This window comes from Enhydra lutris, unplaced genomic scaffold (genome assembly GCF_002288905.1).
Source record: "Enhydra lutris kenyoni isolate GAN:26980312 unplaced genomic scaffold, ASM228890v2 scaffoldscaffold5, whole genome shotgun sequence".
NCBI classification, from domain to species: Eukaryota; Metazoa; Chordata; class Mammalia; order Carnivora; family Mustelidae; genus Enhydra; species Enhydra lutris.
In genome coordinates, this window is record NW_019154089.1 from 56,475,524 (window position 1) to 56,619,702 (window position 144,179).

Here is a 144,179-nt window from a genome sequence, read left to right on the forward strand (position 1 = left end):
GCTGAGTTTGTTGAACTATGTAAAGTAGCAATAATTTCTTCCTGTGGAACACAGGGTTTAAAGTTCAAGTAGTTTAAAAATAGATTTATTTCTATAAATATATGTTTTCCGCTAAAATATATGCTTCCTACTAAAATAAACAGTTTTATGAAAATTATCATAATGAGCATTTCATTATTTAGGAATAGGATTTAAAAATCTCAAAAATACTAATTACTAAAGTTAGTATAATGTAGTGAGAGAATCTTCTAATTGTAGCTGCTGGAGATGCTATTGTTCTCATAGCTGATCACAACTACCATCATTTTGCTGTTCACAAAGAAGTCTACCCACATCATTGTCTGACCGGGGACCCCAGATTTCTTTGCCTTGTCTTGTTCTTGATTCATATCTGAGTTAATTTTCCCCCAATTCTTCAATAAGTTCTGGAAGCTGAATTTCATCCTCATATGCACAAAGGTAAATTGCAGTAATATGCGACATGTCAGTTTCTTCAAATGAATTCTAATAGGTTCCTGATGAAAGTTCATAAAAATCTCTTTTGATATTACACTGATATTCTTTTCATTATGCATTGTCACTAAATGATGATAAGATAATTTTTGGTCTCAACTAAAGACCTGACTTTTCCTAAAAAAAGAACCCATGAAAATAATTGCCAATCAAAAATTAGGTTATTAAGACTATACTCAGAAATAAAGGACTGTATAAGGAATAGGAGTCATAACTTTTTAATGCAGTATGTACTTATTTTTATGTCTGCTTAATATTATTCTTTAAAACAGGCAAGAACAGATAACATATTAGAAATGATTACTAGAATTATATATGTAAAATACAGCTAACTGAAAATATAATATAAAATCACATATATTTTTACATAATTTGATAGGAATATATTTCTAAGAAATCTAAAACATACACACATTCATACTACTTATATCTTTTCCTGTATTTATGATTTAAATGTTGCTGAAGTATATGTCTATACATATATATTAAATAACATATTAATTACATATATATAAATTATATTACCCTAAAGATATTCTAATGTGATTTTCATTCTTTTCTTTTTTTCTAAGAATGTCATTTATTATTTTAAAAATATGCCATTTTAGAAGTCACTAAAAATATATATATTTGACTCAGGACTAGTATATGTACATAGAAAATCACATGTGAGATATCTAAAGCAGACTGTATTTGGGAAAGACTGTCTTTCCTCTTTTTATTTAATTCCTAGAAAACAGATAACCTTTACTTAACTATTCAATTGCTTGCTTAATTGAAGTGTTTTGACATAGAATATTATATTAATTTCAAGTGAACCATATAGCAATTAAACATTTGTATGTATTATGCAGTAAAAACCAGGATAAATCTAGATTTTTAAAAAAAGATTTTAGGGGCGCCTGAGTGGCTCAGTGGGTTAAGCCTCTGCCTTCAGCTCAGGTCATGATCTCAGGGTCCTGGGATTGAGCCCCACATCAGGCTCTCTGCTTGGCAGGGAGCCTGCTTCCCCCTCTCTCTCTGCTTGCCTCTCTGCCTACTTGTGATCTCTGTCTGTCAAATAAATAAATAAAATCTTAAAAAAAGATTTTATTTATTTATTTGACAGAGAGAGACAGTGAGAGAGGGTAGACAAGCAGGGGGAATGGGAGAGGGAGGAGCAGGCTTCCTGCTGAGCCTGATGTGGGGCTCCATCCCAGGACTCTGAGATCATGACCTGAGCTGAAGACAGATGCTTAATGACTGAGCCACCCAGGAGCCCCTAAATCTAGATTTAAATAACCTCTCATAACTGCAACTCATAACTATATATATGAAAGTATTTGTGAGAAGTCTTGGAGATGGTAAGTTCTCTGGAAGAGAGAAATAAAAAATCACCAATCTGAATAATGTATTGAAAATGTCCAGCTGGCCCGTTGAGTGAATATTCTAGCACCTAGAGAAAAATTATCCCATTTGTCCACATTGCACTGGCTGATGAAAGTACAAGATACTCTAGTTTCATTATTGCCCTTAATTTTTGTCCAATGATGTTTTGTAGAGTGATGATTGTCTCTATTCAAGCAATCTGATGGAGATTCAGAACTAAGGCTCTTTACCATCCTTAGCAGAGAGGTCTCTGACTGACAGATCATGATTAGCATTGAGTTCTCTGGAAACGAAAACCACACAGGATCGTAGCTTACCAATTCTCCAATACAGATGTATAAGAAGTCCCAACTGTATGGCTGATGAGACATTCTATGCTTTCTGATTTGGGTGAGTCAAGAAAGATTAGAACTACTTCAGGCAAACTCTGAAGAAGAAAAACCCGTGGAGAGAAGTCCTCTTGAGCTTGTAAAAAATCAAGTAATAAGAGCTCTTGGGCAGATAAAAAAAAAAAAAAAATGTTTGGAATTAACAGATAAAAATAGAAAGGAACTGTAAAAATAATTTTTACATTAAGATTCAAAGAAAAGAAAATAAGAATGGGCACCTTGAAAATACAACTAAAGATGTTAAAATTTTGTTGCAGGAATTATGACAGCATAAAATAATACACATTGAAATCATGATAGAAAAGAAATGGGTATATAATACAATGGATTCAGGATAACTATAGGAAAATGTTGTGCAGCAGATCTCTGGAACTTATCCATCTTGAGTAGTCGACACTCTATACCTGTTGAACAGCGACTCCTGTTTCCCTGACCCCCAACACCTGACAATAGACATTCTACTCTGTTTTTATGAGTTTGACGATATTAGATTCCTCAGACAAGGGGAATCATGCAGTATTTTTCTTTCTGCAACTGGTTTATTTCACTTAGCATGATATCCTCCAGGTTCAACCATGTTATTGTCTGAAAATAAACTGGATAATTTTTTAGAATAAATCACTATATCGTACACCTGAAACCAATATAACACTGTTAACTAAACTGCATTTAAAGCAAAAAAAAAAAAAATACTAGAATAATTTGCAGAAATCCAAGTCTACTAAAACTGAAGTGAAGAACAAAATAAAATTTTTCAAAAAACCGGTGTTAGTTTTATTGGTCTGGATCAGAAAACAACAATAACAATAATAGCACTGAATAAGGTGGTGTAACAATGAAAAAAGACTAAATAACTACAGGATGGTGTAATACAATATATCTTATATGTAGGTAAAGAATGTGCAATTCTATATCTAAATATTGTACAATGAAATGAAATGACATGAAACATTGTTTCAGGCATTCTGTTGGGGGCAAAATGTATTCATTCTACATGTACAGGTACATCTGTTCAGAGGCACAGAGAGGGAAAGAGATAGTATATACAAGGAACTACACATAATGGAATCATTACGGTACCACTTGGTATGGATATTGTCTCAGGTTTAGCTGCATTGACCTGGTGTTTGGCCAGAAGACCAGTGCTTTTCAGATTCCCAAACTGGTTACATGCTTTATGCCTGCTGAATTCAGATAAACTGCTTAAATCATTTAGAAAATACCTTGAACTTAAATTGTGGTGGGGATAACTGAATAATAGCTTTTAAATATGTTTAATTTTATGCTGTATTTATAATGAGGAATATTTTTTCTCATTCAAAATAGTGATGATTAGGAAAATATATGATATTTCATTGTTTCATAAACAAAAATATAAATTATTTATAGTATTTTATTTAGTTTAAACAAAACCATTTAAATTTTTTTAAAGATTTTATTTGTTTCTCTAGGGAAGGTAGAGAGGAACAGAGGGAGAGGAACAAGCAGACTCCACACTGAGAGTAAAGCCTGACTAGGGGCTCAATCCCAGGACCCTGAGATAATGACCTGAGCCAAAACCAAGAGTCAGATGCTTTTTTTTTTTTAATTTTTTTTATTTTAAAGATTTTATTTTATTATTTATTTGACAGACAGAGATTACAAGTAGGCAGAGAGGCAGGCAGAGAGAGAGGAGGAAGCAGGCTCCCCGCTGAGCAGAGAGCCCGATGTGGGGCTCAATCCCAGGACCCTGAGATCATGACCTGAGCTGAAGGCAGAGGCTTTAACCCACTGAGCCACCCAGGCGCTCAAGAGTCAGATGCTTTAACTGACTGTGCCACCCAGGCATCCCAAAACCATTTAAACTTTTGATTTAATCTAATATACTTTTCTCCTACTTGAATGTCAGTTGCATGAAGGCAAGGGCCTTCAGGCATTGTCCACAGCATACAGAATGTGTCCAGGTACACATTAGGCCCTCAGTGTATACATATAGTTAATGAATATGTGAGAGTAAATGATAGAATCAAATACTTATAGCACATAGAAGTGACTGCATATTTTTGGAAAGAAAGGGAGTGGTAGAGGGGAGCAAAAGAAGAGAATCAAGGAGGGGAAAGAAAGAGGGAGGATGAGAGGGAAGGAAGGATGGAAGGAGGGAAAGAAAGAAGGAAGAATGCAAATAGCATTACAGGAAGCATTTTGTCTTATTTGGTAAGGTGTTATATTACACAGAATTCATAAGCACCAAGCTGAATTTCTTTTCCCAGTTGGAACAAAAAGGATTCTTATGTCAATTTCAAATTGAAAATCTCTTTCAATTCTTCAAACAGTTGGTAACCTGAATGTTTGTAATTTGAATAAAAAGTAGGATGATTTCCAAGGAGGAACTGAGATTTTAAAATTCAGGTCTCTCAAATGGGAATAGGAGAGCAGTTCTCTGTTTGTGAGAAGCATTGCCTGCTGTTTTCATTAAACAGTAACTGTGCTGTTTTTGAACCTTTGCCCCATAAAAATAGAAAGAAAAAAAAAGATCAGAGGGATTCAAGTCAAACAGTTGGAGTTTTTGGTATAGCTGTCATATTTTACCAAAATGTCAAGTACTTAAATGCAGATGGTTTATGTTCACTGCTATTTTAAGAGCGACATTCCTTGGATTGAAGCTGGTATTGATGAAAGTGATACACACTACCACCTCCTCAGGAGCTGGAAGAACTCACCCACAGGAGAAGTACAAAAGCAATGAGAGCACCTGCTCTGAGCCGGAGAGGATGCTGCCTGGCAATGTACAAGCTGTTTGGTTCCTTAGCTGTGCATCCGAACTGCTTAAAAAAGAGCATATAAGAGGGACGCCTGGGTGGCTCAGTTGGTTGGACGACTGCCTTCGGCTCAGGTCATGATCCTGGAGTCCCGGGATCGAGTCCTGCATCGGGCTCCCAGCTCCATGGGGAGTCTGCTTCTCCCTCTGGCCTTCTCCTCGCTCATGCTCTCTCTCACTGTCTCTCTCTCAAATAAATAAATAAAATCTTTAAAAAAAAATAAAGAGCATATAAGAAAACAGATCATGTTAGATCTCAATGAACAGTGAAACCAAGCAACTCGACAAGCATTTACATTTAAGGTGTGTTTATTAATATGTTTGCAATGAAATTTATAAACATTCTACCTAATCACAAATATATTACTTATTTTTTCAGTTAATTTAAATGTTCTTTTTAACTTCTATAAATTATGCAATGATAATAAGGTAACTAGCAAGAGCTGATCACAAAATATTAAGTGAGATCTTAATCTGCAAACACATTTTGTATTTATTAACAAATTACTAACAAAATCCAATGTTGCATTTTATGGCACTTAAATTATGGCAACAAATTCTAATCTAGAGATCTGAATAAAATACATGGAATCAAACCCTTTGCTTTTTCGTATTTTTTATAAAGATTTATTTATTTATTTGAGAAAGAGAGAGAGAGAGAGAGCGCTCATGCACACAGAGGGAGAGGGAGGAGGGAAAGCAGACTCCCTACTGAGCAGGAAGGCAGATGCAGGGCTTGATCCCAGACCTGGGATCCCAGATCCCAGACCTGAGCTGAAGGCAGATGCTTAGTTGACTGAGCCACCCAGGCACCCCAAACAGTTTGTTAAAAGCAAAGAATTTTTTTTTTTTTCTGGTTGATGTTGAAAGGCAGAGTATGTAAGAGGAGAGATGTGAAGTCCAAGCATCTAGTTTCCACCCCAGGGTTCTTATTTGTTAAAGGACATACATGCTTATAACAATAACTCACAGATGGTAATCTGTGTTATTCACTGATTTTCTCCCAAATGTGCATGGAAATCCCACATCAGTACTTACAGTGCTTTCCTGATCACTGGCAGATATGTGCAGAGTGGTGAAAAAATTTGAATCACCTGACATGCACATTTTCATCTCAGGTCCAAAAAGGTGACACTCCGCCTTCTGGTATCAGCTCTCACACTATAAATAAGTATCCTCTTTGTAGTCTATTTAGAGTCACATTCTTTAATGTCTTTGTACTTTTTGTGGGTCATTTCACTGTTTAAAATGACCCCAAGTATAGTATTGAAGTGCTGTCTAATGTTCCTAAACACAAGAAGCAGGTGATGTGCCTTACAGAGAAAAACACATACTCTTCAACTTGTTGGATGCGTTTTGATAAGGCATTTGTTCTAGTTCTGTGGGCCATGAGTTCAATATTGATGGATCAACAGTATGTATTAAATAAGGTATCTTTAAGAGAACCACATATAAAACAAGGTTATGTATTAAATGTTTGCCTAAAATGTTCTGACTAGAGGTCAGAAACTTAACTTTTTATTTTCCCTAGGAGTAACGACAATATTTAGCAATTCATTGTTTGCATTGACATTCTACTGTAAATACCAAGAACTCACTATATATATGTGTGTGTGTATATATATGTATATAAAACATCTAATATACTATGAATATATAGTAATGCTATCAAATACATTATAAACTATATAGATGTGTCTGTTACTTGTAATGGTTCATTTTATTTTATGTGGAATTAGCAAGATTTGGATTGAAGCTGGTATTGATGACAGTGATACACATTACCACCTCTTCAGGAGCTGGAAGAACTCACCCGCAGGAAAAGTACAAAAGCAATGAGAACACCTGCTCTGAGCCAGAGAGTTTGCTGTCTGGCAGTAAAATTTCATTTTATTTTATTTTACTTGACTGAGCCATGAGGAGGCAGGATGTTTGACCAAACATTATCTGTGGTGTGTCTGTGAAGAAGTTTCTGGATGAGATTAACATTTGAATTGGAAGACTGAATAAACCAGATTCCCCTATCTCTTGTGAATGGGTCTCATCCAATCAACTGAGGACCTAGTAGGACAACAAGCCTGAGTGAGAGGAACTCCTCCTATGAGACTGCTGTGAGCTGGTACACTGGTCTTTTTTGGCCTTCGGATTCCAACTGAAATATTGACTCTTCTCGGGTCTTAAGTCTACCTTAAACTTTCAGACTGAAACATAGCATCAGCTCTCCAGCCTCTCACCTTTGGATTCAGACTGAAGCTGCAGATTGGCTCTTCTGGGTCTCTAGTTTGCAGACTGCAGATCTTGGGACTCATATGAGTCAATTCCTTATAATAAAATTGTGTGAGTCAATTCCTTATAATGAAACTCCACATCTATCTTATCCCTGTATCTATCCATCTATCTGTCCTTCCATTCTATGGACTGTATTCTGGAAATCCTGACTAATACACTATTGTGTGTGTGTGTGTGTGTGTGTGTGTGTGTGTGTGTGTAAATACATTTGCTGTACATGGAATGTGTGTGAGTGTGTTTTACTATTGTTATTATGTGTCCTCCCTCCCATAAAACCACAGTGAAATGACAGCAAAGTAGGATAGATTGCAATAAAATCATAATGATAATGATGGAATGGAAGTAAACCAGAGATTGTGAATAATTTATGGATGACTTTATACAAATTGAATTTTATTGACAGATAAATTAAAGGCCAGAAGTTCTAGTCCACTGCACTGACAAGGCAATGATGTAGCTTTTCCTCTCAGGAGAGACCCATAAACATCCTCAGCTTTACGCCAAGTAGCTATAAAAAAAAGTTAAAAAACTGTTTTTTTTTCCCTAAATGAGGGGGATGGTTGATGGACAGAGAGGGGCTTTCAGACCCCACATCTGAAAAGCAATAGTCTGGGAATCAGGGCACACCTCAAAGCTCTTAATCAAAAGGGAGAACAACAGAAAAGCAGAGAGAAATATACCACTGTCCTCAGTGAATCAACTTAACAGTTAATTCACACATATGAGTGGACAGCAAGGAAAGCTAAACATACAATGAAAACAAACAACACCAAAGAGAAAGATCATGATGGACAAACTGATCAGTGGACTCTAGATGAAATAGCAAAAAATCAGGAAACAGGGGCACCTGGGTGGCTCAGTGGGTTAAGCCTCTGCCTTTTGCTCCAGTGGTGATCTTAGGGTCCTGGGATCGAGCCCCGCATCGGGCTCTCTGCTCGGCAGGGAGCCTGCTTATCCCTCTCTCTCTGCCTCTCTGCCTACTTGTGATCTCTGTCAAATATATAAATAAAATCTTTAAAAAAATCAGGAAACAACAAAAATGTTTAAAAGTGATTTGAGACGGTAGTGATGATGTTGATGATAAAGACAATGATGATGACATTAAGCCAACTAATAAAAGAAATCTGAAAAGATAAGGTATCATTTAAAAGGAAAAAATAATGCTAGGCAATAGGAACCATCAGAGAGAAAGAATGGGTTCCTAAAAATGAAAACTGAAAATGGTTGCTAAAATTTTTCAAAAATGTGTACAGGAGCTGAATAGCAAAATCCGTGAAAATAGTCCCCCCACCAAATGTAGAAATAAATGAGAAGATATGCAATGTGAGAAAGAAAAGTTAACATGCATGAAGGCTCAGACAATTAGATATAAAATTCCTATAATTCATATTCCAGGAAGAAAAAACAGGGAAATAATAATCAAACAGATAACACAAACTGCAGGTTCATTAATGTCAGAAAACTATAATGAACAGGTATTTACAAATAAGTGAGATTCATAATGGCATCATTTTTGTTTTGTTTTGTTTTGTTTTGACAGCATTAGATTTCAAATTGGATTTTTAGTGGCTAATTCACATACAAATGAAAATGGAAAAACTGTCAATACCTGATTTCTGTCCCCTATTCTTTCACTTGGAATCATATATTTAGGTACCTTTTGATCCCCATGGGGGGAAAAATGTCTAACATTCACAACTATCAATAACAAGAAGAGAAAACTTTTTTAAAGAATAAAATGTTTTTAAAGAGCAAAATGTTCCCATCAGAATGGATTCTTAAACACTTCTGTACCCATGTCCTGTGCTAACCTAATTGTTATATGTTTGGCATGGAAGGCACACAGGTTGGTTTCTGCCAAAAGGTCCACCCAATAGGAGTCACTTGTCTCCTGGAAAGCACCAAGAGCTGCATCTGGGGTGCAGATCTGTTTTGAATTCCTGGGTGGTTTCTTGCACTAGACACTAGAAAGGAAGTTTGCAAATCAGAAGTTCAGTGGACTTCTGATAAAGCCTAATTTCACAAACTGCCACAAACCAGCCTGTCAGGATGAAGTTTCTTTGCCCCTCCCATAGAGGGTGCACTCTTTCAAGTGGCTCTGTGGCCAGTTGTTTCCTCAGTGCTTTATCCACAGTGGACTTGTGGGCAGGCAACTTTGTAGGAGCCTTGGTGTAGAGACCTCTTGACTTATCCCCCTTCTCCTTCAGCTGGAGCTCAGGGAGCTAGAGGCAGCCCTGGCATTAACGAGCTATCCAGGCATAGCTGGGGCTGGGGCTGGGAACTTCCTCTCTTCTAATTACCTACCATACTACGACCGCCTTGCTAAGGTGTTTGATGTGAATCCATTTGTTTTATGTGTTTTTTTTTAATAAACATGAGAATTGATTTATATAAATAAATTTTTAAAATTTAAACATTTTAAATGTTCATATGTACTATGTTATATATTTTACCTTCTCCCCCCTCCCCAGAACACCCCAGAACTGGCTGACTTTAATTTAGAAACAGCTTTTGGCTATAGACATTCATGTTTAAGGAAAACTCCAAATTACACAAATTACCCTGTCTCCTGGTTTTTCATGGAAGAAGGAATAGATGGCTTTCTGACCTCTTTGTTTTTCTTTTCTTTCCTAAAAAGGAGTGAATATGACAATAACAAAGCTCATAACATAGTCTCACCAAATTCAAAGATTACCCTTAAAGGTCTTCCCTTTTCTTACTCCTTCAGGACATGGTTCTCCCACATGCAACCTCTCTCACCCAAAATATGCATGCAGCAAAGAGATTTGTATGCATCTGTGTAGCAATGATATACGTACAAACACATATCTCCAATTAAAACAACAAAATACATGACTAAAATAAGACCAAGTGTCTCAGCCACAAGCAAAGGGGAATGATTGCATGAGTCAGTAAACAAAAGATCTACGATAGCAGCAAGAGGCTGTGAGGCTGTGAGGCAGTGAGGTGTGGGGAGGAAAAGGCATCCTAAGAGAGTTCATCCTTCAGGACCAGTACCCACAGAGAATCAGGAGGGGCAAGAAGCGGAGAGAGACCTGGCTCTGTGAATGGTCTGCACTACAACACCTCAGGGACTATTTTGTGGATTTGTTAGAATCAGATGGACTTGTCTGGTTTTTGCCAGCAGGTGATCAGAAGTGAATCACTACTCATTGCTTAGTCATTGCCACCACAGATCTTCAGAAGAATCTTCCAGTAATCCCCTGGTCAAACCTTGTTCCTGCTCCCCTCATGGCCTTGTTGAACCTTTTGGCAAAAAAAAAAAAAAAAAAAAAAAGGCTGGGGTATTATTGAAACATTTTACCACCACTAGCATTGTCTGCTCCAGGTTCCCAGACCTCTCGGCAAATATTCTCAATGTCTCCACCCATCTTCTCTGATACTCATTGAAAACTGCCACCTGGTGGGCCTGGCTATGCGAGCACAGAACCATATTGAACTTGGACTCCCATGTTCCCAGGCAGTCCTCCCCAGCCAGAGTCAGCTCCTCCACATGTCTCTGGATGAATGGCAAGTCCGCTTTTGTGCTCTCACCTGTATTTCCTGGTGGTGAAACGCTTCTGGAGGTATTCTCACTTGTCGTCTTGAATAGCCTTCTCCAGGGTCTTTTAGAATTCTGTTATGTGGGCTCTGCTAGATTCTTGGATGTGTTCATTGCTGTGGGACGTGAGAATTTCAATCAAGCAGGCTTCATTGGTGGAGGCCTTCTTGAAAGCACCCCTCCTCTCAGAAACCTCAGAAAGGATGGTCTTCATCAGAGCCAAGATGTGTTCTCAAAGTTTTTTGACCATTCAGACTTCAGATCTTTGATCAAATCCTGGAACTGTCTTGAAGGTCTGGAGTATCTTCTGATACCACTTGTTGGAGTAACTCTCCAGGCAGCTGATGAAGACTTGCTTCTCTATCCTGAAGACTTCCCAGGTCTTCCACCGGAACTTGCCATCTCTCAGGGGGTCAAAAACAGGGACATATGTTATGGTGCCTGTTTTCAGACTCTGTTGGAGGCACAGCCAGAGTGACAGCCCCAGATCCCAGATATCCTGTGAAGCTTGGTACCAGATATTGCCACCACCTAGAAATGGCATTGACAGCTACTGGGGTAGGACCCTGGGGGTTGCTGCTCAAGGGATAACATAGGCTGCCTTGACACTAGGGACCCTGAGTATGGGTTTCTGCCTCTAAGGTACAGGTACATTCTATATGGAGGAATGGGTTGTTGGATGAAAGGAGGCTGGCCAAAACCCCTCAGTGGGATGAGAGGATCTCAGGGTATAGGTTTATCACACTGGCTCTTTGAATACTCCAGACATGGTGGTGTTGGTTGACCTGCCCTGTGTAGTTGGCCATATTATCCAACCCAATACGGGGCATGTCTATGTGGGAGTGTGTTATCACCTCCTCAGGCTCAACCACCTGATGCAGCTGAAGGGTAGCCACCTGCCAGCAGATCATACCCTGGATAATTTACTGTTAGTCTAGCCTCAGGTCATGGGAGCATGAGGTTGTGAGAGATTAATTGGACTCAAGCAGGAGTGGCTCCTCTGCAGATGTCCCAGGCATACCACCTTAGGTCTGCCTGTCACTCAAATCAAGATAGGGCATTTTACCTTTCCCCCCTTGGTCCCATGAGAAACAAAATATTTACTTGGAAATAATTACTTAAATTTAGTTAGCTATTTTGCTTTCCAAATGTTTAGTAGGTGAAAGATCTCTGCTAAAGGAGAAGTGTATACTTCAGTGACTAGTCCCATTTTTCATTCTTTGACTGATCTATTAATTAGATTGTAAAGATTCAGGAAACTTACTCTTAGTAAAATTTATGCTTGATTTTTCTGGAAAGTAAGATGTACAGTAGAATGAGAGGTGGAATACTGAGAATAGATTCTGTTGGTAGTGTATATTATATTTAATGTAGTATGTATGCTAGGATTTCCATATGTCTATTCTTGGGGAAAAGTTATAATGAAGACAATGGGCTTGTGGGCTATGAATAATGTCACTTGTGTTATATAAGTTAATGAACAATTGACCCGAGTAGGTTAGAGTTAAGTGTGCTAGATAAAGAACAGCTATGAATCATGAATAAGATGAAACTATTCATTAGTTGAAATGGTTCATTGTATTACTCTATATCACTCTTACTGCACATATGTGAAGTTAACATTAAAAAAAAAAACAAAAAAAAACCCTGTATTTATGAAGTTCACCAACTTGTTTTCCTCTGTAGCTTCAGATGTTATCTGATGTAAAACATGTTTTAGAGTTAAGAAAAACAAGAAAGAAAAAGTTTTTATTTTCTTCCCACCAGATGAATAAACCCCTTAGTCTGCCTAATTCATGTTTCAGCATGACTTTTTCTTTAAATATTTTATTTATTTCTTTGAGAGAAACAGAGATAGTGAGAGAGAGCACGAGCAGGAAGGAGGAGAAGAAGTGGGCTCCCTGTTCACAGAGAGCCCAACTTGGGGCTCGATTCCAGGACCCTGAAATCATGACCTGAGCTGAAGGCAGACACTTAACTGACTGAGCCACCCAGGCACCCCCAGCATGACTTTTATTAACATATGACAGTTTAGCTCAGTTTTGTCCTAGATTAATCACACAGTAGTATTGGTGACTCTAAATGCGACAAAACTAAAGAAACAAAAACTTTAAAAATCCAATAATATTTTAAAATCCAGTGATAGGAAATATACAATGATTTGATAGAGACTTATAAAATTTTCTTTTATTTCTAAATGCCTTAGAGAATTTATATGAAGGAAAAGTTATCAAAAGTTATAAAAAATTATTTTTAACCTCAGAAGTTATTGATCACATAATCTTATTTTCTATATCACGATAGGGATAATGAAGGCAAATTTAAAGCACACCTTCCTAAGAGTTCTCTCTAAAAGATAATAGAATTTTTATCTAAGAGATAATAGAATCTCTAAAAGATAATAGAATTAAAACAACATATTTTATTTTTCCTGCTATGGGATTTTTTTTTAAATGAAATTAAAAGAATTCATTAGAAGATATTCAATATTCTTATTCCTATGTTTAAATTGTGCTTTTAAATTTATATCACACATTATTTTTATTTTTAATATTAACATATTTGAAATTGGGATTTTCTCTGGGAATCTAATGCACAACATAGTGATTATAGTTAATAGCACTGTATTATATACTTGAAAGTTTCTAAGAAAGTAGACCTTAAATGTTCTCACCACAAAAAATAAATGGTAATAATGCTATGTGATGCAGGTGTTAGTTAATGATATGGTGGCAATCATTTTGCAACATATAAATATATCAAATCATCATATAATATACCAAAAACTTGCACAATGTTATGTATCAATTACATCTCAATAAACTGGAAAAAAATGAAGTTAACATTTCCATAAAAATAACTGAAAAGTCTAAGGCAAAGACAAGTGATCAACTTTACCACTTAAAAAGAAATACTCATATAGGACTTCTTCCAATTTCTGCATGTATGCAAAAAAAAAAAAAAATGGCATAATGCAAAGGCACTAGAAGTTTCTAAATAACATAACTAGAATATATTTTGTTATTTAGGACCATCTGTGTCATGGCCAATTCTTCTAAGGACCCAATCCTACAATGTGGTATTTTTGGTAAGTAACTATTGATACCCAACCAAATGCCTACACCCTCATTTTTGAAACTTATGAATATATTCCTTTATATTGCTAAAAGGACCTTGCAGATTTGATTAAACCAAGACTTTGCAATGAGGAGATTGTTCTGAATTATTGAAGTAGACCCAGTATAATCCCAAGGGGAAGTCAAGAGGGTAAAGAGTGAGAGAAAGGGAAAAAGCAGAGTTCAGAATGATGTGGAGCCATGAGGCTAGATGTGGGCAGCTTCTAGAAACTGGATTAAGCAAGGCAACTGATTTTTTTCCTGAGCACCTAGAAGGAACATCAAGTTTGCCAATACCTTGACCTTAAAAGTTCTAAACTTGAGAATTATAACACATTCATGATATTTTTAAACCACTAATGTTGTGATAATTTATTAAAACAGTAATGCAAAACAAATAGGATATTCAAGAACAAGAAGGTAGTATGAATATTAAAGCCATATCTAAAGGACTGGAAACAATTAGCATTTTTTAAGACTTCATTTATTTACTTGAGAGAGAGAGTGAATGAGAGAGTGAGAGAGAGAGAGAAGCAGCAGGGAGAGGGGCAGAGGGAGAGGGAGAAGCAGACTCCCTGCTGAGCAGGGACCCCAATGTGGGGCTTATCCTGGGACTCTGGGATTATGACCTACCTAAGCTGAAGACAGACGCTTAACTGACTGAGCCACCCAGGGGCCCCACAATTAGGATTCTTAATTCTAAAAGATCTTCATTTAGGAAATTCTATTAGCTATGGTGGGAATCAGAATTTTCCCCATTTATATTCTGTTTCAAGGAATGTCTATTTTTGCTCCTAGTTAGGGTTTTTGGAAAGTGTTTGCAATGTGACTTTCCAGTTTTTCCAGTCAATAGATGGTGCTTGCTTCCTCATTCATTGAACATTTCATTGGTAATAGGAATGTGGTAGAATCTGGTTTTGCAATGGAAATATGCTCAGGTCAACCTAATTGAGGCATGGAGCAAAGGAGAAGAATTGTAGCTGAGATAACCTAAACCAGTTACCCTCTCCTCAACCTACCCAATAGACTATAGATGACTGAAGACTTTGAGCTGAGATTGGCAGACCAGAAGAATAGATTCAACTAATCCCAGGTTAAATTGCCAAGCAAGAGAATCTGGGGCAAAATAATTGTTGTTTTAACCCACTAATAATTAGTGTAGTTTGTTACAAAGCAGTAACTAACCAATAGACATGTTTTTCCATGAAAACTATGAAATGTAAATAATCAAGACTCCAAGATGACTGAGAAAAGTACAGTTTCTAAGGATGGCATATTTTCAATGCCTACCATATGTATGGCCTCTAAATGTCTCGATGTACAACAGACGTTTTATGAGGAAGTCAACTTCACTTTGCTAAGCCTCTGATATGTGAAGTATATTTGTTATAGCACAGCCTATTCACCTTCACTTTTTTTTTTTAAAGATTTTATTTATTTATTTGACAGACAGAGATCACAAGTAGGCAGAGAGGCAGGCAGAGAGAGAGGAGGAAGCAGGCTCCCTGCTGAGCAGAGAGCCCGATGCGGGGCTCGATCCCAGGACCCTGGGATCATGACCTGAGCCAAAGGCAGAGGCTTTAACCCACTGAGCCACCCAGGCGCTCCTACCTTCACTTTTAAAGATGTAGCTGTAGTTACAGATTGAATTTGTCATAAACATACTCCAGTAAGGATGGCCAACATTTATTGAAATCTTATTGTCAGGCACTATTTTGAAAGCTTCCTTCACAAGTTTAAATGTTATTAGTGCCCTCAAAATCCATATGAATTATATGTCATGAGTATTTTCACTTTGAAGACACAAACACTGAAGTATAGGAGAGTTAATAAACTGTCTAAGATTACACGGCTTACAATTGTTAGGGCCAATAATTGATGAGTAAAATATAAAAGTATTTCTAATCAATCTACCACATTTGTCTCAAAAACAAAATGAACAAACAAAACCTAGTTGGGTTCTAATCTGTTCTCTTCCTGTCAGTTCCACACACAATAACCACATTCAGAATTCTGTATGAGATATCATTATGAGCTTAATTTACTCATCTTTTCAACCCATATTTCTTTTTCGTGGCAATTGCTTAGAGACTATTAGTCTTCAATGTGAAGACATCACCTGTTGTGGATTGAATCTTATTCCTCAAAATACATGTTCAGTTCATAATTATCAGTGTGTGATTTCATTTGGAAATAAGGTCACTAAAGATATAATTACAATGTAAGTCAGAAAGAGTTCTGAAGAGTCAAGACTGACCCTAAGTCCAATCACTGGTGGCCTTACAAGAAGAGACAAAAATATACAGAGACACACAGGAATAATGGCATGTGAAAAAAGAGACAAAAATTGGAGGTAGACATCTACTTGATAAGGATTTTCATTAAACCAGGCATGGGAGAAAGGTATGGAACATATTACCTCTCAGAGTTTCCAGAAGGAACCAATCTTGTTGATACTTTGTTGATTTTGGACTTCTAGCCTGTAGAACTCTAGGAGAATAAATTTTTGTTTTAAGGCACATTGTGGTATTTTGTCATGGCAGCTTTAGGAAACGAATACAATACCCTTGACCTAAACTTTGCCATGAGTATTTTTATTCATCAAGCAATTTCACTTGGCACCAATCCTTGAACTAATAATCCTTGCAATCCAGACATATACTAGACTGAAATATTTTTCATTCAAACCTCACTTAAAACCCTTATGTTCTGGGAACTAAAAGTAGTCAGCTATTCTATCCTTGTAAGCCTCTAAATGTGTAACTTGTCTTTATTTTCTTTTGCTTCTGCTGAAAATTGGGCTTTTTTTTTTTTCTCCCCTAAGCTTATATCTTCCTTGCAATACTTTGTTAGATGCAGCCAATAGTCACCAGCATTTTTCCCACCTAAATTTCTGTGTTCCAACATTTATCTTTAAAACTTTAGTTTAAGTAGGGCTATAGGATTCTTGAAAAATTTATCAGACAACAAAATTAGTAAATATTTTGTCACAGCACTACATTAAAACACTTTTCTGGCCTCAGTGATCACTTTCCTTGCCCTTACCTCTCAAAGAATGCATAGGGAGAATTCCCTGGAGGCTCTCTTATTAGGACACTAATCCTACTCATCAGAGCTCCACCCTAAACCTCATTACTTCCCAAAGGCCCCACTACCTATCACTATCACATTCAAGGTTAAGACTTCAACATACACATTTTGGAGGGACACAAACTTTTTATCCCTAACAGTTCTGCTAACTAAAACAATGTTGGGAGCTAAGACATCGATGTGTCATCCCAAGTTGAAAGGGAACATGATATTAGTAAACACTAGTAATGTCTATCAAAGTTTATCTATGTAAGGAGACTTTTAATTAATATTTCTGATTGACAGCTGAAGCCTTATAAAATTTAAAGGAAAAAAAAAACAAAAAAAAATATTTCAAGCATCTAAAAAAGAGCAACAAAAATTCTGGTCATTCTGTGAATTAACAAGGTTTGATAAATAGTTTTTCAATATTCTAAACATGATAAACAGTTTTTCAATATTTTAAACATTTGCTAATATGGCTCATATCTTAGAATTCCACCATAAATATTTTGCTTTATTTATGAACACTGTCTTAACAGGAAATGATATAAAACAGAAAAGTAGTATCATATCTAAACTATACATATGTATGCAATAATTTCACATACAAAGTGTATCCCATATGTTAAAAATATATATGTACGTAGAAGCCTGTTTATTATATGTAATATGATATAATATAATATGTAATATTATATATATAATATGATATAATATGTAATATTATATGTATGTATATATATATAATATTACAATGTAAGATATTCCTTATTCCAGTTCTGTGTGTTTGTGTGTGTGTGTGTGTTTGCTATTCTGAATTTCTTGGAATACATGACAGTTTTAAGGTGAAATCTAGAAGAAAAATTAGTCAAATACAATGACATATACTTCCATATGTCTTGTCCCAGGGGCTGTTCAATCTGACTGCCACACATAAGGAACACAGCTAGGGACTCAATGCATCATTTATGCTGGATTATATTTACAAAGACCAGAGTGAACTTCTGAATGATCATATTGAATAGAATTTCACTACTTTCTCAACATCTGCTCAAGGAAATTTGCATAGATACCACACGTGCAAGCTAGCAGAGAAAGCTTCAGACACTTCAAATGTTTTAAACTACATTTTGTACTGTGTTTCTGATCTGAACAAGTAGCCCCACTTTGATACTCTTTCGGTCCTGAGGGAAATCTTACCTCTTCTATTATTTAGAGAAATCTTGTAATTGAAAAATTTAGTAAAGTTACTTGAGAGGGAAAAATAAGTCTGATAACAGAAACGCAACAGTGTAAAAAGTGTAAATAAAAACAAAAAGAAACAAACAAAAACTTTACATATGAGATGTTTTAGTGAGGATGAGCGAAAGTCTTTGTTTTTCGGAATTTTAGTGACTTAGGTGTTCTAGGCAGTCATTAAATTAAACATACCCATTTAAAAGGACTAGAATCATACTGTTTAAAAAATTTAAAAAGGCAACTTTGATTGCCATAGCTTGAATTTGATATTGCTGTTTGCCTATCAGTGATATGACATGTCTCATATTGTGACCACATGACCCAAAACTTTTCATTTTTATGTCCTCATCATTTTACATTGTGGAATTTGGCAGGGCAGATGGAGGTGGGGGGAGTCCTTGTTTCTGATTAAAATAATCAGTTGGTTTCTTTAGATATTTTCCTACCACTATGAAATGTTTATGCAAAAGAAACATTCTTAATTTTCAAGGATTAAAATGTATCTCTGCAGAGCATTTTGTAAAACAGTCACATGCCCTGCATTCATTAACCCCCAAATGTGAATCATCTGTTTTCACAGAAGATAAAATAGAGGGCTCTTTATTATGATTCATTCAAATTATTTCCTAAATTTGCAAAAATTCAATGTTTTATTTATTTATACACATATATTTTTATAAAGTGTAAAATAGAAGATCAGCAACAATGGAAGCAGTTCATATTTCAACATAAAAAGTTGTGTGTGATGGACAACTGGGTGGCTCAGTCAGTTAAGCTTCTGCCTTCCCCTAAGTTCATCATCCCAGGGTCCTAAGATTGAGACCCACGTCAGGGTCCTAAGATTGAGACCCACGTCAGGATCCCTGCTCAGTGGGGAGCGTACTTCTCTCTCTCCTTCTGCTCATTTGCATGCTTGGTCTCTCTCTTGATCTCTGTCTTGCAAATAAATAAATAAAATCTGTAAAATAAAAGGAAATTTTGCTATAAATCTTTGTTAGTAACCATTTTTTTTCTATTCTAAATAGAGTAGCTCAATGGTATGTAACAATAAAAAAAATAGAATTTTTTTCTTAATGCTTTGATTTTTTAAAATATTAAAATTTAAAATTTTGGGGGATGCCTGGGTGGCTCAGTTGGTTAAGCCGCTGCCTTCGGCTCAGGTCATGATCCCAGGGTCCTGGGATCGAGTCCCGCATTGGGCTCCTTGCTAGGCAGGGAGCCTGCTTCTCTTGCTGCCTTTGCCTGCCTCTCTGCCTGCTTGTGTGTATTCTCTCTCTCTATCTCTGGCGAATAAATAAAATCTTAAAAAAAATAAAAATAAAAAAATAAAATTTAAAATTTTTTAAAATTTTAAAATAAATTAAAAATATTAAGTATAGTAATACCTATACAAAAATAGCAAATACCTATATAAAATTGTTAATACCTATATAAAATTTAGTAATGTATTTTCTTATAAAATGGACAATTATAAGAACATTTAAAAATTGATTTTCTATATGTAAAATTCAATTTTATACATGGTGGCAATTCTACATAAAATTATAAAGAAAAAGGAATTTACAATCTGTAAATACTTTGTGTCTTTCAAATGAAAATGTGTGCCTATGAATACCTGTATTCAAAAACCATACTGTATTTAAAAAAAAAATTAATGTAATTTAATTATTTTTTGTTTGGTTTACTTTTTCTAAAGGGATCACCCTTCTAGCCTACTGTCTTTATATAAGGAGGACAATTCAACGTGCCCCAAGTAGTTTCTATCCCTTTGGAAATTTAAACCTTAAAATCATCAGTCATGGTTTTATACCTATTCAATACTATAGTTTTCCCATATAATTCTTTCTCTCTCTCTTCCTTTCTTTCTTTCTTTCTCTCTTTCTTTCTTCTCTTTCCTTTCCTTTTATTTTATTTTATTTTCCTTCCTTCCTCTTTCTTTCTTTCTTTCTTTCTTTCTTTCTTCCCTTCTTTCTTCTCTTTCCCTGTCTCTCTCTTTCAAATATTGGTAAAACAAACAAATCATAAAACTTGCCATCTTAATCATTTTTAATTGTTCAGCTCAGTAGTGTTATATATTCACATTGTTGTGAAACTAATATATAGAAATTTTCCATCCTGTAAACTGATACTCTATACTTATTGAACAACGCCCCACCCTGACCCCACCACCCCTCCTCCAGAGGAAAGGTCTCAATGAGTTTGAATACTCTTAAGTATCTCATGTAAGTGGAATCATAGAATATTTGTTCTTTTTTTGCCTGACATATTTCACTAAACATAATTTCCTCAAGATTCACTCATGTTGTAGCATGTGTTAGAACAGGTTTCCTTTTGAAGGCTGAATACTATTCCCCTGAATGTATATACCACTTTTTATTTATTCACTGATCCACTGAAGAACATCTGTGTTCACTTCATGCTTTGGGTATTATAAATACTGTTGCTACGAGCAGGGGTGTATAAATACCTCTTTGAGAGTCTGCTTTTGGTTCTTTTGAATATAAACCCTGAAGTGGAATTGATAGATTATATGATACTTGTATTTTTAATTTTTTGAAGCACCGTCATAATGACTGCATAGTGACTATACCATTTTATATTCCCACCAAGAGTGCATAAGGCTTCCCATTTTTCCACATCTTTAACAGCACATTATTTCCCGTTCTTATTCTTTATAGTATCCATCCTAATGGTTATATGATGATATATCATTTGATTTTTATTTGCATTTCCCTAATAATTTGTGATGTTGAACATCTGTCATTTGCTTGTTGACCTCCATACATTCCCTATATTTGGAAATGTCTCACTCCTGCTTTTGGTCCCAGAGATGCATTAAAGATGTATTTTCCTATTTAAGTGTGTTATGTAGGCCCCAGCCTATTGACATTGACATTCTTGCCTAAGAATACCCGAGAGCATTCATGTAGGCCCTTTTTAATCACAGAGCGCCCCACAGACTTCTTCTGCCACCACAAGGCCAGTGTAGTAGTAACCAAGCAGTCCTTGTGGTTCTTGTTATGATTGCATGACACACCTCAGTAGAATCATCAGGCAATTTTGAAGAACAAGATTTAGTGCTCACAAGTCCTAGAGGGTACACAGCACACTGTAGGGCTACACCCTGAGATGCGAGGGTAGAGAGAGAGAGAGGGAACAAAAACTGGAGCTCTGCCTTTACTAGGGTCAGAGGCTGGTGTGCCAACGGTTTCATAGATTCACTCTTTCTTGATAAATTTAAAGCATAAGAGCCAGAATTGAAGTTAAGGAAAAGGAAGAGGAAATCAAAGTCATTTAAGGGGTCAATTATGTAGGTTATACAGGGTTTTTGAAAAGTGAACTTCATGGGCAATGGTGGCCTGGTTCCTTACATAGTTTTTTGCAAGTGGCTATGTCATATAGCTGGCAATAGGTTGTATTCAAGCTAGATGTCTTGAAATGGATGCTTCTGCCATCAAAAGCTTAATGTCAGACACATTATAATCAAAACATTAAATATCAGATACTATAATATGGAATAAATTTATTTTACTATTTTAAAAATACTACAAAATGGGGCACCTGGGTGGCTTAGTGGGTTAAATCCTCTGCCTTCGGCTCAGGTCAAGATCCCGGGATCCTGGGATCTTGCCCTGCATCGGGCTTTCTGCTTGTTGGGGAGCCTGCTTCCCTTCCTCTCTCTCTCTGCCTGCCTCTCTGCTTACTTGTGATCACTGTCTGTCAAAAAAATAAATAAAATCTTAAAAAATAAAAAAAATAAAAATACTACAAAATGGAATTAGAGAACAGTTTTCAATGTCCAATGTATTTATTTTATTTTATATTTCTATAGATGATTTTGAGTTTTCTTCATATGCAAAATGTCTCATCTGCATGCAACATTTTATTTTCTGTAGTTATATGTCCATTTTATACAACTTTTAAAATCTTGAAGGGTAAGTATCATCTTTCACCTCAATAGAATTATATAGCCATGGCACTGAACTTGGAGTTTATTTAATAAATTAAATGTGATAATTATTTATATCTTTACTAAATTTAAGGAAGGTAATTCCTTCACACATTATGGAAAGTTATGCTTTTTCGTTACCTAAAATGTGCACCAAATATAATCTGACATAATTTTAAGTCTATCTGGAATAAGGTTGGGCCTTTTACCAAGCTTCTCCTTTATCGTTAATATCTAACTACCTCTTCTCAGAAGAGAGAGATGCAAATGTCCTTTTTATGGCTTGACTCCCTCTTTCCTGGAGATGACCATCAGAAAAGGAATCATTTCTTCTCATTTTTTATTCCTTTTCTCTTTCTTGATGATATCAAAAATAACTTTCAATTAATGGTCTTGGAGAAAAAAAGTTGTAATATTACTGGTTACTATAGAAGCACTAAATCCCCAAATTCCTGAATATACTTTCTTTCATTTCCTCAATGTAGGTTTTCAAAATCTTACTTTTTGTGCACCATGTACATCATTCTTCAACTTAATATAGGGGGGATGCGTTATTACTGTTTCATATAAAATTGTACTTGTGTAGTATAAGACAATTATTTTTGGTCTTTTATCATCAATAGAAAGCTTTCATATACTTTTCTTATTTTGTCATCATAAAAACCTCAATATTGTTGGGACAGACATTGTTATTCTATTCTGTAATTCAGAAAAGTGAGTTTCATAGAGCTAAATGTTTCCTTAAAGATCCCCCAGTTGTGTGTGTGTGTGTGTGTGTGTGTGTGTGAACTTGTTGGTCAGTAAAATACTTTTTTATGAACTCATGAGAAAACAAGTTCACATCAATTATATATAATTTTATGTCTGTGTCTTTGTGTGTATGTATTGAGGTTTTGCCCAAATTAGACTTACATCATCATGCTGATGCTAAAATATACTTATTTATATGTCTATAACATAAAGAAAAAATAAACTTAGGTAAAATTTATAAAACTGTACATCTCAGTTTGAAAATATTAGTCATTTTTGTTGTATATGTGTGTTTGTATATTTATACATATTTCTGTGTATTTGTATAAAAATATTTATTGAAATAATCACAAATATGATCTTCACAATGGTAGGCATTAGGACCAGAATATAGGACATGTTATTTCTCTTATTAAATTATACCTGCTGAATATGATTAAGGGAGCAAATAAAGTAGAAAGAAGTACCCTACTGGGGATCAGAAGTCGTTAAAGTTAGAATCACTAATATATTCCCGTGAGTACAATTAAATGTGAAACAAGCCAGTTGTGTGTGTGTGTGTGTGTGTGTGTGTGTGTGTGTGTGTGTATACCCTGAGAGTGGTTGATAGGTGAAACCTTGTTTAGTAAAATAATGAGAAAGCTGGTCCTTTTAGAAATGCTATAGAAACTAACTTGCCTGATTCCCCATCTATCTCAAACAGTTTTAGTCGATAGAGTAAGTAAAAATATATCTGGAAACACCCTTCCGTATTTCTAGCTGGAAATTAATAGAAAAACACAAATCTATAACTATCACAAAATAAGTTTTATAAACAAATAATCTTAGTACTATGGTGAATGGAAATAGTGTATACAATTCATATTCAATATAACTTTAGAATTTGAGTAAGTTTAAGGTTTATTACATTAAAAATGTTGACATAGTAATGGCACAGATTATCAAATGATCTTCACTTTTAATTTATATCAATAGTTCTCTATGCAAAAGATGATTATAAAAAATACCAAACCATTGTGATAAGGTAATTATCTATACTGTGAAGTATCATCAGGCTTAGGAATTAAGCAATAGTTCCATTAAATATATTAGGATATGATATCTGTAAGTCTCATTCTTGGTCTATTTATCTGTCAACCTATATTGTTGGTATTTTCTCAGTTCTTTCAAGTAACACTTTTGTTATAAAACAAAATTCAACGAAATAATCAGATTCCATGCAATTTTTCCCTAACATTATAACACATTAAAATTAATTTACTTATAGTTCAATATTAAATGCATGTTATGTATCAATAGTATGTTACAAGCTAAAGTTCAAAAAAATCAAACATGTATTTTAAAAAAAGGATGGAAAGTAAGTGTTTTGATAGTTCCAACTCCATACTATTCCATTGACAAATCTGACCACTGTTCACCGTATCTGCCACAACCACTCTGGTCAAAGCCATCACCATCTCTTTCATAGAATACTGGAGTCTAGTTTTCACACATTACTAGAGGGTTCATTTTTAAATATGTCTTATTTGGTCCCTTTTCAGTTCAGAATCATCCAAAGACTTCTCTTACATTTAGAATAAAGTTAAAAATCATTATCACTCCTTCAAAGTCATGTGCAACCTTAACCTTTCCCTCCCTGCCATCAGCCCTCACAACTCCCATTATTTCTCAATATGCATCATCTACGCTTGCATTCCTCTGGTTTCCAGTCTCAAATAACTTTTTCCTTACTACTCTTTGCAATGAGTACCAAGGGTAAATGGGCAAATGCACAATATTGATGTGGGGAACTATTTTAAATGAATGCTAAACTGTGTGACAGGTTAAGGATGATAAGGACAGAGATGTCCTCACCCCTAGAATATTTTAATCTTTCTAATTTAATACAAAAAAATGAAAAGTGAAACAAACAGAAGTTAAATTTTCACAGAAAGACTTCTTAAATGCTAATATCCTTTTATATACTCATAATCACACACATCCATGCATCAAGACACACATACACACACTTGCATACACATGCACTATTAAGAAAGTGCTCATCAGGGGTGCCTGGGTGGCTCTGCCTTCAGCTCAGGTCATGATCCCAGAGTCCTGAGACGGAGCCCCCTCATCGGGCTCTCTGCTCAGCAGGGAGCCTGCTTCCCTTCCTCTCTCTCTGCCTGCCTCTCTGCCTACTTGTGATCTCTGTCTGTCAAATAAATAAATAAAATCTTTAAAAAAAAAGAAGAAAGTGCTCATCATTTCCCATTTTTCCAAGTCTTTGTATATACATATATTCATAGATGTTTAATTTTACCAAATAAGGTTTTACAGAACTGCTAGGTATCTTTCGTGATCCCTTCTAGATCTTTCTGCTATGTCCCTGCACAAGGCTACGTTGTATGAACTATGACAAAGAACAACCTTGGTCACAGGGTGGCAAGGAGATACAGATATATTCCTCCACCAGGAAAGAGAGAACTCCCTCCTCACGGCTCTCTCTGGTTCGGTTGTTCAGGCAATTGCTCCCCCTTTTTTACTCCTTGGGATAAATATTAGATATGGTTTACAGGGGTTAATATCTTCAAGCTATTATATAAGCTGTTGTGTTCTCTTGTGGGATTTCTACAACCAACTCATATCTTTGTAAATAACCCCTATAAATTGTTCTCAACGTACCCCAAGTGTTTCATTTGTTTTTGTTCAGAACCTTGACTTAAATGCAGCTGTTAAAACGGGTAAATACATGAACCCATTATGTGTATTTATTCATATTTTACTTGTGAATTTTGCACGTTTTCATCAAGAACATTATCAGCATCTGCTTTAGAGCTACAGAGCAAGCATTCAATTTACTGCTTTCAAGAGCTTCTCATTTGGGCAATCCAGAAAGCTGGACCATTTATCAGCTCAGAGCTTCTTTTTTAATTTGAGTTTGTGGATATATAATTTTGACCAGACAGAGGATGGTTAAATGAGAAGTAGAGGTAAAGTCTCTGTATTTGTATTTCCCTCAGCTTATTACTAACATGATTAAGAACCAGTCTAAAGGTAACATAAAAGCCACATGCCAACCAATTAGCATGGTAGTCAACAGCTGTTACATATACCTGCCACAACATCCCCTCATCATGGTTCTCTTACTTGGGATTCAAAAGGAAAACACTAAGCATCTGTGCCGTTGATTCCACTTCATATTTTCTTAAATAATTATGCATCTCCAGTCACTCAAGTTATGGTAGTTCTGGGCTGAGGAATGCATATGGTTAAGTAAAAATCTTGTGTTCTCTTAAATTTCTAAATTTTAATTACTGAATCATATAGATACATTTTTATTTAGATGATCATAGAAATCATGAGATTTGTCCTTCATTCAATAATGTGGTAAATGATATTAATATATTTTCTAATAATGAACCAACCTATGCCTACAATATATTCAATGTGATTGTTTTATTTTTCGAAAATTTTTCTTTTGATTGTGTTTGATAATATATCGTTTAGGATTTTGGCAAATATATTTAAAAAGTGAGATTAGGTTATAATTTCGGTTCCTCTATCATCCTTCAGTAATTTGGGCATTAATGTTATAACAATCTTATAAATAACTTTCAAAGCAAGACTGTTTTTTTATATTCTTTGAGAAAGCTTAATGAGATTTGAATTATCTTTTTCTCAAATATTTTATAGAACATACATTTAAAATCATCAGACTTGCTTTGTGTATGTATTTTGCTTATTTTTTTCCTTTATTTTGGGTGGGAGGAAGCTTTCAACTGATTCAATGTCAATAATTAAGTGTAAAGAAATAGACTATTTCTCCTTGAGTCAGTTTAAATATTGTGTATTTTTAGGTATTTGTGCATTTCCAAATTCATTGATATGTACATGTATTTATGTTTTCATTTTAGTATTTATCACATTTATAATTATATATCCCTTTTTATTTCTTAAAAAATTTGTTCATTTCCATAATGTGTAATCAATAGCTAATGACAAGTTCTGAAATATGACCATATGAGTGCTGGTCTGGAAAAGGTGAAGTAAAATATCAGAGGTTTCTGGGGGATCAGATTAATGAGATAGTAGGATAATTAAACCAGGTGCAATGGTGAGCCACAAGCTGCTAAATGTTTTGGTAAGTATGGGGAACTGTAAAAATGAGGTCACGTAAGAATGAAAGTAGGAAACATGGTAGGTAGTTCAATTTGATTTCAGGCATTTTGAATAAAAATGATATTGTTTCAAAATATCAGGAAAGAGTGATGTAGACTTATTCCCTACTTTTGAACTCTAAGGCCAAAATGACTAACACTAGCACTTACACATGTATAAATAAACATAAATTGATATATTAATGAAGTTTTTATGTATTTTACACACACACACACACACACACACACACACACACATATCTTTTAACCACCGGAAAGCATCAAGTTGTCAGGAAATTGATTATACAGTATTATCTTTTGAAAATTTAAGCGCTAAGTATATTTTTGCAGGGGTCATTACTTAGCCTGCTACTATTAAACATTTTTAAATTAATGATTGGGGTGATGAACCAGAGTGTCTTTATTAAATTTGCTGATGACACCAATTTGGTAGGACAATTAGCACATTTAAAAACTGGATTAAAATTCAAAATGACCTTGATGAGTTGGAGAGGAGCCTGGATATAAACAAGATGAAGTTGATTAAGCTCATGTGCAGTAATTCATTTACCCTTTTTCGCATTTACAATGGCCAAGCCATTACGCAACTCTGAATGGAACTTTTAATAAAAATAGTTTGAACCATCTATTTGCATTGCAGTGTAGTCATAACAAATGTGAAGTCAAGATTTTGGTGCATCCAACTGGCATAAAAATGAACTTCTTAGTCTAAGGGAAGTGATGTTGCTTTCAGGATTCTTCAAGGCATGAATACCAAGTTTGAGATGGAAATACGTCTACCAGAAATCACTTAGAACAGGTCAATGTTTCTAAACTGAGAAAAAATAAAACACAACAAAGATCATTGAAGAATTCAAAAATGCCTTGTAAGCTGACAGTGGTGTTAAAAAAAAAAGTGGTAAATGCATGACTTATGAATTTTGGATGAAGTTTTTGCTTTTTTGTTTTTTGGTTTTTGTTTTGTTTTGTTTTGTTTTCTGTATTAGTTACTTAATGTTTTGGAGGGAATTTCAATAATTATGGTACCAAGACTGTGAAAAAATGAATTATTTATGAATAAAGTGTTTTACATATGAATAAACTAGCTTAAGAAATAAATATAAAGATTTAAGAAAATAATTACAGGCTTCAGAATTAACCTTAACATTAACATTTTTGTCTTTAATGCGGGTTTTAAAATATGGGGTCAATGTCTATAATGAGAATTTCATGCAAACTTTAAATTACAAGGATATGAAGTTTTCAAATAGATCCAGGAATGTTGTCAATGTCCTAAAATTCACTCATGATACACATCTGCTGGTCAGAAGATCCAAGTTTAGGAAACTTAAGAATTGTCTTCTCAACATATATGGTCTCAGGACATTTACCCTTTTTCCTTTGAATCAATAGACTTGATTACTTGGAGCAGTTTTAGGTTCATAGAAATATTGACAACAACTACAGAGAATTCCCAGATACTCCTCCTCCTATCCACAGTTTCCCCTACAATTAAGATTTTGAATTAGTGTAATGTATTTGTTATAGTTGATGAGCCAGTATTGATACAGTACTATTAACTAAAGTTTCTGTAGTTTACATTAAGGTTTGCTTTTTGTGCTTGATAGATTTATGGGTTTCACCAAATGTGTAATGTCATGTATCCTCTATTAAGGTATCAAGAGAAGAATTTGACTGCCCTTAAATTCTTCTGTGCTTGAGTTACTCATTTTTTTACTACCCACAGTCCCTGGAATTAACTAATCCTCTCACTGTCTTTACAGTTTTGTCTTTTCCAGAATATCATGTTGGAACCATGCAGTATATAGTCTTTTCAGACTACCTTCTGTCACTTAGCAGTATGCATTTAAGTTTCCTCTATGTCTTCTCATGTCTTGATAGCTCATTTCTCTGTATTAATAAGTAGTATTTCACTGTGTGAATGATCCACAGTTCATTCATCCATTCACCTAACATCTTAGTTTCTTCTAGCTTTCAGCAATTATGAATAAAGTTGCTCTAAAATCTGTATACCTATTTTTGTTTGCATAAAGTTTTCAACACCTTTTTTTTTTTTCTAAATACTGCAAACATTAGTGATGGGAAACCTCACTAAAATGGACTTGGCAGGTTTTGGCTGGGGGAGCTCTCACACCCTACCATCCTTGTCAGTTGCAGAGTTGGACTTCACCTTGCACGTAGACGACACTCTACTACTTCAGCCAGAGGAAGAGACGTTCTCCTCATTCTTACCTGCAACAGCTCTGCCAGTGAAAAGCCACCACACTTTGAACTCCCAGTTCATTCCAATGGGTTTTTAGTTCATGACAACCTTCCAATGTTACCCCTTTTCTCCTTAAAAAAAGTGTGCCTGTCCCTAAGCTACCCTCATTTGCATATGGTTTTCACATAGCTTGTTTGTCCCAGATTGCATCCCTCCTTTATTCTTGAATAAATCCATCATTGCTAGTAAAATAACTAGCGGTTTACTTTTAAGGTTAACAACACCTAGACAATACCTACGGGAGCTATTGCAGGGACAAATGGGTAAGACTATGTTCAGCTTTGTAAGAAACTTCCAAACTATCTTTGAAAGTGGCTGTACCATTTTTTTCATTTCTATTAACAATGAATGAGAGTTCTTTTTCCTCCACACCTTCTCCAGCATTTGGCGTTGTCATGTTTTTTGGAATTTAGCCATACTGATAGGTGTATAGACGTATCTTGTTTTAACCTACAATGACTTAATAACATTTGATGTTGAGCATATTTTCAATATACTTATTTGCTATCTGCTTATCTTCATTGATGAAGTTTTTGTTTTTGTTTTTGTTTTTCCCCCAGATCTTCTGTCTACTTTTTAACTGGGTTGTTTGTTTACTTATTGTGGAATTTTAAGAGGTATTTGCATTTTTCAGACACAAATCCTTTATCAGATATGTTTTTTGCAAATATTTGCTCCAAGTTTGTAGCTTGTGTTTTCATTCTCTTAATAGAGTCTTTAATAGAATGGTTTTTTTTTTTAATTTTAATGTAGTCTAACATCAGTTTTTTGTTTTTTGTTTTTTTCTTTTTTCCTTTCATGCATTATGCTTTTGAGGTTGTATCTAAAAACTCATTGCCAAACCCAAGGTCACCTAGGTTTTCTCCTGTACTATCATCTGTATGTTCTATAATTTGATGTTTTACATTTGTTTCTAGTTTCAGGTCTGACATGTAAAAAGCTTGGAGCTTTTCACTCCCATGCTCACAGTAAGATGAAAACTGAAGAAACCAGAAATCAGTAATATTTCCTAGATTCATCAGAGCATTGAGGTAACAGAACAAACTGCTGTCCTAAAAGCTGGAGAGACAAATAGGCAGATACAGAGAGTGACAGCTTATGGGGAACAAAGCGGAGCCCAGGACAGAAGCCTACATGTATGTACAGCTACTACTATCTATAGATATTTTAAATTGTAATTGATGGATTGCTGGATGCTATGTGTGGACTAGCTTGAGATTAAAACTACAAGTGGGCAAAAAGAGAAGGTAAACGACACAAAACAAAACAAAACAAAAACTAAATCCCTAACCTACAAAGAAACAGGGATGAGAATTCTATTCCTCTGTTCTTTAGAAACTATGCAATCAAAAAGAGAGTATAATGAAATATTTAAAGTGCTAAAAGAAATACTATCACCAAACTAGAATTTTGTAGCCAGGAAAATTATCCTTCAAAAGTGAAGGAGCAATAAAGAATCTCTAACACAAGTAAAAACTGAAGGACTTTTTACCAGTAGGACTGCCTTGTAGGGAATGTCAAAATAAGTTCTTCAGAGAGAAGGAAAATGATAGAAGTCAGAACTGATCTACATACTGGAAGAAAGGTCAGAGAAAGAATAAAATAGAGGTAAAATAATATATTGTATTTTCCTTATTCATGCACTGAGGTTTGCAAATTTTGAACATTTATTTTTATTTATCAATTGGACTTATTTTATAAAAAGATACTTTTGCTAATATACTATTTGATTATCCACTGCTATGGCACATACAGTGATAAAGGATAAATGCTGAATCCCTTTCCAGTGACCAGTTTTTAGTATCATTAAAATCTCGTTAATTTTTTAAAAGATTTTATTTACTTGTCAGAGAGAGAGAGAGTGCACAAGCAAGGGGAACCACAGGCAGAGGGAAAAGCAGGCTTCCTGCCAAGCAAGGAGCCAGATGGGGGACTGGATCCCAGGACCCTGGGATCATGACCTGGGCCCAAGGCAGACTCTGACCCAACCAGACATCCCAAAATCTCACAAATTAGGCAGACTTCTACAGCAATTTATGGTATAAATCCTTACAAACTAGGAATAGAAAAAAACTTTCTCATCCTGATAAAATCATACTATAAAATACTACAGCTAATGTTATACTTAATGGTGAAAGACTGGAATGAACTATTTGAACAACATGTATTTTATAAAGAATTTGCACCCAGAATATGTAAAAACCTCTTACAAGTTTTTAATAAAGAAAAAAATGTTTCAATAAAACTTGCTAAAATGTTTGAAGTTACACTTCACCAAACAAGGTATTTGAATGATAATTAAGCACATAACAAGGTATTAAATGTTATTAGCCATTTTAGAAAATACATCCTCTACATCACTACTAGATACCTCTACACCCCTACTAGAATTTTAAAAGACTATTATCAAATATGGGTGAAGAACTCTCATGTATTGTAATGCAAAATGGGCTCACCACTTTGAAAAATAATTTTACAATTTCCTATAAATTCTTGATTATCATAGACTCAGCAATTTCATTCATAATTATCAAAGTAAATTAAAGCACATGTACTCGAAAGACAAGAACTGATTTATAGCAGCTTTCTTCATACTATCTGAAAATCTGATAGTGTGTTTATATCCTTACAATGGAATCCAAATCAATACCAAACATGAAAGGACTCTGATATATACAGTAGCACAGTGTTATATTGTGATTTATACTAGAAAATATATATCTGTTTTTTTTCCCCACTTATGGCATAGAGCTCCTAAAAGCTTTGGAATTTCCAAAGTAAAGAAAACCACCAAAGTATCTCCTGTTATGTTAATAAGATGACTTTTGGACACCACCTAAGGATGGTGGGCTGCTTGCTAGGAGAACAACCATGTGACCAATGATTTAATCAGTCTCGTTTGTGTAACAAGCCTCCATAAAAACCCAAAGGACAGCGTTCCGATAGCTTCCAGATTGGTGAACATGTGGAGATTTGGGGTGAGTGGCTCACCTGGAGAGGGCATGGAAGCTCTACAACCTTTCCTCATACCCTGTCCTATGCATCACTTCCATCTGGTGGTTTCTGAATTATATCTTTTTATAATAAACCAGTGATCTAGGAAGTAAAATCTTTCTCTGAGTTCTGTAAACCACCCTTGCCATTAACTAAACTCTGGAAGGCTATCATGAGAAACTTATTTATAGCTAGTTGGTTAGAAATAGCAGTAACTACCTGGACTTGTGACTGGCATTGTAATGGGTAGGCAAGGGAGGCAGTCTTGCAGAACTGAGCTGTCAGCTTCTGCAATCTGACCCAATCTCTGTGTAGGTAGTCTGAACTGAGTTAAATGGTAGGACACCCAGCTGGTGCCTGAGAATTTCTTGTTCATGCGGGAAAGTCCACCCACCCCCTGCCCCTGACATACACACACTGGAACTGGGTACAGGAATCCAAAGATATGGATAATTCTCAAAGAAAGGCATATGAAAGAAGGTGACCCCAAACACTGAATATTATATGACTTTGTGTAATATAGTGATAGAGAGCAGTTTTTTGACTGCTTATAGCTAGAAGATATTAGGAAGAGATTGATTGCAAAGGGATAGGGAATATTTCAGGTGACAGAAATGATCTTTATCATAATATAGTTAATTAAATGATTGCAAACACTTAAGAAAATTATCAAATTGTATATTGAAAACTGATTAATATGACTATTTAAAAATCATATTTCAATAAAACCCAACTAAAATAAATGAATAAAAGGACAAATAATCTAAGGTCATTTAATTTTAAGGGTAAAATGTTTTGCATTATTCTACGTTTCCTTCCTTGGCAAATACTACAATATATAATCATAATCATCATCATGTGTTTAAAAAGGGTCTAATTCTTTAAGGTACTTATTGGACATGCAATCTCTGTCAGAAGCAGAACTAGCACTCTGTTCTTTCAGGCAACAGTCTCTTTGAGAGGTCCGTCCTAGTTTGGTGCCACACATAGATTGTTTTATTTCAGTGTATTCTATGTAAGATTCCAGACTCCAATTTTAATTTTACTTTGAGACATATTTTACAGTCATGTTTTGCCACATCTATAGGCTCCAAACAATTCTTCATCCTGTTTTAAAGTCCTCTGATACATTGCCTACCACACAGGCATACGTATACATAGGCATACTTCTTCCACAGGATGCACACCTACAAAATCTTATCTTACTCTCCAGTGTGTTGAATGAAGGAAAATGGGAATTTATAATACGATCAAAAGGTAATCAGCATTTAATAAATTGTGTGTGTGTGTGTGTGTGTGTTAGATATTCTACATTTTGGAAATGACAAATTATATCCTATTTAAAATTGAACAGAAAATACACATTATTTCATTTATGAATTCTACAACATGAGAAATTAAAGTGTACAAAATGTTAATTTTTTATATGGGGAAAATATATTTAAAATAAGTCTTTTGCCATCATCTTAAGTAATGGTGAAAAACTTCTCTCTCCGTGTCTCTCTCTCTTTTCTTTCTCTCACTCATGAAAAATACCCACATAAAAATAATTAATGCATTAATTGAAAAAAATGGACTATTTAATATGGAACAATATTGCCAAATGGAATTTAAAGTTCTAGAGAGAAAGAAACAGTGTACTGAATATCATGAAAATAATTCATGTTTTCTTACCTCCTAATAACTGGTTGTCTTGACTTCCTGAAAGTGGTAAAATTCTTTCTGCTTTTTGAGATGATAACTCAGTAAAACTGTCAAAAAGATCAAATTTCCTTCAAAGTATTAGATTTTGTCACAAAATTTGGAAGTACCAGTTCTCTTGGGGCAAATGTAAATATGCACCGTCAGTTTGTGTGTGTGTGTGTTTTTTCCAACTCTGTGTGATTGCAATATCTCTTGGGAAATAGATTTGCCTCACTTACTTCTCAAAGATTTACTTTGGACTAATAAATATTACTTTAGAAAATTCAAGGTAAAATGATTCTTAATAAACAACTGATGATGAATTTTTTATGCTTCAAAATTCTTTAAATTTCAGATATCAATTAAGATTATTTAACTAATTAACTTGATAAGTATAATATTATAAATCATTGTCATTAGTCAAAATTTTACTCAGTTTAAAATCATGGTAGGCATTAAATAGTTAACCACTTAAAATAGATATAAACTATTTTATCCTCAACTAAATTGTGATGGTAAAAAGAAATAAACTCAGTTTTCTTATGAGTATAAAATGGAGGTAAATTCTTTAACATTTATACTTTAAATAAGCTAAAACATTCATCAAAAGGAAGAATAACAAAATTTAGACAATAAGTTATGAAAATACAGTCACTAGTATCTAAACTTCAAGAATTAAACAAACTTCAGAATAATACCTAAATTTTCAGAAAAATTAAGCAATTAGATATCTTAATTAAGAAATTTAAATTGAAAATGCAGTAAAAATATAGATATATTTTATTATATATATGCATATATGTACATTCATACACTACCACATCTTTATTTGTAAAGTTCAACTTTTATTAAATGCCAAAGATCTGTCATGGGGAGACTTTCTAAGTACTTGCCATTTACTTTCATCCTAACAATATTGCAGTGTATGCACTCTTATTTTTTGTTTTTTTTTTTCAAGAATTTTAATTGGTTCATAATTGACATACAGTATTTTATTAGTTTCAGTGCTTTCAACATTTGTGTACATTGTGAAATAATCACCACAGGAAGTCTAGCTACCATCTGTCACCATACAAAGTCAATACAATGTTATTGACTATATATATTTTCCGTGTTGTACATTACATCCCATGACTTATCTTATAACTGTAAGTTTGTATTGGATTCTCTTCATCCATTTTGTCCCCCATGCTCCCTTGTCTCTGGAAACCACCAGTCTGTTCTCTGTATCTGTGCGTCTGAGTTTGGTTTGGTTTGTCGTGTATGCACTCTTTTACCGATTTAACAAATGAGGACGCCGAGATTCATTGGCTAAATAGCTCGCACAATTTTCTAAGTGGCAAAGGTTGTGTATTTTACTCCAGATCTGCCTTTCTCTAAACCTCATGATATACTTATCCTGCTGCAGATGTTTGTGGTTTGATGGATGACAACACAGATGCATAAATAAACAACTGTGAAATGAAAATACACTACGAGGAGCTAATGTGCTTAGCAAAGTCTTTCATTTTTTGTATCTGCCTGATAAAGAGACACAAAAATATTTATCTCAAAAGAGAAATGTTTGCTGACTTTTCTTTCCCTGTGTACGATCTTCTGTATAATTTATAATGAATTTTTAGAACCGGCAGTGTTCATACAATCTAAGCATAACTGCCATAACCACTAAGATTTCACAGTTTTCCAGTTGTCCTTTCTGGGACTCATCTAAATATTTTCCAGTAAATTACTTCATGACTGATCTGATTTTAATAAACATGCAAATCAAACTGATATTGGTATGTAAACAGGTAGAAAAATAATCAAAACTCTAACAGAAAGGATGAATACTCCATAGGGAAATTGATAAAATGATTTAATTTAAAAAATCAATACAACAAATTCAATTGAATTCTTTAACATATTTAGAGAGATACAATTTAAATGTTATGAAATATACCCATTTTAAATGTATAATTCAGTGTGTCTTTTTTAAAATATATACACAAAGTTGTGAAGTCATCAACACAATTTAAATTTAAAACATTTTTATCACTCTAAGAAGAAACCCCATGTCCATGAGCAGTCACTGCTGTTTAGGCCACATTCCTCCAGACCCAGAGGATCTTTCCGTCTCTATAGATTTGCCCATTCTGGACATTTCATATGAATGGAGTCATACAATAGGTAGTCTTATAATAGGTAGACTAGACTAGGTAGTCTTCAGTATTTATCAATATTTCATTCACACTGTATGGATAAATATTCCATGGATGTAAAAACCACATTATATTTATCCATTTATCTGTTGATAGACATTCAAGACTTTCCCCCCATATTTCAGCTAAAATGAATAATGCTGCTATGAACATCTGTGTGCAACTTTTTTCATGGATATATGTTTTTATTTCTCTTAGGTATATAACTAGAAATGGAAAAATTTCATCATATGTTCATACAATGCTTAAATTTTGAGGAAATATCAAGTAGTTTTCCAAAGCACACCATTTTACATTCCCACAGGAAAAGTTTGACACTTCAAATTCTTTCCAGCCTTATCAACACTCATTGTGTCTTTGGAAATAGAGCCATCTTATTAGATATAAAGTGACATCTCATATCTTCATTTGTATTTCCTTAATGATTCAATGTTGAACATCTTTGCATATGTTTATTGATCATTTGTATATCTTCAGTGGAGACATATCTCTATAATTCTTTGTCCGTTTTTTAAATGAGGTGATTTTTTAAAATTATTGAGTTTTATAAGTACATATTCTGATAAATGTAAATATAAAACTCCAGAATATAAATTCCAGAAGTCATTGCATATATTTTCTTCTCTACTGAGGATGTCTTTTCCCTTTTGAGATGATACTGTGTGAAACACCAAAGTTTTGAATTTTCATGGAGGCTGCTTTTCATTAATTTTGTCAGTTGTAATTTTTGGGGGTTACATATAAGAAAATATCTAAACAGATAAAGAGTTTTTTTTTTTCCTATGAGTTTTTACGGTTTCAGTACTTACATTTACTTCTGTAATCCCTCTGAGGTTTTTTGAGTATGAATTGTGGAAAGGGTCTGACTTCATTATTTTGCATCTGGATATCCAGTCTTTCTGGTAATATTTGTAGAAAAAGCTTTTCTTTTCTCATTGAATGATCTTGTACCTTTGCTTGCAATCAATTGATTAAATATGTAAGGTTTTGTTTTTGGACTCGCAATTCTACTTCAGTGGTTTATGTGTCCACCATATGTCAGTACCACACTGGCTTAATTACTGTAGCTTTGTAGTGAATCCTGAAGTCTGAAGGTGTGGGTCCTCCAAATTTTTTGCTCTATTTTAAGACTGTTTGGACCATTCTGGATTCCTTGCATTTACATGTGAAATTTAGGATCACTTTCAACAGTTTTTTTAAAGAAATCCAGCAGGGATTTTGATGAGGATTAGTCTTAAATCTGTACATCAGTTAGGGAAGTGGAGGCATCTAAATAATAAAGCCTTTGACCCATGAACATGTTTTCCCATTTATTTAGATCTCCTTTAATTCCTTTCACAATGTTTACAGTTTTCACTATACAAGTCTTGCATTACTTTTGTTGAAAACATTCCTAAGTATTTTATTCTTTCTGATTCTATTTTAAAGGATTTTTTTTACTTAATTTTATGGTTAAATTTTTTATTGGGAGTATATAAAAACACAAATGATTATTTTATATTAATCTTGTTTAACTTGTTTATTGGTTTTAATAGTTTTGGTTTCTTTTAAATAAATGAATCTTTTAGGATTTTTTTATTTATAATAACATGTCATTTGAAAATAGGGATCATTTTACTTCTTTATTTTAATCTGGATGTCTTTATTTTTAATGTCTATTTGTCCTGCCTATAAAATACCAGTAAATTTTTGGGTTTAGTTTGCGCTAATGATCTTTTTAATTTTTTAAGGTCAGAAGGTTAGGTTATTCATTTGAGAACTTTATTTTTTTTTAAATGGCATATTGCAGTTGTAAATTTTCCTCTGTGTACTGCTTTAGCTGAATCCTAGCATTCGACTTTAATATTTAATGTCACTTTCAGTTATATTAAAACTATTTATAATTTATCTTGTAATTCTTTTCTTTGATCTATCAGTTAGCAATATAATCTAAATTTTCACATATTTATGAATTTTTAAATTTTTCTTCTGCTTTCTGACTCTAATTTTGATACATTATACTGAGATAATATTATTTGTATGACTCAATTTTTTTTAAGATTTTATTTATTTATTTGACAGACAGAGATCACAAGTAGGCAGAGAGGCAGGCAGAGAGAGAGGAGGAAGCAGGCTCCCTGCTTGAGCAGAGAGCCCAATGCGGGGCTCCATCCCAGGACCCTGGGATCATGACCTGAGCTGAAGGCAGAGGTTTTAACCCACTGAGCCACCCAGGTGCCCCAATGTATGACTCGATTTTTTAAAAAAATTCATAATATGGTATGTAAGATAGACATCATTTCACGAGGGACAATTTAAAAGCTTAAAAGAAGTCTTGCAAAATACTATGTAATTTCATTTATAAGTGGGATCTAAAAAACAAATGAATAAACAAACAAACAAAAAGCAAAACCAGAGTTATAAATATAGAGAACAAAATGATATTGCCCAAGGGGAGGCGAGTGGGAGGATGGGAAAAATCGATGAAGGGGAGTTAGAGATACAGGCTTCCAGTCATGGAGTAAATAAGTTATTGGAATACAAGGCAAAGCACAGGGAATACAGTCAATGATATTGTAATAGTATTCAATGGTGACAGATAGTAGTTACACTACTGGGGAGCATAACATAGCATATAGAGAAGTTGAATCACCATATTATGTACTGGAAACTAATGTAATACTGTGTGTCAACTATACGCAAATTTAAAAAAAAATTAAAAAAGGTTTTGGGTCTCAACACATCTGATACTCAGTAGGGCAAATTTCATAGATTCTAAAACCTGAGAATAATTCTATATGGCCCTCTACTCTACCATCTGCATCCACCAGACTAGTGGTCCTGTTTTCTTGGCTTGGGGAGGTCCCACTGGAGAGCCCAGACACTGGACCAATAGCATTGCCTTCTCTGATCTCTGTTTCCTTGACTCTATCCTCAGAGTCATTTTCTTTTATCTCATTTCTCTCCTTGTCAGTACTGGCTGACAGTGTTTGTGCTGGTGTAAAATTTTCATAGCCTTTGTTGGTCTTTTATACATTTTATAGTGATACATGCCCCTAGACACAGAGTTTCCTACAGATACTTTCTGAATTACCTAATCTCTATTTATGGCTTCTGCTGAGATACTGATTGGATCTATAAATCACATGCCTAATCTCTTTTGTAAACTTAGCAAATGGTTTTTCAGTGACAAATTTAATGTTCTCTCTACAAAGCATGCTTTCTCATCTTTTGTGATGATATAGATAGGGTTGAGAATTTTCCAAATCATCAAGTGTTGGTTCCATTTTGTTTACCAATTCCTTCCTCATTGGATCTCTTTCCTTTCATATTTACTATAAGCATCAAGGGAAAACTAGGACACACCTTCTATACTCTCTTTGGAAAACTTCTCAACTCCATATACAAATTCATAGTTTTACTTTCCACCCAACGTAAAACATAATTCAGTCAAGTTGTCTGTCATTTAAAAACAAAGGCACTTTTCCAGGGGTCACCCTTCCCATAACATGCTCCTCATTTCTGTCTGAGGCTACACCGGAGGCACCTTTAACATATTTTGCCAACATTTTGTTCATGATTACATATGTAAAAAATAGAAGCTTTCTCTACCATATTACTCATTTCCTTCTGCACACTCACCATAATTGCCTTGAAAAGTTATATATATTTTTTTTCAAGATTTTTTATTTATTTATTTGAGAGGCAGAGATCACAAGCAGGCAGAGAGGCAGGCAGGGAGAGAGGAAGGGAAACAGGCTCCCCGCTGAGCAGAGAGCCTGATGCAGGGCTTGATCCCAGGAAACTGAGATCATGACCTGAGCCAAAGGCAGAGGCATTAACCCACTGAGCCACCTAGGCACCCCGAAAAGTCATATTTCTAACCAACTTTCTCTTCGGGGATATCTAGGGTTTTTTCTATCAAGTGCTTCAAATTTCTCTGGTCTCTATCCATCACACAATTCCAAAACAACTTTGATAATTTAAGTATTTGTGACAGCAGCACCCCACTTTCTCAAAGCAAAATCTGTATTCATTTCCTAGGACTGTCATAACGGTTTATAACGAACTGGGTAACGAAAGCAACTAGAATTAATTATCTCACAGTTATGGAGGCTGGAAGTCTGAAATCAAGGTGTCAGTAGGGTTCCTACTTGAAGATCTGAAGGATAATCCCTTCCACGTTTCTCTCATAGTTTTTGATAGTTGCCAGTATTCCTTGATATTATTTGGCTTATAGAAATATTTCTATAATATTTCTCCAACTTCTACCTGTTCTCATCACATTTTCCTCTACAACTGTTTCTGCACATTGCTTTCTTCTCTTTCCATCCCTGTGTGCCCAAATTGCCTTATTGTATAAGGATACCAGACATTGGATCAGGGGCCACTCAACCACTCTGACTTCATCATATTTTCCTCATAACTAATTTCCAAATAAGGTCATAGTTACAGATACTGAGAGTTAGGACTCTCTCTCTCTCAATCAATAATAAATGTATAAATGAATAAATTTAAAAAAAATAAATAAAATCTTTTAAAAAACAAGTACAGAGAATTCCCATGTGCCCTCTCACCAGTTCCTTGTACCCCAATTTCTCCAAAAATTAACATTTTTGCATTAACATGGTATCTTCATTACAATTAATGAGCCAATATTGGTTCATTATTTTTAACAAAGGTCCATATTTGGTTTCATTCCTTGCAATGGTATTGACAAGTGTATAATGACATAAGCTCACAATTACTGAATTACAAAGAATAATTTCACTGATTTCAATTTTTTTCCTTATTTTAATTCATATTTTTAGTGATGGTATTATTTTCTGATAGTCCTTTTCCCCAGTTAGGGACCACTGAGTCTACATTTCATGAATTATTGAATATTTAACTTTTCTGTCTAAATAGACTTTATACTTGAAGTGAATCTGAGTAAGTATAACATTTTTTTGTTCTGTTTCTATGATTCAGAATTTTGAAGGCATTGGTCCTTTATGTATCTTCAAGACTTTCTCTTTAATTACGGGAAAGCATTTCTTGATTCCTTTCTCTTTGTTTACTTAAAATAATTTAAATTCTGTGAAAATTGTGTTTGGAATATTGTAAGCTCCACTTATTCTCCTATCTTTAAGTCTACATCATTGGAGAAGACTTGCATGATAGTTATACATACCGTAGCAGAATAAATTGTATTTGATCATATCATAGTACATATTCTGATATACATCAGAATTTGACCCCATTCCTATATGAGCACATGATCTCTTTTACATTGATCTTCATCCTACCACTGTAACTCATTTTTCTGCTCACTAACGAAAAGAAAGCATATTCTGGCAAAACAGTCCTTGCATTCATCTCTACCACTTCCAGTGTGGTTAAATCAATTGGTTTTATGAGTGTTGCTCATACTCACACTTTTTATGAGTATGTTGCTTTCCAGAATACTTTGTGGGGAGAAGATATTTATTTAACAGCAAAGTACTTTGCGATGCGTGGGTTCTTGGTTTTGAACCTGGAGTTTCTGCCTATGTTCTCTTATGGAGTTATATTTTTGAGTCTTTAGTTCTGTATATATATTTATTTTGATAACAGGATGATAGTAGGAGAATTGAAAAGACCATCAAAAACATTTTTTTCCAAGATTATATATTTATTTGAGAGAGAGAGAGAGAGTGAGAAAGCAGAGTGAGTGAGAACACAATAAGGGGAAAGAACAGAGGGAGAGGGAGAAGGAGGCTCCCCTCTTAGCAGGGAGCCCAATGTGGGGCTCAATCCTAGGACCCTGTGATCATAACCTGACCCAAAGGCAGACGCTTAACCAACTGAGCCACCAGGCACCCTATTATTTTCAACTTGTAGTTATATTTGTTTAATGTCATGGAAACCTACATAAAACTTTAAAATAATAATTTAGATTATTTTCCATAACTTGATGGATAAAAATGTGCAAACTACATAAGTATTGCATAGCAAAAGTTATAAAATAAATATGAGAGTAATGTATATTGTGACACTGAAAATGAATATGATTGTGTTAAAGACTGCCGTTTATTTATTTATTTACTTACTTACTTACTTATTCATTCATGCATGATGCTAGGAACATAGCTAACCTTACACCTGGAAAAGTTAGCTTGAAATAATCTAACTTTCCACTCTGGAAAACTAGAAAAAGAAGAGCAAATTAAATCCCAAGTAAGAGGAAAAGAAATAATAAGAATTAAAGCACAAAATCAATGACATAAAAATTAGGAAATCAAAAGAGAAAATCAATAAAATCTAGAGTTGATCCTTAGATTATTAAACTGTTAAGCTTCTGACAGGCTTATTAAAAAGAGAGAGAGAGAGAAAGAAAAGACACAAATTACTAATATCAGAAATGGAAGAGGGGATATCACTACTGAACCCATAGACATTGAAAGGGTAATAAACAAACACAATGAATAAACATGATGAAAAATTCTATGCCACAAATCTGATAATCTAGATGAAATTGGCCAATTCTTTGAAAGACACCATTTGTTGAAACTCACATAAGAGGAAATGTACAATCTGAAAAGCTTCAATCTATTAAAGAAACTTAATAACTAATAGCCTTCCAAAACAAAATACAGCAGACTCAGATGGGTTCACTGGTGAATTCTACCAAATGTTAAAAGGAGGAGTTGTACCAATCCTCCACACACTCTTTAAGAGAATAGAAGTAAAATAAACTCTTTCTAATTCATTCTGTGATGACAGCATTACTCTAATGCTAACACCCAAACAATGATATTATAAGAAAAAACAAACTGCAGACCAACATCCCTCATAAATATGCAAAATTCTCAACAAATATTGACAAATTGAATACAACAATGCATAGAAAGAATAATACACCACGTCTAAGTGGGACTTAGTCCAGTTGTGTCAGGTTGGTACAAGATTTATAAATCAATTAGTGTAATCCTTCACATCAACAGACTTTAAAAAAATCACATGATCATCTCAACAGTTGCAGAAAAAAAACATTTTACAAAATCCAACACTCATTCATGATAAAAACAAACAAACACACAACAATAACAACAATAAAACATCTGGACAGAACTTTCTTAACTGCGGTAAATACTATGTACAAAAAAATTCACAGCTGGCATCATCCTTACTATTTAGAAACTCAAAGCTTTCCTAATAAAATCAGGTATAATACAAGGATGTCCCCTCTTACTCCTTTCAACATCATACTGAACTTCTAACTAAAACTAATGTAATTATAGGGAATGGAAATAAAAGTTATAAGGATTGTGAAAAAAGATATAAAACTGTCTTTCTTGCAGATGTCATCCTTTTCTAACTAGAAATTGAAAAAAAAATAAAAAGACCAAAAAAATGTCCTGGAACTAATAAGCAATTATAGCAAGTTTTTAATACAAAAGTCAATCCCTTTCCTATACACTACCAATGTACACATGGATTTTTAACTAAAAACACAATACCGCTTACATTAGCATCCCAAAATGGAATACTTAAGGATAAATTTAACAAAAGCTGTACAAGATACTACATAACTCTGTGGAATGGAATCAAAGAACTAAAAAAATGGAGATTCTATGTTCATGGATAGAAATATCAAAATATTTTTAAGATGTCACTTCTTTCCAACTTGGTCTATTTATTCAATGCAATCCCAGTGAAAGAGAGACCAAAATCATTTTACAGATATTGAGAAACTGATCGAAAGTTTATATAAATAAGCAAAAGACCCGGAAAAGCCAACATAATATTGAGGAAGAACAAGTTGGAGGTCTGACACTACCCTACTTCAAAACTGACTATAAAACTGGGATGCCTGGGTGGCTCGATCATTTGAGTGTCTGCCTTCAGCTCAGGTCATGATCCCTGGGATCAAGTCCTACATCAGGCTCCTTGCTTGGTGGGGAGCCTCCTTCTCTCCTTGCCTGCCACTCCCTCTGCTTGTGCTCTCTCTCTCTGACAAATAAATAAATAAAATCTTTATAAAAAAAAAAAAAGACTTGCTATAAAGGTATCATAATCAAGACGGTGTGGCATTGATGGAAGATGAAAGGAGTAGACACCTTAAATATAGATCCCCATGAAAAGTAAAACTTCTTTTAAAAAGATTTTAGAAAGCATGACATATTTTATAATACCTTTGGTTTCAATTTAAGAAGCATATAATTAACTATTAAGACAACAACAACAACAACAATTTAACAAAAGGGGTTTCTCCCTCAAAAGACAAATTCCTAAGTTGTTTATCTCCTTATTTTCAAAAACAAGTCCCTGGAATGGTTTTAATTAGCCTATTTTAAGACAGTGTATTATACCAGGATTACTGTACACACTAAACTAATGTGATTGGCTTTGTGGAAGAGCTATACCTAAAACACACAGTGCAGCACAGAGAAAAAGGGATGTATGATGAACAAAGTAATTATTTTCTGCAGTGATGAACTACTTCAAGTTTTGGACATAGAACGTGCTCTCTGAACCAGGGTGTGTTCAGATCTTCACCTTATGCTTTCCAGCATCACATTTTTGTTCTTTTATTTAAAATACACCAAGTTCTTCACTGGGAGTTATTTCTGCCTACTTCAGGTGTGGATATTTCAGATCAGACATCCCTTAGCTCTGGACAGGGATAATCCAAGTTGAACTACTCAGAGCATGTCTTCCTTCTTCCAAAAACAACTGATTAAAAATAGGTCCATGTCCCAAGCTGACCTATTAGACAGTCTTGATCTTTTATTTTATTTTTTAAAGATTTATTTACTCATTTGAGAGAGAAGCCCAACATAGGGCTGCATCCCATGACCCTGAGATCATGACCTAAGCCAAAATCAAGAGGCAGATGCTTCACTGACTGAGTCACTCAGGGAGCAGAAGCAGGTGGGGGAGCAGAGGGAGAAGGAGAAGCAGACTCCCTGCTGAGAAGGGGGCCTGAAACAGGGCTGGATGCCAGGACCCCAAGATCATGACCTGAGCTGAAGGCAGGCACTTATCAGACTGAGTCACCCAGGTGCACAGTCATGAAATTTTAAATAAATATATTAAGAAAGAGGAATATTCATTGTACTAGCAACAATGACTAAGTATCAGAACCTCATGGTGGTCACCTATCCTCCACTTAGAAAGCGACTGACTAAAAAGTAAGCAAACTCAAAGCAAAGTATGACATTAAGAGTTGCAAAAAGAGATCCCTGATAATCATTTTCAAGCATCTGGCCAAGTCCTACTTAAGTCTGGTTTTAACTCTGGTCCTTTTTTTTTTTTTTTCCTTTTGAACAAATAAAATTCTATGTTTTCACCTAAGGTACTTTGAATTTAATGTTTTGTCACTTGAAATTGAGTATTGAATAACATGGGAAAATGAGGGAGGTTGTGGTTAAATTTTCAAATAAATTAAGAAACTAATTCACTGACTGATTTTCATTTCAATAAGTAAATGAAATAGGGAAACCCAGTGCAGGTAAGTCCATATAAACTCACTGCCTCACTGCCATGAAACATATCACCAATTTCATGCAAGAGAATAGTGAAACTGGATATGATAATGGAATTGTTTTGGGACCCAGAGTCAGGGAGGATATTTGGTGTGGATGAATGGAAACAACCAGAGGTTGATGCAAACCTGTTCCTTCTTTGGATATGATACTCCTATCATTAAACCAGATTTTAAGAGCCTAGAAGGACCTCCACTTGGTATACATTTGTAGCTATTCCTTCCTTATTTTAATTCCTCTGGCTTAATTCTCCCTCCAGTGTTATCCAAATAACAGTATATGTGACACTAGGTTTCTGTGACAAATTTTTAAGCATATATTTTATCATACCTCCTACACACTTTTATTTTAAGATTCAAAGTGTACTAATTAATATATGCCATGTCCCACTATGTAAAATGTTTGTTTACTACCATTTCTTATAGATCTGTTAACCCTTCAGGTAATTGATCTTTCTGTAACTTATATTTCACAATGATACATGTGAAATATTGTTTAATTTTACTATTGAGTGTGGAGGACTTTACCAATCCCTGATACAGTCATGATGTAAAATCAGAACAAATGATTTTGGATTTGCTCTCCTGTTCTCTGAACTGCCCAAACTATGGATCTCACTGCTTCTCATATTGGAACATATTGGTCTCAAAAGAATCCTTAATTCAAAGAAAAAAATCAACTATGAGATGTCTGAAGAGAGTAGGAATATTAAAATATTCAGCTAGTTGCTAATTCAATGGAGATTAATACAATCTCTAGAGATGTTCAGTATGATCTAATACTGCAGCCTTCTGCCCAAAGTGCATCATTGCAGTAACAGCCCTGCCAAATATTTCCTGTTTTCACTTATACCTAATAATACTGATCAAAATGTCCTTTACAGCATTACTCAGAATGTACATATGTGCGTATTGGAAAGTTTGACTTTAAAGCAAATGACATTTTCAATGGCAACTCATTTGGAAAACTGAGAATTCTGAAAAATATCAATAAATACATTGATTAAATTATGTATTTGAATATACATTCACTTAGTTTGATGTCACATACTTTAAAATAGACAGGCTTATTCACATATACTTACTCTGTTCAATTCATTGCCTCCAAAATAAGGTTAGAAACTGACTAACATTATGCCAATAAATCATGCAATCTTTTGATTGCTCACATCTGGGTTCTTATCAGAAAAAAAAAAATCATTCTCTAGCTAGAGGGGATTCCTCTGCTTAGATTCCTATGCAAAATCTAGTTTCTGGGGGCACCTGGGTGGCTCAGTGGGTTAAAGCCTCTGCCTTCGGCTCGGGTCATGATCCCAGGGTCCTGGGATCGAGCCCCGTATCCGGGCTCTCTGCTTGGCAGGGAGCCTGCTTCCCCCTCTCTCTCTGCCTGCCTCTCTGCACTTGTGATTTCTCTCTGTCAAATAAATAAATAAAATCTAAAAAAAAAAAAAAAAAAAATCTAGTTTCTGGTCTAAAAGAATATTATTCATTAGGCAATCAACTAGAATACATTAATAAAATGATTTTTTAAATAATTACAATTAAAGTCGAATTTTTATGACTTTATGCATGCAACCCCTAATGTAGTCATCTAAACTATTCACCGAATCATGAGCTAGCTCATATTTCCAACAATGTTGCCTGTTTCTTTAATCTGAGTACTATTATGCAATTAAGTAGGGTACAGTGCATTTGGAATTATATTAGATATTTTATTGCAACAAAAGACAACTGGGTGTGCTTCTTTACAGTTGATGCTAGGATTGCTTCATTAAAGCATTACTTACTCATACCAAACTTCCACTTGCAAAACCATCAAGCTTGTTGTTATTTAATTTGTCAGATTGCCTAAGACATGGAACTTGAGGAACAATTCCCAAGTCTTCATTCTAGCTTTCAGTTCTTCCATCAGAGAAACTTCTCAGGACATGGAGTTCCCAGGGAGCCTCGGTGGCTCAGTGGGTTAAGCCGCTGCCTTTGGCTCAGGTCATGATCTCAGGGTTCTGGGATCGAGTCCCACATCGGACTCTGCACTCCACAGAGAGCCTGCTTCTCCCTCTCTTTCTGCCTGCTGCTCTGCCTTCTTGTGCTCTCTATCTCTCTGTCAAATAAATAAACAAAATCTTAAAAAAAAAAAAAAGTGTAGGACTATTGGTTTCAGATAAGGTCGTGACTCAGTGTCCTGAGATAGAGCCCTGCTTGAAGCCTGCCTTGGTCCTAGCATTGGGCTCTAGCATTGGGCTCCCAGCTTTGCAGTGGGCATGGAGCCTGCTTAGGATTTTCTCTCTCCCTTTGTCCTCTGCCTTGTGCGCACACTCTCTCTCAAATAATAATAATAATGAGCAAAGAGGAACATGGAGTTTAGAGGCCAGGCATATTTTTCTCAACCTTTCCAAAATGTCCCATTATTCTTACTTTTAGGCTTGACAAAAGCCTTTCTGTAAGCCTGGAAATAGAAGACCCCCTTACATCACACATGGTTTGATAAACCAATATTTTTCACTATAATAATCTGAGTGTGTCTTTTGTTCAGTAACATTTTCTTTTGTTTCTGATATCAAATTAAATTTGCAAATGAGTAAGGCATATACCTAAAATAATAGAAGTTTGTTCTTTTTATCACAGGTATGTTCTTTTTTTAAGAGATTCTTATTTGAACTTTCAAAGACGCAAATTGCCTAGGATGTTAAACGGTACTGATTGAATTCTAGCCATTTAAATAAGACATATCTTCTTCTTTGTTTTCAGCCCTAATGTTTATTGAGCATCCACTGAATAAGGGCACCATAGCAAGAACTTAGGTATTAACTAAAGAAATATCCATTGTATTCTTTTGTGTGACAAAGAAAATGGAGCTTTAACCCTCTCTATTTATAAACCCGTGTTAGATGATACTGAGAAAAATGACAATGTAATGTCTTCTGTAGGTAAGAGGAAAATGAAAATTTAATTAGACCAAAAATGATAAAAATGTGTGACAAAATTCAGAGAACTGAGCTAGAAAGTTACCCATAAATTCAAACCCTTTAAATATATAAAGTATCAGAAGATTGCCTGACCCTTAGGAATAGTACAGTGAATGTTAGCCATTATTATTACCATTAATATTATTAATACTATTCTTAGCACTAATATCAAGTGTTAAAAAGTTCAAAATTTATCTCAACATCTACCTCACATCCATGACTTTATTTAATTATGCATGAATTCATTCAGTCAGTGAAGAATGAGTTTTAAGTCAACTACCTGTAAAGTATTCTACAAAGCATTAATGTGGTAAACACGTCAAAAATGACCCTAAGTCTAATCAGTAAGATTGACAATACATAAAATCACTTAGACAATTATAATACAGTTATATTATTGTAATATTATTTTCTCTACAAAAATAAACAGGGCTATGGAAATAAACTAAGACATGCTGGTTGAAAGAGACAAAGCCACATTTGAATTGAACCATGAATTTAAAAATGTCTCTGGCAAAAGGAGAAACACGCACGAAGACGCTGAATTAGGAAGAAAGGATATGGTGTATTTCAGGGGATGAAAATATGCCAGAGTCATAGCAGCTTTTTCCAGAATCCTATGAATAGAACAGGAAAACCTGAGATGTAGGCATGAGTCAGGACCTAATAGACCAGGTTAATCATTTCAGACCTGACTCTAAAAACACAAGAAATGGCTGCAAGTCTTTGAATTTGAAAATGACATGATTTGGGCAACTTTTAAGAAAAACATTATGAATCTCTATAGAAATTTAATTAACTTAAAGTTAGAAAAATTGCAGAAAGTCTATCTAGGAAAATCCTGCAGTCATGCAGGTAAGAGCTGATGTCTTATTTGAGGAAGTGGCTGTATTGATGAAGAGAAGTGAACATTTTTGAAGAATACCAAACAAGCACTATAGACAGGGATGTTGAATGGTTAGATACGCCATCAGAAAGAAACTGTCATTGGTTTTCGTGGCAAACCAATGACATGATAAATTAGGCGTTGGTGGTACCATTTACCAAGCTCAGGAACACTAGAGAATTTGGACAACAGAAAATTTGAATACAGAGTTGCTCAATTTCAAATTCAGATGTATATTAAATATCATAATAGAATTTTTTGTTAATTCTAGGAATCAGAACAAAAGTCTATGCTAGAAATTAACTTCATAGTAAGTTATGGATAGAGTATATGTGAAGTCATGAGCATAGATCAGATTAACTAAAGAGATGGTATAGAGTAGAATAAGGAAAGAAAAAAAGTCTTACAGTATTTATTACATGAAAATTGGTTAATGGAAATGCTTCCATAGAGCACTGAGACCAAAAGCTCAGTCAGTTGGTATGAAAAAAAAACAAACAAACCTGAAAACAGATGAGGGAATGGAAGAGTTGAAGTGACATCTTTGGTAAATGCTAATGAGTGCCCAAGTAGGGTGGGGCTGAATGTGTCCAATGATTTTTAGCTTCTTAGAGGTTATTAATGAGCTTTTCAAAACGTGTTACTGGAATCCTATGAAGTAGTAGAAGCCAGATTGAAGTCCAAGGGGGAACTGGGTAGAAAGGAAATGAAGGGGACATGAAGACAATTGTTCCTAGAAGTTTGCAGTTTAAAGGTGATAATGAGTGAAAATGATCTCTGAGTCTTTATTTCTCAGAATATTTTTTGGCAACTAGAAGAACAAAAAAGATGAACACCTGCCAACATACACTCTTTTCTTCCTAAGTACTTCAGTCTTGCCCGTTTTGCCTTCTACTAAATTTCCCTGGTTCCCTAGTTCTCTCTCAATTAGTTCTGTCATCAGCATATTTAATACTGTTAACATTTCTTATCAGAATAATTGTAGCAATCTCTTCCAAGACTTATTTCCTTCTCCTGTATCCTGACCCCAATCTCTCTTTACCCTGCTGTTGAAAGAATCTCTTCCTAAGGAAAATTGTTCGTATTTTCTGCTTTTAACTCAATCGGCTTCCTATTTCCATCTGTATAAACCTCAAACTCATTAATTCCTTTATTCATATTCATATTTATATTTATTAAAGAGTCCATGGCTATCTTCATTCACCTCAACTTCAGCCATGTCTCAGCATGAAAATCTTGAACTAACCCCTGTTGCTATTTAAATAGTAACATTAAATAGTAACATTAAAAAGTAACATTTAAAAGACATAAAATGTCTTTTAAATACAACAAAGAGTAATTTGAATATTCCATTATGTATTTTTATTGTAGTACTCTCTCAACCTCCTTGGTACTTCCAGAATATTTGTAATACGTGAATCACTATCTTTTTCTTCTTTTTTCAGCTCCCTTTATCATGTTTTGAGGGCATTAACTTTGCCTTCTTAATTTCAGAACTTTCAGTTAACAGCTTAGAAAGATTGCAAGAGTCTTGAATGTTCCTTATCAATGAATATCTAGGCCTTTCCTCTTTCTGGGTCCTATAGCAGACTAGACTTCTTGACTCCTTTCAAATGGGTGTGACCTATGAATTTTAAGTGGAAATGGTATGAGTAATTTTCAGTCTGGATTATGAAATTGCTGGTGCAAAATCCTACAGAATACCCTTTCCCTGTCAAGAGGACTATGGAAACACATGTAGAAATGAGATCCTGTCAGCTAGGGATTTTGAGCGGCTCTCTGTTGCAGAGCTCCCTTCACTCAAGGTAAGTGGGAAAGAGCTATGAGATCCTTGGTACTATAGCTAACCAAGCCTATTCTGATGGATAAAATGACACAAATTTTGGGGGAATAAATGAGGAATAAGTGAATAATTTTATGAATAAATAAATAACCAGATGCTATAAAATAGAAAAAAAAGTTGCTTGTGTGCACAAAATAAAGATGTAGCAAAATTAAGTGTGATTTCCAAGTTTTATAAATCTAGAGTGAGAAATTGTGGTGAAATAAATTATTTAAAACTAAAACAAGCGCCAAAAGGGACCAATACTGTAAGAAAGAGAAAGATGAAAAATTGTTAGGTGAATAAGAATTCTTGAGATTAAGTATATGGAAACTACTGGAAAATGTAATAGATCTGTCTATGTAGCTTTCTCTCTATCTTTCTATCACCCATCTATTGTGTTATAATAGCATGTGAATTACACATATTTATATAAAAATATATTGACATAGTACAACATAACATAGTATAATGTATAATATAATACATAACAGAACATAATAAAATTTAATATATATAAAACAAATAAAACAATAGGAATAGTAAGCAAGGAAGTATTTTGGCTAAGGTATTTCCACTTGATTAGGGTATTACTATTTGAAAACAGACCACTTATATAACAAGTATTTCCAAATGTTTTAGCTTTCAGTGGGCACTCTTATAATGTTCCAAGAGAGTAGTCTGGCTTCTAATTTTGTCTAGTGTTTTCTCTCTCAATATTTCTGTCAGTCCCCTAATAATTTTTTAGGTTCCATAAATGTCACCTGGCTATCTTGAACTAGCTACTCCTCCTTCTGTGCTAAGGTATTCTTTTTTTTTTTTTTTTTTTTTCAAAATTTGTGGTTCCACAATTCTTTTTTTTTTTTTTTAAGATTTTATTTACTTATTTGTCAGAGAGAGAGAGAGAGAGACTTAGAGCATGAGCAGGGGAAGAGGCAGGCAGAGGGAGAGGAAGCCTGCTTTGGGACTTGGTCTCAGGACTCTGGGATCATGACCAGAGCCAGAGGTAGAGACCCAACCAACTGAACCACACAGGCCATTGATAGGTGTGCTATTTTTAACCAAGTACGGAGATATATAACTTAAAATACTCAAAGTTAATGAAAGCTTTGTTTTCTTACAGAAGTTTGCTAAAAGTACCATTCAAAAATGGCAAATTTTGTTCTTAAACATTAGATAATACTGGTTTTGAAAGTTCTTTTTTTTTTAAAGATTTTATTTTTATTTATTTGACAGAGAGAAACATAGTGAGAAAGGGAACAGAAGCTGTGGGAGTGGGAGAGTGAGAAGCAGGCTCCCCGCTGAGCAAGGAGCCTGATGTGGGGCTCGATGTGGGGCTTGATGTGGGGCTCGATCTCAGGACCCTGAGATCATGACCTGAGCCGAAAGCAGAGGCTTTAATCCACTGAGCCACCCAGGCGCCCCTGAAAGTTCTTAATTGAGATCCCACTGGAGATATTTTCAGCTTGACCACTTCTGCTTAGTTCCTCACCTGCTACCTTGTTGTAATAGCCAACTGATGTTTGTTGACTATTCCCCTTAACCTGCAATCCAGCTTTTCCAATAACAGACATTGGACTGAAGAGGAAAAAACAAAAACAAAAACAAACAAAAAAAAAAACAACTTTTTTTTTTCCCATTTCTGCTTAAGGGATCAACTTTTATCAAAATTAGGATAATCTCTAAAAATGCAACTAATAACACAAATTTTCATGTAATTATGCTGAGCAGCTTTTTCTCTCATTGTGTTGAAATTCCTTATCACAGTTAAGTCTAGGATATTAAAGTATGCTTACATGGATATGGGATCCATCTACTACTTTTTTATTTGTTTGTTTAATAAATTTTACTTCTTACAAAAAAGAATATATAATCAATCTTCATATGTAAACTTTAATTTCTCCACTGAAAACAGGTGGGAACTGCTGAGAGCTTTTTTTTTTTTTTTTTAATTTATTTGAGAGAGAGAGAAAACACAAGCAGGGGGAGGAGCAGGGGGAAAGGGAGAAGCAGACTCCCCAGAGAGAAGGGAGTCCGATGTGGGGCTCGATCCCAGAACTCCAGGATCATGACCTGAGCTAGAGGTACACACTTAATGGACTGAGCCACCCAGGTGCCCATAGTACTGTTGACAGTTTAAAAATAATAAATTTTCATTACTTCCTGTACATTAGTATTATGGTTTAATGTTTTATAGTTATTATACCATATTACACTTGCATCAGTTGGGCAAGACAAAATTATTTTAGAATATGATGGAAAGGTGATAGACTTCAAAATATAATGGAAAGTTTAGAAGTAATGGTAGGAAAAAAGACTCAGGGCTGATTCTGAGAATACAAAGGAGATAAATTTGAAAAATAACAATAATAATGTTATTTCCAGAGGGGGGAAAATAAGAAAAAGTAGGAATAACAAAAAGAACTCATGAATGCCCTAAAGCTTGCCCTCAACATTAAGATTATCTTCTTTACAATCAATTATTAGAAAAATAAGTGGACCTCAGAGTTCTTTTGCATCCTAAATGCAATTCTATGGAATTATGAGTGTGCATGTGTGTCTGTGTCTTAACTACTGGCTTCACATTTCATTGATATCATGGATTATATTCTTTTCAGTTAAAATAAAACACAAAAGAAGTAAAAGTGTTCATTTGTAACTAGCAGGTGTGTTGTTAATATTGTGTAAGTAGGTAATACGGCACAGCTGACTTTACTGGAGGAAAAACACCATTAAGCTGCAATATCATTTACAGAAAAAGTAGGATAAATGAGACCTAGTGTTTACAGGTACCTTCATTTGGAGAATATTAAGTAGGGAAGCACAATGGAGAGACTGATAAAAACACCTATCTATAGGAGTAAACAAAAGAGGGAAACTCGTTCTGTGGTAATACGCCATTCTAAAATTGTATTTGCTTAACAAGCAAGAAGTTTACATTTCATTCCCATTACTAGATCCTCAGATGGGTCTGCTCATGGACTCACTCAGGGTGCGGGCTAACGAAGGCTCCATCTTGACAGGTGTAGTTATGATCACCATGGCAGCCGGAAGTGAATGTGGTAAATTACAAAAGGGCTGGTAAAGTTTCTGTCACTGAGAACTGACATCATTCCTGTTCATATATCATTGGCCAAAGCAAGTCACATGGCCACAGGGGGGAAAAAAAAAAAAAAGGCAGGTAGGGATGTGTGATTCTATTATGTTACTGCAAAGAAAAAGGCTAGAAAGATTTGGTCAACATCAAAGCCTTCATAGTCAAGTCTGACTGCTCACCAGATGTTCAGTTCACTCTTCTTCTCCCAGATATTATAAAAATAGATAACACAATAGAAAATGAATATAAGAGCTGATATACAAATAGCTTATAATTCTGTGTAATAGCGCTCAACCTTATTAGCACCAGGGAAAAGCAAATTAAAATAACCACTGGAGTGGCAAAAAACAAAAACAAATAAAAAATTTCACTCTGTGGGTGGGAGAGTAAATTGGTACAAATATTTAAAAAATTACATTAAAATTATAGAGTCATATTGAAAATGTGTATAATTTATGGGACAGAAATCCCACTGCATTGTTTCATAACAGATCTAAGAAATAGCTTGGTGGGAAAAAAAAATAAATCCATTAATAATGCACTAATTAAATTATTTTAACTTAATACAATGCATTACCATATGGCAATAAAACTAAACTGAATACCAGAAAGATGTTAGCATGTGAGGACAGCTGTGTTAAGCTTGAGGCTGCTAAGTGGCTCTCCAGCTTCATTCCTCTGTCTTCCTGAGCAGTGGCCCCCGAAAAGCGAGACGCGAGGTTCTGGTTCATGTAATGGACCCACCCCCGACTCACTGAATGCCAAGATTCCTCCATGTTTTTAGAATAAATTATTATACATTTTTTTTAAATAATAAAACAAACCCTGACTATCCAGACAATAACATGTTTTTTTAACAAACTTATTGACTAAAACAAGTCATGAAATAACATACAGTGTGACTAAATAAGGAAAATAGGCAGAACTAAATTAGGGTTAGGGATGGATACATAGGCAATATAATTTTAAAGTAAATTAAATAGATCATTATCACAAATTTTAAGATAGGGCTTGTACCCAGGTCAGTTGTGGGTGGTTATTATATTATATATGAAGAGCTGGGGTCTTCTGGTGTGTTAACTATAAAAACAATTACAGCACTTTGTTTTCATTTATTTGAACTAGGCATATACATTTTTTTTGGATTCTTCTTTACATCACATTATGCATATATGATAGAATCCTGATAAAACAAATGTGCATAAAATAACTTTAAAACATATTAACTGAAAACAAAACATAGTAACTGATCCTGCAATAAAAGAAATATAGTAATTATGAACCAACTGCATGAGAAACTAAAATCTTGAAAAATATTTAAAGATTATTATTTTTTGAATGGACAAACAACACCTCAGGTAGTCTGGATGAATTTTCTATCTATGGCATGTACTTGCTCTTTGAAATTGGAAGGGTTATTTTGCATTCCTGAACTTGTGATTTATACAATCAAGATGACAAGGGAACCTGAATCATATGATTGTTGTGATACAAAAGTTGCTTTGCATTATGCTTTATATATATTGATGTTTATATTATTAGTATATTATCATGTATCATGATTATAGTTGTTTATTATTTTTGTTATTATTAAGACCGTACAGTTAATTAGTAACCAAACAAGGACTGCTCTTGAGTTTTCCTACTTCACAATGTAGCCCTCATTCACCTAACATATTCTGCTTTTAGTTTTCTCAAGGGCTGTGTGCAATTTAGGTATATTTTCAGAGGCATAAATTATCTCTGTCAAGCCTCCCATGTCTAGGCAAACATTCCATTATGATGATATTAAATTTTAATTTTTTGGAAATAAAAAGTATCCAACTAGAATAGCACCCTTATTAGATGAAAATGCATTGCCTTTGAAGGTGATGTCAATAATTGTACTGGGGATATTATCAGCACTCTAGAACCTCAGAAACTCTATGAACCTCTAACATTCTCAATAAGTTACCTCTCTAGAAATAATGGCTAGGATCATTTTGAAATGATTGTACATGAGCGGGACCAAAACAGAAATAATAGAAAGTTAGAGATTTTTTTTTAATTGCATGATATCAGCAAAAACAAATCATGGTTTATGATTTAGGTTAAATATGCTTAAGTGAAGACAAGCAGTCACCGATTGGTTATTTCTCTATTCGTTGAGTTTTTATGGCCTTTCTAATATTCACAGTATTAAATTCATTGTGATACAAATGGATGGTTAAGGATGGCAGAAACACACTTGTCTAATTTTAAAACTTATTTGCTTTTATTTTCCATTAGATTTCAGCTCATTAATTTAATACATTTTCTGTTATGCAACCAGAATGCTTTCTAGCATGCTCATAACAACATGAACAAGCTATATAAAATTTTTAGGTAATTTAGTTAAGACTTAAAATTTCCACCAGATGGCGGTCTATCCTCTAAAATGCTGGGGCTTATTAGACTCCTTAAATGTGAAAATTCAATGCTTGAAAGAATATGTCTCAAAAGTTGAAACAAATACAAATTATTTCATACTTTAAAGTATTCAAAATAACTTGGTATGTGTTGAGATATATTTCAATTATTAAACAGGTATCTTAATATTGGGTTATTATAGTTTTTATCTTATTTTAAAATTGTAAGTAGGGAATATTTTTTACTTATTTCTTTTTATTTATTTATTTTTTAAGATTTTTTACCTACTTGACTGAAAGAGAGAGAATAAAAGCAAGGGGAAGTGGCAGGCAGAGGGAGAAGCAGCAGGGAGCCCAATGTGGGACTTGATCCCGGGACCTTGAAATCATGACCAGAGCTGAAGGCTATTGCTTAAACAACTGAACCACCCAGGTGCACAGGAATATTTTTTAAAAACACTCCTTAATTGAGATGACAGTGTTGTCAAAACTAATAACAAACTTCAAATTATGATTTCCTTAATGGTGCACATATTTCAAACGATTAGTTATGTATAAAGTCATGTATAAGGTCTACTGAAACAAGTCATTTACTATGTGAATGTCCAGATATTAAAAGAATAATCACTAAAACCAGTGGGGGCACCTCACCCCTGCACTCATCTGAAGACCACTAACGCCAATGGGTGTGCACAGCCCACACAAGCAACACCCTGGAGTGCCTGGCTCTGGCTGCCCGGGGGACTTGCTTTTCTGGACCCCACAGATCTGGAAGGAAAAATTGGGAGAGAGCTCTTGGCTGGCCACCACCTCCTGGACACTGCATAGACAGCAAACTGAAACATACCCCTCTCTTCCTGAAAAAGGCCTGTTAATTTGTCCTGGAGCTTCCTCCTGAGGGGCAGGCTTCAAGTTTACCACACATCTAGAATAATTCTCAATAAATGTATAATTATACACTTTGTAACATGCTATGAATTTAACAGAAAGGATTCTAAAATGGATATTAAAAAGAGATGATGGAGATGGGTAAAACAGAGAAAGGGGATTAACAGGTACACACTTCCAGTTATAAAATAAGTAAGTTTCATGAAAGATGAAAAGTACAGCATAGGGAATAATAGTCAATAATATTGTAATAATGTTGTATGGTGACAGATGGTGACTACACTTCTGGTGAGCACTGAAATGCGTAGAGCTGTTGAATCAGTGTTGTACATCTGAGACTAATATAACATTGTAGGTTAATTACACTTCAATTAAAAATAAATAAAACTATGGAACTAAATAAATAAATATAACATAAGTTAATAATAGCTAATATATATTGAGAATTTATCATGTGCCAAACATTCGGGCACTACTTGTTTTTTTGTCTTGTTTTTTTTTTTTTTTTTTAATTATGCTATGTCACCATATAGTACATCATTAGTTTTTGATGTAGTGTTCCATGATTCATTGTTTGCATATAACACCCAGTGCTCCATGCAATACGTGCTCTCCTTAATACTCATCACCGGGTTAACCCATCCCTCTGTCGCCCTCCCCTCTGAAACCCTCAGTTTGTTTCCCAATGTCCATAGTCTCTCATCTCCTCTTCTGATTCCCCCCCTTCATTTTTCCATTCCTTCTCTAAAGTCTTCCATGCTATTCCTTATGTTCCATATATAAGTGAAACCATATGATAATTGTCTATCTCTGCTTGATTTATTTCACTTAGCATAATCCCCTCCAGTTCCATCCATGTTGATACAAATGGTGGGAATTCATCCTTTCTGATGGCTGAGTAATATTCCATTGTATATATGGACCACATCTTCTTTATCCATTTGTCTGTTGAAGGGCATCTTGGCTCCTTCCACAGTTTGGCTATTGTGAACATTATTTGCAAATGACACTACAGAAAAAGGGCTGGTATCCAAGATATATAAAGAACTCCTCAAACTCAACACCCAAAACACAAATTATCAAGTCAAAAAAATGGGCAGAAGACATGAACAGACACTTCTCCAAAGAAGACATAAAAATGGCTAACAAGCACATGAAAAAATGTTCAACATTATTAGCCATCAAGGAAATTCAAATCAAAACCACACTGAGATACCACCTTATACCAGTTAGAATGTCAAAAATTGACAAGACAGGAAACAACAAATGTTGGAGAGGATGTGGAGAAAGGGGAACCCTCTTACACTGTTGGTGGGAATGTAAGTTTGTACAGCCATTGGAAAACAACATGGAGGCTCCACAAAGTTAAAAAATAGAGCTACCCCATGACCCAGCAATTGCAATACTGGGTATTTACTCCAAAGATACAGATGTAGTGAAAAAAGAGGCACATGCACCCTAATGTCTTGAGGTTTTTTTAGAGAGCTCATACACCAGCAAGTGGAAGGTGGGATGAGTGGAGTAGAGAGAGAATCTTAAGCAGGGTCCACACTCAGCACAGAGCCTGAAGTGGGGCTAAAGCTCACAACCCTGAGATCATGATCATGACCTGAGCGGAAATCAAGAGTCAGGCACTTAACAAATTGAGTCACCCAGGTCATCCCATACTAGTTGTTTTTTTTTTTTTTTTTAAATCTTTCTAAATTTTTTTTTTTAATAATTTTATGAAGCAGACACTTTTGTTACTCCAATTTTATAGATAAGGGGATGAGCACAGAGAAGTTACCTGAATTTGCCACACAACAAAGGTTTGGCAAAACCAAGTCCTAAACATGAATTATCTGATTTTATATTTGGAGATTTTTTTTTCCTTTAAGTTATACTGTCTTTTAAGATAGAGTTCTATCCAACCTCTCACTTATTTCCTCCTTTGATTTAATAAAATGATGTATTATATTAACAACCAAGTAGTAAAATTGTCTTTTATTTTTGAGGAGGAGATTCTGGGAATGTCCACTGTCTTTAGAGCTTACATGTATTTCAGCATGTTAAAAATTAGAGCAAGTGATTATATCTGAACCATGGGTATGTGAGGTTTTGTTATCATCATTGTTGTTGCTGTTGATGTCTTCTGTTCCTAGCTAGGAGCAATTTTAATTTAATTTTAGGCTCTGGTGGGGAGAAAGAATCTGTGAAAAGATAAATTGGCATAGTAAGTGGGAGGGATGTTGATTTTGGTACCAAAGAGACAGCTAGGTGAAGAGATAACAAGAGGCCAGAGGTTGACCTTGAAATGAAAGTATACATCTTTCAAAAACACAGAAAAGAGAGAATGAAGATGCAGAGAAATGTCTGCTGAAAAATTTCTACCTCCTGCAATAAAATTGGAATAAGCAATGAAAAAAAATAATTTCATTATGAACACGGGCCTTTAACTACTTCACTCATTTGGAAAAAAAAAAAAAGAGTGAGATAAACAACAGATGGCAATTTTAGAGAAAGGTTAAGAGAGATTCTGGTTTTGAAATTAACAATGTTGTGCATCTCAAGCACTGAATACGTAAGAAAATTGTAACCAAAGCAAAAATGCAAAATTTGGAAGTTTACCTTTATTTCTCAATAAATTCCACCATGTTGTGGTGCCCTTCTCATATTTAGAAAATGACTGATAATTGAGCACGCATATTTGAAAAATTAATAAGACAGTGTGTGCTTAGATGGTAATACGTTTGATGATTCATCGTTAAGTGAAAGAACGTGACAGCAACAACGAAAATAGAGAAGCAACCAAAAGGATTATATAAAATACCTTAAACACAAATGTTGATGTTTTATTTATGCTCTAAAGTTTTTTACTAAGATTTTACTTTAGTTCTTTTTTAACTAAGATGTTACTTTTGTTCAAATAATAGCCATTGATTATGCAGTAATTTGCATCTGTGCTACCCAGGACTGTAACCACTAGCCACATGTGACTAATTAAATTTTAAGTTGAGTTAAGATAAATTTAATACAATTAAATATTCAATAACTCAGTCATAATAGCTACATTTCCAGTGCTCAGTAGCCACATGTGGCTAATGGCTACTCTATTGTTCGCTGAAGAAACAGTATTTCTGTTGACCAAGGCAGCCTTAATGTTCCCCTCAGCTTGAATACATTTTAGACTGGCTGCTTCCTGACTGGGTCCTGAGCTCCGTTTTTAGAGCTGCTTTCTTCTTCTCCTCCTAGTCCTCCTCCAACTCCTTCCCCTCCATCTTCTCCTCCTCCTCCTCCTTCTTCTTCTTTTAATACTCAAAATTGTAAATTCTTTCTTTGCCACTTTGAGATATATGTAAATCTATTTAAAAGCCTCTAGCCGGAATTACAGCCCAGGAATATCCTTCTCAAAGACCTGAGAATTATCCCTTTGAAATGCAGACATCAAGTTAGCATCAGTATCTCTCAGTGTCTGGGGGGAAAGCATGAGCCTAACCTCAGTGGGCATCTCAGTCCTATAATAAAGATATGAGAAGACTGATTTTTCTTTTGTGTAAGATCAATTAGCATGCCCTATGATCTCCCCCTTCTCCAGCTCTTAAAATTTTCTCACATTTTGTCTCCTCTGAGTTGAGTTCAGGCTGATGTCTGGCCTCTCTCCCCTTGAATGAAGAGTTACTTGCCCCTGTACCAGTGTGTGGTGCAATTTTTTTCTCTGACACCATTAAAGTAAAACCTTGCATGGCATACTGGGGATCTATATTAAGGATGAATAAAAGGGTAAATATCTGATAGAAATTGGCTGATGTTAGAACAATTTTTTCCTGAATTGTCCAGAAAAAATATTGTCTCTTCTTCCTATGTGCTTTCATGTTATTTGTGATAGAGTATCCATGTCTAGAAAAATAGAATGTCTTTACTTCAACATGTACAAGATTTCATGGCATAATGACTTAAGAGCAACAGGAGTGATTGTTCTTTAAGGTACAATTTTACACTTCACTTTTCAAAATAATATTAGAGGTATGAGATAGAGAACAGAGATAACACAATTCACTCCTCAATCTCTAAAAACAACAAGTTAAATCTTTTACCTGAGGTATCAGCTTGACAACTCCAGACTTGCCATCCTAAAAAAGTAATTGGTGAGAGAAGTTAGGGTGTTTTTTTTTTTCTCTCTCTCTTTCTGTGCCTGCAAAGACTAAGTAAAATAAAAGTAAATATGGGAGCCCAATAAGTAAAATTCTTACTTGTATGTTTAGTTTCTTAAAATGAGTTCAAAAGTGAATAATGAAAATTATATATAAATTTCTATGCATGCATGGGAGGTTTGTGGGCACATGCACATCTACAGAAAATTATTTTTATAATTTAGTATGCAGCAAAGCAAACTTTTTAATGAAAAAGATATTTTTACAGATACAGGCTTGCTGAACTGTATCTGATAGTAAGGTAATTGCATAAAACATACCTATTAGATATTATTTATTATTTCTGAGTTTCTTCATTCTGCAAAGAGAGTTTGAAAACACTTGTGTAGCTATATATATAAAAACCCATTCTAGGGACGCCTGGGTGGCTCAGTTGGTTAAGCAGCTGCCTTCGGCTCAGGTCATGATCCCAGCGTCCTGGAATCGAGTCCCACATCGGGCTCCTTGCTCATCAGGGAGCCTGCTTCTCCCTCAGCCTCTGCCTGCCATTCTGTCTGCCTGTGCTTGCTCTCTCTCTCTCTCTCTCTCTGACAAATAAATAAATAAAATCTTTTAAAAAAAAAACCCATTCTATTTTTATGTGTCCAGTCTTTCAGTTATCTGGCCCACACTTTTTTTTTTTCCTTTCCTTTACTTCTATTGCCTTGCAAAATGATACAAAATTGTTAAAACAATACATCATAGTTTGTATGAAAATAATAAACCTCTTCTATTTCAAATGTCTTAATTTATTTTTGTAGCATTAAATGAGATTGCTTTAAGTTTAAATATAAGCAGCATAACTAGCTTTGAGAAAAAGACATCCCATGCTTAGTAAGTGTAAAACTCAAGTGGTAGAAGTGGAAGTTAATGGCTATCCAGAGGGGAGTTGACCTGCTACAGGCATTTGGTGTACCTGAGGCATCAATCAGTATGATTGACAGCGGCAAGGGGCCTCAATAACTGGTTCAACAAGCAGTTAAGTGAAAAAGGGCCACTGGCTGATAAAGTTTGAAATATATTTGTTAAAATTCTGCTGAGAAAAGTTCATTCTTACTTGTAAATCTAGATTGGTTAAATGTATTAATTAAAGATCCTAGGGGCACCTGGGTGGCTCAGTGGGTTAAGCCTCTGCCTTCAGCTCAGGTCATGGTCTCAGGGTCCTGGAATCGAGCCCCGCATCGGGCTCTCTGCTCAGCAGGGAGCCTGCTTTCCCCTCTCTCTCTGCCTGCCTCTCTGCTTACTTGTGATATCTCTGTCAAATAAATAAATAAAATATTAAAAAAAAAAAGATTCTAGGTCATCTGGTCATATTATAACTTACCCTGTGTTGATACAGTATGTCATCATTATAAGAATCTTCCAGTAAGAATTAGTCCATTTATTAAAATATAATATTGATTTACTTTTTCTAGTGCATCATTAAGCCTATTAAGTACTTGACTTTTATCTATAAATAGATATTATGTTGAAGAAAATAAATTATAGATATTAATGTAAGATAAACATACCCATGTATAAAAAGTCAATGTTATCGTTTTCGTTATCATTATGTTACAATGTAAGCATCAAAGTGTATGACTATCCTAAAAACCATAGCTTGGCTTGGAGCGTTTAGTGAATATCACCGCTATGTGTAATGGGAAGAAATGTAGGCTTCCAGAAGTCAGTGAAGGATTCCAGCCATGAATCAGTCAGCAAGAAAAATTTATAGGCTACCAAGTATAGGCAGGTCCTACATGGTTAAAGAATATCTTTCTCCAAGTATGTATTCTTTTTTTCCTTCAGAATAAATTGAGTTCTCAGGTCTCTTATGACATATCCCATATTAAATACACGAATGTTCATAGACAGGCTCGCCACACAGCTTGATCCTTCCAGAGGTAACTGAGGTAAAAACAAACAAACAAAAACCACCCCAAAAAACCCCACCACTTTCCCAATCCCCTTCCTTTGGTTTTCTTCCTCTGAAATTTATGTTCTACTTTTAGCTCCATCTGTGAATTCCCTGCACTAGTAATTAAGAGTAATTGAAACCCTTCCAAGGTCAGTTTGACCCAATAAAATTAGATGCATTCTACAAGCTAGCTTAGAAATCTCCTTCAATTTTGGTTTCCTTAATTCATGTACACCCTGTCTGTTGCATAAACTCCTTGCCTTTGTTTGAAAACAAGATTGTGGCCCAACTAAAGAAGGTTTACTTGTTATATATTAGGAGATATGTTTCCACAAACAAATACATAAGTTAGAACTGGAAACTGAATTGAGAATTTGCCCTCAGTTTTATGTCAAGGGAGGACAGGAGTGGGTGCAAGAGTCCTCTGAGATTCTGATACCATTCAAAAATTTCCCAAAGGGAAACCATTTAGTGAGACCTAAAAGTTCCTCAGTTAAAATAAATAAATCACATATTTTTCTCTATACCTAGTCCTATGAGCTACTCATCACATTTTACTCTACCTATGCTATGAGTATAGTACTAGTCCCTTAACTGAGAGCTGTTTAGAGCCTAGTAGCCCTTGATTGCGCTGCTAGTGAAAGACACTTCTTAAGGAGTCTGGCTCACATCAGTCCTAGGTCTCATGCGGCAGACTTAATGGTCCCATTATGTGCTGTGTGACCAAAGCACTTCTGGCTGTCACTGATTGATCCAGAGTAAACATTTGATTGAAACTAAGGGGTTTCTTTCTCCCCAGTGCTTAAAATTTGGTACAGTGAGACTCTAAAATGGAGATATCCTAAAGCTGGTTAATGCTATTTTTGCACCTTGAAAAAGGACCATGGAACCCCAACTGCTTAAGATTCTGTCATTGCCCCAATCCAGGCACTGCTTGACTCCTGGTGTTCTGACTCTTCCACTGGCTTCTATTTTCCCAAGTTTCAATTTCTGTTGTTTATTTAATCTAATGTGTGGTGTTCAAAAATCAGCATGATTCTTTTTCTACATACTTCAAAGCCAAGATGAAATAAGTGTAGTTGAAGTAGAAGGAGGAAAAAACAAAACAAAACATATAGGCTAGGAAAGATTGACATATGGTGACATAATGATGATACATGATGATAACATAGCTGGTGATACGAGAAATAACATTTCAAACATTGAGGTGGACAAGAGACGATAGGTCTTGCTCATCAAGGACATTAATCCAGAGACTGTTCTAAAGCTACGGAATTACCTGCATATGTGTAGGAGCTCAACTGGTTTGCACTGAAGAGATGCTGCATTGACTGGTGGGATTTCTAGAACATCATGGATCATGGACTCCTACAATTGAAATACACACACACACGGACATATACACATACCATATAGGAGAGATCAGGAAATAGTATTCCCTTAAGTCAGCATAGAGTAGTTTTAACCTAAAGATTGTTGGTATGTATCACATTTTTAAATTGGTGGTGCTGAGAGATGAGCCATGCTTTATGAATTTGTCTTTATCATCTTTGCTTTTAGGTGAAAAGATAATTTATCTTTGAAAGAAGGAGAAAGATAAATTTACTTTAAGAGACAAATATATCCATGTGCATTTAAATATAATGAAATTGCAAAACATAATAAACCCCTGTAATTCCTTTAGTCATATATAACAATGCATATTTACTCTGGGGAAATGACCTTCGCTTTATTCTTTATCGTGATTTGATTTGATTCGGCTCTCTACCTAACAGCATTAGACTTTGAAATCTTGGAGGAGCAAAATTGCATTATCGATTCAGATAAGGATTTAAGAAAATCATAAACTAATGCAAAAATATCAGGCAAAAATATGTCTTGTACAATAAGCCAGCGAACAACACAGTAATTCAGAGCTGTATCAGGAAGAAATTTAAATCAGCTTACGAGACGCACCAAATTAATTGAAATGATATTAACTTGAATACTAGAGTTAACAACAGACACAGGCAGTCAGATATTACTTCTTTATGAATTTGAACCTATAGAAAAAGCTCTAAGTTTCTGAGAAAAAAAAAAAAGCAATTAAAACATTTAGTAACTATTTTCTCCTATAGCAACTGCTATTCTCCCTAAAAGAACCAGAACAGGGACAGAAAAGATACTAAACAATAGAGAGTTGATAGTCAAAGTTCAGTGCAAGAATTTTTCAAGGAAGTGTGGTCCTAATTTGAATTAACATCTAGTTAGTTCATTTAATTACTCTGTGCCAAGAGTAATTGATTTTAGACCTAGAAACAGAAACAATTCTACTATGTGGAGAAAAAAAAATCATTTTGTCCCTTTAAGTTGGAAGCGAGACAAAGGTTATATCTTAAGAAATGTGCAATATGACTGAGGTTTTATCTCCTATTTGAACTATTATTTCAACATGCCCTCTAAGGATCACAACATTAAACACTAGTATAATTTAGCTGTTGATTATAAAATGCTCATATTACTGAAACAAACTTTTACACTGTCCATACCGAATAGTATCATGCACAGATTCAGTTAAGAATTTATATACTAACATTGTTAGAAGCTTGTGAGTCATAACTAATCATATGTTATTAGTTTCATGAAATACATGCTTTATTCTTTTAGAAGTGAGATTTCTTTCTTCATTTTACATTGCTTCCTCTTTGAAACTGTAAGCGGGAGAAAAATCTTCCTTCTGCTCCAGTCCCTACATCTCCACATCGATCAAATTAGCTTCTGCTCCATTGAAGAATCATTCCTTCCCACCCTCATCCTGTCCTTAATTGCTTGGTTTTGGAACAGGGCACTTCATGTGTCATGAAGCATTCTGGGGTGACTTTATTAAGGGACTCAGTTCCCACTCTGAATTTTGGCAGTGCTGGGAGGTCCTCTTAAAACATGGAAACCTGCAGTGGGCAAAGTAATGCAAAAGCTCTCCTGTCTAGTTTCTAGCATCGGCTTACTAAAGAACAGTAGAAAAATTTTAATATCTACAGAAACATACCTAATTTTCACTCATCACCTCATTCAAATACATAGAGAATACTTTCTTGGTGAAAGTATCCCTTATTTTAAAATATGATGTACTAAATCCCATCATGTTTAGTGTATGCTCCTAGAGTAGATCCTGTGTATTCTTTATCATTTCATTTCACTTAGAGTGATGACTGACTGTGGATTGAACTTTGTCCCACTGAAATCTTAAAAGCAGAAAAATAAAATAGGAATTACCATATTCTACCTAGCAATGCCACATAGTATTCCTTCCAGGCTGGCTGTCAGTTTGTTTTATATTGTATGATTGTGTGTGTGTGATTCTTAAAAATGTTGTCTTTTGAAAATGTTTCTGCTCATTATCAGATAATACAACTTAGTTATACAAATTTGGAACTGATAGAAAACTAGCACTGACTCACTTGTACACTAAATGTAATCATGTGTATATATACTATTCTTTATTATCATATTTTAGGACAACAGTGATGCTGAATTTAAAATGTTTATATTTCCTATTGCATCTATTGCATCATGACTATCTCCCTGTTTCATTAAATATTTTTTTAAAAGATTTTATTTATTTATTTGAGAGAGAGACAGTGAGAGACAGCATGAGAGGCAAGAAGGTCAGAGAGAGAAGCAGACTCCCCATAGAGCTGGGAGCCCGATGCGGGACTCAATCCTGGGACTCCAGGATTGTGACCTGAGCTGAAGGCAGTTGCTTAACCAGCTGAGCCACCCAGGCACCCTCATTAAGTATTTTTAAATAAGAATTTTAAGTGTTGTATAGTATTTCAACATATAGATGTATCGTGATTCATGTAATCAATTCTAAATTGGAAAATAAATTTGTTTCCACTCATACAGTTTATTATTATTATTGCAATTTTATTAATTTTTAATTCTTTTATGTGATGGCAGAAAAATCATATTGCATTTTTTATATTTTTCATTATAACTGAAGCACAATATACAATTTATCTGAAATTCTATAGAATATAATTATATCCATTCAATTTTATACATTTTTTTTCTGATCCTCTCATCCACTCCTCCCACATTTAAACCTTTTGACTATGCCCTGTGAACTTAGTTAGCTGCAAGATGACTTCTACCTTCAATCACTTTTCTGACAGTCCTTTTCACATAACTGAAAACTGACTCTTCCTCAATGACATTCCCTCCTCTATAATACTCATATTTATCATACCAAACCTCTTTTACCTTTGGATTTCAAGGTGGATGGGAATCATTGTTCTTACTGCTTCCAGACTTTTCTCCCTTTCTTCCTAGAAGTACCCTCCTTATAGTAATTGTTGCTGATCCCCTAATCATAGTTGCTCAATTTTTAATTTTAACATAAGTTTCACCATCGTGAGCTCCGACAGCCCTAACATAACTCTTGGTGATTTCTAATACCATATAGTGTTTTAAAGACATTTTATATACAGTTTATATAGGCATTTTCTGTAATTTGAATAGCCAGGTCCTTTACTTCCTCTCTTCCAACATATAGTCAAATGTGAAAGCTCAGTATGTGGAATTAGATATTCTAAGTCCAAAACCCACCTCCACCATGACATAGCTGGGTATCATTGAGAAGGTTACTTAATCTCTGTATGTCCCCGTTCCCTTGTCTGTATAGTAAACGCACCTAACTCGTAGTATTGTTGTTAGGTGTGTGCGTGTGTGTGTGTGTGAGAGTATGTGTGTATATTCATAACACTAATGGTACCCAATATGTAGTTTATTAATAAAAGTGTTGCATTTAATAAAAGTTTCACATTTTGCTTTCCCATCCAAACCACTTAAACAAATGGTCATACCTGGTCATTATTAACAACATTGTAAACCTCCATAATCTCAATTTAAGAATCCCAATCTCTAACCACCAAAAAGTTCCTTTTCTGCTTATTGCCAAAAGTACTAACTCCGCAGTTCTCTGTCTCCACTGGGATGTGTAAAGCCTTGGTCTATTGCTTTGGTCTGTTACTCATCCCTTCCATGACCTAACTTCTCAACCTACTCACTTTGATTACTCAGGGTTAGCAAAATCAATATAGTGGTTGTTCCCTCTATCTTTTCTTCTTCTTCTTCTTCTTTTTTGCCTTTCTCAAGTCTTCATACACATCTGGAAAAATTCTCAAGTGTTCATACTTACCTGGAAAAATACCTTATTAAACACAACTTTCATTGTCTTCTTCACTTGTATGCAACTGAACACAGGTGGGGGAAAAACACAATCACACTGCTGGATCTAGCTCCAATCTCATGACCTCCAATATCAGAAAACTTTTTTCTTTCCCCCTCAGTAATCCTCATATATTTCCTAAGTCCATTCACTCTCCTAATTCTTTAAATGTCTAATTCCAACCCCCATCTTTCTCTTAAAGCATAGAACAACTACACTACTACTGATTTTGATTTTCTCATCAGAGAATGTCAGAGCAATTAGATAATTTTCCACAATTTTCCATCTCTATTTCCAAAAAGCTATTTGTATCTAAGCTTATATTCCTCTCTCCTTTCTCTAAGTATCACTAAACTCTTTGCTCTATCTATGACCACTATTGTGTGATGGCTACTAGATCTCATCTCTTCTCATCTATTCAAGGATATGTACCAGCTATTTTCTTTGATCTCTTTTTCACAACGTTGCTCTCACTAAGTAAACAAACATGCTGTTTTTTCTACTATTTAAAGATACCTTGGCCAACCATCTTTTTTCCATTAATACTCTTGCTCAGTTTCTCTCTCCAGAAAGACACTTATTATGAGTACTATTGAGAGCACTATCTTTACTCATTCTATTTTTTTGTATTGCACTCTGTCTCTTCACACATTCCACTGAGATGTTTTCCAACTACTTGGCTGAAAATTCTTTTCTCCTTGTTTAATATCTATTCTGTCTTACTACTGTATTCCTCAACAATTTTTGACAGATTAGGACTAATCCTCTTTCATTAAGTATTTTCTTCCTTTGGCTTTGGCTATGTTTCATTTTCTTTTTCTTTTCTTTAAATTTCACTTCTTAGTTTATATTTTTTTATCATCTGTCAGATTCTCAGAGTTGGAATTTCCTGTTACTCATGGCTTGGAGTGTTCTTTCCCACTTCCTTAGTTATTTAATTCTTTAAAATTTTTAAAATGCTGATGGATTCAAATATATATATTCATCCTAGAACTCTCCCTGATGTTTAGATTCATATAGCGAATTTTCTTCTTCTTCTTCTTTTTTTTTTTTTGACAGGTGAAACAATTTTATTTCACAGTTGTCTTTAAAAACACAAAGACACTATGTTCTTCATATAAAAACATTAGTACAGATAACTATACTTACTAGAAAATGATTATATAGACCCTCTCAAACAAAAATCATACTTATATGGTTTCAGACAAGTTGCTTAGGAAAAACACATCTGGACTGATTCCTAAAACATACCATAAGACCACCCTGCATCTTTTGGTTCAAAGTATAGATTACTGTCATCAGTACGTATTCTTCCATTCCTACAGATTTGCTAATACACACATAGACTTGCTTATAACTTAATGTTCCATTGGTTCATCAGCCTTTTCTGCAGGTTCATCAGCAGGTTGAGTAGGCTGTGCCTTTCTCTGCGTTCTTTCTTCAAGAACTTCCAGGAATGGAGATACATCATCATCATCATAAATCGTAAACTCCAAGTCTTTACCAACAATTCCAATGGAAACATTCTTTGTAGTTAGGTCCTGTTCTGCCAGAAGCATCTCTCATAAGGCATGCCGACCATGTTTAACCAGTTCATTTAAATTGCACTCCATAAATCCAGACATATGTTTCTCCAAGTAAGTACGAGCTGATTGAGAATTGGCTCCAATGGACGTGGCTCTACAGTCAAAATATTTGGCAGATGGACAGGTTTGGAAAATGTGAGGGCCCATATCATCATAACCAGCAATAAGTAGTCCAACACCATATGGTGTCTGGCCATATTGTTGGGTTGGTATCTGGGTCTTGCTTCCAATTAGCGATACAAGACGAGACACAGGAAGAGGTCTGTCAAATACAAATCCGGAATCCAAACACTCCTGGTGCATAAATTTGCATAGCAGTCTAGCATCAGCAGTAAGTCCCGCAATTGAGATACCAATATGGTTGTCAACATGGAGAATTTTTTTCTGATGAGCTGCAAGCTCTGACTGTGCTCTCTTCAGTGCAACCAACACTGCATGGTTTTTGATTTCAGACCAACTGTGGCTGAACCTTGCTTGACAGCTTCCATTGCATACTCAATTTAATGAATCCTGCCCTGAGGGCTCCAAACAGTGACATCATTGTCATACTGGTTGTGAACATGGTTCCAGGGCAGATCTGGCTGTGGCCTCCTGCAGAGGTGCAGATTTATGAAGGTTGCTGAAACTACCGGCCACCTTTCTTCTTAACAGATCACTGAAGTATATAATACTATATTATTTGTAGTATGTCCAAAATGGAACTTCTCATTTCTTCTCCAAAACTATTTATTCTTCAGAATTCACCCATTTGGCACATGGCTATTCCATTATTGAAGTGACCCAAGTCATAAATCTGTAGAATTATTTGAGTCCTCTTTTACTCTCTCACCTCAAATTACCTTAAAAAATATCCACATGTTTACAACAGCTCTTACCTACACCAATACAACCCAAATCTAAACCACCACAATCCTCTGGATTATTGTAATAGAAATGTAATTGATTGTCTTGCTTCTACAGTATTCTCAATGTGACAGCCAGAATGTTCTTTTTAATTCTGAAATAAGATCCTTTGTTCAAAATTATCTGGCATTATCTGGCATCTCACTCTCATAATTTGTAGTGATAAAAGCCAACATAAATTTAGTTTATAGTTTGCTACAGAATATAATCTTGCAACACACTAACTCTTTGGTCTCATTTGTAATTAATATCTCTTATTTGCTCTAGTCTTCTTGATTTCAACAAAGACTTCAGGGACTGTACATCAAGAGGGTTTTTGCTCTTACTGTTTCTTTGGCTTAGGAACTTGAGTCCCAGATATTTTCATGTCATCTCGTTTAGGTCTTAGCTCAAATGTAATCCTCTCAGTGATACTTTTCCTAATTTCCCCCAATATTTTATATTATTTTACTCAGTGGCACTTACCACTATTGAGAGAAGAAAACAAAAACAAAACAAAACCTCAAATATATATATATATATATATATATATATATATATATAAAATATATAATACAGAGAAAGGCATTTTCTGTTTTTGTCTTAAAATTATAAGAACATGCTTCAAACACCTTTACATATAAATTTCAGACATTTAATAACTATGTGTTGTTAAATAATATATAAATGAATATTGAAAGTTTATTTTAAAAAGAATAATCATAATCAATAAAAGAAGGCAGTACATTTTATGGTTGTACATGAAAACTAGTTAAAAATTATTACTTCATGTATACTGCTCTTTTTAATTTTTATAAAATATCAAATGATATTGTATGTAATATTTGTATGTATTCAATAAATGCTTTGCCTCAGTCTTTGAATTGAAATTTGCACAAGAAATGTAAGAATTCATAATACCTAAGTTGAATATATCAGGTCAAATTCAATTATAAATTGAATAATCCACATGGTAATTCTGCATTAATATCTAAGAATTGACTTATGTATTACAGAAATTCTTAAGCTTTCTTTCATTGCAAAATATATACAGTAAGACAGACTCATTACTTAAGTGATTTCCCTTGGTGAAGGCTAAGAAAAAAAAAATTGAAATACTGGTTCAAAGATAATATGAGGGCGCAATGTACTTATAATAAGATTTAGGATATGTAAGCTAAAATAAATACCACAAAAAGGTAAAGACATGACACAAAATGGGGAAAAAAAGGAAAAGACACATTAGTAGATAGGCTGTTAAACTATAAAACTGACTTCTTCTGACATGAATTAAATAACTAGATCTTCAAAATTTATATTACCCAACATCCAACACTATGCTATAATTAAATATATATTTACATATATACAAATGTAGAGACAAATCCTTATTTACGAATGGTCTGTTTTCATGTTTTTAACACATTTTTGCAAAACGTACACTGGCAGGTTTCCTCCGTCATTTCTTATGGGAGTGAATATTGAATTATTTTGTATTTGCTCTTGGTATATGGAGTGTAGCTTAAAGAGATGTAACGTCATTGATGCAACTGGGTCATATACGTGGATGTCATTCTTCAATTGGTGATGATCAGATCCAGGGACACTGTTACCACGTATGAGGGCTTCTTCACTATCTCTTGCTTGTATTCTGAATTGAGCCAATTTCTTTCTGATTTCTGTGCATTGGGATTGTCTGCTTGTAGTCCTATGAGTGCAGGCACATCATTTCATGACTGACTCCTTGGAGACTCTTCCCAGCAAACAGCTGCCCTGCTCGAACATTCTCCTTGGACTACATGCAGGCATAGGCTGCTAACATCCACTCTTACACAGATTTTACTGATTTTACTTTTAATTCAAGTACTGTCTTTTTACCATAGCATGACATTGGAGTTTTTAACAAATCACCATGCTATGCATCATTGCACAATAAAACCACAAAGTTTGCAGGGGAAAAAGGGATTGGAGGCACAACACTCAAAATTTCTTCAGTGATACATGAAATAAAAGAATGAAACATAATAGCACATTTTTACATGTTAAATGGTTAAAACAGATATATATTTCACAATGACTATGGCACTTGACCTTGAAAAAGATCTGACGTTGGCTTTGGAAATGGTTATAAGAGGGGTTATAGCTTGTGAGTTCTCTGATCTGCAACAAAAGTTAAAACAAGACATGTGAATACGTGAGTTCACAACACATGCAGTGAACTGAGGTCTCTTGATAGGTGTTTGAGGTGTCTATGTGTGTGCATTTTATGTATTCTTAGACAGCTCTGTTCAGGTGGGTTCAACTTCCTGTGCTCACCTGATGTTTCTTGCGGACAAAATGTAAGCAAATCCAAAATTCACATTATGTTTGCATTGTTCCTTTAAAATATCAGTTGCTTTGGATCAAAGTCACATTTACAAAGCAAGCATTATAGCAGCACAGATCATATTGACTTCTTGTAGGTGAGTCTGCATTACCTTTGAAAGGCTGGGTTTTACTCATCACTCTACTTCCAAAGTTGTGAATTTTAAATGACTGCTAAATTCACTCAAGCAATTTGTTATGTTAACTTAAAAGGGAAGGGACAGAAAAAATTAAAAACTAAAATATAATCAAATCACACAATTTACTTGATGGAAAAACTATTCATGAAACCAAGTACTGTTTGGTATCTTAGTAAAAATTTCTATTGTTTACTACAGGATATTCTGGGGTTTAGAACATAGAGTGAAATCTACATGGGAAAACAAACTCACCTGTAGGAATTGTTAAAAATAATTAGGCAGTAAGAAGTAATGCAGCAAAGCCATGTCGATAGGCAGTAAATCTCATGAAGAATTTGCCACTGGAATATATGAAGTGATATTTTAAGATCAAAGAGTACAAACTCCCAGTTGTAAGATGAATAAGTTTTGGGAAACTAATTTACAACATGGTGATTATAATGAATAATATTGCATTATATACTTGAAAGTTGCTAAGAAAGTATGTATTAAATGTTCTCACCACAGAAAAGAAATGGTAAATATGTGATGTGGTATAGATACTAGCAAAGGCTATAGTGGTAATCATTTTGCAATGCAAAAATAAATCAACGTATTGTGCACTTTAAATTTATACAATGATATGTCAATTATATCTCAACAAATGTGGAAAAACAGAAATATAAATGAAAGATATCCTTGAGTACCCATTTAAAAATATATGCCTTGCATATCATAAAAATAATAATGAAGAACAGAGAATTAAGGCAAATGAAAGAAAGACAATAGCACAAATTAGGTAGCTAAGCTGCATCCAGAAAATGCATCTATAGCTATCTGTTTCTAAGCCAACAGATTGGGATGATCTCCAATCCAGGAGGTGAATGATGGATATAAAGAAGGACAGGAAAAAAAAAACATGGAAGTACATCCATCTATATTATTTGAGACAATAGTCAGGATCTCTAATAATATGAAACATCAGAGTCATTTAGTGTAAGTATGTACAAGTATTACATTAGTATACATGTATTTACATATATGTGTGTGTTTATATATTAAAATATATATGCTTTAATAAAACTATAAACTATATATATAAATATAGAAATTAAACTAGGGTAGATTATGGTGGAATATCAGAATAATAAATATGCCTTGAAAATACCTGGGGCTAAAAACTAAAATACACACATAACACTTTTCTCTTCCATGGTACATACTCAGCGTGCATCATTGGGAGCTCTTGTGTTCAAAGTCATCAGGAGCAGAGGATGGCAGAGACTGAGATCATCTTATGATATATCTGGATCATGTGATCTTATCCATGGAAAGAGGGAACTGATGGGCTAGCACCAGAAATTCAGTGTTTTGGCCTGGATATGAAGCACGCTACCTATACTCAAAATAAATTGGCTAAAATCAGTATGACACTCCTTCCTTCAGTTAAAGAAAGAAAGGAAATATAATATTATTGGGGACAAAAAGAAAAAAAATATATCAGATATGATTGAGCTCTAGAAGTCTTGATATCTTTAACACATATGGGAAAGGATCTCAGGAAAACACAGGAACTCATTTATCAACACTAGCAAAATCTAGCGCTTAGTCAGCTCTAAGGGAGACACACTTTCAAACCATCAGGGGATGAATTCACTCATCCATTCATTTAGATACCCATTTTCTAAGGATAAACCAGCTTTGTAAACTAACACTGGCTGAAAAGGCACACTGATGTGTGAGACTCAGAAATCATCAGGTTCGTCTCACGTAACCACATCACGAAGTATATAGCAGTTGCATGAGTGTTGGAGCACATGCTTTTTTTCTGTGAAACATTAGCTTTTAATGGAATTTGGGGTTATATAGATGGCTACTTTAGACTTTATAGTTTCAGCTTTTTAATTTTGTTTACTAAGCCTTGATAAATACATGTTTAATATTTTGTAATTCAGTCCAGAAAGAAATTTGCTTTTGTGTTTTTATATAAGGTAAGTGTCCTTGGGTTAATAGTCTCAAAGATAATTCCAAAAACACTTTTAGAAGTCCATTTGCAGCTAAACAGTAATATTTACATTAAAATAATCTGAAAAACTTTATTTTTTTTTGGTTTTATACTTCTATACTTCTGACAAGTAACCAACCAAGGGCTCATAAAATAATATTCCACTTTTTTTTTTAATATTACTCTCATGATTTACATATTGCATTACGGTTTTTTGAGTAAATTAAAGTAATAAACTCTATTTCCTGCCAAGAACTACTTCCTTTCTTCTACTATATGCTTCAGTAGCTTATTCAAGTAAAGTTTACGACTAATTAGAAAAGCCACATGCATTTGGAATTAATATTGTCAGTTTGTGTTAGTATATATTTAAATATCTGATCAGGTTACGTGGTTAATATTGCAAGGCAGTCTAGTCGAAGTTGAGCATGTGTTTTGATCTCTGCACCATGAAATGAATAAATGGGGATTTCTTTAGAATTAAATCATCATGCATAATGAATAGTCACATGCTATTTAAAATACATTTTATTATATTAAAATAATAAATATTAAAAGGTACATTAACTAATACCTTAGATGGGATGGTGATGCTATTGACGTAGATAATGACAGTATAGAACTAGCCGTTATCAGGCCTATTTGCATAGTTTAAAGGCAGAAGTAATATAAATCTGAATGGATGTGACATGAAGCAAGCCGTATTATTTCTCTATTGGAAAACCAAATAGGTCATAACATCTATAAAACTGCAGGGGATTTCTGAAAAATTGAACTCAATATTTCTATCACTCAGAATTTTATCTATGGATTGCCTGCTTGTGACTAACAGAGGGAAAACACTGTATGTATAATGAAGACATACCAGCCTCACACACTCAGAAACATTTGTAATCTCGCTGGAGATGAAATTAAATAAAAAGTAGAATACAGGTATTTTGACTGACAAATAAACCATTAAGAAAACATGAACAAGGGCGCCTGGGTAGCTCAGTCATTAAGCGTCTGCATTTAGCTCAGGTCATGCATGATCCCAGGGTCCTGAGATCACCCTGCATTGGGCTCCCTGTTCAGGGGGAAGCCTGTTTCTCCCTCTCCCACTCCCCCTGCTTATGTTTCTTTTATCACTGTCTCTCTTTCAAATAAATAAATAAAATCTTTTAAAAAAAGAAAATATGAACTAGAGTATTAAAAACAAGAGAAAAAGAGAACAGTTACTGTTTATGTATCTATCTATACATAGAAAGAACAAAAGATGATAATTTAGGCAAATCAATACACCAGGGAATTCAAACCCTGCATTATCTCACATTTCTATGGAGATTTCACTGGCTGAGAACGAACATATAGCTATTGCAAAGCCCACTCTCTCTTCTTATTCCGTCTCCACAAAATCATCTCCGGTTGACTTCATAATGTGTGCCTTTATCTCTGTATCTTCCATACCCACAACCAATGTGGTATCAAAATTCTGAAGCTCAGACATCTAGTTTCATCACATATTTTTACTACCAGAATTGCCACAATTGGCCCAGTGGAAGAACTTGATAAATGTTGGTTACATGCACGTGTAAGCCATGAAATAAATAGTTTTGTTTCTTTTTTATTTAAAACATTTTTATTTCAATTGCTTAGTTTGATTAGAATATATCTTGTATGAATTGATCCCTGTTTATGTACATGCTGCATTCATACGCATTCATATATTCTTCAGGATTATCTAAGTCACATTTGAGTATTCCTGAATGGAGTGCGCTGGGTTTTTGTCATTTGTTAACATACGATATTTGCATAGAATTTAGAAATTTCACTCATCTTCCTGATCTGTTTATTTTAATTTGAGGTAACTTTGGGTGCAATGTGTAGGATTCTGTCTCAGTTCCCATAGGTCTACTACAGAGAAGATGCTATTTGCAACATGTGTAATATATTCATAGCACTTTTTCTATTTGATAAAAACGTAGGAAAAAATGATCAAACCCTGCCTTGTGGTTTTGAAAGGGTATCTGCTGTACTTAAGCATCTTTATGAACAATCCAAGTACAACTGCACTTGAAAATTAATGAGCCAAGAAAATGAGCCTTGGTTAGTTCTCCACTCTTTGACTTCTAATATTACACTTGTTCCTATAGTTAACATTAAAAGCACTACATTAAGTTCATATGAAAGATGGCATTATTGACTGATCTATTCAAAGCTGACTAAAATCTTCTAATGGTTCTCTTGCATTGGTCTATGTAGTTATCGACAAGAAAAACAAGACAGATCTTTAAAAATAAATAAATCTGGAAGCTGTAAATCACAAGAAAGTTCTAGAAACAAGTGAGAGGATACAGTACACTTTCAGAAACATGAGTTGGATGATGTGTAAAGTTATTTCAGTACTCTGGCTATTTTTAAAACTAAACATATGACACAGCCTTTTTAGCACCAATAGAAGCACAAAGCATACAGTTAGAATTCTGGTCATTTTATGAGAATATCTATCCCGGAATTGACACTTAAATGCTCTTGTCTGTGGGATATTATGAACTGAAAAACATGCCCCAGAGGACCAGGCTATGTACTTCTGCCATTGCATCTGTAATATTGCGACTATATAGATAATGTCAAGAGCAACAGAAAATACTGATGTACAAAGCACAATGAAGGAAGCAGTGTTGAAGAAAACCACCTCTCCTCCGAAAAGGAAAGTCATTAAAAATACCTTGGTTTTGAACCTTGACATCAATGTCTATGTACACAAAATGGAGCTTGCCCACGATGACAGTTTTAAACAAAGAGATTGGTTTTCACTGAAAAATACATCTTAATGTATGTGCATAACCTACAGAAGTAGCACTGAAACTATAAATAGTTTCAGTTAAATGAATACAAATAAACCAGTCAACTCAAATCTGAACAATGCACTGCTTTGGGTTATATGTGCATCAGAGAAACTAGGGCAATAAACATTTTTTTTTAAATGACACTAGACCCTTCTAGAGCCTTTATTTTATCATCAGACAATATACAACTCATATCACTATAGTCTATTGGCTTAGGATTCTCCTAGGCAAAAAAACAAACAAACAAAAAAAAAACAAAAAACTCAAATAAATTAATTTGAGGAAATTTGTAATGCCCAAAAATATTGTAATGTACCATATTCTCCAGATAACATTTCAGTAACAAGAATTACCATTGCCTTGTGTCAACAGATTAAAATTGGAGCTTTTACTTAGCATGGAAAGACTGCAAAGGGAGATTATTTTCAAGTTAAGGGAATAGGTTTGGCCCTCTCAACCTCTATAAATACCTAATCTTTGTGCAGGCACTCAGACAGCCATCATATTATTGCATATCCCAGAGCACTCTCTAATTATCCAGCCTTGATTTTCTATAATGAATGAGGCTTCCCCTGATCATTTAACTAATTAATACTTAATAGCTAATGACTATGAATATGACATTATGAAACAAGCATTCTTTGGATTTGGTAAATTTTTATTCACAAACAAATATATAAATGATAGAGAATAGTGGTTAAAAGCACAAAGTTTCATTTCTAACTAGGATTTAAGTCAAGATTTTTTAACATATGAAATGGGTAATCTCACACCTCACAGAAACTATTTTTCACCTGCAAATCAAAGAGAATTTTGAGAGTTAAGATATGTAAAGAGCACAGCACAGTTTGATCAACATATACTGGATTTGCAAATGGAAGGGAGAATAGCACAGTGATGATAGGATTAGTTATTGGATTTAAATAACCCAGACATCACTCACAGTATAGAACTTAAACTTTCTGAGCTTCCATTTGCTCATATTTAAAGTGGTACCCTCCTACCTCAAATATTCATTTTAAGGTATAAATAAGGTAATTTGTGTGAATTATAAATTTTAAATTTGTATAATGCTTAGACAAGGATCTTAACTAGTATAGGTCACTTCCTGGTTCTGAAATAATCATATTTATTTTTCATTTTTAATTATAAAGATTACCTACTATTTGATGTTACCAATTGGCAATTTAATATTTATTAATTTTCCTTATCCTTAGAATACAGGAAACCATCAGGATAATTAAATAATACAGGATTAAATATATAGGGTTAGATGTTATAAGTTATGAGTAGGATGGTATTGTCTCTCGGCACACTGTTTTAGTCTTAGTTCAAATAACTGAAACCGTCTGGGATTTGTGGATATACCCAAAGTGCTTTGTTAAGTATCCTAGCTTTGTTTACTTTCATCATTAAAAGCATAGCAATTTGTTTGCTAAAAGCTAATTCAATATGTTCTTCATAGTTTTTTTTTAATTTCTATTTGAGTAATTATCACTCATCAGTACCTTTACTATGCATATATAGAATGACCTCAGAACACGTTCTTGCAGCTGTTGAGATAAGACAAAATGACAAGGTCTTCGTAAAAGTAAAATTGCATTTCTCTTTCATTGACTGAGTGTCAGCCGTTTATGATTGTCGTTTATGTTGTCGAGGACCAAAGCTCTATGTGGTGGCTTTTGTCATCATCAAATGGTAACTTGGCTCTTGTATTTCAATTACCCCTTCAACTCCCACTTCTAAGTCCGCCTTCTAGTCTGCATGATGTGGAAAGTGCATACATCATTTCTGCTTGTATTTCATGGCTAGGGACCTAGCTGCAAGGCCACATCTGGCTATACGGTAGCTTGGGAAATTTGTTTTGGCTAGATGGTCATGTACTCAACTAAAATGTTTATTATTATAAAGAAGAGCTGGCCAGATATTGCGGGGAAGACAACTAGCTGACTCTGCCCCAGTAGTTTTCTTTAACAATTTTCCAGGTAGAAGTGCAACTAGGTTTGTCTTCACTTGTGTAATAATGTCGTTCTGAAAGACTTCATACCAATTTCTATTTCCTGTGTTCCAGTATTAAAACTTTTTGATTCAACTAACACCACTCTAACATCACTGGTGACCCATTCACTCGATATTCCTATACCAGTCATACTGAATCCCCCGCCCCCAGGCTGCACAACCCTGAGAATCTTTACCATACTTAGAATTTACGGCTATTCAATTAATTTCTTGACAATGCCTCAAGTTTGCTCTCTTTTTTTATTATGTTCAGTTAGCCAACATACAGTACATCATTTTTTTTTTATATAGTGGCCAATGATTCATTAGTTGTGTATAACACCCAGTGCTCATCCCAACGCATGCCTCCTTAATATCCAACACCTGGTTACCCATCCTTCGAACCCCCTCCCCTCCAGCAACCCTCAGTTTGTTTCCCAGAATCCAGAGTCTCTCATGGTTTGTCTCCCTCTCTGATTTCTTCCCACTCAATTCCTCCCCCCATCCCACTGTTGTCCTCCGTGATATCCCTTATGTTCCACATATAAGTGAAACCATATGATAATTGTCTTTCTCTGCTTGACTTATGTCACTTAGCATAATCCCCTCCAGTTCCATCCATGTAGATTCAAATGGTGGGTATTCATCCTTTCTGATGGTTGAGTAATATTCCATTGTGATATGGACCACTTCTTTATCCATTCATCTGTTGAAGGACATCTCAGCTCCTTCCACAGTTTGGCTATTGTGGACATTACTGCTATGACTCTTTGGGGTGCACGTGCCCCCCTTTTTTCACTAACTCTGTATCTTTAGGATAAATACCTGGTAGTGCAATTGCTGGGTCATAGGGTAGCTCTATTTTTAACACCTTGAGAAACTCCATGCTGTTTTCCAGAGTGGCAATTCCAGCTTGCATTCCCACCAACAGTGTAGGAGGGTTCCCCTTTCTCCACATCCTCGCCAACATTTGTTGTTTCCTGACTTGTTACTTTTTGCCAGACAATGCCTTAATTTTAATAGAACTGAAGCCACTCATTATGTAGTCCATCTCTTTCCATAAAGGCATTTGCTTTTCTTTATAGTTTTTTTGATTTTTTACAACAAGTATCCAGTTACCCATGTCTAAAACTGGAGAGTGCACATACATTATTCTATACTTTGTCTATCACATCAAATGAATAACTAAAGGAAACCACTTTTATACTGAGTTCCCTCATCTTCATATTCTCCACACATAATTTCCCTCCCCTTCTTTTGGCCTCCTCTTCTCTGCTTCCATCAGCACTGTGGTCAGAATAATCTCTCCAAGATGACTGTCTTAAAATTACCCTTAACTATTAAAATGGGCTTCCTACCACGTACATTATAGAAATAAATCTCTAAGTTCTTAGCCTGTTATGGAAGGGATTCATGCTTTGACTTCACAGTCATGTCTGTCATCTCTATCTTCAGGCAAGCTACACTTAACTACCTATGGATCCCTCATCATGCTCATGCCTTCATCCTTTACATATAAACTCTGGCCAAGTCCTGAAAAAATGTCTAGTACAGCAACAGTGTTTCCTCAACAGAAATCTTTTGGATATCTGCCCATACCTACATACTCCCTGTTCATCTATGTTCAGGCACTGTATTTATTTCCACAACCACACTGCACATATTATAGAACTTAACACATTTTATTGTAATATTATTTTCCAAGTCCCTTCCATGGGGAAGAAGTCATGTTTATATCACTGTATTTGCAGCTTCCCTGCATGATGTGTAGACTGTACACTGTACAGTGATCCCTCCTTTTCCAAAGTTTCACCTTCTATGGTTTCGGTTTTTTGTGCTCAACCATGGTCAAGGAAGTAGATGATCCTCCTTCCTACTTATTGTCAGAGGCTCAGTAATAGCTGAATGAAATAGCACAGTGTCTATGTCATTCACTTAACCTCATCTCATCACATAGACATTTTACCACCTCACATCATCACAAGAAGAGAGTGAGTAGAGTACAATAAGATATTTTGAGAGAGAGAGACAAAGAGGCCATATTCAAATAACTTTTACTACAGTATATTGTTAAAATCAATTTAATTTAATATTATTATTAATTGTTGTTAATCTCTTATTTTACCCAATTTACAAATAAAATTTTGTCATAGGTATGTATATATGAGGAAACATAGTAGATAAAGGGTTCAGTACTGTGGGATCTCAGGCATCCGCTAAAGCTCATACAATGTATCCCCCCACAGAAAAGAAGGGACTGCTATGAGTATTTTTTAAACAGTATCATTTTAGCTGAGAGCTCTCCAGTTTGTGATTAAAGAAAATAGTTTTCATTGCCTTTCTGCATCTATAAAACATTTTCTACCCATATCTTAAATATTATATGATAAATTACCTTCAACAGTTAGTATAATTTTAATACAAGCACTTTTAAATAGTTTATGACACAACTTTACTTTTTTATTTTCCGTTAAAAATAAGAATTAAAGCATAATGAATCTCTGGGTTGATTTAAAAAATATATATTTTAAAATATTTAATCAATTTGAAATTCCGCATGATTCTAAAAATTAGTTGATGGATTCTAGGCAACTTTTATGATTTAAGTATGACTCCAGGGGCACTTCCTCCTAAGTACTAATAAGTATTTTACCTTCAGTCAAGGAAATCTAAAGAATCTCACGGGGCATCAGGGACATATTCTCTTTCTCTAAACCAGGAAAAAAAACCAAAAACAAATCAATTTGCATTTTTAAATCTACAGAGAATGAAAACTGCTAGTTAGATTGTTATGAATTCCTCTAGGAGCAGTAGGTTGAAGTATTCTTTGCAATATCATATGATGACATTTTTATTATCGGGAACTATTTTTGCATGTACAAATAAAAATACGTTCTATGCTATTGCTCTCTCACTGTGAATAGTATACTTAGAAAACTGATTCATATTGTTATCCTTGCATCTTTATTGTTTACCACAGGCTGCTTGTCATGTGTAAGTCCTAAGGGCTATTGCAACTTTTATTGCTACTTACATACTGTTCAAATTATATGAATGTATAAGACCAATTAAAAGAGTCCTTTATTTCATAACTTGGGGTACATTCATGGGAAATTTGTTTTAGAGTTGGGAAGAATGCATCTATGGATGTAATTTAAATTAAATATCTCAACTGAGGAGTATTTTAATGGGATATTATGTAGTATGCTAACTATCAGTAAGTTGTGCAAGTAATAATAAAAAAATGTGCTCTATGCAAATTTAACCTATTAACTAACCCAGGCTCATTAAATCATTACACAGTAAGAATCATGGAACATTTTTGCTGCTTTCCTCATTATCGTTTCCAAAGTCTTATTTCAGAGAAATAATAACATCAACCATCCTTGTACATTTATTAACTGATGAAACATTTTTATTTTCCCTTATATTTTCATACAGTACTATGAAGGTGAGTCTTACCTGTTTATTACCTATATCTTGCCAATAAGCAAATAGATCCCAAGACATGAAATGCTTTGCCTAAGGTTACAAAGTTAATACAACTCGAAATAAAGCACAGCTCTAGAGATTTTTTTTTGCTACATTAGTTTGTGCTTTTGTTCTTCCTTCCAATTCCAAATTGCTGTATTTAGTACTTACCACTTTAGCTTTTGATCACATATACTTTTGCCTATTCCTCTCTGTGCCTTCAATTTTGCATTTTTCAACTTGCATATTTCCTTTGCATTTGATCATATTTAATCATTTGTGTGGTGAAACTTTCCTTCACCCTGGCTTTACCTCAAATAATGGTCTCGATTGCCCTACTAAACTTATAAAACAATTTTAAAAACTCCATCCACACTTGTCCGTCTTCACTCCCCATTTTATTACATTATCCACTACTCTTCTTACTTATTGCCATATTCAGCATCCCCTGTGCTATCTGGACCTAACTTAAGCCTGATAAATTTGGCTCCCCGATCAGTCTTCAAACTTCTACCTTGGCTTCTGTGATGCCGCATACTTCACATGATTTCTTTCAAGAGCTTGATTGTACTTTTTTTTTTTTTTTTTTCTTTTAAGGATTCATGTTTATTTGACACAGAGAGAGAGAGCACATGCATGCGAGCAGGAGAAGTGGCAGGCAGGCGGTGAAGCGGACTCCCCACTGAGCAGGGAGCCTGATGCAGGACTGGATCCCAGGACCCTGAGATCATGACCTGACCGAAGGCGGATGTTTAACTGACTGACCCACCCAGGCATCCCAATTGTACTTTCTATGTGGATTTTATTTGTGCTTTTTGTTATACTCCTACATGCGATTTCTAAGATTCCATTTTAATATATCTTCCATGCTCTTACTAGTCTATATATGCTCAGGAAACTATCACCATCATTCTGATGACATTAAAATCCAATGATACTATTTCTGTACAAGTAAAAATTTAGAATTGCCTAATTGCATTGTAGAAGGAACTTTCTCTCTCTACACTTTGAAATAAAATACGGTTTAAAACTGACTCATTGAAGTTTCTGCATGTTCCTTCTTGCCTCTCTCAGATTCTCTTTTCCTGAGGATAGATAGCCTCTTAGTCACCCTCATAACAGTCCCCCAAATTCCTAAGACTGTTGTTCTATCTTCCATTGTTCAGCTGCTAATGAATGCCTTTTACCTTGTACATATGCCCTCTCCTTCCTCTAGACTTCTGTACCAGATTGCTTACAAACACCCGTGTCTTACTAGTTGCATTTCTGTCACCTAGATGACACTTGAGGGACCTTATTTGCACTACGCTTAATATTTGTGTGTATAATTATGTACACTCCACATTTTACACCTTTTATGTCTGTGTAAAATATTTTCAGTTCTATTCTGTTTTGATGCCGTATATGTTGATATTTTCTTTGTTACTAATAAAAATTTAAGTATGTCCCATTAGTAGCTTCTTTTCACTATTTTAACATATCAGGTGTGTTCTGCCACAGAAAAATTACACAGTTGTTACTGGACAGTTGATTAGGTAACATTTTGTACTGGAATATTGTGTTTCTATTGAGAAACATTGGGATTTAGGCCATAATAGAGTTCTTTAATGAACCTGTAATGCTTAGAATACTTGCATAAATTTGAGTACTAAGTAGTTTCATCTAGATATAATCTGATTTATATCTTCTAATGTTTCATTTACTTCACTATTTTGACACATGAGAAATCCATGTATGCCTTATTTAGAGAAAAGCTCTTCATGTTTTGTGTACATAACAGACAGGCATTCAGAATCCATTCAATGTCAGGAAATTTAATAATCACTAAAAATACAAAGCCAAAGAATAATTCATCTCCTTTTCAATGAATTAACAGAAAGTAAGTGAGAAAATTTCATTATTTTAAAGAGTGATATGTGGCACATAAGAATCACACAGTGTTAAGAAAATGAATGTGGCTACATACTAAATGCCTTCTTAATCAATTTTAATGTCTGTTGTATTTCAGGTAATTTTATAGATATCTTCCCTGGATCATGAGAGTAGGGAATATTCACAGCACAACATAAAAATCTATATTAATTGTTAGCTGAATCTGTGTAGAACAAACCATTATATAATTAATTTCACACACTCAATCAAGTTTCACCCTTTTGAATACTGTATTAGGGAGGCATAGTTATTTCATTTATTCTTCAGATAAGAAAAATAGGGCTGAGGGGCGCCTGGGTGGCTCAGTGGGTTAAGCCTCTGCCTTCGGCTCAGGTCATGATCCCAGGTCCTGGGTTCAAGCCCCACATGGGGCTTTCTGCTCATCAGGGAACCTGCTTCCTCTTCTCTCTCTGCCTGCCTCTCTGCCTACTTGTGATTTCTCTCTGTCAAATAAATAAATAAAATTTAAAAAAAAAAGAAAAATAGGGCTGAGTATTTTAGTAAGTTATCAAATATAAAAACATTAGTACATGAGTGAGCCAAGACTAGAACTCATATTTCCAGACTCTGAATCCAGAGCTCTGATATTGGAAAAAAGAGTACAAAAAGGAATCAAGCATTTGCCACAATGTTTTTTTTTTTTTTCCTTTTCTCATTTCCTAACTCTTAGGACTTTCCTTCTATGATATTCCATCACAGAATCTTATCTGTTGTCACTGTAATGTCTTTTAATTAATAGGATTTTTTTTTTCCTTTTGTCTCTGCTTGTTTGAAAGAAGCCGATCTGGCTAATAAAGTTCTAGCTCCAACCTCATTGGAAATGAAGCCAGCATCACTCAGGTGGAAATAACATCAATTTGCAATCTAGTAAAGCTGTAGCTTTTGTTTTGAAGAAAGAAGACTAGCGTTATTTTATTTAGAGAAATTTAAAAAATGAATATGAATAAAAGTAAGCGAAAATGGCATTACGTTCATCAAATAAAAGTTGTCGTTACTTATAAACACAGTCTTTTGTTTCTATGGGGAATAATTAAACGTTCAAGTAAGTTTTGCAGTTAAAAAATAAAACCATTCCAAAGAACAACAGGTGTTTACTTTCGAGGTACTCAGATGGGACTAAAGACAAAAAGAAAGTCAAAGACATTTAATTTCAAAGGATATTCTTGGCAATTACTTAAGAGCACGGCAGCCGCTCTCTACCAAGCTGAAAAACAAGTTCAGTAAAAGTTCTAATGCTTTTACCATTTCTTAAGTTTGACAAATATTTATTAGAAAACACTTCTTTTGGCAGAATAAATATGCTAAAATAAAAAGAAAATAGTAAGTGTAGGACATCATAAAGAAATGAAATAGGCTCAAAAAAAAAAGAAAAAGAAAAAGAAAGAAATGAAATAGTCTCATATCTTGAACACACAGAGGGTAGGGCTTTTGTAGCACAATTGTAGAAGAATGCAAGGATGGGGTATTTAAAATGATTCAGAAAGATTTGAACAAAGCATAGTTTTAGAAATACGAACTGATGGGTAATTTTTCTTCTCCATCAAAAATCACAGCAGACTGTTTATACATTCTGAACTAACTACTTAGTTATTATGGGATCTCTTTGCGGGTAAAGACAGGAAAAGAAAACATAGATCAATGAAAGCATATAAAATATTAGCACACCATATTTTTAAAAATATGGAAAAACAAAAAAATCATCAAAATTAAACTTCTGCAGGGATGTGTCAATTGAATGTATACATGATATAAATATAAATTAAGTAGGCAGTCAGATTTAATATAAAGCAATAGTTTTGTAATCCATTTTGCCAAAGAATTTTTCTTCAAAATTTAGCTTTTTATCAGCAAACTAATACCTGTAGGAATAAATCACATTAAAAAATTCATATGAATGTATGTAGAGATACTTAAAATCTTTCTAACAAAAAGTTTTGCAGTTTAGGGACAAACAATGTCCTGTCTGCCTGAACATTGCATACCATTTTTATGGTCTTTTAACATATTGACATTAATCTCATGACTTGAGGATTACTGGAACGTGGGCTATTAACACCAATCTCAGATTTTATATTTTGTGGGAACTTGATACTTCACAAATATTATAAGAAGCCTTGGTGTTAAATGACTCTGACAGTGTCATATAAAATTCACACATTTTGTTCACTGAGAAACATCGACAAAAAAAGCCTATGACTAAGAAAATTGAAAGAAAATAATTGAAACCTTAAAAAAAAATTCAATAAATGTGCCACTCATGCTGATATAACTTCTAGGTAATTACTCAGAATTATTGAAGATTGATAAATATTGAAGATTCCTGGAGAAACTCAAGCTAAAACACATATCTTTTCCCATTAAACCAATTCTTGTAACCATTGAAAAATATCTCCAGATTTTAAACTAAAATTTGAAGTGAATATAAAGCAAACAAATAGGTGAATAGATAGTTAATTGATACATAGATACATATATACACATACATACAAATAGATACTGTGATATATATAGATATGTGAGATATATATATGGGGGGGGGGACCAGTAACAAAAAGGTTTTGTTTGGGTAGTGGTTTTATCATTGATTCAATTTTTTTCTTTATCTTTTTCTATTTCTTAAAATTTCTGCTGTCCTAAAGAGAAAAGTAAGTATTATAAACATAATATGTAGTTCTAGATCATTTGCAACAGAGTTTCAACTCTGAATAACAATATTTACTAAATAAATATAACATTTTTTGAAGTTTATTTACTTATGTAAGTAATCATTATACCCAATATGGAGCTTGACCCCAATTCATGACCTCGAGATCAAGAGTTGCACACTCTTCACTGAGCCAGCCAAGCACCCCTAAATGTAACTTATTTTACATAAAAAATGACATTATATCATATTACCCAATTGTGGAGAGGAAACTATGAACCATGTTTAAATTATTTTAAAAATAATAATAAACCCTGCTACTCACCCTAGAACGTGTTATCAATAGTTGATAATGTAAGAAGTAGTTCAATTACAAAGTAATATATGGATTCAGCATATGTGCTTTTATGGGATTTAAATTGCAACAAATATGTAAAATGTCTCTTTCAGATGTTTTCTTCTTCTTCTTTTTTTTTTTTGAGATTTATTTATTCATTTATTTGACAGACCTAGATCACAAGTAGGCAGAGAGGCAGGCAGAGAGAGAGGGGGAGGCAGGCAGAGAGAGAGGGGGAAGCAGGCTCCCTGTCGAGCAGAGAGCCCAATGCAGGCCTCGATCCCAGGACCCTGGGATCATAACCTGAGCCGAAGTCAGAGGCTTTAACCCACTGAGCCACCCAGGTACCCCTCAGATGTTTTCTTCTTAACATCATTTTAGTATCTGGACTGTCATTTACAGTTGTTTTTTTGGTGTGTCTCAGTATTTTTCACTATAATATCAGTAGTGTCTAGACTATAATATCATGTCTTTGCCGTACTCTCCAAGGCCCTGAAAAGTTTATTTTCTATATACCTTGTGTATTCTAGATGAGATTATGCCAATACTCCACTCCATTTTCAACAAGGTTGATACAGGCATGTTGTGAGTGTAGGAATATTATACAGACAATAATCTGAATTAAATTGATAAGATAAACATTATAAAATTATTGTTTGGTTGCACTAGCCCATTTTCCATTATCTCAGAATAAACCTCCTATCTCAGAATAATTCTCCCCTTTCTGTCTATCACCTGGAATGGTGGTAAATATCTATCATAGACATGGCTCATCCTGCCCACTGCTTTAGCAAAGGTCTCCCACACTTAGATAATATAACCTTAGACAGATTACTTAATTTCATTAAACTTGTTTTTAATCTGTAAATGAGGATAATTATGATAATCACTATGTAAGAATATGGTGAGAACTGTATGAACTAAAAATTTAGAAGACACTTAGATCCTGGCATATTGTAAGCACTAAGTCAGTATTAGTTATTTGTATTAGTATTTTTACAGTTGATATTGAGTTCGAGTCTCATATTTCTGGCAATTTCAAAACTTGCCATCAATATGTATCTAAAGTCACATGACATCATAAAAAACATATCATACATAGATTTTCAAAACCAGTAAACATTATTTGTAGAGTTTACTGAAAAAAATATGTGAATCACCCTTTTCTCTTTCTGAGAATTTGAAATTATTTCTAATATAAAAACATCAATAGCTTGTTCTATATAAAAGTGTTCCAAAGTTATATTATTATCTTTACATGCATTCTGGTAAACATACTATAATTGTGAGCAGATGTCAACTGATACACCTTGACCTTTGAATTTCTATTAAATTCAGTGTGATTACTGTTCTTTAGGCTTGTAAGAATCCCATAAATTCTTTGATGTACACCCCTGTTGTTTACTTATCCCACTCTGTTTGTGTTCTTGTTGAACATTTGATATTCTTCCCGTCTCATTTGCTGTGGCTGCTCTCTGGTCCACAGTCCTCTATGTTATAATACATAGTGTTTGTCCCCTGCGATAATCTTGTGTTCAATCTTAGTATTGATTCACATGGACAGTCATTGTACAAATAGCTTAACAATAGCGTTGTGTCTTATTCACTGATTTCTCTCAGATTCTAGAATAATATTTGGTTTATTGTAGGAATTCAAAGATGATTTACTGAATGAAAGGTGAATAGCAAAGCTTTTGACATTTCTTCAGGGGTTTGACTTCATATCCACCTCCTTTTTCCTCTCACACCACTCTTCTCAACCTGCATTCTAGTTTTAAACGTGACACCCACTACTTATCTCTAATGCTCTACTACTCCAAAACCTGAATGGACTTAACAATAATCACTAAGTTTAGGTGGAGAATTAGTTCGAAAGTTTAATGGATTAATGGTGATACATTATATGTACACGTGTTTATAACATGAATGTAAACACACCTGTTATTATTTTCTTGGTTAACTGAACTAATTGTTATACCGCTTTAGGATAAGAAATGGGACAAGGTAACTAAAATGAAATTGCTTTTTCTCTCCTGTAATAGCAATAGCAACAGATACATTAATGGTATTGTGCTTTTTGTTATCCACAGGGTGTCATATATTCAATAATCAAAAAGCAAGGTTTGTATTTCAAATGCTAATTGAGAAGAAAAATAAAAGTTTTCTGCTTTTCATGTGTATTCACTTTCAATGTTCTCATTTCTATTCAAGTAATTTATCTTATTCCATCTGGTATGGAACACCGTGGTGTCATTACTATGATCTAGGTTGTTTATGTAAAGACACAGTAGGGGAGTACACTTGTTTGATCATGTAGAATTATGTTAAAATAAGACAAATAAACACCCACAGGTAGTTCATCAGGGTGAAAATTAAGCTGTCTTTCTAAAGTAGAAGTTGAAGAATAAGGAAACAACATGAAAATAAGGAAACAAAGTTGTCTATGTATAAAAAGAAAATGAGTGAATCAGGAATACACTAAGCATGGAACATAAGTATAATGAATGATCATTTGAAATGTAAGGTAGATGTTTGTCTTTTTCATCATAACTTCTTTAATCTATCAAAATATATACTAAATAAAATTTAACAGATATTTAGGATGCAAATATATAGAACACACATACAGTACTGTAAATAACCCTTTTTTCTAAGATTCTTCTAAAGGGATGAGTAGCCATCCCAAATATTATGAGCTAAAATAAATGTGAAATGAAATCAAAACTAGTAAATATTTCGTATACTCCCCAAATGATAATTTTTATTAATTCTTCATGGCGAAATATTTTTCTTATAAAAATATGTATACTTAACCATTTAGATGATTTTTAAAATCCTAGATCGGTTAAAATTAACTACATCGAAGAAGAGCTCACCGTATTATATTCTTGGCTTAAATAAAATGAAAGTTTAGTTTTTACCTAAGAGAATTACCAAGTTAGGCAGTCCAAACCAGGTAAGATGACTCAAAGTCATCAAGGACATTAAGACCCATCTATCCTTTTACTTTGCCTTTCTCTGCAAATGCCCTTCAATGTCAAAGCAATTCTGAGGTCTACGACAACTGCTGGAACTTAAACCATCATCTCTGCATTGAGGAAGTAGGAAGGAAAGAAAGTAAGAAGAGAGAGTAACGTATGTGTGTACTTAAAGATTATTTCTAGGGTTGTTGGGGTGGCTCAGCTGATTAAGTGACTGCCTTTGATTCGGGTCATGATACCAGCATGCTGGGATCGAGTCCCACATCAGACTCCTTGCTCAGAGGGGAGCTTGCTTCTCCTTCTGCCCCTCCCTCTCCCTGTTCATGCTCGCTCTCTCTCTCTCTTTCTCTCTGAGAAATAAATAAATAAAATCTTAAAAAAATCATTTTTAACAGTCCTATTAAACAAGTTTTACTTATATGCCATTAGTCAGATCAGTCACAAGAGTGCATCTAGTGGCAAGAGAGACTGCGAAGTATAGTCTATTACCTGGCAGAATGCCACACTCTACAGAATGGGGTTATTAGTTCTGAGGACGAAGAGATCAAGGGATATTTGTGTAGGCAAGTAAAAGTCTCTGCCAAGGTCTTTAGTGCAGTTATATTACATTTTTATTTTCCAACTATATATTTTTTTCAAATTACCCCTATCTATTGTTTGCTTAATCAACATGTTGTCATAAGATTATTTCTCAAACCATTAGGTTTTACCTCTTAATAAATCATTGTACTTAGGAATAAATCAACTGAGTTCTAGTTTCTGCTGTGTCATGAGTATTTTATATGATTTTAAGAGGTTATTTTATGGCACTGGGCTTCAATTTATTTAATCTGAAATATCTATGGTTTCTAAATTTAATTATTCATAATATAATTTTACTGCCTTCTATATATTTTTCTACCAATAGCACATATAAAAAATTGTATATAGATCGACATTTTCTAAAATGCACCACAATCTTAATTCTAGATGTTAATCTATCAGTACAAAATTAAAAATCCCAATGTTAGATGTTGTATGTAATTGCAACTTATCCTAAACAGTTGACAATTCTCTTAAATTTTCATTTTCATTGTGATGTTCTTATTCTATTTTTTTTTAAAGATTTTATTTATTTATTTGACAGAGAGAGATCACAAGTAGACAGAGAGGCAGGCAGAGAAAGAGAGAGAGAGAGAGGGAAGCAGGCTCCCTGCTGAGCAGAGAGCCCGATGTGGGACTCGATCCCAGGACCTTGAGATCATGACCTGAGCCGAAGGCAGCGGCTTAACCCACTGAGCCACCCAGGCACCCAATTGTGATGTTCTTATTCTAAAACCTGACGTGGATTTTATTATTTTTCTTAATAAGTGATCAGTAAATTCAGCTATTTGTTCATTTTTCAATAATCACCTATATGACTGTTATTGTTTTAAGTACTTATAATATATAGTAAGAAAGGAGCATATAAATCCATGCCCCTCAGTGGAGTATAGCCTAATAAGTAAAAGTAGAAGAAATAATTCCATAAAGAACAAAGAACATGATTGCATGAAAGCATATATTTAAGAGGATAATCATGTACAGAGGACTTAGGGAGACTTTCTTGAGCAGGACTGAGGTACCTGTTAGCTATCCATATAAAGATGGGAGAAAGACCTAAGAATACATGAATCTGTAGTTCAGGGGAGAAAGTTAGTTTGGAAATAGAACTTTGGAAGTCTTCAGCATATCTATGATAAAGCCATGGAATCAGATAAAGTCACTTATGGAGTTTGTATCCCCATCTGGAATAGAGAATTCAAGGTGACTCAACATTAACAGTCATGACATAGGAAAATCCAGCCAAGGACACTGAAAAGAAGTGGCCAAAGAAATAGGAGGAAAATAAAGCAAACAGTTCTGCTTAAAAGTGTGTGAGTGAAAGGAGAGTGTTTCCAGCAGAATGATACATGGTCGTCTCTTTCAAATGCTGCTGAATAGTGCGTAAGAGGAAGCCTGGGAACCAGCCACTAGGGTTAACAAAGTGGGGGACAGTGGGAGCCTTGATTGAAGCAGTTTCAAAAAAATGGAGGGACAAAGTCAGACGGAAAGGAGTTTAAGAGATAATAGGAGAAAAGAAATCGAACCTTTCATAAACAGTAAACTCCTCCAAGAAATTTTACTGTGAGAAGATTTGTGTAATTAGCAGTACCTGGAAATGACAAGTTTGTTTGATGTTTGTTTAAAAAAGAAAAAATAATTAGGGATGCTTGGGTGGCTCAGTCAGTTAAGTGTCTGCCTGCAGCTCAGGTCATGATCCCAGGGTTCTGGGATTGAGCCCTGAATTGGGCTCCTTGCTCAGCAGGGAGCCTGCCACTCCCCCTGTCCTGTGCTCTCTCTCTCCCTCTCTCTCTCTCTCTGACAAATAAATAAATAAAATCTTAAAAAAAAAAAAAAAGAAAAAAATAAAATGATATGCCATATTGATGATAAAGATAGAGAAAGGAGCAAAATAACTGATACAAGCAAGAAAAGAGGTAAGTACTGGACTGGGTCCCTGTGCAAACTGGAGGGGATGAGGTTTAGGTTGCTCTTGGAAAGAAAGCTTTTGTTTGAATGCAGATGATTGACAGTGACTTTGTTATGGTATAGAACTGGGATTAGAGAGAGAGAGGTGTCAAGTATGACCTATCACTAGTTTATGTGACAGAATAAAGCCACATCTTTTACGAAAGGGTGAAATACTTGAAGTGTTGTTATGAATGAGTGTATTACAAATGTATAGTGAATGTATTTATTATGAATGTAATGCCTTTGACGTATCAAAGTGGAAATATGAAGTATACTTGGATATATAAGGGTATATTCAATTATGTAAATATAAATATGATCTAGAATTAGAAATGTGTTATTTATCCATGAATGATTAATAATAGGACATCAACTGCCTAGTCTTGGGACACAGTATAAAGTGATAAGAGACCTTATCAGTCTCAGACACTGAATATATTCTTTTTGAAAATTTCTCTGTAACAATGTCAAAAATGCCTTACATAATTTTATTTTAATGGGCCAGTTTTAAATTTATGTTTTTGTTTAATATTATTTTATCAATTTCTTTCATTTGATTAATAGTATTACTTACTAACTTCATACAGCATTCAAAGAAAAATATTTTTTCAAAATCTTACTGGTAAGTGATTCTGTTTACACTATCTCTCCTATCTAAAATAGGTTATTTTAACTAATCTATTTATTAAAAAATAAGGTATTGACAATATATAATCTTTAATTCAATCTGTAGATATTTTCTATCTTTATTCAGTTTCCTTATACACTTATAAATTTATTTTTTCTAAAACATATCCCTAGGTTGTCCCCACCAAATATATTTTAGATTTGACCACTTTTTTCCTCCTTCACTTATTTTCTTACAGCTATGCTAAGTCACTTCAATTACGACTGTTAAAAAAGTTAAACCTTTTTGGTAGTTTTAGAAGATGGGAATTTCTGATAAAAAGATGAATGCTACCTTAATTCAGAGAAGCTAAATATTATCTAAGAGGAGAAAAGCTTTTTTGTAATAATATATCTTTTAATATTCTCTTGTGTAGAATTTCCTACAAATTTTACTGCCTTTGAAAAGTCATAAAATAATTTTTACTAAAGAAAATAAAGCATGCTGGAATTGCTTAAAGACTTGTCCTTTGGTTGTAATATATAGGAATGCATTAGGCTTTGGCTATAAGTCTTTTATGAACATATTAGTTTGAAACTCTAGTCTCTCTGAGAAATACAACATATTAAAAATATATTCTGAAATTGCTTTTTGATACAGACCTTATATCCAGAGGAAACAAAGCTTGTGGATATTTGATATATAGTGAATAGAAGCATTTTTGAAAAGATGTTATAAGGTAAACGATAAAGCTCCATATGTACCTAGAATTCCATTAACCAAAGCTGGGTTCAGATTAGCGATGTACATTGGCCTAAGTGGGTTGATATATGTTTCTCACTTTATTCTGAATATAATATGCATAAATTAATACAAATTAGAAATTTTAGAAAGACATGAAATATACTCTTAGGAATACATTTACACCTGTGTAGTAAATTAATTTTATTATCAGACTTTTAGCAATATGTATTATTTTTTAATTCATGTACATATATATTTCAGTTCCTATATATAGGCATGGAAATATTTCAGCATAATTTTCCTAACTATCTTTAAGAGACAGGATGATTATGGAAGATTTAGAGACTATCTAAGATCCAATATTTTAGAGGCCCTTTTCCTAAGACTCGTGATAATATATAATTTGTCAAAGTCCAAGTTCAATTTGGATAAATTTTTGTGGAGAAATATTAACTTCAAAGTTATTTATTTAAAGAGTTAGAATACATTGGCTTCGTGAAGCTGGCCATTTAAATAATTTTGTTACTGATTCTATAAGAGTCACAGATTTCGGATTATTCTCCTGTGAAGGGAAAAAGGTTAGAAATATCAAATGTTGATGTGTGAGGTGAAGGAACATTACAATCTCAGAGCTAAGGCTTATAAGAACATTTTAATAAACTTACTTGTTTTCCCTTTGGAAGCAGAAAAAAAAAAGTAGCTGTGATAGATAGATTGGTTCTCTCACTCTTTCCTTCCTCTCTATACTATAATTATGTGTCTCTGCGATTCTTCCTAATAGAGAATATTTAAGCTTAGCCGTGTGACTTGGTTTGACTAAAGTAATATGGTTGTACAGATCTAGCTGAGGCTTTGAAACGTGGAAAAACATTTTCCAGCTCTCTCGAGCTTACCATGGGAAAAGCATGCCCCATGAAACCGTTGTTCCTTCAGTCTGGGAACCAGAATGAAGGCATGTGGATCATAGAAACTCACGGGGACTCATAAAAGAAAACAAAGTGAATAACCTGGAAGAAATGGATAAATTCCTAGTAACACATATATAGCAAGACTGAATCATGAAGAAATAGAAAAGCTGAGACCAATAATTAGTAAGGAGATTGAATCACAATTTTCTTCTATGTAAAGTCTTGACTATATTCCTGGGAACCTTCTAAGCCAAAGTGTCTCAACTTTCAAAAGTGGTGTGAATTATATTTCTAGAAGTTATTACGCAGTTATTAATTTTATGGTAATTAATGACTCTTATTCTCACATTATATTTTTATTTTTAATGGGAATGTTAAATGGTGTTAAATATATTATTATTATTTTTTTTCTTCTGGTTACAATTTTTGTTTAATTTTATTTTTTATAAACATATATTTTTATCCCCAGGGGTACAGGTCTGTGAATCGCCAGGTTTACACACTTCACAGCACTCACTATAGCACATACCCTCCCCAATGTCCATAATCCCACCCCCCCTCCGAGCCCCCCTCCCCCCATCAACCCTCAGTTTGTGAGATTAAGAGTCACTTATGGTTTGTCTCCCTCCCATTCCATCTTGTTTCATTTACTCTTCTCCTACCCCCTTAACCCCCCATGTTGCATCTCCTCTCCCTCATATCAGGGAGATCATATGATAGTTGTCTTTCTCCGATTGACTTATTTCGCTAAGCATGATACCCTCTAGTTCCATCCACGTCGTCACAAATGGCAAGATTTCATTTCTTTTGATGGCTGCATAGTATTCCATTGTGTATATATACCACATCTTCTTTATCCATTCGTCTGTTGATGGACATCTAGGTTCCTTCCATAGTTTGGCTATTGTAGACATTGCTGCTATAAACATTTGGGTGCACGTGCCCCTTCGGATCACTATGTTTGTATCTTTAGGGTAAATACCCAGTAGTGCAATTGCTGGGTCATAGGGTAGTTCTATTTTCAACATTTTGAGGAACCTCCATGCTGTTTTCCAGAGTGGTTGCACCAGCTTGCATTCCCACCAACAGTGTAGGAGGGTTCCCCTTTCTCTGCATCCTCGCCAGCATCTGTCATTTCCTGACTTGTTAATTTTAGCCATTCTGACTGGTGTGAGGTGATATCTCATTGTGGTTTTGATTTGTATTTCCCTGATGCCGAGATATTTTAAAATTAAACTATGTTGATTTCATTTTTAAGAGACTTAAACTTAATATTATGAGGTTTTATTCCATAGCATGATGAGCCTCACCTACACACAAGAAAACAAAAAATATTTGTGGTTTAGATTGAACACATTTGTGAATATGAAGGGAAAATCTTTGAATTTTTTTTTCCCACATACAAGAATTCATTTTTATATTCTCAAAATGCTTCTATAAAATCTTATTTTTTCCTCAGAGGCAGTTTCTTCTGTTCTAGTTAAACTTCCTAAAACTACGTAATAATATTAACAAATTAGAAAATCTTCCAAATGACCTTAAACTTACAAAAATGTTTCCATGTGTTTTACATTTGCAGTTTTTATTTTGATAAAAGACAACTGTAGTCTCAATATTAATAAATGTGTCTATGCCTACAAAGAAATCATGAAAGTGCATTATCAACTTCTCTTATTTTCATCGAGGTAGTCAAACATTGAGACAATTGACTTTACATATTTTTATAAATTTAAAATGTCATTTCTCAATAATATATGATAATTATATTTCAAGTAAATAAATTTTTTAAAGAAGATGGGTATGTTTGACACCCTAATGTTCTTTCTACATAACAGCCTCAATGGTGTTAAAATGAGGTTTATTTACACGATTTCTTATGCAAAATGATTTAAACAATAACACAATTTATTACTTGCATACCAACCAACCATTCTGGAGGCACAGGAGTTCAATACATTATTTTTATCAATGAGGGATAATTCTGGAAGTCCCAGAGCAGACTCCACATACATAGCTTTGGCAAGTATTAGTTGACTGAATTAAACTAATTCCCATTAACCTCTGTAGCTTGTGGAGGGATTAGATTCCTTGAGAACATTGCTACAAACCTTATCCCCCAAATCAGAGATCTATTAGTAAGGAAAAAAGCTGATTGAACAATGAGCAGTGTCTGAAAATTGAAATGATTTTGGAGGCCTAATCCTAAACATTAAATGTGTAAACTAAATTGGTAGATTAAATCCCATTATTAGAATTACTCTCTTTTGAATTAAAAAATTGCTAACATTTATGTAGCGAATCACACTTCTATGTACCACCTTTTATTAGTCTCAAACACAATCATGTATATGAGATTTGAATCTTCGATGTCAAAGTAGTTTCCCTCCTCCTGTTCTTTTTTTTTAATGAATCATAGTGTCTTATAAATTTCAGAAACCATCATGGCATTTGGTATAAACATTTTAGTTTTAATTGAATGGCTAACCAAAAATATGAAGACTCAATTATTCTTAAAGTAAATTTTATATAAAAAAAGATTTAGTTTCAGAAAAAATAATGTACAGTGTGATCTTATCAAAATATAGTTATAGATGTTGCTTTTAGGTTGTTATTTTACCACCTACTTTATTTTCTGGAAATTAATAAAGAAACAACTTGTACAGATATAAATGAAGGATACAGACAGTTAAACAGTACACTAAAGTTAACTTTTGTGGATAAGCAGTTTTTCTCTTCCAAGTATGAATGATATATGTTAAGTGGAAAAAACAGAAATAGAACGTTTAAATTGCATTTTTAAGATTATCAAGTAGTAGTAGCCCTGAATTGTGTAGGTTCTGTTGTTTTAAATCTGTTTTAGAGACCACTCTGATTTGTGTGTGTGTGTGTGTGTGTGTGTGTGTGTGATTTTTTTGATTGGTGGCTGCTAGGCAATATTTGCAGTGAATAAAATGAAAGCTGTTTGGTATTTTGTGGCAAAATAAGAGACTACTTTTTTTATTTTTAGGCTGGAAACAATTTCTTTATCTTCAGACTACAAACCACTCATAGAGATGCATATTAATAGAGGTACACATATACATAAGTGATATGTGCTATTTCTTAAGAATATATCTAATTTTTGTTTCTTTAGCACATATTTATTCATTTTTTTCAAAGATTTTATTTATTTATTTGACAGAGATCACAAGTAGGCAGAGGCAGGCAGACAGAGAGTGGAGGAAGCAGGCTCCCCCCTGAGCAGAGAGCCCAATGTGGGGCTTGATCCCAGGACCCTGAGATCATGACCCAAACTGAAGGCAGAGGCCTAACTCACTGAGCCACCCAGGCACCTGCATGCATTTATTTTTAATAATATATTTTGACCTGATCATGTGAAGTGAATACCTAACCTAAGTTAGGTATTTCAGATATGCAGCTTAGTTGGATATACAGAACCACTGGCATCTAAGGGATTAAAGGAAACGGTGAGGCATAATAAGTAGCCAGAAAATTACAGGATAGTATACAGGATATTTTATATGACAAATGTGGGGTTTCTTGTGAATACAAACACCAGATTCGGAAGGCTTTCCGGAAGAATCTGAGACTGAAATGAGAAGGTGGCAGTCTTTTGAGGTATGGAAGAAGGAGTAAAAGAGCATTTTATTTAAATGAAATAGTGTATGTAAAAACTGAGATGTCATACACAATGTGGTATACTTAAGGATCTGGAAGAGATTCTTTACTGCTTGAAACGGGGTTTGAGGAAGGGTGTGGCCAGGCATAAGTGTGGATGTAAAAGGAACCATGGTCAACCATGATCCAGGATACTAATGATTCTGTCATGGAGTTTATGCTAAGGTGAAGAGAAATAAGGAGTTATAATTGCAACTTAAAAAAAATAATTCTAATTGCAGTGTAAAACTAAATGAATGAACACAAGAGAGAAAACTGTTTAAGAGTATATGTGAATAACACAAAAATAAATCATGGTTTGCTATATGGCAATAAAGATGGAAAAAAGTAGACATGGTCAACAGATATCTGGAGGATAAACTGATTAGAAATTGGAGTTACTTGAACATACAATGGCTTGCAGTAATGGAAGAATGAAGGGTGTCTTCAAAGTTCCTGGCTTATGCATCTAAATTAATGGAAAGTAAATCTATGAGGTAAGAAACACAGGAGTACAAACTAATTTTGTGGGAGACTAGAATGTGGTTTTAGTTTTGTGCATGCTGTGTTAACTGAACCCAGATAGGCAAAAACTATACCAAATGCTTTCATTTATTTGCAAGCACTGAGAAGTAATATCAGTTGTGAAATTTATAAAGGATGATAGTAAAAATTAAAAAAAAGGTCTATCACGCATAAAGAGTTTTAAAATAAAAATGATAAACTCAAAATATGTGGGGCATTTTTACTCAACACACACTTATAGTTGAATATGTTAAGGAATTATCTCCATAAAGACTTAAACTTTACACAATTCAATATAGAAAAAGAGCAGTTCTCAAGACCAACGTTAGCCTGGGGGCTGAAGCCACAAGAGATGTTGAGATACTGCAGCATAATATAGAATGAGAAGAAAGAAGGACCTTGGAGCAAACCATGAAGATCAGCATCTAGAAATATCTTAGCTGGCATCTTCATAGCTTTTGACTTAGGCATTACTTCTTGAAACTTTCTCTTCTCTTCCTCTGGTATCAGCGACAACACAATCAACACAATCTACTGACGTTCTTCTGTCTGTCCTGTGTACTCAAAAAATGCAAAGCTTAGTGTCATTGATACTACGTATAAGTCATCTGACCTTATACGTTCAGATATGAACGTAAAGTACTATAGCTCACACTTTAGTATTATTGGGATCATGTTTAAATCCTATTCTTTGTTTTCTAATGGAGGTTCTTAATGAATCAATGTAATTATTTGTACTCATATTCCATTTTTATCTCTTATTATGTGATATTTTATACACATGCTATTCTTATAAAAGATCATTCTATCATATTAGAATATTAAAAATCCAAGGTGGTTTATTTTAAGCCATCAAAACCCAGGTAGAAATTACAACCATTATTATTATGAAATACAGAAATTGATCTGGGATAGCACAGAGAGTTGAAATTATTATCACAGTACTCACAGACTTAGTAAAACAAAACAAAGTATGATAAAAGTTTTATTAAAATTAGATTGTGTGTTGACATTTTTATAGTAAGCTAACATTAATAAACTTGTTTTATTTAGGGAACTGAAAAAGAGTTGATTGAAAGAATCATAATCAAACTCACTAGTGGCCAGGTTTATTCTTGGCTAAAATATTTCTGTGTTTTAAAAATCAAACTCTGAGTTTAAAAAATATGTATAGGGGCGCCTGGGTGGCTCAGTGGTTAAAGCCTCTGCCTTCGGCTCGAGTCATGATCTCAGGGTCCTGCCTCTCCTGTCTCTCTCTGCCTGCCTCTCTGCCTACTTGTGATCTGTCTGTCAAATAAATTAAAAAAAAAAAAAATCTTAAAAAATAAAAAAATAAAAAAAAATTAAAAATATGTATAAATACATAGCTGAAGATATCTATATCAATATGAATACCTTCATAGATATAAATAAAGCTACATACATTAAAAGATTTTGCAATGACCTCTGAGTCTATGGGCCCCTGAGTGGCTCAGTCAGTTAAGCGTGGGCCTTTGTCTCAGGTCATGATCCCAGGGTTCTGGGATCAAGTCCTGCATCAGGCTCCCTGCCCAGCAGGAAGTCTGTTTCTGTCTCTACCCCTCCTCCCTGCTCATGATTTCTCTGTCACTCTCTCTGTCTCAAGTAAATTACTAAATAAATAAAATATTAAACAAATAAACAAGGACCTCTGAGTTTAGAAATGGAATGCAAAAATATAATTGATCTCTATAAAAGAGAAAGTGTAAACAAACCATGTAACATATGATATATTTATGTTATCAATTTATTGTGCCTATTTACAAACATTTTCCGCTGAAGGAGGACTTAGATTTGTTCTCTTATAATGCTTTTACTTTTAACTCTCCCCAAACTCTTTATCGCACACATATTATGGGCAACACAGTATTTTTTTTTTTCTGTCCTTATGGAAGCTTTTGAAAGATTGAAGAATAAAACACAAAGAAAGCAGAAGCAATGAAATTCAGCTAACTATACATGAACAGCTGGAAGTAAGGAAAGCAATACTGAAGGCAGGGAAGAAACAGTGATTGATATCCTTGTTGGAAAGATGGATGAGATCAGTCTGACAGTTTCTGTCTAAAATTGCATTTCCTGCTGCTCAGGCAACTTAATTTCATTTATTTATTTATTTATTTTAACACTATGGTTTTACAGACAGTATTTCAAAAGGTGGTTTTATCTCTGGAAGTTTGTAATTAAAATATGAATGCTCAAAAGCAATTTTTCCTTGCGTCATATTGTGTTGTTTTGCTTTGTGCTCCTACTTGGAAGGGAGTATCTTTATATTCTCCGCTTAGTGTCAATATATCCAGTATATGTCTTAGGTGGAAAACACAACAAACATGCATCTGTCTTTGAAGTTGTCATTTGTCTTTCTTGCCTGTATTTTCAAGGCAGGTATCTCCTGAGAAGACTAAGTGACATAATAGGAAATCAGCAGGAAATCGAAGCTTCACATTCTATGTGTTAATGCATCAAACATGCAGACATTAAGATGAGGAATGACTTCCTCGTACAAAGATTAGAATATGTTTTTGAAAAGAAAACAGCCTGTGTGAATTATATTTCTTGCTTAGAGACCCAATGCAAAAATTAAATTGTATTGTTAATGTACTTTCCCCAGAGACATAAAGATCTACTTTCTGTTTCCAAGCATAATATAATATAGATTGTTAATTAATTCCTCTTTGCTTATCTTTCCCAATCCTGTGGGATATCTTCGGTTGAAAATTACACACTGATTCGTGAAGGAAGAGTTAAGGACTATGAAGTGCTTTCAGAGTCTATATAATTAAATTACCACAGACCAAGAGTTAAACATTACAGGGAATATTTACAATACTTTTTTTTTTTTTTTTCCTGATGATACAAAACCTGGTATAAAGAAAGTAAAGGAAATATGAAGCAACATTTGGCGTATGTCATTATGTACTTCAGATTGGTCATATTAGTATGTATTTTTGAGCATCATTATAAAAAACTATTGTTTTTTATACAGGCATTATCTTTGAGAGATTTCCAAAATTATATTTGTTAATTAAATAATTGTTCATTCAGTGCCGAATATATTTAACTCTGTTTATAGTGAGATACACAAGATTGTCAAGGCCATTACCTGCAAGAACAGTTTCTTAACCTCTTTCATTTTAGTATAATTAGTGAATCCTCATTAGCATGGGGGAAGGTTACCGGCAGCAACTGAATAATAAGATGAATAATATTAAGCAAGTTTTAACTGGCAGTTTTTTTTTCTTTTTTTAAAGATTTATTTATTTATTTTAGAGAGAGAGAGTGTTAGTGGGGAGAGGGGCAGAGGGAGAGAGAGAGAATCCTCAAGCGGATTCCCCACTGAGTGCAGAGCCCAACACGGTGCTCGATCCCATGACCCTGAGATCATGACCTGAGCCAAAATCAAGAGTTTGCTGCTCCGCTGGCTGAGCCACCCAGGAGCCTCCAACTGATAGCTTAAATAAGGGGACTAAGGGGAGAAAAGTATGACTTCAAAGTGTGTGTTCTGTACATCTGGAGGAGATTATGTAATCTACTGAGATTAAGAAAACTAGGAGAAAATCCAATTTGGGAGGTTGGAATCAAAATTATTTTTGAGACATGCTAAATGTCACAGGTTTGTTTCATATCAAAGGTGGACTTCTTACCCAAAGACAATCAATCCATCAGTCAGTCAATTGACTGATCAGTCATGGTCTATTCTGTCAAGAATACACTTCCTAACCTAGCTGGCCTGATTGGGATAAGGACTACACATTGAAGCCAGTTGGTTTCCTTTCCCCTGGACACTATACTCATCCCTCAGCTTCCATAAATCTCGGCTGCCAAGGTCTCACACTGTCTTTGGAAAAATGTGTTCATTGGCTGTAGAAGGGAATGATACTATGCCACAGAGATTTAAAGCCAGTAGGTTATAGGAGGGTGGGGTGCAGAAACCTAATGCCTGGCTTTCAGGTTGGACTACATCCTTGGTGAAAACTATGCTCCATGGTGGCTGTGGCACCGGCTGAAGTTAATCTCTGGCACAGACCACATCCTTGCTTAGCCTCTTCTTTCATTTCTGTCTTCAGCACTCCTCCTGAGATGATTTTTTTTTTCTTTTAAGACTTCATTAATTGGGACACCTGGGTGGCTCAGTTGGTTAAGCAGCTGCCTTCGGCTCGGGTCATGGTCCCGGCGTCCTGGGATCGAGTCCCACATCGGGCTCCTTGCTCATCAGGGAGCCTGCTTCTCCCTCTGCCTCTGCCTGCCATTCTGTCTGCCTGTGCTCGCTCTCTCTCCCTCTCTCTCTCTCTGACAAATAAATAAATAAAATCTTTAAAAAAAAAAAAAAAAAGACTTCATTAATTAATTTATTTAACAGAGAGAGCAAGAGAGAACACAAGCAGGCAGAGCATGCACGGCAGAGGGAGAGGGAGAAGCAGACTCCCGGTGTAACAGGAAGCCTGACATGGGACTAGATCTCAGGACCCTGGGATCATGACGTGAGCCAAAGGCAGACGCTTAACCGACTGAGCCACCCAGACGCCCCTGGAGATCACTTCTTCAATGCAAGGCTCTTACAGAAAGCACTAGCTCAGGCACCGCTTCTAAGGAAACTGATTTAAGATGCTAGCGTAATCCAATCCCTGCTAAAGAAACAAGATAATGGGCTTCTAAGACTGAACTATACCTTGAACTATAAACAAACTGGAAAATAAAGCTCTAGATTCTGGAAGGTCCACTTGAGAAGTCATCCCTATTGTCACTTAAGACTTCACTGTGTGTGTGTAGATAATATTGCTTTTTAACTTGTTATACTTACTTCAGGAATTCTTTAATCTAAAATACTTCAAATAGACCAATGCCCCCACTATGGAAGACACTAAGGAGCAGAATATATGATTCAGAAAGGCATACTCAGAAATGGTATTATTTCTTTTCATAGAAATGTGTTTTCATTGAACAAGTAAAATTGTCATTTAGGGATTTTTTAGATTATTATTTAATTGAATGTTTTCTTCTATAATTCGTACTTGGAGAACTAACTCCTAGAACTCAGGTTATAAAAACTTGATTCCTGTTAAGAATTTAATCTTCTACACTTTTTGGCCCTTGTACTTACTATAATTAGTGCATACTCATAACTTGGAATATTTATCACAGATTTGTAAAAAAAAAAAATAAGATGGATCAAAATCTATGATTCTCCACATTCTCTTTCCCAACTTGTATAATGCCCCTTGCAGTTACTGGCGGTAGGGGTTGGTGGAATATGACCACTTTCCTAACTACAACTTCACATTAGGAGACTCTGTGCTTTTTTTCTTTCTTTTTTTTTTTTTTTTTTTACTTTCCCAATTAAATTGAGAAATTACAAAGCAGCAAAACGTTGCAGCTAATCTGCTGGGGAAAAAAAAATTATATGCATATAAAGTAAAATATACTGCCTTTTTCATGAACAGTGTGTGAGCTATTTGAAAATTTTATGCCATTAGCACTTTCAATATGTCATTAACCTAGAAAATAAGAAGGAGTAATGGAAGTCATTAAAAGCAGTTGAGTGTCCTGCTGTAGCCTGGCCAATAAGAGCATAAAGAATGAGAAATAGAGCAAGACACTATATTACATGGCAGTGTGGCAGAGCTGTGTTTAAAAGGGAGATTATCTATCTATCATCTACCTATCTATCAATCTATATAGATTTTTAAAAATTTTTCTTCCTCCATACTCTTTTTCTATACATAGGACCAAAGAAGGTGCTTGAATTTTAGACAGGATTACCAAGTGCCAGTCATAAAAATGTCAGCTAACTCTCATGTAAAGGTCATTATTCTTAATTTTGAGGCACTGAGAACATCACACTCTGTATATCCTCCTAAAACTCAGACTGTTACAACCTTCTAGACTACGGTGCTCCTGGTAAGGTTTGATTTTAAAAGAACAGTCGTGAACATAATTCCAAGAAGGAAAATCACACAATGATTACTTTTACTCTGGCTGCAGAATTTATGGACTATTTATGGTGTTATGAGACACAAGGCAATTTCTTTTTTTCTTTTTCCCTGTACTATTAACTATAGCCAAAATGTTTTTTCCTACAGGTTGCCTATGGATACACATCAGCTATGACCAGCCCACAAAACTCTCAGATTTAGCAGATTTTAAACCGACTTTGAGATAAACCAGTCATGATTCTGTACTGTACCCATGAATGTTCCAGCTGTATTGTGGCAGTAAACCAAAGGGAAATTCAAGATTGCAATTAAATTCCCAAGTACATGTCAGGATAAATTCATAGAACTTAATGTTTTCTCTTTTGGTTCTGTTTCTCTAGAGAAACATAGTACAAGAGTAAAAGCAGATATGTGGAGAAATTTATAAGGCAAAGACAAAGGAAATAAAATTGAACAGGGGCAAGATTTTTAAGTGCTGATGTTACAGGAACAGATATGGGATTAACATAAGAGAACTACCCCACATATAAATTATTATTGTTATTTTATAGATGATGAAATTATCTATATAAAGAGACTTCTTATATATAAAGAAATGTATTACTAGAAATTAGCTCACAAAGTGCCTGGTTAGCTCTGCCGGTAGAGCGTGCAACTCTCGATCTCAGGGTCATGAGTTCAAGCCCCACGTTGGGAGAGCAGCTTATTTAAAAAAGAAAAAAAAAAGTGTGTGCAACTCTGTGGCTCAGTTGGTTATACATCCAATTCTTGGTTTCAGCTTAGGTCATGATCTCAGGGTCATGGGATCATGCCCCATGTCAGGCTCCACATTTAGCAGAGTTTATTTGTCCCTTTCTCTCTGCTCCTCCCCCTGCTTGTGCTCTCTCCCTCTTTTTCAATTATACAAATAACCTCTTTAAAAAAAAAAAAAAGAAAGAAAGAAAAAGGAAGAAAGAATTTGGTTTACAAGATTATGAAGGATGGCAAGTCCCAAGATCTGCAGGATGTGTCAGCAAGCTGCACCTAGGACAGCTGGTGGCTGAGTTCCAACCTGGAACTAAGAGCTAAAACAGCTTTAGTCCGAAGATTGGCAAAAAAAAAAAAAAAAAAAAAAAAAAAAAAAGCCAATCATTCAGTTGAAGTCTGAGGGCAAGAAAAAAGGGCAATGTCCAAGTCTGAATGCTCTCAGACAGGAAAAATTTTATCTTAGTAGACCTTCAATTGATCAGGTCTGGTTCAACCACATTAGAGAGAACAATCTGCTTTATTCAGTCTACTGATTAAATGTAAAAACAAAAACTAATCAAATAAACAATGAACCCACAGAAACAGAATAATGCTTGACCAAACCTCTAGGTACCTCATGTCTCCGTCAAGGTGACATACAATTAACCCCCACAAGCAAATCCCTTGTCAACTTGGCACCCACATGCATCTCCTTAAACCATAGACAATCTCCAAATAAAGTTAATAACAAGGTTATACTTCTGCCTAATAAAATGCAGCTATCCTGTAACAACCAAAACATACTACTTCCTTCCCCCCAAAAAGAGGTAAAGACCTTGAGTGACGTTTATTCTTTTCCTTGAAATCCCATGATTTAAATACTGTGAGATAAAGGTAATACATCTTTAAAGACTGATTTATTTATTTTAGGGGAGGAAGGGCAGAGGGGGAGGGAAAGGATCTCAAGCAGGCTCCCCACTGAGCATGGAGCCCAACACAGGGTTTGATCTCATAACGCTGAGATCATGACCTAAGCAGAAATCAAGAGTCAGAGCTTAATACACCTGAGCCACTCAGGGGCCCCTGAAGTCAATACATCTTACACTAAATGACAAGGGAATAAGAGAGAGGAGAAAAAGAAGCTACATATACACGTACACACATGCAAACATTTATAACAAAATAAGATGGAAATTCTTATAATGACTGCAGTTCTCTTTTTTCTAAATGGTCACATGGTTTTAGCTGGTATTTGTAACTACTTTCTTCCACTATCCATTCTGTATTTCATTTATTTTCAACACCACTTCACCTGATTGTGTTTTTCACCTGGCGGGATAACCCAAACCTTCATTCCACAAAGGCCTGAGTCATTAGTAGTCTTGCCTAAACTTGTTCACCATTGATCTTAATCACAGCTCATGATAGTACTACGAAATGCCCTAAGGGATCACCTATATTTCAAAATACTCTGTTTTATCTCCATTGTGGGGTAACAATCCAATTTCCCTTTGGTAGCGAGGATCAATCACAACACAGCAACTTCCTTGTCTGTTGATTCAGAGACCAAAATGGCCAGGGACAGTCTTAATGCCCAGTGCATGGAAACACTGTTGTGTCTCTTGGTGGAAGCATCCCTTCCTGCTATCTCTCCACCAGCAGAGCATAAGGATGTAGAAACAAGAAGCCTAAGTTTTACTAGCACATTACTATGGGTAATACTGAATGGTGCCAGTGCTAATTCCATTTCTTGATATCTGGACTCATGAATATGACTATCAGAGAAACAAAGCCATATACTGGAAGTTGATTCAGAGCATATGTAATCTTACATAGAACCTTTTCTCAGCCCGGCAAGGAGGTTACCTAGCTGGCACTGCAAATGAGTTTTTAAAAGATCATTCTACCCTTCTCAAGGACAGAGGCGCCATCCCTTTGAAATATCAAGAAAGGTAGCACCCTTATTTCCCAGTTTCTGTCAGAGGGTAAGAACCTAACTTCAACAAATTCCTTGCTCCAAGTTGTAAAACTGCTTTCTGTCATAAAGATAGGAGAAAGTTTGCTTTTGGAAAAAGCCAATTAGCAGACAGTTTATTTGGTTTCTCACCCCTGCTCTTAAAGACTCCTGAACCCTTTGTTGTAGTGTTATTGAGCTCAGCTAAATTCTGTTTTCTCTCTCTTACAGCAAAAGCCTTAAAGAAATCTTCCCTGCATGCATAACTATCTGGTACCCTTTTTTTTTTTTTTTTTTTTTTTAAGCAATACAGAAAGAACAGTGACAGTAAGGTCAGTGTAGTAGGAAAAAAAATGTGGTGTTTTAAGTAACAAAAATGCTAGCATGGTTCTGTACGATGAATAAAAGATCTGTGGAATAAGATTGTAAGTATAATTAATATCAAATAATTTAGGATTTTTATGGGTTCTTTGTGCAACTAGAAACTATTTGAGTAATAGAAACTATTACTAGTCAATAACATGACATGGCTTGTTTTTCATGGTGTACTCTGTCTTATAAGAAATATACTTTAATATTGTAACTATTGTAACAGTAGAAGGAAAGATATCTGTTTGGCCATAATTGTCATAATTCAGGTGATATGTGATTATTGGCTTATGGTATTATTGTGTTGAACATGGAAAGAATGAGATGGTACATTTTGGAGGTAGAATGGCTTGTAGATTTGATGAGAAAGATAAGGGAAAGAGTATTTTTCTTAAAAAACTATATCAACTATATCAATTAAAATTATGTTCAACAATAGTAAATGAGAGCCCAAATAATAGTGGCTTAGAAGATAGAGGCTTGTTTCTCTCATATAAATTACATAAGTAAATTCAAGCCTATATTTTTCATAGTTCTCAGGACCTTGGGCTATTTATAGTTCCCTGAACCTTGCCATTTTATTTATTCATTTATTTAAAAGATTTTAACCCACTGAGCCACCCAGGTGCCCCAGAACCTTGCCATTTTAAGATCGTTCCTTCATCTTCATTATTTAAGATGGTAACATTTTCATTACAGAAAGCATTGTAATTGGGGAAGAGGAGGAAAAAGAAGAAGAAGGAGGAGGAGGGGGAGGAGGAGGAGAAAAAGAGGGAGAAAAAGAAGGAGGAAGAGAAGAAAGAGGACAAGAAGAAGTAGAAGGAGAGTGACAACAATAATAAGAACAAACAACAACAGCAGAGGCACACAAGAGCAATTAATTAAGGAAAGTTCCTGGAACCTGTCATACAAAACTTCAATTTATATCTCAGTAGAAAGAATTTAGACACATGGCCACATGTAGCTAATATTTATTTTAGGAGTTAATATGACTAGCTAAAATTCTATTAGGAAGACATGGAGAGCAGATGTAATACAGAAAGGAGATTTAGTAAAACACTTGATCATGGTCATTTAATTTTACTCAGCCCGTGGGTATTGACACATAGATGGACAGACTATTTAAACCATAAAATTAGCATCCTAATCTGAAATTATATAATATTCTAGCAAAAAAAAAATCAGTCTCTCAATCTCACATTTGAGTATTACAATATTGGGATGATTAAACTGATTGTCAGAATATGATAAAGTAACAGACAGAGGAGACTTTGATAAATGTTAGACACAGGAGAAAGAAAGAGATCAGAATAGAGGGAGAATCTTAGTGACATTGAAGATGGCTTCTTTTCCCTTTTCACCCTAGTTCTTTCTTTCTACTCCCTTCACATTTTGAGCTTGACTTTTCAATAATCAATAAGAGAAACAATGTTAAAACTACATCCATGAAAGATAAGATTAAAAAGTAAATGGAAACATCTTTTAAATACAAATCAAGGTATTAAAATAATATTAACAAAATAAAAAATTGTGTAAACTTCGAAAAATCAAATACTAGAGCTAAAAATGGAAGAAATTATGAGTGATTCAGTGATTAAAATAGTACAAGAAAATTATAAATATTATAATTAATTTTATGATCAAACTTAGATAAAATCACTCTACTTCTAAATATACACATATATATATAAAACTAATTTAAGAAATTAAAAACCCAAAGATTTTTTCATCAAAGTAAGAATTTGAATCAATTGTTAAGAATTTTTATACAGAGATAAATACTGTCTTAAACATATTTATCATATGCCTATGAAAAATATAATTCCCATATACACAAAATTATCGAGGGTATGTTAAAAATGGAAATTGCTATTAGAGTTTATGTTAATGTATTTTTTTTTTTTTTTTGGCTGGGTCTTTCATAAAGTAGATGCAAACATAGTAACTCCCATAAGTAATAGAGAAAGGAAAAGTAACCAAATTTTTTCCCAATTTTATTGAGATATAACTGATGTATAATACTGTGGAAGTTTTAGATGCACCAAATGTTGATTTGATGTATATATATATTTCAAAACAATTATCATCATCCAGTTAGCTAACACCTCCATTGTGTCCCATAATTATAATTATGATTTAAGATGTACTCACTTAGCAACTTTGAAGTCTATCACACAATATTATCTGTAATCACAATGCTGTGTTAAGACCATAAAATCCCTAACCTATAAACACTGCTATAGGAAACTAAGAAAGGGAAACCTCTACAATGGTTTTCATAATAGCATCATAATCATTATATACAAACTGCATATAAAAAATAACATTCTAGAAAAATTTCCCTTATATCCTTGGCTAAAGTAAAATGGCATTTAAAGTATTGAAATTCTTGGGCACCTGAGTGGTTCAGTTGGTTAAGCAGCTGCTTTTAGCTTAGGTCATGATCTCAGGGTCTTGGGATAGAGTCCCACTTTGGGCTCCCTGCTCAGTGGGGAGTCTGCTTCTCCCTCTCCCTCTGCCTGCTGCACCCTTTGCTTGTACTCTCTCTCTGTCAAATAAATAAATAAAATCTCTAAAAGTAAATAAATAAAGTATTGAAATTCTTACTAATCTGATCTCTAAATTCACTTCAATTTCCATCAAAATCTAAGTAACTTTTTTTTTTTGAGAAATTGAATGGACATGTTCTGAAATGTCTAAGAAGTATAGAAAACTCCAGCAAAGCTGAGCAAGGAAGAAAGATGCTTCCTAAAAGATATTACATATTTTGTGACTACAGTGATTTTAAACTTATAATAATGGTAAAGGAGGAAACAGACAATGAAGGAAGGCAAAGATCCATGTTTATATAAACATTTGGTATGCAGTAGAGTTTACTTGACTACTCAGTGAGACAAGATATAATACTTAATCAGTAATGTTGGGAAAATTGGGTAATTCTACGAGAGAAAAGAAAATTAGTTCTGTACCTTGCAGAATTGCATAAAAATAAACTCCAGGTATAATAATAAAACAAAATAAATAACCAGAATGAATGTTAGGTGAGAAAACATTTCCTAAGCAATACACAAAAATTGAAAATCATGATAGGTCCTTCCAAATCCATATAAATACCGAGTAAGAGGAAACAACATTGAATAGTTTTAGGCAGAATGACAAGATGCGATCTGGGTTTTATAGACTATGTCTGCAGTATTAAGAATAGGTTCTAATAAGGCAGGGATGGAAGAAAGGAGCTAAGGAATGAGGACATCTTATCAGTCCAATTGTGAGATATCCTGGTACACTAGAATGGTAGCAAAGGTTATAAGAAGTGGTTGTCTTTATGTACTATTTGTAAATTAAAACTAGTGATATTCCTTGAAATGTCTGACATGGATGTATGGAGAAAACAAGAGAGGGAAAATCATAAGTTTTTGGCTAGAGATACTTAGAGAATAAGATTGTCAAAGGTGGGAAGACTGAAAAATGTAGCAGGTTTGGTGGGGAAATGAGAAATTCAGTTTAAGTCCTGTTAATTTTAAATGTCTTTTCGAGTAGAGATACTTGAGTATTGAGATATTGAGAGATATTTCAAAACAGAAGACTTTGTAATGTAAATTTAAGAATCATCAGAATGTAGATGATATTTAAAGATGTGGGTGAGGGGCGCCCTGGGTGGCTCAGTGGGTTAAGCCTCTGCCTTCGGCTCAGGTCATGATCCCAGGGTCCTGGGATCGAGCCCCGCATCAGGCTCTCTGCTCAGCAGGGAGCCTGCTTTCTCCTCACTCTCTGCCTGCCTCTCTGCCTACTTGTGATCTCCATTTGTCAAATAAATAAAATCTTAAAAAAAAAAAAATAAAGATGTGGGTGGGACTGGGTGAGATTAGCATTGGCAACAGTCAAGGTAGGAAAGATACAGAGAATCAAGACTGCTATCTCTTTCACTCAATTTTAATTGGGACTTTTCACATAAATTTACTTATGTTCTGCACTATACACACTATAATGTATGAAATGTACCACTTAGACAAACTCAACAAATATATATTAACAAATAAATAGAAAATATTGCATTGTAAATGGAGTAAATTTGTCAAATAGCATTAAATATGTGTGGTCATGGGGCACTTGGGTTAAGCATCCAACTCCTGATTTTGGCTCAGGTCATGATCTCAGGGTCTAGAGACAGACCCCTCACCCAGGTTCACTCTGGCCATGGAACCTGCTTTAGATTCTCTTTCTCCCTCCTTTGCTGTCCCTTCCCATCTGCACAGTCTCTCTCTCTCTCTCTAAAAAAAAAAAAAGAAAAATTGTGGTCAGGAACAGGAAGCACATGCACACACACACACATAAAGAGATTTTTCCTAGATGTATCCAAGAAACACAGCTGAAAAGTAGCTCAGAAATCAGTTAACCCAATTTGTAAAATCTGGAAAAGAATTGTTCATCTGCCTAAAATTAATCAGCTAATTGGTGAAATATTAAAACACTAGCTCAGAGCTCCTAAATCCTTACCTAATATCTCTTCTCCAGAAAGCACAGAACAGTTATCTCTGGATATAAAAATAATTTAAAAAGCTGGAAAAAATTGGATTAAGTTGGAAATAACTAATAATTCTTTTAAATTTTGACAGCCAGATCTATTTTCTATTTCACAAACATACATTTTCATGTTTTCCTCATAGCAAATGCTTTTGAAACTCCAATAGTGAAATAAAATTGAGGATTTTTCTGAGTATTATAGTGCTCAAAAAGCATATATATATGTGGGAGGCCACGGTAAGGCTTGAGACGAGAACCAAACCAGGCCCTGACTTGTGCCTCCTTTAAAGGCTGAATAGCCGAACAAAAGGCTTAGGTCGATAAAGTCGAGTAGCCCTGAGAAAGGGTCTGTGCTATGTGTTGTGCGCTCGCCTATGTGACATCCCACACGTTTGCTAGTCAGATAGAGATGATTTGGCCGGGGTCAGAAATTCTTGGCTGGTCCTTGCTGTCCTTGCACGGGCTATAGATTACACCACTGTAAGACTGTGCTGTGCTTACACAAACTATGTCTTGAGTGGCCTTGAAGTCAGTACATCTGGCGCTAGCAGGTCTGCTATTGATGTCTAGGAAATAGATAATGGGAAAGCTTGAAGGATTTTCTGTGCTTGTTGCAAACTCTTTAGTAATCAGCTAAAAATAGACACTTTTCTTATGATTGTTTCTGTTAGTTATAAAATGCCTCACAGCCTTGAATAAAATCGGCACTATTGGACATTCTCCTTGGTGCTCCTCCTGCCCCCATCTCTTTGTCTCTTAATTTCTTTTCAGCATCCTCTTACCCTCTCAATCCTGGTCGATTTGTCGCGCCGGCCGCGACATATATATATGTGTATATATATATATATATATATATATATATATGCACATAAACATATACATATCACATCTCCTTTATACATTCATGTATCAGTGGGTACTTGGGCTGCTCCCATAATTTGGCTACTGTAAATAATGCTGCGATGAACATACAGGTATCTATATCTCTGAATTTGTGCTTTCACATTATTTGGGTAAACACCCAGGAGTGGAATTGCTGGATCATATGGTAATTCTATTTTTTTTTTTTAAGATTTTATTTATTTATTTGACAGAGAGAGACCACAAGTAGACAGAGAGGCAGGCGGAGAGAGAAGAGGAAGCAGGCTCCCTGCTGAGCAGAGAGCCCGATGCGGGACTCGATCCCAGGACCCCGAGATCTTCACCTGAGCCGAAGGCAGCCCACTGAGCCACCCAGGCGCCCCTATTTTTAATTTTTTGAGGAACCTCTATACAGTTTTCTACAGTGACTGCACAGTTTGCTTATATACGATGAAATATTACTCAGCCATAAAAAAGAATGAAATCTTGCTATTTGCAACAACATGGATGGATTTACAGGTATAATGTTAAGTAAAATAAGTTAGAGATAGACACATGCCATATGATTTCACTCATATGTAGAATTTAAGAAACAAAACAAATGAGCAAAGAAAAAAAGAGACAAACACCTAGACTCTTAATTAGAGAAAGCAAACTGGTAGGTACCAGAGGGGAGGTAGGTGGGGGATGGGTGAGACAGGGGAACGGTATTAAGAACACTGAGTAATGTTTAGAATTGCTGAAACACTATATTGCGGACCTAGAACTAATATAAACATTGTATGCTTATCATACAGGAACCTTAAAAAAGAGAGAGAAAAAAAAGCTCTGCATGCTGATTGTTGTGTTATACTATGTACAATTTAATGTCTTTTTAAAATTTTTAATACCTTAAACTTAATGTTAACTTTGCTTTTTAACTCTTTTCTGTAATTTTCTTTACGCAGGCTGCAGAAACATGGAATTGGCATCTTGAAAACTATGACTTCAACATGAATATGAATGAGAATATAAATAGAAATTTTTCATAGAAAACTGGTTGATATAACAAAATACTATATATAGGAAATAAAGGGTACAGATGTGCAGAAGGATTGAATTTATGTGGTTTTTCAGCTAAATAATGAGATGACGTGACAACATCATACAAATTGCTACTTACACATCAAGATTTCCATCACTGAATATATAAGTAATGATTAAGTAAACAGGGAGCACCAAATTTCTTAATGCCAACATCTGTACAATGTTAAAAATACTTCAGATGTGATTTTTCAAAGGTGTGCCTAGCCTTGCTGAAAGAGATATGCTATAAAATATAGTGTTACATTTACTTGACTCTTGACCCTGCTTAGAATAGTGGATTATTTTCCTCTGGAGTAATGACACAAAAATATTTGTAGATTCTGTTCTTTTTCCTGCTGTTGGCTTAGTTTGTCAGTGGTGTTTTATCAATAAAGTACACAATGGGTTAAAAATTAGAAATGGGAAAAAATTAAAAAATACTAGTATCTAAACGTATTTTGGTCTTGATAATCTCTCTGAAGAATTTATCTAAACTCTTGATATGTACACCTTACAAAAAAGACAATACTAATTTAATGCTGTCCATGGAGATTTTACCTAATTATAGAAATTATTTGATCACTATATTTTAAGCATATAAAAATAGACGTTTTAAAAGCATATTCAAGGGGCAAGTATGTGTCTCAGTTGGTTAAGCATCCAACTCTTGATCTCTGCTAAGGTCTTGAGCTCAGGGTTGTGGATTTGGGCCTCAAGCTTGCTGTGGATGCTGGTTGAAAAAAAAAATATTCAATTTTTTCTTGAAACATAGTGAATCCTTAGTAGGTCCCATACTGAAGATATAAATACTGTATTATTTGGTGTGTTAACATTTTTTCATGAACTATTTTCTTTGTAGTAAATATGTAACATTTTTGTTTGCATTATTTTTTTCCTGTAATACGGCTGAGACTGAAAACAACACTAGGAGAAAAACAGAACTAACTTGTTTTAGCAAGCTGTGTAAATAACATATTTATAACAACTCATTGTCTTTCTTCAAGTACAAATTTTCAGTTCAATACATACTGTTTGAACTATTTCTTGTATGTCTTACCAGCAATGAGTGAAAAATAAGTAAATAAAACCAATCATTTAAGTTTGTCTCAATCTTATAAAAAAATCAACTAAATAGAATGAATATGTCATTTAGGAGGGTGCATACATTCAAAATATTATTTTATAAGTAAAAATGTGCATGTTTTCAAAGTACTGAACATTCTACAAGCTAAATAGCAACTCTGGCATGTGTATATATTTATAAGTTTATATTCCATTTTGTTCTACAAGATGTATCTACTGTTATATGTTGCATTATATATTCTCTTCAGATTTTTACACATATTATTGGCTCTCAAAATTCAGGTGTTTGAGCTCTTCAATTCTATTTGGTTTGAGAGATAATTTACATTATTTCTATGTGGAAATTATTTAAGACACCTGCTCATTCAGTATGACTATTACGTAAGTATCTTCATGGACACAGAAATATAAATATAGTTATATAATAAAAATTTAATACTCTAGAACATTAGAATGAATATTGTTTCTATTGCTGATTGTTATTTTAAATTTTGCAAATAATATCATTTGAATGAGAGTCAGCTGAGTGACTTTGGCACATGTCTACAGAAGTATGAAGTGGAAGAATTCAAGACAGATGGCAACTGGAACCTGAGAAATTAATAGCAATAGCTTATCTAAAAATATATATTCTGTGATCAATAGAGAGGTTTATAGTAGTTCAAACCATTACCTTTAATTTAAATTACCTCCCATTTAAAATATATTAAAATTTAATTCAAAATGCAATGGAATAATGTTCTGTCAAAATGATTTGATAGAATCAAATCAAAACACTAAAACACTCAAATTTTCCTGTTGAAATTAAAATTTTCAAGTGTAGAGAAAGAACATTTTACCTTTTGAGACTCTATAAGTCCTCTTCAAGGATGAGTATTTCCATATTTAAAGAACATCATATCCTTAGTTATTTTTAGTGTAGCTCATGTCTAATTCACTTCAAAAGTATTTTAGTTTGCTCAAATATTTTTGAAAACTCCTAAATATCTTCGTCATCAATTCCCTGACAAAATTACCTTGTTTAAATTTAATCAAAATATTTTTCCCCATACACTGCCCTCGATAGATGATTTTGTTGCATTTTTAAAGATCTTATTTATTTATTTATTTATTTGAGAAAGAGAGAGAGAGAGAGAGTAAAAGCAGAGGAGTGGCAGGCAGAGGGAGAAGCAGGCTTCCCAGTGAGCAGGCAACCTGATGAGGGGTTTGATCCCAGGACCCTGGGATCATGACCTGAGCCAGAGGCAGATGCCCAACTGACTGAGCCACCCAGGCATTCCAGTTTTGCTACATTTTTGATGGCTCCTTTTTAATAGTTATTAGCTCTAAGTGTCTGATCACCTTACCTTCATCAAACAATTTATTTATACCACACATACCTTCTTATGCACGGATTTTGAATACTGCTAAATCATTATCTGAGTTCTACAATTTTGCTTAATTCACTTTAATTTCACTTAAGACATTAGTCATTATAATTGGATTAATGGATCATCCCTCTGAGTTCAACTATTTGCTTTGACATTTTACTGACTTGTTGATGACTGTAGCTTTTTCCCCTATGATCTGGAATCTTCCCTTTAAACCTATTCTTATAATTGACTGTTATTCAATATTAATGCTCACTTATGTTAGTTTCCTGCAACTATCTGTGCTTTTTTTCATAATGTATAATGTCAATATCACTATAGTCTTGATCTTCAGATTCAGACCACTTCTTTTTTCTAAGAACTCATGTCATATGGCTCTTTCCTTCCTGGCAACTTACTGCTTAAGATCCCTTGTTTCTGTATGTCATAAATGTCTTGTTATGATTCATTTTTTCCAACAAATCTTGTTCAGACAAGTATTTTAGTTTGTAAATCTCAGATTCTTCAATTTTGACTTATTTTTCCAAATTAACTTATTTTTAAGGAATCATCTTATTGCAACTTTGACTAATATGGAGCCATCATTAAAAGAATTGGTCATATTTAATAAACCAGGAAATAAGCCATCAGAATTGAAGGAAATGATAACCAAACACTGGAACATATAACTCCACCATTGAGCAACTGTCTGTGGGTAGGACCTCAAAGCTTACTTCATTCCTTACTCATTGTTTGACATATGTATTTATGTTAAAATATTCTTAAATTTTTAAAAAATCTCTTTTCTTATTAGTTTTTTTTTTTAAAGATTTTATTTATTTATTTGACAGAGAGAGATCACAAGCAGGCAGAGAGGCAGGCAGAGAGAGAGGAGGAAGCAGGCTCCCTGCTGAGCAGAGAGCCCGATGCGGGGCTCGATCCCAGGACCCTGAGATCATGACCTGAGCCGAAGGCAGCAGCTTAACCCACTGAGCCACCCAGGCGCCCCTCTTATTAGTTTTATAATATGTATATATGTGTTCCCATGATCTCATTCATTAATCATCTCTCTGTGTAATATTTTAATGATACTTCATTACTAGCAATACAAATTTTGTTCTAGAAATCGTCGACACATAGAATCAAATTTTATATCTTATTTTTTAAATTCATTTATTTAAGAAAGAGAGAGCGCATGCAAGTGAGGGGACAGCCAGAGGGAGAGGAAGAAACAGACTTCCCCCTGAGCAGGGAACCTGGATGTGGGACTCAATCTCAGGACCCCAGGATCATGACCTAAGCTGAAGGCAGCTTTTTAACCAAACGAGTCACATAGGCACCACTATATCTTATTTTTAATGATTCATAATTACCAAAACTGGGGCCCGCTAATCGTGTATTTATGTCATTATAAAATATCAAGGAAATATTTATATTTAATGTTGAAAAATACATAAATTATACATATATAACTATCTATCTGTATATGTTTATGTAGATATATAGGTAATAGACATGTGGATATACATAAACTCGTTTTTAACTCAGGCATTTCCACATAAGATCCTAAGCATAACTGATATTTAGTAAGTTTTCTCACTTAACTTCCATAGTGTTAAACTCTATTTCAGTGTCCAGCTTGAGAACTCCATCTGGGATTCAACCTGCTTTTCAGAACTCCTCTGAAATGTAGAGCTGCTATTTATTTGAGATTTGTTAATGTCCTCACAGAGTCAATCCAAAAAATAAAAAATGCTGTGTTTGTGATTTTTGAATCAGAAAGTTGCTGGCACTGAAAAATGAAGAACAAACCCTTGCATTCTGGCAAGCTGCTAACAGAACTAGACTATTAACACCACATCATTTTGAGCGAAACTCACTTTCCTAAGATTTGATCTCTTTCCTGAAATGATGTGGTTTGTCCAAAAATATATACAGGTGCATTTTTAAAGAATGCAAGTAGATGTGAAATTCTTTTATCCAAGCGACCATACTACTTCAAGATTCCTTAATATATAAAAGCAGCAAATGCTTCTTTTGACAGAGTTAGCTTCGCTGTTGTAATCTTTTGATTTCGACATTGAAATTCTGATACTACTAAAAGTAGTCTTAATCTCTCTCTCTTTCTCTTTTTTTTTCATCCGGGATGTTCTATTTTGCGCATTAAATAGAAAGCAACATGAAGTTGTATAGTTAGTATAAGCAGACACATGCCAATTCTATCAGAAAAAAAAAATGTTGACTTTAGAAATAATCTGAAGTAACTTCTTTGTTACGTAGCTCTGTGTGTGTGTGTGTGTGTGTGTGTGTGTGTGTGTGTGTTTGTAAAGGTAACTTTAAAAGGCATTTTATCACAGCCGTGGTACCATTTTAAGTGCACTGTATTCTGACTAGTCACAGAACAGCAGCCAAGTGGAAATGACTGTGAGTGACAATTACAGAAGAAATAAAATGGCTTCCAGAAGTGCACTGAGACCTGTGGACCTCAATCAACTGAACTACAAATCCATTAAATGACTTAATTTTGTGTATCCAACCGTGAGATATATTTACCACTACACCAACAGGAACTGTAGATAATGAATGCAGTTGCAATGCAATCCACCCACTAGAAAGTGTGTTCTCGGTGTTGAATAACAGTTTAACATTGTTTATGAACAACAACTGATAATGGATGGTGGTGCTCAATAGAAAATCATGGCTAACTAAGATAAAGGACTCCTATCACGTGTCTCCAAAGAAGGCAAACTTCAAGTGAAAAATGTTAATCGCCACAACCAACAGTAATCACTAGCATCAAAAAGATAATGTTGAATCATTTTGTTTATTATTTATATTTTACAAAGACAGAGAGAGGCATAGGAGGGGCGAGGAGGAGGGAGAGAGAGAGAATCTTAAGTGGGCTCCTGCTGAGTGTGGAGCCCCACTCCTGGCTGATCCTGGCTGATCTTAAGATGCTGAGATCATGACCTGAGCTGAAATCAAGAGTCAGATGCTTTGCCAACTGAACCACCCAGTTTGCTCTGAGATAAAGTTGATTCTTTCAAAATTAGTATTGATTAAAATTGGCAAGTTCCCCAAAGAGGAAGGGATGACCATTAACTTTGAAACAGGATGGCCCAAATTCCATGTGTCTTGGAGAATGGGATGTTTTCGACATTTGCCAAGGGATAGATTCCTTAAAGGGGAGATAGCATATGCCATAATTTATACTAAAAGCTTCAAGTTGGCTATTTTTTCTTTAAACATCACATATAAAAGGAATTTACCTGTGGTAGAATAAGTCAATAGTTCAAAAGTTTAAAACAGAAAGAAAATCTTAATTCACTCACTCATTTATCCATTGGAAAATATTAATGGAGACGTCACTGTCTGCCAGGCATTTGTAGGGGAGTCATGACTGAAAGAATCCATGTGAATACCTAATAGGATTTTTTAAACTGCTTTTTAAAATAACAATGAGAGTTCATTCATTCAACATAATAAAAATTATGCAGAGAAAATTTAAATTTTAAGAGTGTATTTTTTTACAGGTATACACAATTCAAGTGCAAACAATGCAGACAGATGAAAACTCTGCTTAGCTTTCATCAGTATTCTTTATCAATAATTTTATATGATGAATGTCTCATTTTGGGTTAATTTATTTGACTATTTTTCCAAAATACCTATTCTAGAATTTTGGCAATTATCATCAATTTTTACCTCAAAACCTGCAAATATACAATTCACTTTAATTTACTTTGGCATTGTAATTGCTGACTGGGAAGCAAAATAAACAGCCTGCAGCTAATGCATACATCTCCTACACAGGAGAGAAGCATATGATGATTAATTGTTATAAAAACCTTACAATAAAATGAGCTGTAACTAAAAAGATGAGTGAAAATTGATCAGCATAAAGTTTAGGGAAAATCTAAAATAAGCATCCATTATAATCTCTTATAATCTTCCTTAATTGGAAGACAAATGGGAAGATGTGAATGTTACAGTATAAATATGTAGTTAATTACACAAAGTGAATAACTTGGAACCACAAAAGAAAAAATATAATGAGACCACAAAGTATGTATATGATACATACTTTCAAATAAGTTGTTTAAGCACTGTACTTGCATTTTCTGTATGTTTATAAAAATACATGCTATATACCTTATATATATACACTATATAATATATAGAACACACACACACACACACATATATATACTATATATGTAGTGTATATATGTATGCATGTACGTATGTACATATACATACATGTATATGTATATATGTATATATACATAATATATGGAACACACATATATATACACACATATGTTTGATAATAACAATTTATGTTATGGCTATTTTATTTGCTGAACTTTTTAAAAAATATGTTTTCTCTACCTGTCTTATATGTCTTTCTAGAGTGTGATTGCTTGAAAAGAGTAAATGTTCACCTAGTATTTATATATTATACTATATAATTATACTTATATAACATTTTCTGAATACTGTGCTAGGAAGATAATAGAGTTTTATACTTTTACAAATGATACTAGGAATAGGTGGTCAAAAGAAATAAGATGTTCATAAAAAATAGTGTTTGGTCTGCAATTAAATATCAAATCAAAACATGATGCAAATATTGCTTTAGAAATAAAAAGATGAGTGGATTTCTCAGAAGAAGCTAAGTTTATTAAGTACATGCTCTTATTTGAAAATATTGCATAGGTATTTTCAAAAATATTTTTCAGGGAGAGCATTATTATTTTCTTCATTACATAGTAAAAGAAAGTTAAGCCTTGGAGAATTTTTTTTTTTTTAAGAATTTATTTATTCAGGGACGCCTGGGTGGCTCAGTTGGTTAAGCAGCTGCCTTCTGCTCAGGTCATGATCCCAGCGTCCTGGGATCGAGTCCCACATCCGGCTCCTTGCTCAGCAGGGAGCCTGCTGCTCCCTCTGCCTCTGCCTGCCATTCTGTCTGCCTGTGCTCGCTCTCTCTCCCTCTCTCTCTCTGATAAATAAATAAAATCTTTAAAAAAAAAAGAATTTATTTATTTATTTGACAGAGAGAGATCACAAGTAGGCAGAGAGGCAGGCAGAGAGAGAGAGAGGAGGAAGCAGGCTCCCTGCCAAGCAGAGAGCCCTATGCGGGACTCGATCCCAGGACCCTGAGATCATGACCTGAGCCGAAGGCAGAGGCTTAACCCACTGAGCCACCCAGGCGCCCAGCCTTGGAGAATTTAAATGACTTCTTGAATTTGATGGAGTTAATGCCTGATACAACCGGAAAAAACAAACGAACAAACAAACAAAAAACATTAATGAATTCTAGTTCAGCAAATCAGTATCTGTTGTTAGCAGGATTGTTGTCCTGACTTCTAAGTTCTGCTTGCTTTCTCCACTTCATTTCTACCATCCACTGAAACTGGGAAGCAGAACAATTGTGAAACAAAAATACAAAGATGGAGATACGAATCCTGTCAGCACCCATGATCTGAAACTCTTTGAACAAGTGGGCTTGTTGATAGCAGTGATCCCCCTCAGGGCTCTTTCCTCACATCCTGCATGGAAATATGACCCAGAAAACACCCAATAAATAGTTGTATTTACAAAGAGTTTGTTTTATCTACACTATACATTACCAGTAATTTCTATCTTGCTGTCAAGGATAAGCTATATTCATTACAAATGAATTACAAAAGACGAAGCTAACTCGTATTATAATAAATGTCTATCTTTAATCTTTGATGCTCATTGGAAAATAGATTTTTCCCCTTGGTGTTACAATACTTATTTTAAAAGTCATTGTTTTTAATCCTTATATAGGGTATTGTCTTTATAATTAGAATTTGTATACATTATCTTAGCATGTACATTTACCTTTTATATATGCAATTTAGGAATCTATGGAACTGAGCATAATTCTTTGATTTAGTACATTTTTCAGTGTTCTTTATTGATCATTCATCCTATTTAATTAACATACATAGGCAAGCATTTAGTACTAAATATGGTCCACAAATGCTTGTATGTAAACAGTCAACAATGTTAACCATAAAAAAGTTATGATTAATAGCATAAATTAAAAACAATTTTATTGGGGCGCCTGGGTGGCTCAGTGGGTTAAGCCGCTGCCTTCGGCTCAGGTCATGATCTCAGAGTCCTGGGATCGAGCCCCGCATCGGGCTCTCTGCTCTCTAGGGGAGCCTGCTTCCTCCTCTCTCTCTGCCTGCCTCTCTGCCTGCTTGTGATCTCTCTGTCAAATAAAATAAAAAAAAAAAAAACAAAAAAAAAAAACAATTTTATTTAAAGTTGTACTGAAAAAATAACCATTGTTAGGTACTTTCCCAATAATTGGATACAGATAGGACTATGTAATGGAGGATTTGACATTAAAAGAGAGTCTTTGTTTTAGGGGTGGTTAAGCACCTTTGATATAGCAAATTCCTCTCATAGTACTAAGTTACTAGGGAAGACAAAATGCTTGATTAAAATGTAGCTTTGTGAAAGGATGCTTTTGTTTCATCCCATAATTTTATACCCTAAGGAAAAAAGATCCCAATTGCCCTATTATATATACTCCAACATTCATATCCACCAGCACATTAACCATGTAATAAGAGAATGCTGGGTAAGTAGATATTAGCACTTTCAACCAATGTCTAATGTATTTTGTAGTTCATGAGGAATATATTTATGTATACTGTTGAATGATATATCTCTCCTTGATTTTAGTAGACTTTTATATTTGCTGCAATTCTATATTGTTTGATGGATTATGTTTTATGTTTACCGCTTCTCCATAATCTACAATCACACAGGTGAATCTTACCAAATTTCAAAGCCACATAGATGGCATCTGTGAAGATACCTTATAAGTAAATAATCAGGTTCAAGACGCTTTCATGCTTTTGTTTCAAGGAAAATCAACCATTCCTTCCTTGTTTTTAGGGTTTATATTAGTTTAGGGACTGTTTTCAGGTATTTAAACTCTGCAGTAATTTGTGTTGTCAGCTTGTCCCAAGGAGTGAAATTTTTGCATAGGAGATTTTTAAGTTTTAATTATGTTTTCAGCATGTGCAGTAATGACAGGAAAGCAAATTATCCCGTGAATGGAATATATTAGAGTTTGTTCATAGTTTTTAGAAAGGAAAATGAAAGAGTAATATAGGATAAGCTTTTTAAAACTTTGATTATATTTTGTTTTAATATGTATAATATATTGCAGAGAATTAGCTGGTCAACAAAAACAGCAAAGTAAGTATGGATTCCTATAATTTATTAAACTATTTCTAATAAGGTAGAATTGTTTTCTTCTGCTGTAACATTGGGACAGGGTCAAGCAGGGCTCCTTAGCCATTAACTCAAACCAAGAATCAGTTTTTGCCACCAGGAAAAGCACAAGTCTTCATTGGTAGCTCGTCTCATTGAGGTTTCTCCTCACTGGAATTGTAGTCCTCATTGCTTCTATAGACCACTAATGGATGGGTTTAAAAACATATTAGACATACAGAGAACATAAAAATAAAAATAAATAAAAATATATTAGTCACGAAGACAGTTTTAGTGAATTAAAAGTTGAGACAAGTCAGAAAATATACCGAAGCAAAGGAACCAAAATAATGAAAAAGTATATACAGAATGAAAGACAGGGGTGTTTGGGTGGCTCAGTTGGTAAAGCACCTACTTTTGGTCCAGGTCATGATCTCAGTGTCCTGGGATCCAGCCCACGTAGGGAGCGAAGGGCATGTGGGACAAAGCAAAAAGGTTCAGTGCATGTAGCTTAAACTCAAGATGGAGAAGATGGAGAAAATGAGGCCAAAGCAATATACTGTTAAATAAGACTTGATGAAAAGAAATCAACTCAAGGATTCAGGGAATTCTCAAAGAACCAGACGAGATAAATATTTTGCACACCACACCTGGGTCTATCATAATAGAACAAATGAAAACCTGAATCAGAAAGAAGCTTATAAAAAGTGGTCAGAGCCAAAAAAAAAAAAAGAAGAAGAAAAAAAAAAAAAAAAGAAGGAAAGGTGCATTTTCTTATCCTTTCCCCAAAAATAGTAGTAAGTCTGAAAACTGTCTTGTGAACAGAAAAGATGAAAAGCAGAAGACAATGAAAAGACATTTTTAATGAATTGAAAATAATGTCAACAAGAAATTCTATTCCTACGTCCCAAAAAGATCCCTGCAAAAATAAAACATTCTTTCAGATGAATAAAAAAATGAACATTATTTATCATTGTACCCCCCCCCAAAATGGCAAAATGGCAGGAAAAAAAAAAAGAGAAATATTTGAGAGAGAAATAGGAAAATAATGTATGAAGTAAAAGTAACACAAGCTATGAATATATAAAATAATAAGTCAATATATAAATAGTTATGAATATATAAATGAAAATAAATAAGAAATAAATATACTCAATATTTAGATATTGATAAAATAACACAGAATTTAAATTCATAAGAGCAATAATACCAAAGACAACAATGAGGTAAATAAAAATCAAGTGAACTAAGCCTCTAGCATTTTGCAAAATAACATAAAATATAATTATTTATATTGAAATGTAGTCAGTTCTTTATACTGTAATCTCTAGGCAACCCTTCAAAAATTATTTTAAAAATAAGAAATTGCAGTTAGTAGATAGAAAACAAAATAGTAGTGAAGAGTTGAATTTAAAGGGGAAAAAAGAGAGACTATTTAATACAAAATTACAGGTCAATTACTAAACAACTAGTTTTATAGTCGATATGAACTAAATTATGTAAGTAACTACACAAAATATAAATGAATAAATATTCAAGTAAAAGACTAAAATGGCCAGAGTAGGGAAGATACCAGAATCCATGGATCTGATGTACACAGGAGGCACATGGAAGGAAAGTCAGAAATAAAACTGGAAAAAGCTATACTTTCCAAACTCTACCTACCTCCTCCACCAAAAAACACAAAAAACAAAACTGTCATAAATATACTCATATTTGATATAGTAGACTTAAATGTTCAAAGTATCATACCATGTGAACAGAGAGAGTATGCAATTAGATATAGCAGAAATGTCTCACAACTTTAAACATTCATACACACAACAACATACCTTCAAACACTTTTTAATTGACAGAGTTAAAGCAGATATAGAGAACTCAAGAATCCTAAGAAATTCTCTTCAAAATAACACATGGGCCAAAGAGTAGAGCACAATGGAAACTAAAAGAATAGTTCTACATGAATGACAATATAGGTTTAACATATCAGTACTTGTCCAATATACCTAAAGCAGTATTTAAAAGTAAGTTTATCAGTTTAAGGGTATATATTTGTATTAGTTCAGACCGCCAGAACAAAATACAAGACACTTGCGGCTTAGAAACAGGAATTTATTCCTCACATTTCCGGAGCCTGAGAAGTACAAGATCAAAGTGTTGGCTAACTGGTTTCTGGATGAGGGCTCTCTTCTTGATTTCTTTCCTTTTTTTTTCTTTAAGATATTATTTATTGGACAGAGGGAGACACAGCGAGAGAGCGAAAACAAGCAAAGGGAGTGGCAGAGAGAGAAGCAGGCTTCCCGCTGAGGTGGGAGCCGGAGGTGGGACTGGGTCCCAGGACCCTGGGATCATGACCTGAGCCAAAGGCTGATGCTTAATGACTGAGCCACCCAGATGCCTCTCTCTCTCTCTTTTAAATTTTATTTATTTATTTGACAGAGAGAGACACAGCTAGAGAGGGAACACAAGCAAGGCGAGTGGGAGAGGGAGAAGCAGGCCTCCTGCTGAGCAGGGAGTCTGATAAGGGGCTCCATCCCAGAACCCTGGGATCATGACCAGAACTGAAGGCAGACACCCAACAACGGAGCCACCCAGGCATCCTGCCCCTCTCTTCTTGATTTCTAAATGGTTACCTTTTCACTGTTTCCTCACACAATAGAGGGAGAAAGAAGAAGGCAGCTTTTTTTTTTTTTTTAATATTATACAGTTAGTTTATTTAATCTCTACATTGGTTCTGGGAAGCAATCAGAAAACAAGTATATGTATATATGCCTATCATACATATGAAATATGTTACACATATACACATATATGTGTCAAATATAGAAGTATGACTGGGAAGCAAGTTTCTTCATAAACATTAATTAAACATGATAAAATGCATGTTAAATTTTCAGGAAGGGTTTAGTACAGACCACATTTTCCAAACTTATTTCAGACCGTCTTGTCATAGAGCTTCTCAGGGAGTAAGTATATAGGCTTTAGGAAATGTTAATTTTATCACTGAATTCAGATCTTGATCTAGGTCTAGGGGATTCTTAATGAAGAAGCAGTTTGTGGGGTCAGGTATGGTATTGGGAGCTATAAAGTAAATCCTGACACAGGCATTAGTGGATTACCAGGTGATATGAAGGGGAATGAATGATGTGGGGACCTGCAATACATTTTTCTGCCCTTGATCAAAGGAGACTGACTTATCACTACAACTGTTAGAGATAAAGAACATGGAAAATTTTTGCACAGATGCTTGCACTGCCAGCCCCTCTGACCCTCTACCACCCTCCTTCCAAAGTTACTTCTTTTGGACATTGGATCTGAGCTGCAATGCCATTTCTTGAGGGAAGCCTTTCCTAATTCCCTGTCTGGTCCTTTGTTGTATGCATTCTTTGGAAGGTGCTCCATTTCTTTGTTACCCTTATTTCACTGTGCAGTTACACCCTTATTTGTGGGATTAGCTATCTAATGTTTGCACCCCCCCACTTGTACTCTCCTGGTTTAGACAGTCTCCCCATCCTTATCTTCTTTTTTTTTTATTAACACATAATATATTATTTGCCCAACAGATTAAGTCTGTGAATCATCAGGCTTACCCATTTCACAGCACTCACCATAGTACATACCCTCCCCAAAGTCCATAACACAGCCACACTATTCCTACCGCCACCCCCCAGCAACCCACAGTTTGTTTTGTGAGATTAAGAATCTTTTGTGGTTTGTCTCCCTCCCAATCCCATCTTATTTTTTCCCTCCCTAGCCCCCACGACTCCCCACTCTGCCTCTCAAATTCCTCATATCAGAGAGATCATATGATAATTATCTTTCTCTGATTGACTTATTTCACTTATACCCTGTAGTTCCATCCACGTCGTTGCAAATGGCAAGATTTTGGGGTTTTGATGGCTGTATAGTATTCCATTGTGTGTGTGTGTGTGTGTGTGTGTGTGTGTGTGTGTACCACATCTTCTTTATCCATTTATCTGTTGATTGACATTTAGGTTCTTTCCATAGTTTGGCTATTGTGGACATTGCTGCTATAAACATTCAAGTGCATATGTCCCTTTGGATCACTACAGTTGTATCTTTAGGGTAAATACCCAATAGTGCAATTGCTGGGTCATAGGTCAGCTCTATTTTCAACTTTTTTGAGGAACCTCCATACTGTTTTCTGGCATGGCTACACCAGCTTGCATTCCCAGCAACAGTGTAGGAGGAAAATCATCAAGATCAAAAGCTTTTAAGCAGCAAAGGAAACAGTCAACAACACCAAAAGACAACTGACAGAATAAGAGAAGATATTCCCAAATGAAATATCAAATAAAGGCCTGGTACCAAAATCTATAAAGAACTCATCAAACTCAACAATTTGAGTTTGAGGGCAGTTTGAGGGCAGAAGATATGAACAGACATTTCTGCAGAGAAGACATCCAAATGGCCAAGAGACACATGAAACAGCGCTCAACATCACTTGGCATCAGGGCAAAACAAATTAAAACCACAGTGAGATATCACCTCACACCACTCAGAATGGCTAAAATTAACAAGTCAGGAAGTGACAGATGTTGGTGAGGATGCAGAGGCAGCTCTCTTTTAAGGCACTAATCCCATCATCAGGGTCCCATCCTCATGACCTTATCCTACCCTAATTATCTCCCAAACACCCATCTCCAAATACCACCACACTGGAGATAGGGCTTTGTTGGATATGTTCACTGAGAGAATGTGACTGCTGGTAGACATGAGAGCTAGCCCTGACCAGTCAGGCTCCTGATTCTTTTCCCTGTGCTAGGAATGTACATTCTTTCCACCATGCTTGAACTAGATGTCACCTCAAGGATGCAGTCTTGAAAGAATAATGGGTTATTGAGATCATCTGGATGGCATATGTGACTGTATATAAACTCTTCTAAGATTCTAATGAACAGGTGAGGAGATCTACTAGTCTTGCAGTGGCCCAAGGCAAACCTCATATGTAAGTCCTCGTGCTTATTAAAATCACCATTTACCAATCAAGAATGGTCAGCCTCTTACTTCAGTCTTTCTTTGCCCTCTGTATACATGGATTGATTTCAAATTTCACCCTGACATAACTCTTAAGGTTTTTGAGCCACCAATTGATGAGGAAGCCAGGAGACTGAAGGAAAAAAAAAAGGGGGGGGGGTCTTGGGAAAGGAATATCCATGGGGGAAATCTCAAGTTGGCCTTTGAACTCTCTGTGGGATGGGGTGGCCTGTATGTTAGGTGCTTGTGGTCCATTGCATGAGTATGGAGATGCTCCCCAAATGCTGGTGCTTTCTTTAGAACTGCACAGAGCTTGCTGTGGCAGGAAAGGGAAACACATGGCCACTGTGTGGGCAGTCTGGCAGCCAGCAATGCCCAACTAGAGGCTGAAGATGAAGCTGGAGTTAGAAGCTAGAAGAAGAGCTGAGGTTGGAGAAGAATGTGTGGTGTCCACTACTCTGCTAGTTTTGGGGCTGACAGGTGGGGAGCAGGAGATTAAGTTGGAGATCTTAGTATTCTGTTTTGCAAAGCTAGAAGGGCAGAAATGCCACACAGTTAGGTCCCAGTGCTTGTAACTGAGCTTGATTGGGATGGTAAGAAGTGGAATCCCTGGAAAAATTAGGAAAATAAAGAGTAGAATACTATGATGATAGTGAAATGGATCAAGAGGTCCATGCCATCTTTCACCTTTAGGGCAACAGGTGAAGAGCAATTATACCTGGGGAAGAAAAAAGGAAAAAATAAACATCTTTACTCTTGGGAGGGAACCAGTCCCAAAGCTAAATCCACAGATACAAGCTTTTTGTAAAGGTGCCCTTATATTTCTGGGTACTTGTTTCTGCACCATTTAATGTTGCCACAATAATCCTTTATAATAACCTACCCCCAAACTCAGTGGCTTAAAACATAGAATATTTGTTATTGTTCTCAAGAAAAATCTGGGGTGACTGATGGTGTTTCTGGTCTTAATTTGGTTTCACTCACTCATCTGCATCAAGACATTGTCCTCTTAGATAGCTCTGCAGATCTTTTTATTTGGAGTTTTTATTTGGGGATTTAGTCAAATCTTTAATTCTCTGGCAGCCCAGGCCAGGCGTCTTAGTCCAGTATGAGACATAATCATGGCAACGTAGAGGTACAAGAGGGAAAGCATAAGCCCATAAAAACTTTTAAGATCTTTTAGGACCTTGAAAACTGGCAAATTGTCATTTGTTTCACCTTCTATTGACCAAGCCATAAGTCTAGTGTGAATTTAAGGGTTGTGGGACTAGATTCCATCTTGAAGACAGGAGCTGAAATTTCATGTGGCCAATCCCATGAATGCATCAGTAATTGATGGAGAACTGTGTTATGAGTCTACCAAAACATTGTTGAAATGGGGTTTCTTTTGTTAAGATAGAGAATGGAGGGGTACATGAGGGCCCTTATTTGTTGCTGTGAATGCTATGTTTCTTGATCTACATGATGCTCATATGAGCATCTTCACTTTGGAAAATTAATCAAGCTACAAACTTATAATTAGTCTGTTTCCTATAATGTATGTTATACCTCATTAACAATATGCAAAAAGGAATAAAAATTATATTATTGAAGAAGGATAATTTCTCATGATATGAGATGAATAAATTGTTCAAACTGATGATGCCATGCACAGAATGCAGAAATAGTATAACCTTTGTATTAAAAAAAGAATAACAACTGTGGAGATCTCAGGTGGGCCTAAAAGTTTGTTTCAAAAACAGAATGGCATCCACTACATTTCTAATAATCTCATGCAGAGGAAATTTGACAAAGGCATAATACTGTAGGTATTTTGCAATTATAGGCATTTCAAAGAGAAATCTGTGTTTCTCAGTTTCCTCCAATGAAAATAAGTATATTCAGAGACAATACTTTACAGTATTGAATATAAATACATTTTTAAAACTGTCATTCTGGATAATACTTTATTTACACTGCACAAAAATGAACTAAGCAATTCCTGGGAACGCAGGCAAATAATTGATTAAAAAACAAAGTGAATAGGCATTTTTAAAAGTCATGAAAAATATATGTATTGCAAATATATCAGGTGGAATTAATGGGAGGCATCCTAATATTCAAGAGTGTAAGTGATTTCAGATCAACAAAGCAAATTATTTTGAGTATGGGAGAAAATAGCTTTTTCTCATGAAGACAGTTGAGATATTACCCCTAACAAGAAAAGTCCAGGGTCATGTATGAGTTCTAGATTAACTGAGTCAGACATTGTTTCATCCCATTTCACATGGATCCATGTCTTCCGTTTTGCAACATTCCCTTGACATACTTAAATAAGCTATAATTCTAACTGATTTTTAACTCTACCAACCATCAAGGAGATTTTTAAGACCTTCAGCCATTGTTTGCTATTATTTACTTATTTATTTATTTTTTAATGTAATACTTCACAACCAACATGGGGCTTGAACTCATGACCCTGGGATTAAGACTCAGACGCTCTACTGGTTGAGCTAGATAGGTAACCCTGAGATTTTAAACCTCAAGGGTTTAAGAGTAACTCAGAAGTATTATAAACAACCATCCCTTTTCAGTTCCACTTTTATAGGACACAGTAGCAGCCTCTTAGTCTCTGAAATTCTAGTAGTATTTCTCTTCATCTACTTTGAATAGAAATAGAATTATGGTCAAATACACAGCTATGTACTGATGATGGACCATGCCAGCTTCTATACCCAGATCATACAAGTTTTTGGGAGTTCATACTGAGCAAGATCAATACATAACTAAATGCCAATGAACTTAAATTGCTTGAATGAGTCAAAAATTACCTCCAAATCGCTATATGATAATGATAATGATGATAATAATAATAACAATAATACACTTTCAATGTGATATTGAATGGCAAAGCTAAAATATGTGGGCTCTAACTGTGCCATCCCTTGGAATATAATTTTATTGGGTTGTAAGAGAAAATCATTTAGTAAAGTCATCTCAAAGCAAAATGGCAATTTTGAATATAAATCCCATAGGTAGGAAACACAAGATTAAACTACCTAATTACATTCTGGTAGTAAGTCCAAAAGAGAAGAAACTTGAGTTAAACCTGGAAATGGCTCAATTCAGAGCCCTGGAACAATAACTATTTTCTTTCTTTTTCCACTCTGATTTAGTAATTCCCCACAAAAACATTCATTAAAAGCAAACATCATATATATCATTTGATATAGTGAACATACTTGATAGAAACAGTAAACTCCTTTGCTTTCCACATTATAAATCTCAATTCACCATTTAAGATCTGGTACTAATGTATCTCCCACTAAGACGGATATATCTTCTTACTTCAATGGTTCCAAAAATACTTTACAAATTTAATTTTTAATTTTTTCACCTGATATTGTAACTGTTTATGGATTTTCTTATATTTCTTCTCCCTCACCCCAGTATAGTAAATAGAACATGAAATATAAGAAATCGAAATGAATATAATAAGCTTTTTAATCAAAGGCTTTCTTTTTTAATAAAAATGATTTCGAGGAAATTTGCAAAATGAAAATAATTAAATCAACTGTGGTGATTTTACATGTGTGTCAGTGTGAGTATAAAAGTGCCTCATAATCTAAAAAATGATTAAACGTTAGATTTTTTAAAATAGCAATTACTAAACTAACCCAATTAAATCATATTTTCCTAGAAACAGAACATTACAAAGTAAACTTAGGAGACAAATCAAAATCAAATACATATATATCTATATTCACCTGTGTATACATTCCCACATAGTTGTTGTATTGTGAAATATAAGTATTCTTTTCTTCTGAGAATTCCAAAAGTTATTAAGCTGAGTATGCTATTACATGACTTAGCCATTTTTTTCTTTATGACTTTCTATTTTATTACTCTTCTAAATTTTGATTTTGTATAAATGGATATCAAAAACTAGCTTTATGTATACACATATGAAATGAGAGAATGAGGGATTTTGACAGCTCACATAAACCACTGAGACTGCATTTAAATAACCACTGAAACCCTGACTCTTTAATAGGTAGTTAGTCATTCCTGCAAATCAGATTTTTCATTTTGATTCAATGCAGCAGTCGTTCCCACAAAAGCTTACATTTCAGAACTTCTGATGGATTTGATAGATCATTGAGAATTATATTATATGAATTGAGAAAGGTAGTGAATGTGCATTATATTTCATTATTTATTTTGTATAAGTAATTTTAAGTATGTGTGTGTCTTTAATAAAACATAATTGCATTATAAATATTTGTACTTAAAATCATAATTTCTTAGGAATTATTCAAGAATAAAAAAAAATAATATTTTTGAGCAGCCAAAAAGAGTTTCCCTGTAGTTACTTAAATCAAAAATGACAAAATACATTTCCCTCAAACTTCCTGAATTATTTTATTCTAGGTTAAGAACCAGCATGATGAAGTTTATCCCCAAAGGTACTCAGTGGAAAAGCTATAAGCCATGGAAAATGGGGTTTAAATTCAAAGTGCCATCTCAGAAAGCATAATAAAAATAGATTTTCAGTCTGCCCCAAACACAAATAGTAATGCCATAAAATATGAAATATTGGGAGTATGGTATTGCCATCTTTAATTTTTATAGTAGAGTTTTTCTCAGATCTTCCTCTATGCTAGAAAATAACCTTATATCCTGTGAAAGTCATCCGCTTCTTTTAGCAGACCTAGAAACTTGGATGAAGTCTCAAAATATGTGAAGGAAAATATGTGGTGATTTTGAAGATTAGAATGTAACACTGCAAATTATATTGCTATAAAAATAATTTAAAATGACAAAAATAATTGGAAAGAATCACTTGAAATGGCACTTTAATGGAGTAGTTCATTCTAAATATAATCAACAAGGAAGGAATTGAAAGGACCCAGACTGATAGACTTTATATTATGACTGTATGAACCTATTTCTGACCACTGGATAACACCCAATCAAGAAACAATCTCACATATAGTGTTCAGTGATTCAGTGTTGCATCACTTTGCTCTCTTTGGCTTATAGTGACTCATCTGAATGAAGATTCTAGGTAGGGTTAAAAGAGTGAGTAATTGGGGCACCTGGGTGGCTCAGTGGGTTAAAGCCTCTGCCTTCAGCTCAGGTCGTGATCCCAGGGTCCTGGGATCGAGCCCCATATCAGGCTCTCTGCTCAGTGGGGAGCCTGCTTCCTCCTCTCTCTCTCTCTCTCTCTGCCTGCCTCTCCACCTACTTGTGATCTCTCTCTCTCTGTCAAATAAATAAAATCTTAAAAAAAAAAAAAAGAGAGTGAGTAATTACTTATACTATAGTAATTACTATAGAATTATTTATACTAGAGTAAGTATAGTTGATCCTGGATTTGTAGACCTGTAACTAGAATAATTGTGGGTGCCTGTGTACACGTGTAGGTGTGCATTTGTCTGTGTATGTTTATCATGCCCTATTAGGGCATGATTGTATTATTCTTTTGTTGCTCTCATAAATTTTGTCCTAAGTTGCTCTCATCTGCAGGCCACACTTCCATATGTAACCAAATTAAATTGGATACTAATCAGTTTCTTATAAAAGGCATCCACCTTGTCTCATTGTTTCCCTGACACCTATTGGTATAACATATGTCATAATGTTGTATGATTTTTCCTTAACAAAGAACAGTAAACACTTATATTGCAAAACTCAAACAAAGCAATATTGGCATGTCCAAGGTCTCATTCTATCATAATCACACATGTCAATGGCAACAGCAACTCTGATATTATTTACTACAACTGAGTTTATGATAAACTTGCACTTGTGTTTTATTCAATGAAATGGGCACAGTTAAAGGGTGGGAGACTTTACATCACTGGGACTGCCATTTTCCATATTTCTAATTTGAAGAATAATTACTATCTACCAAAAATGGGCCTTATTAAATATATAATCTAGTTGATTTCTATAAAATAATTGCAGTGAATTTCAACAGAAATGATTTTTATTTTCTGTGGCTAATTATGATATTTAATCAATCATTCTTTAGTAATGTCACTAATACTTTAAGTTGTAGCCAAAACAACTTTTTTTCAGAGGAGTTGGAGTTGAATTCTTTTTCTTTTTATGTTCCTATTCTGCTAAAACATCCATTCTTCACAAGAATTATTTCTCTGACCACAGTTTTGTACCAAGTGTCTACAGTAATAAAGGTCAAATAATACACATTATATTATAAAACAAGGGCTCCGACTGCCAGGAGCTAGTCTTCTGCTGTCTTTTGGCCTGGGTCTATTATCTTTGAGGCTTTGTTTTATGTGGCGTTGGCAAAGGGAGCAGTTTCCAAATAAAGGGCATTCCTTAGGAAAGCAATCTCAGGATCAATTGGTACAGGGAGTTGATCTGAAGTTGCTTCCCAGCTCAACATTATTGGCCCCGTATTTGGAACATATTGACTGACTTTGTTAGAAATATTGAAAATAGTAATGTGATTTGAATTGCCCCTCTCTTTAAGATGAAAAGCGAAGTTATAAACAGAGATGACCTGATGTAATTAGTACTTATAGACATTTATATTTTTATGATTTTATTCTCCCCATCGTGATCTAAGAATGAGGATATTACTCTACACTCCAGAGATTTCAAATGTCCTATAAAGTTTATAAATTGATTATAAATCCTCTGATTCTATAATATCAGGGACTCCAGTGAAAAATGTTTTGATGTAATGTTTTAAGATATGGAAAATTCTCTTTTTGTTAAAATAGTATCATTTTTTCTGTTAGTTTATTTTAAATTTGTATTTAGTACCTACTATATGCCAGAATATCCCCTAATGATGAGGGTATAGTGGTACGTAAAATAATAAAAATTTTGTTTTCCAGAACTTATTTTCTAGAGAGAAAGATAATAAACAGGCAAATGAGTAATATACAGCATTTTAATATTGGTAAGTACAAAAGAAAAAAATAAAGCTGTGAAAAAAAATTATAGAAAGTCAAGAAGAATGTAATTTGAGATAAAATGTACAGGGAATATACTTGATATTTAAGTTGAAAAGAAAATGATTTAGCAAGCCATGCAAAGAAATGCAAATAACAGTAGAAAGAAATGTCATTATATTTCTCAGATTGGTAAATTTTTACAAAGCTGAGAGCAATTTTACAAAGTCATCACACCCAGTACCGTCAGGAATCTGGGTAAAAGGATATACTTACATTTTGCATAAATGCCGTTTGTTACAGTTTTCTAGGAGCAATCTGGCAATGTAAATTACAGGTAAAACACACATATCCTTCATATTAGCAATCTCACTTTATAAATTCCTTCCTATAGAATTATGTATACATATGTATGCATATGTATATGCATAAAATATGTTAAATGTAATTATTACAATTCATACAATTATTACAAAAAACAATTATATTAAATGGCTAGAAATGAAGGATTAATTGCATAAAATACTTTACATGTACTCCATGAAATATCAGTTAGTCAGGGCACCTGGGTGGCTTAGTTGTTAAGCATCTGCCTTCATATCAGGCCATGATCCCAGTGTCCTGAGATTAAGTCCTGTGTAGGGCTCCCTGGTCTATGGGAAGCCTGGTTCTCCCTCTCCAACTCCATCTGCTGTGTTCCTTCTCTTGCTCTTTGTCTTTCTGTAAACAACAACAGCAACAACAAATCAGTCAATAGTAACAATGAATTGAAGCTACAGCTGTTGCCTTTAAGATATCTACATTTTAAAAACATTTTTAAAATAATTTTATTTATTGGGGGCACCTGGTGGCTCAGTGGGTTAAAGCCTCTGCCTTCAGCTCCTGTCATGATCCCGGGGTCTTGGGATCGAGCCCTGCGTCGGGCTCTCTGCTCAGCGGTGAGCCTGCTTCCTCCTCTCTCTCTGCCTGCCTTTCTGCCTACTTGTGATCTCTGTCTGTCAAATAAAAAAATAAAATCTTTAAAAAAAATAATAATTTTATTTATTTGAGAGAGAGAGCATAAGTGGGGGAAGAGACAGAGGAAGAGGGTGCGGGAGAAACAGGCTCCCTGCTGAGCATGGAGTCTGATTCGGGACTCCATCCTAGGACCCCGAGATCATGACCTGAGTGGAACGCAGATGCTTAACCCACTGAGCCACTCAGCCAGCTCTCCATGTTGTGTTTTGAGTTATTTATATTGAGCAAGATTATATCTTCTATTATCTATGATTTTGGAACACTGATTCTGAAATAACTTGAGCTATACCCTGTGAAATCTCTTTTCATTACCTTAAATCAAAGAATAGATCCTTATATTAAAATATGGTAGGAATGAGAAGGACAATCCAAAATGTCAAGCCAATATGAATGGACATATTGAGTTTTGAATCAAGTGATAGAAAACTGAGGCTTCAGAACGTGATAATGTGATATTCTAAGTGTAAGTATGCAGTAGTCAGACTATACATCTAAATATATTTATATATACAGTGCAACTGAATGTGACAGAGATTATGCTAAATCCTAGTGATGGAGTAGTGAAGACTGGAGTTTGCCTTTATGGAATTTAAATTTATCAGGGATTGTAAATGCAAGAAATGGGAAATATGTGTTGTTAATGGAAAAATTTAACCCCAAAACCTACCCTAGTTATAAATGGCCGGGAATCAGGGAGTCCAAACTGAAGAATTGATTCTAAAGTACTAGTAAGAATTAAATGGCAAGAAAAGAAATACTAGGAAGTTAATAGAGATTGTGCAAAGAATGAAGAAAGTCACATTGGAAGAGAAGAGAGATATTGCAGAAACATCAAGGATTATATGAGTGAACTTCGAAGAATGTAGACAAGTAGTGTAACCTACAGTGGTTAACAAGGCATCATTGAAAGGTAAAGTATTTTTATTTTTACACTGATAGCAGGTGGTATTACTTATAAGTATATAAAACAGTGGGGATAACTAGATCACATGTTCATTTTGGAAAAATTATTTTTGATTTTTTTTTAATCTTTTTTTTTTAATTTTATTTTTTATAAACATATAATATATTTTTATCCCCAGGGGTACAGGTCTGTGAATCGCCAGGTTTACACACTTCACAGCACTCATCATAGCACATAGCCTCCCCAATGTCCATAATCCCACCCCCCCAACCCCCCTCCCCCCATTAACCCTCAGTTTGTTTTGTGAGATTAAGAGTCACTTACAGTTTGTCTCCCTCCCAATCCCATCTTGTTTCATTTACTCTTCTCCTACCCCCTTAACCCCCCATGTTGCATCTCCTCTCCCTCATATCAGGGAGATCATATGATAGTTGTCTTTCTCCGATTGACTTATTTCGCTAAGCATGATACCCTCTAGTTCCATCCACGTCGTCGCAAATGGCAAGATTTCATTTCTTTTGATGGCTGCATAGTATTCCATTGTGTATATATACCACATCTTCTTTATCCATTCGTCTGTTGATGGACATCTAGGTTCTTTCCATAGTTTGGCTATTGTAGGCATTGCTGCTATAAACATTCGGGTGCACGTGCCCCTTCGGATCACTACGTTTGTATCTTTAGGGTAAATACCCAGCAGTGCAATTGCTGGGTCATAGGGTAGTTCTATTTTCAACATTTTGAGGAACCTCCATGCTGTTTTCCAGAGTGGTTGCACCAGCTTGCATTCCCACCAACAGTGCAGGAGGGTTCCCCTTTCTCCGCATCCTCACCAGCATCTGTCATTTCCTGACTTGTTAATTTTAGCCATTCTGACTGGTGTGAGGTGGTATCTCATTGTGGTTTTGTTTTTTATTTCCCTGATGCCGAGTGATGTGGAGCACTTTTTCATGTGTCTGTTGGCCATCTGGATGTCTTCTTTGCAGAAATGTCTGTTCATGTCCTCTGCCCATTTCTTGATTGGATTCTTTGTTCTTTGGGTGTTGAGTTTGCTAAGTTCTTTATAGATTTTGGACACTAGCCCTTTATCCGATATGTCATTTGCAAATATCTTCTCCCATTCTGTCAGTTGTCTTTTGGTTTTGTTAACTGTTTCCTTTGCTGTGCAAAAGCTTTTGATCTTGATGAAATCCCAATAGTTCATTTTTGCCCTTGCTTCCCTTGCCTTTGGCGATGTTCCTAGGAAGATGTTGCTGCGACTGAGGTCGAAGAGGTTGCTGCCTGTGTTCTCCTCAAGGATTTTGATGGATTCCTTTCTCACATTGAGGTCCTTCATCCATTTTGAGTCTATTTTCGTGTGTGGTGTAAGGAAATGATCCAATTTCATTTTTCTGCATGTGGCTGTCCAATTTTCCCAACACCATTTGTTGAAGAGGCTGTCTTTTTTCCATTGGATATTCTTTCCTGCTTTGTCGAAGATTAGTTGACCATAGAGTTGAGGGTCTATTTCTGGGCTCTCTATTCTGTTCCATTGATCTATGTGTCTGTTTTTGTGCCAGTACCATGCTGTCTTGATGATGACAGCTTTGTAATAGAGCTTGAAGTCCGGAATTGTGATGCCACCAACTTTGGCTTTCTTTTTCAATATTCCTTTGGCTATTCGAGGTCTTTTCTGGTTCCATATAAATTTTAGGATTATTTGTTCCATTTCTTTGAAAAAAATGGATGGTACTTTGATAGGAATTGCATTAAATGTGTAGATTGCTTTAGGTAGCATAGACATTTTCACAATATTTATTCTTCCAATCCAGGAGCATGGAACATTTTTCCATTTCTTTGTGTCTTCCTCAATTTCTTTCATGAGTACTTTATAGTTTTCTGTGTATAGATTCTTAGTCTCTTTGGTTAGGTTTATTCCTAGGTATCTTATAGTTTTGGGTGCAATTGTAAATGGGATGGACTCCTTAATTTCTCTTTCTTCTGTCTTGTTGTTGGTGTAGAGAAATGCAACTGATTTCTGGGCATTGATTTTATATCCTGACACTTTACTGAATTCCTGTACAAGTTCTAGCAGTTTTGGAGTGGAGTCTTTTGGGTTTTCCACATATAGTATCATATCATCTGCGAAGAGTGATAGTTTGACTTCTTCTTTGCCAATTTGGATGCCTTTAATTTCCTTTTGTTGTCTGATTGCTGAGGCTAGGACTTCTAGTACTATGTTGAATAGCAGTGGTGATAACGGACATCCCTGCCGTGTTCCCGACCTTAGCGGAAAAGCTCTAAGTTTTTCTCCATTGAGAATGATATTTGCAGTGGGTTTTTCATAGATGGCTTTGATAATATTGAGGTATGTGCCCTCTATCCCTACACTTTGAAGAGTTTTGATCAGGAAGGGATGCTGTACTTTGTCAAATGCTTTTTCAGCATCTATGGAGAGTATCATATGGTTCTTGTTCTTTCTTTTATTAATGTGTTGTATCACATTGATTGATTTGCGGATGTTGAACCAACCTTGCAGCCCTGGAATAAATCCCACTTGGTCGTGGTGAATAATCCTTTTAATGTACTGTTGAATCCTATTGGCTAGTATTTTGGCGAGAATTTTTGCATCTGTGTTCATCAAGGATATTGGTCTGTAGTTCTCTTTTTTGATGGGATCCTTGTCTGGTTTTGGGATCAAGGTGATGCTGGCCTCATAAAATGAGTTTGGAAGTTTTCCTTCCATTTCTATTTTTTGGAACAGTTTCAGGAGAATAGGAATTAGTTCTTCTTTAAATGTTTGGTAGAATTCCCCCGGGAAGCCATCTGGCCCTGGGCTTTTGTTTGTTTGGAGATTTTTGATGACTGTTTCAATCTCCTTACTGGTTATGGATCTGTTCAGGCTTTCTATTTCTTCCTGGTTCAGTTGTGGTAGTTTATATGTCTCTAGGAATGCATCCATTTCTTCCAGATTGTCAAATTTGTTGGCGTAGAGTTGCTCATAGTATGTTCTTATAATTGTCTGTATTTCTTTGGTGTTGGTTGTGATCTCTCCTCTTTCATTCATGATTTTATTTATTTGGGTCCTTTCTCTTTTCTTTTTGATAAGTCTGGCCAGGGGTTTATCGATCTTATTAATTCTTTCAAAGAACCAGCTCCTAGTTTCGTTGATTTGTTCTATTGTTTTTTTTGGTTTCTATTTCATTGATTTCTGCTCTGATCTTTATGATTTCTCTTCTCCTGCTGGGTTTAGGGTTTCTTTCTTGTTCTTTCTCCAGCTCCTTTAGGTGTAGGGTTAGGTTGTGTACCTGAGACCTTTCTTGTTTCTTGAGAAAGGCTTGTACCGCTATATATTTTCCTCTCAGGACTGCCTTTGTTGTGTCCCACAGATTTTGAACCGTTGTGTTTTCATTATCATTTGTTTCCATGAATTTTTTCAACTCTTCTTTAATTTCCTGGTTGACCCATTCATTCTTTAGAAGGATGCTGTTTAGTCTCCATGTATTTGGGTTCTTTCCAAATTTCCTCTTGTGATTGAGTTCTAGCTTCAGAGCATTGTGGTCTGAAAATATGCAGGGAATGATCCCAATCTTTTGATAACGGTTGAGACCTGATTTAGGACCGAGAATATGATCTATTCTGGAGAATGTTCCATGTGCACTGAGAAGAATGTGTATTCTGTTGCTTTGGGATGAAATGTTCTGAATATATCTGTGATGTCCATCTGGCCCAGTGTGTCATTTAAGGCCTTGATTTCCTTGTTGATCTTTTGCTTGGATGATCTGTCCATTTCAGTGAGGGGAGTGTTAAAGTCCCCTACGATTATTGTATTATTGTCGATGTGTTTCTTTGATTTTGTTATTAATTGGTTTATATAGTTGGCTGCTCCCATGTTAGGGGCATAGATATTTAAAATTGTTAGATCTTCTTGTTGAACAGTTCCTTTGAGTATGATATAGTGTCC

The 144,179-nt window shown here is 34.7% G+C and overlaps 2 pseudogenes; both read right to left on the reverse strand.

Annotated features, from left to right (window-relative positions):
• Nucleotides 1–10,556: 10,556 nt before the first annotated feature.
• LOC111140791 lies at nucleotides 10,557–70,464 on the reverse strand (annotated as a pseudogene).
• Nucleotides 70,465–70,505: 41 nt separating this feature from the next.
• On the reverse strand, nucleotides 70,506–73,157 carry LOC111140792 (annotated as a pseudogene).
• Between the last annotated feature and the right edge of the window lie 71,022 nt (nucleotides 73,158–144,179).